A 131229-nucleotide genomic window follows, 5' to 3' on the forward strand; every position below is an offset into this window, starting at 1 on the left:
ATAAATAAAATATTTTAAAACAAAAAACAAAGTTACACTTATCGGTGTAAAATAGACTGTTATATCTCTACAATGTTTTATGTAAGCCACATGATAACCATGAAATGAAAATATACAGTAGATTCACAGAAGGTAGAGAGAAGGGAATCAAAGTATACTGCTATGGAAAATCATCAATTTACACATGGTATTTGTGTGGGGGTGGGAGGACTGAGGAGATGTATACACACACAGACAGAATATTATTCAGCCATGAGAAAGGAAGTCCTGCCCTTTATGTTACATGGATGAAACTTGAGGGCATTATGCTAAGTGAAATATATCAAAGAAAGACATATACAGTACGATATGACTTAAATGTAGAATCTACAAAAAGGCAAACTCATGGAAACAGAGTAGAATGGTGGCTACCAGGGGAATGAGGGTGGGGGAAATGGGGGATATGGGGTCAAAGGGTACAAACTTCCAGTCATAACATGGGGATCTCGTGTACAGCATAATGCTTATAGTTAGTACCACTCTATTAGATACTTGAAAATTGCTATAAAAGTAGACCTTAAATGTTCTCACCATAAAAAGGAAATGGAAATCATGTGACTTGATGGCCATGATAGTTAATGCTATGGTAGTAATCCTTGTACATTATGTAAGTGTATCAGAACTACACACTGTACACCTTAAACTTACATAATGTTACATGTTAACTATATCTCTGCAAAGCTGTAGTGGGCTATAGGGGGACAGACTTCACAGGAAGAAGCCCGGATATTTCAGAGGGAGATTTCCCTCATACACTCATCTATAGCTGTGTCAACAAAATTGAGATGGTTTGACTTTTCTCATATTAAATTTTTCATGATTTTATTAGAAAGCCATAGCTGCATTGGAATCTTACTAATATCCCACTTCAGGATGCCTTTTGCATTATTCATGCATTTTTCACAATAGACTCTTCATGCCTTTGAATTCTTTTAGTTGGGGTAGGGAATGCAAACAAATCAGCAAATGGACTTGGCCCTTAAAAGCTTATGTCCAGCCGAGTAGTTACAATATCAATTACATCATCAAAAATTCCTTTTACCTAAAAACTGCCAAAGCTCAGAGGATTGCAGTACTATTTCGCAGCATAGGACAGAAGGGGGGTGTGGCAGGATGGGGTGGGAGGAAGGGAGAAGAACACAGATCTCTTTTAAATATCTTTGGATGCTAGCAAAAATCTGGGGAGTCTTTTGATATGAGAAAAATATGCATTTGTCTTTAAGGCAACATGTTGCTCATTATGTATTAATAAATAGGCTTCAACAAAAACTTTTTTATCCATTGATAAAATTGACCAACTATAAAACAGCTACCACAGCTCTGTTTTTGTCAGTGACAAAAGGATTTCCAAATCTTTTCTGCTAAAAAGTCAAAAAAGATCAAAAAGTTTTCACATGTGATCTCTACATGCCAGTAAGATTAAATGTGTTATCTTTTAGTACATTATAGTAATCCTATTGTGCAATACTCTTTTACAATGACCTATAAATAGTACATATTTGAGGAAGGCATTTTTTTCAGTTAAAGAGACAAAGTATGAATTAGGAAAGGTACATTTGACAAGTCAATAATCTATTGTTATAAATATATTTTTGCCCCATTCTGTAAAGTTGAGAATTGCAAATGCTTAGCCAATTAGACATAACAGAAACAGAATTTGAATGTTACAGTGCAACTTGACAAAATGATTTATTGACGCTTTGTCATTGAAATAAATTATATGCTCTAACAGTTACTGCTTTTCACTTATTTTGTTATGCACGCCCTGCACCAGATTAAAATATGTGCACTAGCACAACATTGTAGTCAGATTTCAAAAAGAAAGGGAGGAAATAAGGAGGAAAAGGAGGAAGAAGAGTGAAGGAAAAAAAATCTGGCAAAAGTTGAATTCTAGTTAAGGGCAATTTATTTATTTTTTTGCTAATGATATCATACCAATTTTCTAATGCATTCACATATCCATTGGTCATAAGCAATAACATTGAAACTCTTACCCGAGCCTCTGTTTAGTTTTGACACTACAATGTTGAATAGTCATTATTTAATATCTTCCTCCTGCATCAGATGATGAGAGTTAACACTTACATTACCATCAAGACCAAATATGTAAAATCTGTCTCCTCCTCTATACAGTAAACTCCATGATGTCAGGGATCATATCTGCTTCCTGTATACACCAAGCATTTAGGACACAATGCCCTGTACATTTATTCATTCAACAAATATTTACTGAGAATCTTCTCTGCACTGGGAATATGTAAGAAATATAAATCTTGTCAAATCAATTCAGGTAAAAAAAGAGAGTTTGGGTGTTTTCTCGTCTTCATCCTGTGATGCTTCTTTGATTTCTTCTGCACCTCCATGCCATTCCTTCACCTGATCAGCTTTTTCTGACACTCTCCTCCCTCATAATCTGGAAGCACAGGAAGCCCAGAAATGGCTCTTCCAATCCCTACTCCGTAAGACTACCAGCTTAAGTAGCCACTACAACCTTCAGCCTCTCTTCTAATTTATGAGAAAAATCTGGTAAAAACAGCCCACCATTTTCAAGTCATCAGACTATCTCCCTGCAAGTTTTGTTCTTCCTCTCATTTAATCAGTTTTAGCCAATAAGACACATATTAGGATCAAAGTGTATAAACACAGAAGGGCCCTCCATTAGGAATCTTTCTCTTTAGATGAAGCTGTCTGTATGTAGGGCAGAAAACCTAGATAAGTCTAGTTAACCTGTATTTTTAGTTAAATTAAAAAATAATTTAAAAAGAAAGAAAGAAAGAGAGCTCAAGAAGGAGGCAGTCATGAGGTCTTTCAAGAGTTGAAAGGCATATGTATTGCTCTAGGAATGTCCAATCCTCCAGCCAATATAACTATGTTCCAGTTCTTCAGTTGGATTGAAAAAAATTAAAGGAGACATTAGCAAAAGTTCCACTTAACCATGTGGAAAGCCTTTATTGAAGAAACCAATGAGACCAGCCCACTGGGAAAACAAAGAAGCAGTTAACCAGGCCATAGCTAATGAACATGAAGTTCTGAGAAAGCTGCTATTAAAAGGCTTAGATGTCACTGTCCAGTCTTTTGGTTGGTCTGACAGAGCTAAGAATCAGACAGAAAAAATAGCAAAGGTTTACCAGCTGAAATGCTCAGTCCTATCTCCTAAAAGTATTATTTCTGTTCCCATTTTTGGCTATAAGACAAGACTCATCAAAGATTTTAAGGACAAGCAGTAACTCTATAAAAGAAAAGACTGCCTTGGCCATCAATAAGATGTTGTTGGGCAGGGTGCCTGACAGAGGAGGTAGACCCAATGAAATTGGACCTCCACCTCCAGAGATGCCACCATGGCAGAAAAGGTAAGATGGCTCCCAACAACAAGCAGGAGGCCAACAAGGAGAAGAGGTGGTTATGAACATTCCTCATATGAAGGTCGAGGAGGTCATGAACAAAGAGGAGGGAGAGATGGACATGGTGGCTACGACCATGGTAGCTAGGGAAGAGAAAATAAGCATCAAGGAGGCTGGACTGTTGGAGAGAATGGAAAAGGAGGTGGTGGCTACCAAGATGGTGGTCATCGAGATTCGGGTTTCCAGCCAGGTGGCTATCATGGTGGTGGCTGCTGTGGTAGCTATCAAGGTGATGGTTATGGTGACTTCCAAAACACCTACATACATAGAAAGTGGATACTGGGGTAGTGGATACCAGGAGGACAGTAGATACCAAGATGGTGGTCACCATGGTGACTGAGGCAGTGGTCGTGGAGGGAGAAGTGGTTGCAGAAGCCAAGGTGGATGTGGAGGCCAGAAAGAGGTTGGGGAGAAAGGGGGAGCCAGAATTATCACCAAGGGGGCCAATTTGAATAGCACTTCCAGCATGGAGGTTATCAGTGTAATCATTTTGGATTTGATCAGGGAAGACATTATCCTAGTTAAGGCTACAGACCCTTACATTGTGCTAGAGCTCAAGTAATAAAAGCTTAGTTTCAGAATCTTGAGTCCAACATCAATTTTTAGTTAATATGAGACCATAGGTGGCAGGCAGATTCCTGCTTGGCATAAGTACTTGTAAGTCTTTATTGAATTCTGTTGTTTGTTTGTTTTTAAGGACTTACATAATGTGGTTTATTTAAGAAACACCTACAGCATCTCTCCTTTGTATGAAGAATTTTTAAAAAGTATTAAAATTGTCTTTAGTTGACGAGTTGGCTAATTCCCCCATCAGAACATGCTTGCGTACTTTTTGGGGGGAAGATATTACTTAAATTAATAGTTTTAGTAAGCAGTTTAGAATATGAGGATTCTCCCAGATTTTTTTTTTTTTTTTAAGATTTACAACTAGGAAACCTTCCTCTTATTATCAACCCATTTAAGTGTGTTTTCCTTAAAGTATTCCAATGCTTATTTTCCAAGCAGAGTTATGCCCTGATTGGCTTTTTTCCAGAGTTTATGCCACATTTGCATCATAATAGAACTTTTAGGTCAGTTCCTATGAAATGAGCTCTTCTGCAGTAGCACTTTCAGTAGCCTTATCCATTTGATGGAATACTGAACCATATGCTCAACTCTGAAAACCTTGAATATAGCCCAAATCCATAAAGATTATAAAAGCAGACTAAGTTGTGAACCTATAGTACACGTAGGCATTTATATAGTATAGCAAATCAAACCGACCTGCATGCATTCAATCCATTCTTCCTTAAACCCTATTTTTACTTGAAATGTTAGAAGAAACAGCAAACTGAAATTGCTTTATGCATGAGCTAATACCTCTGGCTCAGCAAACAGAAGGTAGCTTGCTTTTGGACATACATTTTTGGTTTGTTTTATAATTATAAGAAAGTCACTGCAGCAAGAGGACAGATATTTGCTAGGTGCAGGAGGCCCTTTCTTATTGCTGTGGAAAACAAAAGCCTGGCTGAGTTACATTCTCCTTTACTCAAATCAACATGAAGCTTCTTGCTGGGTTTTTGCAGACCTAAACATTGTCAAGCTGCGGAAGAAAATGGCTGGTGTGTTTTGTGTAAAAGGTGAACAATAAAGTATCTTTAAGCTCTCTCAAAAAAAAAAAAAAAAAATTGTTGAGAGATGCCTGACTAGTTCAGTCCAAGGAGCATGTGGTTTTGATCTCAGGTTCATGAGTTTAAGCCCCACGTTGGGTAGAGACTACTGAAAAATTAGTAAATAAATAAAAATAAACTTAAAAAATATTTGTTGAATGAATGCTAGGATGTAATATATTACAGTAGTCCTCCCTTATCTGCAGTTTTACTTTCTGTGGTTTCAGTTACCTGTGGTCAACTTCTGTGGTCAAGAAGCATCTGATCCTCCTCATGACATGGTCAGAAGGTCAATATCAGCCTAAGGCTGTCATAACACCTACACCATTCACCTCACTTTATCTCATCACCAAGTAATGTGGGCATTTTATCATCTCACATCATCACAAGAAGAGTAAGTATAGTATAGTAAGATATTTTGAGAGAGAGAAACTACCATTCACATAACTTTTATTAGAGTATATTCTTATAATTGTTCTATTAGTTATTTTTGATAACCCCTTACTGTGCCTAATTTCTAAATTAAACTTTGTCACAGGTATGTATGCATAGATAATGTTATATATAGGATTTGGTGCTGTCCACAGTTTCATACACCCACTGGGAGTCCTGGAGTGTGTCCCCTACAAATAAAGAGAGGACTACTGTATTTCTTTTAAGAGTCATAATTTTATGGGATGGGAAAGGAAAGTGGAGGGAGATAAAGCAATAGTTGCTGAGGTTTTAGACTCTGGAACGATACATAATGCTCCCAGAATAAGTAGAATTAAAGCTGGAAATTTATATTTCACTTTCCTATTCAAGCATTGCTTTTTTTTTTTTTTTTAAGATTTTATTTATTTGGGCGCCTGGGTGGCTCAGTGGGTTAAGCCGCTGCCTTTGGCTCAGGTCATGATCTCAGGGTCCTGGGATCGAGTCCCGCATCGGGCTCTCTGCTCAGCAGGGAGCCTACTTCCCTCTCTCTCTCTCTCTCTCTGCCTGCCTCTCCGTCTGCTTGTGATCTCTCTGTCAAATAAATAAATAAAATCTTTAAAAAAAAAAAGATTTTATTTATTTGACACAGAGAGAGAGAGAGAGACCACAAGTAGACAGAGAGGCAGACAGAGAAAGAGGGGGAAGCAGGCTTCCTGCTGAGCAGAGAGCCCGATGTGGGGCATGATCCCAGGACCCTGAGATCATGACTTGAGCCGAAGGCAGATGCTCAACCCACTGAGCCATCCAGGCATCCCTCAAACATTGCTTTTAAAATGAAAACTCATCAAATCAATCTTTTAAAGGGGCACCTGTGTGGCTCGTCAGTTAAGCAACTGCCTGCAGCTCAGGTCATAATCTCAGGGTCCTGGGATCAAGTCCCACAACCAGCTCCCTGCTCAGTGGGGAGTCTGCTTCTCCTTCTGGCCCTCCCCCTGCTCGTGCTCTCTCTCTCAAATAAATAAATAGATAAATAAAATCTTTTTTAAAAAAATCAATCTTTTAAAAAATCAGTTAAAACAGAAAACAGAGAATATAATAGAATATAGAATATAATTTCTCAGAAACCCGTCCGTTATAATGATCCTTGAGGACATGCCACATTCTAAAAATGCCACAATACTGTATTTTTTCTGTTTCTGATTCCCTTTAGACCTTAAGTTATTTAGAATGAAGAGTTCTATTATTAATTTCAAGATTAATTAAGGAAACAAATACTCTCTAATAAACTTCCCCCTCAGAAAGTATGCTGTGAGGTGGAAAAGTCTGATGGCTAGACAAACATTACAGAAATCCAGGGACAGAGATGCCCTTTGCTTCAATGTTAGGAGCAAAAAATTATTTTTCTTTTTGTTCTTGTGGAACGGCTGGCCCTTCTAGTACCCAGAGGAACATTTATTAGGCTTTCCCTCCCTTCACTTCAAATAAATCGAATTTTGTAAAGGAGTTATAAAGCCAAGACCAGAGTGATCACTGAAACTGGAAATCCAAGCATGCCAGTCATGACAGCATGTCGTGAGCACCTTTACCTGGGTGTTCTCCCCAGGAATACAGGTACTCTCAAGGTCTTCTCTCTCTCACGAAGAGAGGCAGTCAAACTCAATCTGAGAATTTACCATCCGTGCACACCTCAACTTCAAAAGATACAATGATATTGATATGTGAAGCAAAGCAGAATTTCTATGATACGTTTTATTTAGGATGACTTGGCGGATTCAGAAGCTGTTCTTGAAAGACCACACCTATATTCCAACTGCAATGTTTTGTATAGAATGCTAATGTTCAGACTGTAGCTAAAGAAGGCTCTATGGCTTCTAGCTGAGGAGAGTATACTTTAATTGTGTGATATCTCCTTCAAACTGAAATATTAGTGTTAGTTCACTTGTTAGCAACCACTGGACTTGGGCTCAAATATGACAAAAATAGAACTCACTAGAGAGGTCATCAGCTGCTTCCTCCAATCAGTTTCTGGATGCTGTGGACGCCAACAGCAAAGGCATTTATTCTGCAAGAGTGTTCTGCCATCTTGAAAGCCTAGGAGCCTTGTCGGTCGTCACTGTGTGATCAGCTGCCAAAGTGATTGTCAGTGTGATCTTGAGAGTAGATGAGAAGTTACACTGACAGGATATTTCAAGGTCTACTAATCCTTGTGCCTGGTGACATGAGAAGATCATCAGACCAGCTCAAGTATGGGAGGTATTTCTGCAAAGGGATAAGATTACAGTTAAGTGTCTCAAAGCTCCTGCCTTTTTTATGAAGTACTGACTTTAGTTAGGGGTGAGTCACCAAATTGAAAGGATTATTTTTCTATTTCAGGACAATGACCTCAACTGTCACTCTGTAATTTCTCTTAGACCTTCTCTTCTTTGTTCTTGGCATTTCACTTATAATTCCAGAGTTGGTTTTTTTTTTTAATAATTTTCCTGTAATATGGAACACTTTCTCGATCTCTCACTATCCTTAAGTCTATTTTTAAAAAATTTTTATTTAAATTTAATTTAGTTACATATAGTATACTATTAGTTTCAGGGGGGTATGCCTATTTATATAAGAAGTTCAGATTCCACATCTCCCCCAGGACTCCAAACATGTGAATCATCTCATTGGGAGAAATCACAGAAACCACTTTGTGTCATCGCTGAGCCACCTCCATTCCAGGCACTGGAAGTACCTACCTGTACTTCACAATGCCCTGTCCCTCGACAAGAACAAAAAGAAAAATAACCACTTGTCCCCAGCGTGAAGCAAAGGACATTTTTTTGTAACATCTATCTAGCCATCAGCCTTTTCCACCGAGTTGGGGGATTGATTTAAAAAAAAAAAAAAAAAAAAGATGAAATAAACATGGATCCAAAGGCATTCCCAGAATCAAAGGAGACACCAATATGTAACAATTACACTATGATTCAATAAGTATTACAATAAAGGTATTTACAAGGTTCAGAAGAAACAGTGGATGATGTACTCTGGCAAAGAAGTTGATGTTTGAACTCACTGTTGACAATACGATCAGCAGTTTGCAGGCCAGAATATGAGAGAACATTCCATTCTAGAGGTAGGAAACAACATGAGAAAAGGCACAGAGGCTTCCAGTGAGCAACTGTTGAAATTGTTCTGGGTACTACAAGGACATTTGAAAATGTAAGCTTTCTATCTTTTACATCTGTGGTATATACTATGCACAAATACAGTATAAAGTATATATAGTAAAGAGCAGTCTTAAATTAACTTGAAGATTGCTTTATGTTAAATCTACACGAGAAAAAGTTCTTTCCCATTTAATACAAAGACTCTCAGATCAGAGCTGGAGTACAGGCTGACACAACAATGTCCATTCTCATGACTGGAAGTTGTGATGTTACTATTCATAAAAACCATGACAAACTCTTTGAAGATAATTTCATAAAAATCAAAACAAATAGCCAAATCAACAACAAATAAGAAAACAGCCACCACTTATTAAATCTCATCAATTTATATACATGTCCTCACTTACTTTAATCCTTACAACAGCCCTTTGAGGTAGACACTATCCCCATTCTACACTTATAGAAACAAACTCCGTCAAGTAATTCATCCTTAAGTGACAGAGCTGGGACTGAGATCCCAGATTTGTTTGATGCCATGGAATCATACCTCATACATACCCCTAAAATCCTAGCAGGAACCAGCAAATGCTCATTATGATTTAAACTTTGACTGGGGGACTATGCACATTTATGCAGCAGCATGGAATAGTACAAGGAGCACTAGATCTACTGAACCAAGAATCAGGATGAAAGAATTCTAGAAGAAATCACAAGATTTCTTCTATGTGACTTTGGATAATTGTTGTTGACTAGGTTAAAGTAGGTCATTTCTAAAGCTTTATCCAGCTATAAAAGACCAAAATGCTCCATTATTACTGTCACTCTGTATTTTTGTTACAAGGGATTTAAAGCTGTGATAGTTTCTTCATGAAAAAATAGTCCCTATTGACCAATTTGGTTGTGCAGATTAAATGGGGTAATGGGCATGAAAATGCCTAGTATCAACAGTGGCACAATGTAAGCACTCAGAAGTGTTTCCTGACCCTGAATCTGCAGGTAAATTAGTGCAAAGCACCTTTAAATGCTAGTGCATAAAAAAGTCCACATTTATATCTGATAGATCTGAGACAATGTAATGGTAAGTATGTAGTTTGGGGCCAGATTGCTTTTTAGCCACTACTTCCTTTCAATATGATGTTTGTGCAAGTTACTCACCTTCCCTGAGCCTCAGTTTCCACAGGAGTAACTTGGGGATAATCACCATGTAGGATGACTGAGGAGACTAAATGAGCAAAAGAGGATCCAATTGATAAAACTTCGCAGTGTCTGCTGCATAGTGAGCTATCAATAAATGTGAGCTCTTCTTAAGACTCTAACCAGCATTTTCAGCTTGGACAATACCCCTATTAACAGCCAAGGTCAAATTTGACCTGTCCTCCCATCTCAAATTCTGCCAGCTGGGCCTTGCACTTCAGGGTACACACAGAGACCTGTGTACATTTTGGCTGAAGGTAAGAAGTAGGAATGGACTGAAGTTCAGCTTCAGCCTAGGAAGTTCTGCATTATCTCCGCTCCTTAGATTCTGCTTCAGTTTTTGCAAGGTCTAACAGTTGAATGCCTGCTCCAACCTGCTCTCTGGCATCCACAACTTGTGTGTGATCAATCACCAGGTAATCACATAGGTTATGGTCATACATAGTTAGTACAGCATCTTGATTTATGATTAACAATTGAATATCCACTTTCAAGTAAAACCTTTCAGATGTAATTGGAGTAGAGATATCCCCAAATTGGATTCTATCACTTTAAGTATGAATGTGCCTTTTTTTTTTTTTAAGATTTTATTTATTTGTCAGAGGAAGAGAGCATGCACAAGTAGGGAGAACAGCAGGCAGAGGGAAACGCTGATTCCCTGCCGAGCAAAGAGCCCGAATCCCAGGACCCAATGGATCATGACCTGAGCCAAAGGCGGATGCTTAACTGGCTGAGCCACCCAGGTGTCCCTGAATGTGCCTTTAGAACTCAAGTTTCTCTTACATGACACTTGCTGTAAAGATTCTCTTTCTACTAAATGGAAGATGCTGAAATTAATGGGCATGCTGTTAAAGATAATATGCAAATGGGGGGGACGCCTGGGTGGCTCAGTTGGTTAAGCAGCTGCCTTCAGCTCAGGTCATGATCCCAGCGTCCTGGGATCGAGTCCCACATCAGGCTCCTTGCTCATCAGGGAGCCTGCTTCTCCCTCTGCCTCTGCCTGCCATTCTGTCTGCTTGTGCTTGCTCTCTCTCCCTCTCTCTCTCTGACAAATAAATAAATAAAATCTTTAAAAAAAAAATATGCAAATGGGGATTCAATTGTATTTGTTCTGTTGTCACATTTTTAGAACCAAAGTTTATGAAAAATTTTTTTCAAATAATTGGGATCCAGTAATACATGCAAAATTAGAAAATAATAAACAAGGGCAACATGTTTTAGGTTTGTTTCTGGTAATATAATCCAATAATGCATGAAGTTTCAGCATGCAAGAATACTTTAAGAAATTTTGTCATTACCACTGACCCCCAAAACTTCAAATCCAGGAGTTAAAGAGGAGATGCCTTTAACTTAGTACTAATGGAGAAAAAGCAGATCTTAAATAATTTGATAGCAATTTCATGAGTTGCTCTCCACTCTGTACTTGAAAGCAGCTAGTATTTTGTTTTTTTAAAGATTTTATTTGGCAGAGAGAGAGAGAGAGAGCGAGAGCGAGAGCGAGCAAGCGGGGGAGCAGCAGGCAGAGAGAAAGGTAGAAGCAGGCTCCCCGCTGAGCAGAGACAGTTGGGACTCTATCCCAGGGCCCTGAGACCACGACCTGAACCAAAGGAAGCCACTTAACTCATTGAGCCACCCAGGTGCCCCATTTGTATTTTAAATGAGTGATTTAAAATGAGCACAGGAGCAATTTAGCAGTTGACAGAGGTGAAAAATGAATGATCCTAAACTACATTAAACTTCAAAAACATAACTGATATAATAAAATTGTAACAATTTTTGAATAAAAGTTGTTCATGTTCTTCCCCCTGCTCTCTAGCTCTAAACAAAACAAAACAAAACACAAACAAAAAAACCCTTTAAAACAAAAAGGCCACTTTACCTGGGTTCACAATCATTTTGTAAAATGAAAAACTTTCCATAAAATGAAGTCTGGGGTGAAATGAATGATACAAACAATTTTACCAAGCACATTAAAATATAAAGAGCTTTACAAATGAACTTTAGAGGATATAATGAAAAGACAAAGGCTAATATTAACTTTACTAATTTAGAAAGAAAGCACTTAAGTTCTTTCTGGTCTTTTTTTCTTTCTCTTTAAAAAATGATGTACACCAGGCTATTAGTATGAAAGGCAAGGGAAGCCTTCCAACTTTTTGCCTTCTGATTGGCAAATGTTTTTATTGAAAACAGTTTTTAAAATGACATCTCTGAGAAATGAGGTTAAAAACTGCTATTACACAGTCTCCTAAATATAGTATCTAACACACAAAATCTCTCTGAATTAGTTTAATATATAATTTATTTTATACCTATTTAATAGAATAAAGGAATTACAATCTCACCATAATTTCAATTGATTCTTAAGTTCATATATTTAAATTGCACATCTTTTCATTTTTGATATATATATATATATATACCCTTTTTATATGAATGCTATTCTTAACATAGACTTAGAAATAAATATCCTATACTTCTAAAACTCAGTTAAAATTCAGTTATCAAAGTAGCTCCATCCTAATATTAATTACTATGCACTATTAGTAGATTTTAATAGCCATATCACTACACTCAAGATTGTATGGGAGCTGTTTTCAACCCTAACTGTATGTACCAAAATTTTTTTACATATGCCAGTAAGTGTTCAATTAGTATCTTAAAAGCTTTTAAACACCACTTGAAAGTAACAAAAAGAATGAAAATGAGTAATTCATTAAAGAAATAAAAATAACCAATTAACACAAGAAACATATTTCACCTCCCTAATAAAGAAATGCAAATTAAAACAAAATGTCTCCCTTTCTGAAGAGGCAAAGATATGGATTAGCAGTAATAGAGGAAATTATAGTCACACAATTATAGGAGTAAAACTGATATAATCTTATTGGATTATTATAATCTTATTGGGAACTAATATTATGTATCAAAGTTTAAAATTTGTACATCCTGGGGCTCCTGGGTGGCTCAGTGGGTTAAGCCTCTGCCTCCGGCTGCAGGTCACGATCCCGAAGTCCTGGGATCAAGCCCCCACATCTGGCTCTCTGCTCATCGGGGAGCCTGCTTCCCCCACTCCACCCCCACCTGCCTCTCTGCCTACTTGTGATCTCTGTCAAATTAATAACTAAATAAAATCTTTAAAAAATAAAATAAATAAAATAAAATTTGTACATCCTTCCACCAAGCAATCTTACTTGTGAGAAATTATCCTAAGGAGATAATAGGCCAAATTCACCAAGATATAGATAGAAGATATTTAAAATGAAAAACGAGGAATTTCCTAAATGTTCACTAAATTACTAAATTAGTCATGGCATATATGAGGCATTGAAGAAAAAAATCAAAGACATCTTCTATTGCTGAGTGAAATAGCAGAGTATAGGACTCACATCCATGGCATGACATGATTGTACAGAAAACAGTAAAAACAGTGTGCTGTAAAGTTTAGAATAAGAAACATTAAGACAAAAAAAAAAAAAGGTTAGGACAAACAAAATGTTAGAAATAGTACTGTCAGTTTACATTTAATTCTCCAAGTTACCTTTGTCTTTTTTTTTCTTTTTTTTGAAAGAAAGATTGTCTTCAAAGAATAATCAGAATCTACACCAGTCAGTTTGGGTATATGAGAAAAAAACAGGCAAGAAAAACTTCACATGACTATGAAGGAGCCATCTTTTCTTGGCCTAAACAGGGTTAAATAATGGCATATGGACATCTTTATGGCCCACCACATTACCAATCTAAGTGCATGAATTCAAATGCTTACTTTACCTCTTGGGGTATCATTACCAACAAGTTACTATCACCCTAGGATACTAATATTTCAAAACAAACAATTTAATTTCAACTGTTCACTGAGTCATTAGGCTATTTCAAGTCTATAAAACCACTCCATTAAAAAATTTCTTTCCTTCTTTTTAAAAGATTTATTTTGAAAGAGAGAGAAAGAGAGAGCACATGCAAATGAAGGGAGAGGCAGAGGGAGAGGAAGAGAATCCTCAAGTAGATTCCCCACTGAGTGTGGAGACTGATCTGGACTCAATCCCAGGCAGGACCTGGAGATCAATACCTGAGCCCAAATCAAGAGTCAGACATTTAACCAACTGAGCCTCCCAGGCAACCCAGATAATTCCTTCCCTTTTCAAAAATCCTCACTGAACTACTAAAAATTCCCAACAGATAGTGATAACTATTCCCTGCTTTAAGTATAGACTGGAAAAAATCATATGCAAAATAGCAACATGATTATCTTGTGGCACCTCAATTTCATTCTACTCTTTGTATCTGAACAAAGAAGAACATTATATAACTATTCATAGTAGCTTTCTTTTCTCTTTGAGATTTTTGCTTAAGAAGCTGTAAGCAAAAGCTCTATTTGAGACCCAGATACAAAGCTGCTGAGAAGTAGTCTTTATAACACCAATCAAAGAACAAAACATTTGGTTAGTTTTTAAACAAAATGAGCTGCTCTGCCCACCATGCCAACCCCTAAGCAATAAGTCTTTTCCATTCATTACTGACTGATGTAGTTCTCAACAACATTTTATAGTTTCATATCATTCATTTATTCCCATTCTTTCAAGTAACTCTGTCCATTTGGTCACATACACAACTGCAAGCTGATGGCACACGAGTTCCCTTTTAGTTCTTAATTCTTAAAAAATGTTATGTAATTTTATTTTCCAATTATATTTAAAATTTTTTTCCCAGTGGAACGCTTTTCAAAATATTTAATCAAATTTTGTTCCAGCTGACCTAGTATCAAATGCTATATTTAGACATTCCTAAACTAAAGCTTATTTTAAACTAAATTGAAACTAAAATATTCATATTGAATAAATTTCTGGAGATCCAAAATTAAAGAAATAGTTCAAAATGTGATACAGTCTAGTGTTTATTTTATGTTATGGCAGGTACACTTGAATTTCAAAAATTTAAAACATATAAAAAGTGGTTAGGGACTAACATTTGTATCAACAGTTGATAAATGTCTAAGATTGTTTATTATACAGCAGGGTACAATGGTAGTGCTAATGCCAGTAGGGCACCATGGAAGTTAGTCTAAAAATTATCACCAGGCTTTATACAAGCAACAACATATGCTGCTGTTTTAGAATTTCCGGACATAGTCTGCTTCTAATGTTAAGCAGTCCTTTAACATTTTTAATGTTATACAGTGTTACAGTATTTAGTTTGGCAAATGTTTCAAAATAAAGTAGAAATGTATTCATAACATCACAGAAATGCACATCCAGTTTTGTTTTCAATAAGAACCATAGGTACAGATCAGAACTCTTCCCTATATGAAATAATTTACACACAGATGAATGCTATAATATCACTATCTAAAATAATCACTAAATACAATTCTTTTTCGGAAATAAACAAGCCAAGATTTTTTTTTCATTTTCAAATATCAAAAACATAGAGATAATGTATGTTTTTCAAACAATGATATTCTAAAATTATAGGAATAACTTTAGTGAATTCAGTGAATATGAAACCTAAATCAACCAAGTATACTGTAGTACAACCATATTAAATGAAACAAATGATCAGAAATACAACCGTATGAAAGAAATTTATAATCCACAAAACTGTTTTTCAGGCCTTAAGGTAAAATAGTTCCACAGTTTACAGGTAAAACCAGAGCAACAAAAAATGCGTGCTTGTCTTCAATAAGTAGATATTTTATGATTTTATGCAGAAGATGTAACACTTTGCTTGTAGACAGCATGGTATGCATTTCTCAGCAAGACATAAGGAAAACAAGATTCCAAAAGATCCATTGTCAGGAATGGGGATTCCTGCACAATCTGAAAAGTAGCAAAAATGCATCACAGAATTGAAATTATTTGTAATCAGAACACTTACTCACAGCCACTAAATCATAATTTCTATACTGTTCTTACTAGAAATAGTTAAAAATTGTTTTCTTTTTACTTTAAAACGTGAAATATAAATGTGCCAGTATTTTGCTGTCAAAATCTTTAAAATCACCACTTTTCAATTAAGTCTACTAATCATAAGAACAGATTGAGCACTTTCATTTGCCCTCAACTATATTCTAGACATATAAAAGAATATAAACATATTTAAAATATGGTCCATAGCATCAAGTTTAACTGGGTTCCTACGATTAAGCCAAAAAGCCAAATCAAACATAAAACCAACTGTAATTAAGTGGAAAGCTAGAGGAGTTCAAAAGGGATGAAGATTAATGTGAGCCACAGTAATCAGGAAAGTCTATCTAGAAAAAGATTTTAGCTATGGGGTATGCCAAATCACAGGATAGATACAGATCTCTGCAGGAAAAGGAAATTACTCTAAGTGAGGGAAGAGCCACAGTGTAGAAGCAAGCATAGCTGGTTCAGACAGTGAAGAGAAAGAGCTGGCCAGGCTGAGAGAATCACAGCAAATTGCATTAGATGGGTGGAAGAGACTCAAAATGTAGAAAATTCAGAAAAACTAGAAGAGTTGAAAATGACACACTAGGAAAATATAAGGCCTTAACCGATTCCCAGGTGGTTAAAAAACTATTTATAAAAGAATATCCAATAGGTAATACTTATCTTTCATTCTGTTGTTTCCTGGTATGATTACCATATGGTAAAATACAAGTAATGTTAGTCTTTCAAGTGGTATTTAGAAAGTGTGTAGCTTGAGTGGACTGAACAGAAGGTACTTCAGCTCATAATGTTATTTAAACACTACATGCCAAGAAGACTATCAAGAATGTTCTTGTTAATAAAAAATAAAATGAGACTTACCATATCTAGCAGTAAATAAACAGATTCTCTATTTCTTGTTGTTGTTTTATCTGTCTCCTGGCCAATCTTCAGTAGACTGGAAGATGCAAGCTTAAAAGTATATAAACATTTTAAGAAAGATTTAATGAAATGTTCATAAGTTACTTATTTTCACTATGCTTCAACCTAAAATAATACATTTCAATCATTCAGTGTCTATATATAAGATAATTCATAATAAAATTCAAGGCAGTCCAAAGATCAGCTTAGAAAAAAAAAAAGGTCATATTGCAGAGATTTAGAAATGAGAGATTTCTAAGGGAAAAATATGCTAACTGGCTCCTTGATTTTAATGCCTGCCTTCTTCACCTGGTCCTCCTTACAGAGGAAAAAAAAAAAAAAGAATTTATTCTGTTATATCTGAAGTTATCATTATAAAACATCACAAGTTCTGCTATTTGACTATACCTACCGCCAGAAATTCTTTAAGACGGTCTTCAATGCTTCCCTTGTGAATTGTAAACAATGCTGCAGCAATCTGGTTGATGGCCTTGGCCAAACAATGTATGTTGTTGCAGTGCCCTGAGAAAGTGCAAATAGGATTTTTAGTTTTTCTGCATGACCCCAAAATTTCAAAGAATATATAAACAGCAAGTCTTTAATCACGCCACAAACTACATAAATAGTGACATTATTAAGAACTGGGAGATTACCTGCCTTGCTCTCCTTTCATTTTTATGAGGATTAATGCTTTTAAAAATATTATAGCAAAAAAGCAATGAATGATGTTTGTATTAAACAGGCAAATTTTCAAAAAATCCCGAGAAATCATATATCAATTTTATATTGTCTCTGAAACTAAAAAAGATGTTCTTAGCTGCTTTACATTTTGTCATTCAATCTTTAAAATAATCTTAAGAGTTGGATACTCCTTCATCATCCCCTGCCACACACACTCAGGCACCCAAAAGCTCACACATACGTGTTTCATTTATCAGCAAACTGGGGCTTTTGAAAAAGAAAAGTCAATTATTCAAGGTTATAAAGCTAGTGAATGGCTAGTAAGTTCATCTACATTCTATTATATCAAAACTCTTGACTTTTACATTGCCAAAGCAATTTTAAACCATTACCTTCTATAGCAGGGCTATACTGAGACATCACATTACTAGCCAATGTTGGCAAAGAAACTGCCACAAAGACCATAAGGAGGCAGGCAATTTTATATTCTTCTTCCGGACTTATGTTTTCTAAGGGAGAAAATTAAAAATAAAACCAAGGTATTTCTTCAAGATTAGTTAAGAGCTATCAATCTAAACCAGAAAATGCAAATTTCAATTTTTATACTGAGCTTCTACAGAACTAATCACAACTTTGTTATAAGTGATACATAAGTAAAATACATTATTATTAGCTATTATCAACTACCCAAACATAATTCAAGGACCTCTAAAAAAAAACACTGAGGCAAAATAAAATTTTTAATTTTAAGATAATAGGGCAAAAAAATATGATTAGGATAAGTGGAATCCTAAAATTTCCTAACTGAAAACTGATGATAAATTATTATTTTATAAGAATATTCTATGTACTACAGTTTAGAAAATTATCACATAAATTACTCTATGAAATCATCAAAAAAAGCCTTATTTTTTTTCTAAAACATGTAAATGTGATCTGAAGTTTACTATTAGTATTTCAAAGATATAAATGTGGAAAGTGGACTAGATTTCCAACCTATTTTAGAAGACAGAAGGCACCAATGATAAAATGAAAATAACTAGCACTGCCATAAGTTTTTTAAGACATAATCCTTTCTAAAATATTTATTATAACATGTATTAAAAGTGTAGGGTTACCTAGGCAGTTGAGTCTGGTACCTGGGAAATTCCAGTTATTCTATTATTCACCTACCATATACATGTAAGAACTGAACTTAAGAGCCAGAACATGTTTTAAAAATTTGGCTATGAAAAATATAGTTGTAGCCAAATGAGTAATAGTGGCAATTACCCATGTGACTATAATTAACATACTGCATGAATGATGAAACAAAAAGGAATGTTAAATAAAAAAATGAACTAATGAACCCGGACAAACATGCTAGATACAAGATAGGGATGGTTATTTTAGTATTAGAAACAGATAAAATGTTATTTACTTTGTAGACAAATCTAGAAACATAGTATCTAGAACATTCTGGGTACTACATTTCAGAGAGCTAGTTTTAAAATCTTTTAAATGTTTAACACAACACAATGATGCACTGATTCATGGTAAACAACTCTAGTCCAGTGAAAATAAGACACTCTTTCCTAGATACCAATTATGCTACCTACTGGACCATCTCCATCAGTATACAAATTCTGTGACTCTGTCACCTGAAAAAAATCCTTCTCTTGATTTTATTCCTGCCTCTAGCTACTGTCATTTCATTTCTTTGTTCCGCTTTATAGTAAAACTCTTTGACGGAGTTGTTTTATACTTATTATTTCCCATTCCTTTTCTCCTATTCTCTCTTAAGCCCTCTCTATTCAGCATTTTGTTCCAAAAATTCCACTGCCGCTCTTCTTAGCAGCATTACCCATTAGTTCTACATAGCAGATCATTCCCTCTCCACTTTGCTGGAAGTGCCTCTTTCCTAGTTTTCCTTCTCTTTCATCCATCCTTCTTTCTCAGTTTCTTTTTTAGTAGTTCCTCCTCTTCTCCCCGGGTTCTTAAATTTGAAAGTGTCCTAAGGATCAGACCCTGATCCTCTTTCCTTCGCATCTATGTTAACTAACCTTGGAAATTCCATCTAGTCTTATGGTTTAAATATTGTCTGTATGATGACTACACTATAACATAAGCTCCAGATGACAGGGATTTTTGTCTTTTCTGCATTGCTATATTCCAACTACTCACCCCCACCCCCCAAAAATTTGACATTAAGCAGGAATTTAAAAAATAAGTACCACACCTGTATCTGTGTTGCCCTGGTAATTTTAACTAAGACTAATACATATTTACCAATGTATTTTACCTGATTTTTGTGAAGAGAGAGCTACCACCAAGGCAGGATCAATCTCACAAGGTAATCCAGCAGCTGATGATAACTCATACACATTCATTGCAACCTGATAGAATATTTAAGAATTACAGAGTAAGAAATATTTTAGCAAATTTCTAAGAAATCTCACTTTAGTAAGAAAAGACATTTTAAATTAGAATCCACTAGAGTATTTCAAACTTGGCTGAAACAGGAACTACAGCACAACTAACCTACAATGAAAAATTGAGTTATTACTTTATGATGTGCTGCTTATTAGAACTTCCCATTGTTAGGCCAAAGAAAATCTGTATACTCTCTGTGGCAAATGCCAATAAAATCATACTAACATTACTGTTCTTAGAAGCATAGATGTAAAAATATCAAGCCAAAAGAGACGAATAAAGGAACAAAGTGAATCAAAATTGCTCAACTTATATTTATATTCATACTTACTTAATGAAAAATTGTGGTGGTTCAATGACTCATCATATCATAGCTATAAATATGGTAAATTATTCTCTTCATAACAGATTTTTTTTTTTAAAGCAAACTCTAATGCCCAACATGGACCCTGAACCCACAATCCAGAGATCAAGAGTCACATGCCCTATTGACTTAGCCATCCAGGGGTCCCATAAGAGATTTTTAAGGAATATAAATTTAAAGCCTGATAAAGAAATTTCTAATGACTAAAATAATTCTTTTGATATCATATATCGATGTCAAGTATTTATGGTATTCTGACTACTCAATACCTCAGTTAAAAACCAATTACATAGTTGGTTACCTTTGCTATTGCTACCAAAAAAACCTCAGTATAAAATGTGAAGTAAAACTGTGTATCTTAAAGTAAATGGAAATTGCCATGGATTAAGTTCTAGAAAAACAATTTTTTTTTTCCTAGAAAAACATTTTTGTTTTTCTAGAAAAACATTTTTGGGGGGAGGCGCCTGGGTGGCTCGGTTGGTTAATTGCCCAACTCTTGATTTTGGCTCAGGTCATGATCTCAGCATTGTGAGATCAAGACCCCCAGTCAGCAGCAAGTCGGCTTGAGATTCTCTCCCTTTCCCTTTGCCCCTCCCCCTGATCATTCACGTACTCTCTCAAATAAATCAATCCTTTTTTTTTTAAAGGAAGAACTTTTTTTGTGTGTGATCCAATACTCGCTCCCAACCCATAAATTAACTCAAAATGGATTATAAACCTAAACACAGAAGCTAAAATTATAAAATTCTTAGAAGAAAATGAAGGTATAAATCTTTATGACTTGGGTAAAGGCAATAGTTTCTTAGGGCACCAAAAGGAAAGCCAATCAAAGGAAAAACAGACAAAGTGGACTTCATCAAAACTAAAAATTTTTTGTGCCACAGAGGACATTATTACAAAATGAAAAAAAAAAAAAAAAAAAACAAAAAACACCCACAGAATGAGATTTGCAAATTATGTCTATGTTAATGGACTTGTATCCAGAATATATAATGAACTCTTACAACTCAAAATTAAAAAGGCAAACAATCCAAATAAGCAAAGGATATGAAGAGATATTTTTCCAAAGAAGATACACAAATAGTCAATAAGCACATGAAAAGGTATTCAACATTCATCATTTTAGGAAAATCTTCAACAAAACAATAAGATGCCATTTCATACATACTAGCATGGCTATAATTAAGACAACAACAAATATTGACAGGATTTCAAGAAACTTGATTATACTTAGATCCACTGAACTATATTCTTTAAATGGGTAAATTTTAAGATAACTGAATTATATCTCAATAAAGCTATTAAAAATATATATATTTGGGGAACTGGTGGTTGCCAGAGGGGAGAGGGATTGGGCAAATAGATGAAGGGAAGTAAGAGGTAAAAACTTTCAGATGTAAAATGAATCACATGAATGAAAAATACAGCATAGAGAACATAGTCAACAATGTTTTGGGTAGTAAGTTGCTGTATGTAGTGCAATGTTGTAATAACTTTGTATGGTGACAGATAGTAGCTACACTATCATGGTGAGCATTTCATAATGTATATAAATGCTGAATCACTACGTTGTACACCTGAAACTAGTATAATATTGTATAACAACTATACTTCAGTTAAAAATAAATGTTAAAAATATGAGTTTTTAAAAAATATTAAGTGTTGTTGAAAGTTTGCTAAAGGGGCGCCTGGGTGGCTCAGTGGGTCCTGGGATCGAGCCCCGCATCGGGCTCTCTGCTCAACGGGAAGCCTGCTTCCCCCACCTCTCTCTCTGCCTGCCTCTCTGCCTACTTGTGATCTCAGTCTTTTAAATAAATAAATAAAATCTTAAAAAAAAAAAAAAAAGAAAGAAAGAAAGAAAGGTTTGCTAAAAACTAAACATAATTATGTTGGGTGCTGAGAGAACTGGATGGTTGCTCAGAATACTCTCATAATCCATACACCATTGTATTTTCAAGGAATGATTCATCTTTACTGTTTTCTTAACTTTTTTCTACAGTTTTTCCATTTAACAAGTTTGCACTAATCACACATGGTTTTCAAACATAAAATCACAGGGCAGTCATTAATTTCAAATGTTTATACTATGTAAAGCACTGTAGGAGACAAAAAAAATAAAACAAGGTCTTCAAAATGTTTACAGTCTAGTAAAATTTTAAGAGAAAAAGCACAATTATAATACGAAGCAGAAAATATTTAACTCCACAATGGATAAACAAAAAAGTTTTCTGATAATAATAAGAAAAAAGAAATCCTTTACTGCCTGGGGATCAAGGAATGTTTCTCAGAATACAGCAATTGACTCAGACCTTAAAAGATAAGCAGGACTTCAAAAGGCAGAAATTAGAAAAGGGCAGGATTTTCAGGTAGAATAAATTGGAGGATGAAACAAACAGATGTGAGAATGCACACAGGAAGAACGAGTTACCTCATGGGATACATATGACGAGAAAGATAGAGTAAGAAAGGTAAGAGCATGGGAGAGGGATGGAACAAGCCATGGAAAATAAGCCTCGGAAAGTGAATAGCATCAATCTGAGAAAAAACTTGAGTGTCATACAAAAGAGTTTAGACATACCTGTTTTCACACAGTGCATTTCAAAACATGTGAAACAGAAAATAAAATCTTTTCAAGACACATGAAAGCTTGGAAAACATACATATAAGGTCACTTACTGGATGTGTAACCACTGGTTAATTATTGCTGGGGTTATACAAGTGAGTTGGATTTCACAATCAAAATATTTTCAAAACAAAAATTGTAAACTCACATATGGCTACTGATATTCTTTAATTTCTAAAAACAGAGTATTAAATTTTTTAAAAATTATACCCTATAACTGACATCCTTTTACAAGACTTTTAAGATTAATTTTAAAAAATTGATTAAATTTTACTAAAACAACTCTTAGTTCGCTGGCTTGTCTAATTCTGCTTATGTATGAACAGCTATCAGTATAAGAAAAGATCAATACCACCCCATTTTACATTGCTACAGGTGATCAAGGAAGATGAACTTTCAAAATGCCTATGTAGCATTTTGGTGCTGAGCTCTCAAAGATGCATTTGCAAACGTAAGCATAATAACTGATCACTCTAAAATATAAACTTCATAGTAGTTTTGAATTTATTAAATTTTACTTCATATATAGCTCAAATATTTCATTTCAGAAACTGTAAAATCCAAATAGAAATTTTATTACCTTCATATCAGTTTCCCTTGGAATATGATCCTTGAAATCTTCAATTGAACTTACAAGAAAAGGAATGTGGTAAGATAAGACCTAGGCAGGGTAACAAATAAAAATGCATTGTTATTTTTAAATGATGAACCCCAGGGGCACCTGGGTGTCTCAGTTGGTTAAGCAGCTGCCTTTGGCTTGGCTCATGATCCCAGGGTCCTGAGATGGAGCCCTGCAGCAGGCTCCCTGATCAGCGGAGAGCCTGCTCCTCCCTGTCCTTCTGCCTGCTACTCTGCCTACCTGTGCATGCTCTCTCTCTCTCTCTCTCTCTCAAATAAATAAATCTTAAAAAAAAAAATGGTGAACCCCAAATTTAATTATAACCATTCAATTACTTCTAGTTTTCACAATCATTATTTTACCTTTTCTATTTTCACATGATTTTTCTAAAGTACTAAGAACAGTACTTAGAATGCCAAACTGAATATAGCTGAAATGGAAAACACTTCAATGAAGAGTAAAGTTGAAAAAGTAGTACAATATCCAGGCAAACTAAATCCCCACCCCCAATTTCAATGCCAAAATAAAAAATAAGTTTAAATAACTCTTATTTCTATATATTTGATATTATATAACTATGAAAACTGGAATTTTAAGTAATTTAATTTCTGGGAAATTAAAAGGGATTATTTAACTATAGGATATGTACTTAAAATGGTTTCTTACATCTCTAAGTGCTTCTTGTGCCAATGATCGGAAGGATAAAATTACACCAATTATTGTCATCCTCTTCAAGACACTGTCAACAGCTAAATTGGAAGAAAAGAGAAGAGTATGAATTCAATTCTTCCTTAACGTTGAAGAAAACTCCTAGTCATAAAATTCCCAAGATAAAAGATATGACAGCAAGTTAATTACAACAAATAAAGAGGGCAAAGTACTGAATGATATTAAAGTAAGGAAATTACAGTTTACTTCATATGGAGCACATACTATTCTTTAAAATGGTTTAGATGGTACACCAGAATCTTGAAATAATCACTTAAGTAGCCACCTGTATAATCCTCTCAGAAATGGCAGAAGTAGGAGGAAGGAGAGAGAGACTAAGGGAGAAAGAGGAGTTGTCAGAGTGGACAGGAGTTAAGTCCTCAAATGGTCCCAGAACTTGGAGATGCTAAACTCTTAAACTGTTGAGGTCTGGAGAGTCAAGAAAAAAAAAATGGCTATTGAGATCACACGCAGTTTGGGCAAGACCAGGTTGCTGACAACTATAAATGATTTAATCATTCACATTCTGGTTAAAAAGCATTATTCTGAAAATTATTATGATATATTCAATATTAAAACTTAGTTAACAAAATCAAGGGAAATTCGAATTGGAAGGATCAATACCTTCATATTTTAAAAAACCAACAAACATTTATTGAATTACTCCCAATATACAAAGCATAGTACTGTATAATAAGAACACAAATATAAACAGAATAATAAACTAGACCATAACTAACAGTCTAAATGAACTGTCAAGAAAACTAAGAAAATACAACCCTATTTATATGAGACAAAAAGATACACAACTGATCCATGAACCAACACAGGTTTGAAATGTGCAGGTCCACTTACAAATGGATTTTACTTTGGTAAATACAGTAAATATATATTCTCTTCCTTATAATTTTTGTAATAATATTTTTTCCCTTGCTTATTTTGTTGTAAGAATATAGTATATAATACATATAACATACAAAATATGTTAACTATTTTATCAGCAAGGCTTCCAGTAAACAGTAGGCTATTAGCAGTTGAGTTTTTAGGGAGTCAAAAATTACATGCAGATTTTTGACAGCACAGGGAATCAGCACCCATAAACCCCATGTGTTTCAAGAGTCAACAGTATATACATACATATATTCGCATATATATAACATCTAGAAAGATGTATAGATAACCATTAACCATAGTTACCTTTAAGGAGCAGGAATGAAGAGAATGTTTGGACTTTCTACCTCCTGTGTGGTTTGCTTAAACCCTGACCATACCATCTTTTATTAAAACACACCAACAGCCATAATATAAGCCAAAATGTGATGAGACTTAAAACAGTAGTGTTAACAAAATGAGGTAAGGCACAAATATGTTATACTTCCCACATGAGCAGAAACCAGTCGAATCAACCAATTTTTTTTATCTTTCTCTGGTACTTAGTAGAGTGCCAGAGACCCAGAAGACTAGACGTTCAATGAAATGGTTATTCAAGAAATGAGACTATGTTACCATCCAGAAAAGGAGAGAAGCAAGAAGGATGAAAGGAACTATCTCTCTGGGAAAATGTTATCAAAGTTGGTCATAAAGGAGAAGACAAAAGCATTCCAGGCCAGGGAACAAAACAAAAGGGAATCTAGAAAAAGGAATGCAGAAAATAAGGTGAATAATCAGAAAATAAGTAGTGTGGCATAATCATATATTTTCCAAGGGATGATACTGAGAATTCAATCAAATAGTTTTGCCAGAATTATATCCTACAACCTTCTCTTGAATATATATAACAATAATGACACATTAAAAGTTCTGAGAAACTTCATTTTAAGAACTGTTGTTTAACTTATCATTAATGGATTATTTGCCATACCTTTTTAAGCACTGGCACTTCCTCTAATTCCCCAAAATTTCCATTAACATCTTGCTATGTTCTGAATGTTTATGTCCCTACAAAATTCATGTATTAAAAACTGAAGCCCCCAAAGCTGATGGTATTAGGTGGGGTCTTTGAAAGGTGCTCAAGCCATGAAGGTGAAGTCTCATAACTTGATTACTGCCTTATAGAGGTTTCAGAGAGAACCCTATCCCCTTTCAGTCATGTGAAAATACAGCGACAAAAATACAGCGACAAGTCAGCGACCCTAAGGAGGTCCCTCACCCAACCATGCCAGCACCATGATCTTGAACTTCCAGCCTCTAGAACGATGAGAAATAAATTTCTGTTGTTTATGTACTACCCAATCTGCGATATTTTGTTGTAGTAGCCCAAACAGACTAAAGTATATCCCAAGGAACTACCACTTGAGTGGAGACTATGTGGATCTCAGGCCAGTCAAGCAAAAAATTGTAGGGAGAAAGAGAGGAAACAATGGCTGGATATGAGGTTATCCAAATAATGGCTTTTGAATGCCATTTTGATAGAGTTTTGACTATCCTCTAAGCAAGGAGGAGGTAGTTCAGGGTTTTTTAAATATAAAGAGTGATATAAAAAAAAGTCTTTGGAAATATAACTGAATGTAGGAGAGGGTTAGACTGAACACATTAGGAAGCCAAGATTGTAGTTCATGAAATGACAAAGCCTTAAATGAGAACCATGGGAATAAAAGGAACAGATTCAGGCATCACATTTAAGAGATGGCATCTGCAGCAGGAGTTACAATTTCAGTATCTACAGCAGGTAACATAAAATAGTGAAGTAGTCTAAGTGAAAGACAGAATAGTAAGGGGGAAAAGCTTGAGAAAAACATTTCTGAAGGAGGCAACTACTACTTAGCTCCAGCCAATCCCTGCAATGTGGCAAAATACTGTCCAGGATTTGGGGGGAGGGAAAACCAAAAGTTTGGATATTTATGCAAAATCATCCATTTTTAAAATAATGATCAAAAAAATGTTTTGTTTTGTTTTGTTTTTAACTTAATGGAGCACAGAGCCAAAAAACTTAAAAATCTTTGGGCCAAACATGACCCACCAACTTGCAAACTCTGATCTGGAAGACACAGCTACTAGATACGGAATATGACAGGAAAAAAGTCAGATAGCATAACCAAGTTTCCCCCTGAGAATCACTGGGTGAGTGGCATTGGAGGTAATATAATGGTCAATAACAGAAGAATATCAGGCTTTCTCGCTCCACCCATTTGTATCTCCCATCAGAATATCATTCCTATTCCAGAGATGCTACAAAGTATCTGTGCGTCAAACATCTAACAATATTTCTCAAACTTCAGTGCAAATCAGAATCACCTGCTGGGCCCCAGCAAACTGATTCAGTAAGTCTGGAGTGGAACTTTAATAATTTACGTTCTTAACAAACTCCTATGTGGTGCTTTTGATTGTTGCTTCTGGTCCGCAGACCACACTCTGATCAAATTAGCACTTGGTATTAAATGCCTGGAGCGCCATAAGGAGAGTCAGGCTGGGGATGAATACTTTAAAGACACACTGATAAATAAGACTGGATACATTTTCCCAAAAGGATTATTAAAAAGAAGTCTTAAAAATGGTAAAAGTATTGACAAATAAAGAGAATGAAATTTCAATAAAAAGGGGAATAAAAGAGAGAAATACTATAGAGAAATCAAGTAGAATAAGAGGAAAGAGGACCAGATTTTGAAAATGGGTAGTCATTAATGATGTCTTCCAGAAAGGTTTCAGGCAAATAGCCACATTATAGTGTACTGAGAGTAGAGAACTGGGAAGACAAACAGTGAATACAAGCTAGTCAAAAATTTAGCAATATGAAGAATGGTAGAGTGAATAAGAGGAAGGCTTAACAACAGACTTTAACAAGTGTTACTTTACAAGCAGTATCTGGCCTCCAGGGAGCAGGAGATTTTTCTAGGATCAGGGAAATTGCTTAGAATGATGAATGTAGCAAAAAGTCAAAGAAGGGGCAGCTGGGTGGTTCAGATGGTTAAGCGTCTGCCTTCGGCTCAGGTCATGATCTCCAGGTCCTAAGATAGACCCCATGTCTGGCTCCCAGCTCAGCGGGGAGTCTGCTTCTCCCTCTCCCTCTGCCTCTCCCCTGCTTGCGCTCTCTCTCTCTCCATCTCTGTCTCTGTATCTCTCTCAGACAAATAAATAAATCTTAAAAAAAAAAAGTTAAAGGTATGATAGCACAGAAGAGAATGCAATTAAAAATCACTAAGTTTTAAAGTCCAGAATGGGTAAGGAAGTAAAGCCAGGAAGAGGCTGATTAGAAAACTAGAGAAACACCAATGTTTCAATGAGTAGAACAAAAAATTTAATAGGAGTGAAGGAGTGGAAAAGCTTGAAGACATGACTGAACTGAGAGTCAAGTTTCAAATTCAGGAACTTATCAGTGCAACAAATTAAGGTGATAATAACATTCAAAGTATTGCTAAAGTGAAGGTCTTTGGAGGCAACTTACAGATTTGTAGATGGTGGCAAGGTCAGGGCAAAAGTGAATGGAATGAATTTTTAAAAGGAAGAATTATTAAAGGAAAACTAGAAAAATTAAGATCTATAATAAGGGAGTCAATAAAGTGATGAACCTAGACCTAAGAGACACACTACCAGAAAACAGGAAGCAATACAGTATTAAATTTGCTCAAATAGCTTAAAAGTCTTAGAACTGAAAATTAATTACAGATTACCTCCCAATTCAGAGCAATTTTTTAAAAGATTAATTTATTTATTTGAGAGAGAGCAAGCATGAATGGGAGGGACAGAGGGAGAGAAAATCTCAAGCAGACTCTGTGCTGAGCATGGAGCCTGATGCAGAGCAGGCTCCCAGGACTCTGAGATCATGACCAGAGCGAAATCAAGAGTCAGAGGCTTAAATGACGGTACCATCTATGTGCCCCAATTAGGGCTACTTTTAACAAATTACATGGCTTTTTAAGGGCATTAAAAAGAATATAGTTGTTGAATATGAAAATCAGACTGCTATAAAAATTTATCAACCTCTGGATATGGGATGAAGGAGGCACAAAGATGGGGATCTGAGACAAAAGAGTGTTTTGAAAAATATTTCAACTGAAAGAATAGCTTTCTCTACTCCCTACATGAGCCATTCTCAAGCAGAACTCTTCTGTTTCCAAATCACAAAAAAGAATAAATAAATTCTATTTGAAGGTAAATTTGATATAGATGGGTCATTAAGGGTTACGGATTTTATTCTGAAATTGTACAAACTTTGGAATTTTAACAAATTTCATTTTGTTTCAATTACACAAATAGGAGAGTTAAAGTAACAGTAAGCAGGCACTGAACAATGCAGTGGATTAAATGCCTTTAACCAGATGATACAGTCAAAATATTATGTACTAGTAAGAAGTTAAGTAGTTAGGCTGGCTGGGTGGTCAACTGAGTATTAAAAAACAGGAGAAACAGGAAAAAATAATTAAGAATAAAGAAAACAAGACTGGTAGATGTAAGTATATAGTAAAACAATGAACAAAAGAGATCAGGTAGCAATTTAAAAAATAATTTCCTTCTAAGTATTTATTCATACTCTACCTCCCTAGAATACTACCAAATCAGTATTTTCATTTTTTTAATTTTAATTTCATTTTTTAAAGTACCATACAGTAAACATGATGCTATTTCCCCCTTTAGTACAGCTCTAGGAAAAAATTTTTAACATGCATACACTTGTGTTACCACCATTGCCATTGTGGTCAACAATTTCATCACTCCCTTGTTGTTGCTTTCCCAGTTCTGGCAACAACTGATCTGTTCTATAAGGCAACCTATCATGTAGTTTAATTTTATACTAATTTTTATTATATAAGTTTATATTTTTGAAGCTGGATAAGACAGCCTAATAAAGTGATTCTCTAAATCATTTTATACTTTGAAAATTCTATATAGCTGCATAACATTTAAAAGAAAATTATCAAGGGGGAAGTATTAGGTAAAATATACACATGGCTTTAAGTTTTTTCAGGATTACTTTTTTTTTTTTTTTAAAGATTTTATCTATTTATTTGACAGAGATCACAAGTAGACGGAGAGGCAGGCAGAGAGAGAGAGAGAGAGGGAAGCAGGCACCCTGCTGAGCAGAGAGCCCAACGCGGGACTCGATCCCAGGACCCTGAGATCATGACCTGAGCCGAAAGCAGCGGCTTAATCCACTGAGCCACCCAGGTGCCCCTCAGGATTACTTTTTATTTGGGAGAATAAACTGTGGTTTTCTCAAATACAAAGATTTTTTTTTTGGTATTTCATTAATTTTTTTTAAAGGTTTTATTTATTTTTTTGACAGAGAGAGATCACAAGTAGGTAGAGAGGCAGGCAGAGAGAGAGAGAGGGAGAAGCAAGCTCCCTGCCGAGCAGAGAGCCTGATCCCAGGACCCTGAGATCATGACCTGAGCCGAAGGCAGAGGCTTAACCCACTGAGCCACCCAGGCGCCCCGGTATTTCATTAATTTTTTAACGCTGGAAAAGCTTTTAAATGAATCAATAAGAAGTATGACTTCAGAATAATTTTTAATTATACAAGTTCAAGTACAAAAGCAAATGAAAATAAAATTAATTCAAGTGCACCTAAAATAGTTACCTAACTACTATGTTTTCATAAATTTTTAAGACTCACTGCTACTGCACAATATACCTCTTACAAGGAATCAATGTCAAGAAGACATTAAAAACAAATTTTTTTTTAGTTGTAGGGCTCAGATTTTCATGCAATGACTACCAGATTGCAATAAAAAGGAACAGATTACTGATTCACATAACATAGCTGGGTGAATCTCAAAAACACATTAAGTGAAAAAAGACAGGCACAGGAGTATATACTGTGTGATTCCATTTATGTAGAGTTCTGTAACGGGCAAATTTAATCTACAGTGACAGAAATCAGATCAGTTTTTATCTGTGTTTGGGGGATATCAAGAAACTACAAAGGGACGTGAGGGAACTTCCTGAGGTGATGGAAGTGCTCTATGTCTTGACTGTGGTTAACGATTACATGGATATATGCATTTGACAAAAATCCATCAAACTGTTCACTTACATGTGTAGATTTCATTGTATGCAAATTATACCACAATAAAGTTGATTTTTAGAAAGTTATAGACTCAAAAGTTAATTCTCCTTTAGTCTAAATAGACTTGTATTAAATGAGTTTATGAACTAATTGATAATACTCATTAAATATTTGATACACAGTATTAAAACTATGGTAAAAAAAATGTGAAATAGATAAGCCATATACTCAAAATATCCTTTGACTGCAACTATTTTCTGCTCTCTTCATAAGCTAAGGAGTAGTTATATTTATGTTTAAGCAAAGGCTAAATACTGAGTGTCAAGGTCTTCTTAATGCTTAGAGAAAGTTTCATGAGTTACCCACATGATAATCTTTTAAAGAGTGCGGCCATCTGGTCTGGTTTGTCAAAGCTGGTCCTCATTTGTGTTAGCACATCAACATTCTCCACCACAAGTTTCTAAAAAAAAAAGAAAGAAAGAAAGAAAGAAAAAAAAATAAAGATCCTAGGTTAAGCATAGACCACCTTGTGTTAATGAGATAAGAGCATGCTTGGAAATCATAATCCAGCAAGTAGGAAATACAATTCATGAAATCCAGATGTTCTATGCTATATACTTTTGTTGTTGGCTTAATAAAAGAATCTTAAAATTATTTACATAGGATTAATGTTTTTCTTCAATTTGCAAATTCAAGAAGGGAGAGGATGGTTCAGGAAAAAGCAATAAAGATAAGCAGTAGGATAAAGGATTATCTAATGCTTAGACACAGAACAGCATCAATAATAAAAAACAGACACTGAAGAAGATATAGAGAGCAATAAATTCCAACCAAAATAAAAACAACTTGCTAAAGTTAAAGCCAGCCTACAGTTAAAGACAGCTTACAGTTCATCACTGGATGTATACAATCAGAGGGAGAGTAACTTTTGTACTATTTCATATGTATGTACTCCTTCATGGGGATTATAATAGAGCAAGATTTCCCACACAAATTATAAAATGGAAGTGTTAACTATCTACCTTCTCTTTCAGAGACCACAGAAAAAGGAAGAGAAGGAAGAGATACAAATAAGGGAAGGGAATAAAGAATAGCTATTCAAGGAAAGTATAACTCATTAAAGAATGTTTTTCTTAAAAGATGCTTTGGAAAAGTAATTAAGTTTGAAATTAAAATGAAAAAATAATTAATTTGATTCCGGCAGAGATAATGTCTCTATGTATATGAAGAGCCTGGATCTAATATTTAAATATCCAGGAATAAAGCCTGGGTATATTTCAAAATACATACAAATCCAAGCTTTATCCTCAGATATTTCAATTTAGCAGGCCTGGTTGCAAAGACTTAACAGCAAGCATATTTTAAAGTGCCATGAGGGTTTTGTTATAAGCCAAAGGCTGATGATAACTGATTTAAGGGAGGATGAAAACCTATACAGAAAATTTATAAAAATCAGTTTTCCTATACTAGTATGAATTTTGTTTAGGTTACTTGATATTACAGGCATACCTCAGATATATTGCAGATTCTGTTCCAGACCACTGTAATAAAGCAAATACTGCAACAAAGCGAGTCAAATGAATTTTTTGGTTTCCCAGTACATACAAAAAGTTATGCTGACACTACACTACAATCTATAAATGTGAAACAGCATATCTAAAAACCAATGTACGTATCTTAATTAAAAAATACTTTATTCCTAAAAATGCTAACCATCATCTGAGCATTCTGAGTCGTAATCACTGATCACAAATCACTATAATGAATATAATCATACTGAAAAAGCATGAAACATTGGAAGAATTACCAAAATGTGCCACTGACATGAACAAATACTACTGGAGAAATAGCACCAATATACTTGCCAGACACAAGGTGGCCACAAACCCACAACTTGTAAAATTGCAGTATATGCAAAGTGCAATAAAATGAGGTATTCCTGTACTTCAGATTATTTCTCTTTATGCTCCCAATCAAATATATACTTCCAGTCATATCTGTTTGCTAAATCCAACTTCTACAACGTATGATTAAAATGCCTACTTCTCCTGGGGCCAATTCAATACCTGTCCCAGGCTAAAACCTGATTCAATCAATACACACTCAAATACATGCTCAATCCTGACAGTGCTTCTATACCTTGAACATAATACCACACAGATCACTGAATCAGATACTACTGAGTTTTAAATGCACCATTACCTACACGCCATTAAGAGAAAAAAAAGAAAACTTTACCAAGTAAGCTGACACAATGTTTCCAATCATATGACTTTAAGATCCTTACAGTTTCAGAAACATTAATACAGAATAACTGTGTTTGAGAATCAAAAATTATAGTATTTGTTTAATGGTAAGCATCCAACAATCACTTTTTAGTTCCCATATCAGGCAATTTACAAACAACCCCATTTACTTGTTCTACACAAGAGAGGTGATATTCCAACTTTACAACTGAGGAAACTAAACTAAGGCTTGGAGAAATTAGGTAAGTAGTCCAAAGTTATAAAGATATAAATGGTGAATTTAGGAATTTGAATTTAGATACATCGGATTTAAAAATCCATGCTCTTAATCCCTAAAGAAATGGTTCCCGATTTTTAGTGTATCGGAACAATCTAGAAGACTTATTAATTAAAACACACATTGCTGCTTTGAAGGGGTGGGGGGTGGGAGGTTGGGGGCACCAGGTGATGGGTATTGTAGAGGGCACTGATTGCATGGAGCACTGGGTGTGGTGCAAAAATAATGAATACTGTTATGCTGAAAAAATAAAAAATTAATAAAAAAAAAAAACCACACACATTGCTGGGTCCTAGTCCCCACAGGGTTTTAATACAGCAAGTCTGAGGCAGAACCAAAGGCAGAACTTGTGCATCATTAACAAGTTCTGAAGTAATGCAGCTGCCGCTGATCTGAAGACCATACTTTAAGAACCATTACCCTAAAGTATTTGTTTGCACATTATTCCTTAAAAAAAAAGAGAGAGAAAAGTTAATACTGTCTCCACTTAAAAATAGTTTATATATTTAAATTTTTTTTCTTTTCTCCCTCAATTGCATCCTAAAACAGAGCTCTCTAAACATTTTAAAGCCACTGATTAATATCACTGGTCAATGGATCATAAGCCGGAAGTAATACTAGTGAATACAAAACATATAAAGAGTACTAAAAATAAATTTGGTTTTCAGTTAATAAGAAAGTGTTAAATTCATATTTAAATTTCCTACTTCATGGGGTGGGGGGAGGCTCTATGAAGAACTAGAAGAACTGATCTGTAAAATGCCAAAAACGATTCTTTTGGCAGGATTAGAAGGAGACATTGTCTCAATGGGCACACCACCAAATGAAACACCTCAAGAATTTTAGTAGGAAAGAAGACTGGCTGTTTTCTTCTCCAGAGAGCAATGAACACGTTTTACCGTGAGTATGCATGCACAATGTTGAATATGTCTGACACATGATTTATTCTCGATCATTAAATATAAAGAAGTTCTCCTTTTTTTCTGGCACACAAACTTACTCTACGAAACAAAAAAGTCCCAAGCTAAAACAAATTAAAACAACGAACGTCATCTTTAAGATACAAAGAAAATATGCTGCCAAATACTTAGTTTATACCAATTTCGATTAATTTTAAGAAATAAAAACAGGGGGAAAAAAGCTAAGGAATCACAGACATGATCTTAAAAATATTATAATTTCCCCCAAAACATTTTATGTAACTAGTCTCATAAAGTTTATTTTTAGTAATTTCTACACCCAACATGGGGCTCAAACTCAACGCTGAGATTAAGAGCTACATGCTCTCCTGAAGGAACCAACCACATGCCCCTTTATGCACTAATTTAAAGAGTAAAGTGGAGGGCATCTGGCTGGCTCAGTTGGTAGAGTTCGTGATTCTTAATCTCAGAATCTTGAGTTCAAGACCCATGCTGGGTGTTGAGCCTACTTGAAAAAAAAAAAAGAAAAGAAAAGAAAAGAAAGAAAGAAAAAAATACTATTAGAGGCATAATCATATTTTAATATGAAGAGTGTGAGTTACAATATCTTCAGAGGGATATTTGGCAATATTAGAAAATATGCAGACATCCATATCTTTTGAACCACTTTCAAAAACTTTTCCTATGCTCAAATAAGTTTGTAAACCATGTGGTGTTGCTTAAATGTTGAGTATTTTATACATATGTCTAAAACTCTTCTTCCAGAAATCCACTGAAGTGAAAGGAAAAGAATAAAAAAGAATAAACTTACAATAAAAAAGAAAACAATATAGGAAACAAGACCAAATGAGAGATGTCAACAAAATTCCAGAAGCAAAGAATAAGTAGAGGTGAGAAATGTGACCAGCAAATTCCTGCAGGGGAGATACAGTATGGAAGGCAAGCTGATGCATGCTTTAGGACCCAGGCAGGGCACAGAAGTTGTAGGCAGTGGCATAGAAAGAAAGACCTGAAGATGAAAACAAGAGGGTTATTACATGTCTGTACTGGGAGTTGTTACACACCTCTCACCATCTTAAGAGGTGATGCCAACAAGGACAACAGTTGCAAATCAGGAGCAAAAGCTGGCAGGAGGGAGGCAGGGGGCAGAAAATGACCCAAGGCAGCCAGCCAGATGTATTAAACCTCCTACCTCCACACTCAATCTCCGACAGATTTCCACTCTCTCAGTGGAGGTTACTGTTTTTGAAAAATGATTGTAGGAATCATTTGAAAACTATGATGAAGATACCTTTCTCTAAACAGTATTTGTTAGCTTCTGCCAAGCACTTTGTGGCACTACTAATCTAGGACAACCTCAATCCAGGTTTAAGACTATAGATTCCTTAGACAAAATGAGCAACACCAAAAGAGCTGGATATCCTGAGGAGAGGCAAATCATTTCCAGTTCATGATTACCCTGGAGATATAACCCTTTGGGGTATCTGTATAAAAAGGGTGGAGAGGAATTTAAGCAGATTTCCCACTCCTCAATTTAGACAGGCTATGGCTTTTATTACAGACTCCCCCACCCCTACCCCACAAGGCCATAAAACCTACATACTACTCTTAGAAATGTTGCTTCTGGATCAGCAAATGTCTTCAGATCAAAAGTGGCTTCCAGTACTAGGCTCATGTCTCTCTGAGTTCCCACATTCTTCTTGATTTTGGCCTACCTTTTAGCTTCTTTAAAAGAAAAATCTTGGGGCGCCTGGGGGCTCAGTGGTTAAGCCGCTGCCTTCGGCTCAGGTCATGATCTCAGGGTCCTGGGATCGAGTCCCGCATCGGGCTCTCTGCTCGGCAGGGAGCCTGCTTCCCTCTCTCTCTCTCTCTCTCTCTCTCTGCCTGCCTCTCTGTCTACTTGTGATCTCTCTCTGTCAAATAAATAAATAAAATCTTAAAAAAAAAAATAAAAGAAAAATCTTTCTTTATATATCTCGCCAACTTTTTAAGTTGTCCTTAGGAGAAAAGATAGTCTAAATAACCTACCCTACCAATACTTGAAGCAAAAATCTGTATGTTATTTTGTTTCTATAATTTCATAAATTAGATCATTCTAAGGAAACTTAATAGGACATTAAAAAATTCAAAACAATTAGAATCATCACTGACAGACTGAGTACTTTCGGAGATTGATCTCAATGAGATAGAATACTATACAATACACTGAACTTGTCTATATAAAATACCATTATATTATGACCATAAGATTGTAATATGATATATGTAATAAAATACAAGAATACACATGGAAGCATGCCTCAGTATACAGATGCTAAGAAATGGAAGATGGGCCACCTGGGTGGCTCAGTCAGTTAAGCATCCAACTCTTGGTTTCCACTCAGGTCATGATCTCAGGGTCCTGGGACTAAGCCCCACATATTGGGCTCCATGCTGAGTAGGGAGGAGCTTCCTTGTCCCTTTCATACTCTCTCTCTCTCTCAAATAAATAAAATCCTTTTTTATTTTTTTTTATTTTTTATTTTTTATTTTTTTAAAGATTTTTTATTTATTTACTTGACAGAGAGAGATCACAAGCAGGCAGAGAGGCAGGCAGAGAAAGAGGAGGAAGCAGGCTCTCCGCCGAGCAGAGAGCCCGATGCGGGGCCCGATCCCAGGACCCCGAGATCATGACCCGAGCCGAAGGCAGCGGCCCAACCCGCTGAGCCACCCAGGCGCCCCATAAAATCCTTTTTTAAAAAAAGAAACTGAAGACAACACAAAGAAATGGAAAGACATCCATGCTCACGTATTGAAAGAAAATTATTAAAATGTCTATTACCATCCAAAGCAATCTACACATTTAATGCAATCCCCATCAAAATACCAACAACAGCGTTTTTCACAGAACTAGAGTAAACAATCTTAGAATTTATATGGAACAACAAAAGACCCCAATTTACTAAAGCAATTTTGAAAAAGTAAAGCAAAGCTGGAAGAATCACAATTCTGACTTCAAGTTATATTACAAAGCTACAGTGATCCAAACAGTATGGTCTGGTGAAGAAACAGACACAAAGATTAACAAAATAGAATGGAAAACCCAGAAACGAACCCACAATTGGTCACAATATGGTCAATTAATCTTTGACAAAGCAGGAAAGAATATCCAGTGGGAAGAAGACAATCTCTTCAACAAATGGTATTGGGAAAACTGGACAGCAATATGTGAAAGAATGAAATTGGACCACTTTCTTACACCATACACAAAAATAAATTCAAAATGGATTAAAGACCTAAATATCAGACATGAAACAATTTAAATCCCAGAGGAGAATATAGGCAGTCACCTCTCTGACATCGGGTATAGCAACTTCTTTCTAGAAATGTCTCCTGAGGCGAGGGAAACAAAAGCAAATATAAACTACTGGGACTACATCAAAATAAAAAGCTTCTGCACAGTGAAGGAAACAACCAACAAAACTAAAGGCAACCTACTGAATGGGAGAAGATATTAGCATATGACCTATCTAATAAAGGGTTAGTATTGAAAACATATAAAGAACTTATATAAACCAACACCCAAAAACCAAATAACCCAATTAAAAATGGGCAAAAGAGCTGACATTTCTCCAAAGAATACAAACAGCCAATAGACACATGAAAAGATGCTCATCATCACTTATCATCAAGGAAATGCAAATCAAAACTACGAGATCTCATCTTACACCTCTCAGAACGGCTAAAACCAAAAACACAAGAAACAACCGGTGTTAGCAAGTGTATGGAGAAAGTGGAATCCTCTTGCACTGTTTGTGAGAATGCAAACTGGTGCAGGTGGCCACTCTGGAAAACAGTATGGAACTTCCTTTAAAAAGTTAAAATTCCATGGTACAGTAATTGCCCTATATTTGCCCAAGAAATAAAAAAAAATACTAATTCAAAGAGATACATGCACCCCAATGCTGATAGCAGCATTTTCGACAATGGCTAAATTATGGAAACAGCACAAATATCCATCCTGATGAACAAATAAAGATGTTATGGTCTGTGTATATACACACACACATACTCTCATGCACACACACACGCACACTCGAATATTACTCAGCCACAAAAAAAAAAAAAAATCTTGCCATTTGCAATTTGCAATTGCCATTTGCAATTGTAATGCAGTGTAATGTGGATGGAGCCAGAGAATATCAGGCTAAGCAAAATAAGTCAAAGAGAAACAAATACCGTATGATTTCACTCATATGTGGAATTTAAGAAACAAAACAAATGAGCATGGGGAAAGGGAGAGGCAAACCAAAAAAACGCACTCTTCACTATAGAGAACAAACTAATGGGGACCAGAGGGGAGGATAAGTTAAATAGGGGATAGGGATTAAAGAGTGTATTGGTTGTGATGAGTACCAGGTATTATATGTAAGCACTGAATCACTAAATTGTACAACTGAAATTAATAGTACACTGTATGTTCACTAACTGGAATTTAAATAAAACTTAAAAAAATAAAAATGCTAAAATCAAAAGTTTTAGAAAAAAATGTTTAGTATCCTAAACCATCTTGGTTTTGGAGTATATTATATTTAATGAGAAATCCAAGCTAATTTACATTCATGCATCTCAATTATTATGAATCTGAGTTCTTAACACAAAAAGTTTCTTTTGTCTAGGTTTTTCACTCAAGTTTAATATTATCAAATATTTAAAAGAGGATCCACCCAAGAAACAACATTCTGGAGTCAGAAAATTCAATAGCATTAAAAGAAAGAAGTCAACATTATTTATACTCTCATCAAAACCTTAAATTAAATTTTAATAACATTCAAGAAAAAAATAGTCACTCCACCATACAGACAGAAATGTTAGACATAAGCTCCTCCCATTTCTTTTCAAGAGTAAGAATGTAGGTTGGGGTACCTGGGTGGCTCAGTGGGTTAAGTCTCTGCCTTCGGCTCAGGCCATGATCCCAGGGTCCTGGGATCAAGTCCCGCATTGGGCTCTCTGCTCGGCGGGAAGCCTGCTTCCCCCTCTATCTACCTGCCTCTCTGCCTACTTGTGATCTCTATCTGTCAAATAAATAAACAAAATCTTTAAAAAAAAAAAAAAGAGTAAGAATGTATTTGAGAACAATACTTAAGGACAGAGCTAAGAGAGTTAAGTTTAAAATAAAGTATTACTAAAAAATTATGACAAAATCTGAAGTCAAAAGTGATCTGGAAATAATAGTACGTAAGAAGACAAAATTTTTAAAAGAACAATATCGCCAACACTTGGGTCTAAAGAAAAAAAACGTACAAAATCTAAGATGTGGAGAGCCATGGCTCAAGGTCAATTAAATGAAAAGAAAGAAAATTTATGATCACAAGTTGACATGAAAATATTATGGTATAGCTACCAAAAGTATCAATGCAATCTTAAACAGTACTAGTAAGTATAGTACCCATAAAAAGTGTACCTTCACTAACCAGATCTCTAGCTGAAGTTTATTCTCAGTTTCAAGGCACTATTATCTAAGGGCTTTACACAAATAATTTCAATAGAATCTGTATAAAAGAAAAAGACTAACATGAATATATTTCACATGGGGAAGACAAAGGCAATACACTACAAAAGTTTTTAAATATGTAAAGGCAATCTTGTCAAAGGCAATCTCTACCTACCTCTTGATGTAAGAATGAAAACCCGTCTGATCTTCCTGGATCAGGTAAGTATGGTTAGATGACTGCTTAGATCCTTTTTATTTCTAAAAACAGTATAACATGGTACCAGTATAAGCTCTAGGTCTAGACTGACTACACAGGCTCAAGTTTTCGTTTCACCACTTTTAAGCATGTGAGTCCAGACAAGGTACTTAATATTTCTTGGTTTTACTTTCCTAATTTATAAAATAGGGATGATATCAGTTTTATGAAAGCAGCTTAGAAAAGTCCCAGGACAAAGTGAAGAGTCAAATGGCTACCTATTTTTACTTTTGCATCCAAGAAATATTAAGCAAGTATCTTCGATGTGTGGACACTAATTTAGTACCAAAGTTTTAAGCGAGCTTATACCTGAGTTTTTATTCGAGTGACAGTGACATCAACAAATACATGACATGAAAGGTCACAAGTAAGATACACAGAAAGCTGAATAAAGAGAATAAAAAGTGATGTTTGCTATTTTAGAAAGTGTGGTGAAGAAAGCATATTCTGATAACACAACATTTGAAAAATACATGAATATTATGAAAAAGTAAGCTAAGACAATAACTCAGTGAAGAATATTTTGAGATAACAAGTAGGCCTAACAGGCTGGAGGAATTACGGAGATGAGGAAAGTTAAAGGCCAGATCTTACAGGGGCTGCCTTCCAGTACTGCTAAGGACATTAAATGCCTTTAAACTCTCATAGATATGGATACAGATACAGGCTAATTTGTTTTACTACATGACAATATTCAATCCACCACATTAAATGGCAAAGAAGCACTAAAAATACTTAATAATTCTAGCAGTCCCTATTATTCAGTCTGAAATTTAAAAAAATAAATAAATAAAATAAAACAGCTGGTAAAATTATTTTCTAGAAGTCAAGAAAAAAATATCTTGTCATAATTCTTCTTTCATACCCAAAAGAACATAAGAAAGTATAATGAGGATGAGAAATTTGTCACCTAAGAACAATAGGATAGGAAAAAGACTGTGTATTTATAGGTGAATGAGTCTAATAAACAGCAATGATAGTGCCTGTAAAGAACCAAAACTGTCACTGCAATGTTTATGCATTCAAAACTATATAAAGCATACAGTTTGTATATTTAAAATCCACATTATAAAGTATCTAAAAGTTGACTTTTATACAAGAATTATAGAACACTCTTTTGAAAAAGAACATTAAGAGGATAATGGACACGATGAATACCAAGTAATATTTTACTCAGTGTTTATTGTGGGTCAAGAACTATGCTCAGGGGACGCCTGGGTGGCTCAGTTGGTTAAGCAGCTGCCTTCGGCTCAGGTCATGATCCCAGCGTCCTGGGATCGAGTCCCACATCGGGCTCCTTGTTTGGCGGGGAGCCTGCTTCTCCCTCTGCCTGCCATTCTGTCTGCCTGTGCTCGCTCGCTCTCCTCTCTCTCTGACAAATAAATAAAATCTTAAAAAAAAAAAAAAAAAAAAAGAACTATGCTCAGTACCTAAGTGTTTGACATGTATTATCTCATATAATTCTCTCAAAATAAAAGCTTAGTGAGTTTAAACTTTGCCCAAAGTCAAAGATCTTAAATGAGAGGACTGAAATTCAGGATAATTAGAGTCTTTAAAGGTTTGAATTCTTAGGGTGCCTGGGTGGCTCAGTCAGTTGAGCATCTGACTCTTGGTTTTGGCATAGGTCCTGATCTCAGTGTCATGAGATTGAGCCCTACACCGGGCTCCACACAGCAGAGAGCTGACTTGAGATTCTCTCCCTCTCCCTTTGCTCCTCTCCCCATTCACGTACTCTCTCTCTAAAATAAAATTAATAAAAGCTTTCTAAAAAAAGTTTTAAATACTGGGTACTACCACCTCTCCTTCTTGTCACATTCTTGCTATTTTTTTCATTCAGCAAAATATTTCTCAACTTGCAGCAATTGACTTACGCTATATATTTGCCAAATTTTCAGTATATCAGATTGCCACATTTAGACTTCTAAGTGCTACATTTAAAATGCCAGCTACTTATCAGAGCTATAACCATATTCTTGGGAAATTAAAAATGCAAGGCACAAGTAACCAAAAAAATTCACAAAGAGCACATTATTAAAAAATTTTTTTAAATTTTATTTTTAAATAATCTCTACACCCAAAGTGGGGCTCAAGCTTACAACCCTGAGATCAAGAGTCTCATGCTCTACCAACTGAGCTAGCTAGGTATCCCTAAAAGGGCATATTTTAAAATATGCCTCTTCTGTTCTTAAGTTGAAAAGTCTTAATGGCTCAAATTCAAATTCTTTCAAAAACTTAATAGCTACTATATACTATATACACAGACTAATTCAGTATAAATCACCTTAACATTTAAAAAAAAAAAAAAGTCCTTTAAAATGCTATTGCTTCAGCTCTTTTACATCTTTAATAAAATGCTAAGCATTCTAGGGGCGCCTGGGTGGCTCAGTGGGTTAAAGTCTCTGCCTTCGGCTCAGGTCATGATCCCGGGGTCTTGGGACCGAGCCCCACATCGGGCTCTCTGCTCAGCGGGGAGCCTACTTCCCCTTCTCTCTCTGCCTGCCTCTCTGCCTACTTGCGATCACTGTCTGCCAAATAAATAAATAAAATCTTTTTTTAAAAAATTCTAAGCATTCTAAAGACATTTTTTATCCAGCTTAAAGGGCATAAGATAATTTAAAAGATTACTTAATAATAAAAAAAAAACAATGAGCTTAGGGGTGCATGGCAGGCTCAGTTGATAAAGCATGTGACTCCTGATCTTGGGGTCATGAGTTTGAGCCCCACATTGCACATAGAGATTACTTAGGGGAAAGAAAAAACCCCAATGAGCCTAAAAATGTTTGTAATATAATCTGTATAAAGTAATACATTCAAACTACAAATTTAAATAAATGACTTTGGCTGGAATTTTGACCAGTCATTCAAAGAATAGTATCATGGTACAACAGAATGAAAATATGACCAAAGGCCAAGAAATCAATCTGAGTTTTAGTCTCCTCTAGTAAGTCATTTCACCTCTCTAGGCTCTCAGTTTTTTCATCTGTAAAAGTACTGAATGAAAATGCTACTGAAAGGCCATGCTAGCGCTACAATTTCATTTACATATGAGAACTTTCATGTTGGATTAAACTAAAATTCTAGGCTTGAGGTTCATATTTTTGAAATGTTTTTCAGGAGTTAACGTTTCAAAGCTAAAACTGATAAAAACTGTATTACCTTTAGTTCAGCAACTTGTGATGAAATATGCCACATAAGGCTCTCACTTAGGAACTTCATACCATATGGGCCTAGTAGTTCTGATAATGACCTCATTTCTGAAAGGAAATGTAATTAATTTTATACTTTGACAGAGCAAACACTTTCAGAAAACGAATATTAACATACTGGAATGTTCCATTATAGAAGCAAATTATTAATGCAAAAATCCTTAGACAAGTCTCCAGAATAAAAAAAGTAACACAAAGGTAAGTCTAAGATATAATGTATGATGATTATGTATTGAATGAATGTAATTGAATGAACATAGTCATAACAATCAAAAGCCAAAAGAATCAAGGTTTCTTCACTCTATAAAACACGTCATAGTTTCATTCACCTGATATGTCAGAATATTCCTCTGCATTGAATGTTAATTCATTTTCTGTAGGTAAGTTCACAAATGCTTTCATTGCAGGGAAGTAAGCTATATGACCATTGCTGACTTGTCTTAACAAAGTTTCCAAATACCTAAGGAGAAAAAGTAAATTTATAAAAAGGAGAAATTGATTCAAAATTTATTATGGTATACATTCCTACATAAGTTGACTGATAATAAAAATGAGCACTTATTGATAAAAAAAAACTTCCTTAAGCAGCTTATTACGAAGTAACTTTTTATCACTCCTAATTTCTAAATGTACTTACCAATTTGTATATAGACTTGTAATGGTTGGTTCTCCATGACTGTCTAAATGTTGTGTTTGTTGAAGAAGAACATTATTAAATACTCTTGTAATATCAATTTGCACATAGTTTTCTATTGACTGCAGTACAGTCATGTATGCTCTTACACTTGTCAGAAGCTCTGATGGTTTTGCAATTTCCTGTGTGGCTTGATTATACATAGTCATTCCAACAATTGACCTGGAGGGAAGGGAATAAAAGAACTGACTTTGCATTTATGTAAAGGCCATTCAACATATTGATCTCTGATTAAGCAATAACAATTTTAAATATAATTTGTTTCAAAGCCATGAAATTACTATCATTATTGTCCAAAGAAACAACCTTAAAAAAAAACGAACACCTAAAAGCTAAAATGAAGTAGAAATATGATTTTAAAAATTCTAAGGACATCAATATTAAAAATGATTTAACAATACAGATGGTTTTAAAAAACTTCTTTAACAGGATACACTGTCTGTAGTAGATACAATGGGCTGTTTAATGCATAGCTCAAATTCATCTGGCACTATCACATGCCAGTAATTTTCTTTTACACTTTATACAGATCATCCTCATGTTTAATAACCCTATGATGTAGTTATCACTGCCATTTCACAGATTAAAAAAAAAAAAAAAACTAAGGCTCAGAACTCAAGGAAAGTAAGTTCACTCTGTTTGGAAGTAGTGGGTCTAGGGTTTAAGCCCACATCTGCCTATAGTGCTGCCACTCAACAAAACACATGACAGTTAAAACAAGGCAACAAACAAAAAACTTCATGGTTTTTTAATCATTGGCAGCACATAAAACACAGTTGCGTTATGTTTATATACCAATAAACTGTAAGCCTAAAAGGAAACACAAATTTTGAAAATATTTTCCTACCTGATCTTTTCCTCCATTGACCACCCCTATCTTACCATCTTTAAAACTCCCTAAGCATTAGATCTGTAAAGATCTTAAACTTGTATCTCTAAGGATAAATCCTTAAAGAGAACGACAAACTCCATCAATAGGAAACAATCCCAGAGGGGCACCTGAGTGGCTCAGTAGGTTAAAGCCTCTGCCTTCAGCTCAGGTCATGATGGAGCCCCAGCATCGGGCTCTCTGCTCAGCAGGGAGCCTGCTTCCTCCTCTCTCTCTGCCTGCCTCTCTGCCTACTTGTGATCTGCCTGTCAAATAAATAAATAAAATCTTAAAAAAAAAAAAAAAATCTTTCCCAGGTAAACAAGTTTATAGCCTCGCCTTGATTCTCATAACTAAGTAGATGTTTTGTCAAACGAATATCTGTTTCTCTGTGGATTAACAGACCAGACTACGTACAGAGAAAAAAAAGGAAGTGGAAAGTGAACCCTCTCTTCCACCCACCACTCTAACAACCCCCACCAAGTTGAGAATATTTAATAAATACCAGAGTGCATAATAACCTTTTGGTCTAAATGCTATTCTGGGTTTCACTGTCAGGATGCCTGCCTTACTAAAGGAAAGCAACAGACAGTCTTAAACACCTGACTATGCAACTGACGACTTAACACACAATTTAGTGCCACTTACATATTCTCCTATTTTGCTCTCCAATTGTTGTAGTCTTCTCACAAACTGTAGCTCTAAGCTTTATACTATTTTATTATTACTTATAGTACTTAACACAGTGTCAAGCATATGGTACAAATACTACTTGTTAATGACTATAAAACTGTGAAAAATCCTTGGCTAAATTTTGTTTTTATAAATTGCTCTAAGGCCTTCCAAGAAAAACTTCTCAAATCAATATTTTCTTCAATAATTAAGTGTATAACTTTAGAAAAAAGGTGGGGGAAAGATTTATAAAATTGAAAGGTTTCTGATATCACACACAATATGACTTCAAGAAACATATATAAGACTTATAAATCTCTAATTAGGAATGCCTCGAGAGTCTAGAATTCTACTGGTCTAAGAGCATACATGTGAATTCAGAAAAGATAAGAATTCACCTAGTCCTGATGTTTTCAAACATTTAACTGTAACCAACTAAAAGATATGCATTTGGCATCACAACTCAGTACATACATACATATGTATAAGTGAAGAATTTCAAGAACAGTATTTATACTCACTTATGTGCAGAGCATGGATTTTTTTCTTCTATTCTTTCCTGTTTCTTTTCCTCCCTGCCTCTTCTTTCTTTTTTTAAACACTGACTGCAACTTTCTACATTGACCTCATGACCCTACTTGGTTGCTCCTGTCAGGTGAAATACACTGATTTGCTCCAGTCTTCCCATTTAGCTTATAAGGAACCTAAGGCACACAAAGAGTAACTGGCTTATCCAGTGTTACAACTAGTTAATAACAAGTATGGGACAAACATCTGAATAACTTAAGTAATTTCCAGTTCACTATTCTCTGTGGGTCCCCATTCATTACTCTTCGTACTGTTATCAGTTCTAATACTTTTCCTCATAAAAGTAAACACTATATGGATATGAAGAACATAACAAACTCATTAACTGAACCAACAAAAGTAGTTTATATTCTTTCTTACTTAGTAAAGCGGATTTCCAGATGAGAAGTCAAATATTCTCGTGGGGTAAACGTATGCTCCCAAACTACCATGTTTGGTACATAATTTATAGAGAAACACAATTCAGAAAGTGCAGTGTGCAATTTATCAAGGCTGAAAAAATATTAATAAACAATAAAATTTTCAACATTTCATCATCGCAATACAAAATTACTTTTATAAACACATCAGACCTTATTTGGGGATAATAACTGCAGAATTCAGTACTCTTCTTTCCTAAACTGACAAGTTCAAAATCCTAAAGGATATTACTAACATGAGAGCAGTTTTTTTTAAAGACAGTATCACTCATTTGTTTCTCCATTCAGATGATAATGACTACAATGATTTAATATAAGAGCTTATTACATGCCATAAAAACGATCATTTCCAAACCTTGCTATAGTCTCTGTACTGGAGAAAGAAAGTTGTCTATAAAATAGCAAACAGCTTGCTCAACATAAAAAAAGCAATTAAGTAGGAAATTTACTTTAAACAAAACATATGTTCATGTATTACTGCCCACCATGCCTCCCTCCAAACAAACACACAATCTTTAATAATATCTAGTCTGATATATTCACTTTAAAAATGATGTATGTTCTAATATAATGCATGCCAAAATGAAGTTTCAAGCTATCTGATTTTAAATAAATGGAAAACTATGGCTTGCTTTTATAGCGTACCCCCCAAATTTTTAGACAGATTCTTTACCTTCAGTATTCAGTATAGACAAAGTAGTCAGTACAAATAAAGTATACAAGTATAAATAAAGTATACAAATAAAGTATTTAGTAAAGGCAAATATTACCTACTACATGAATTTTCTTCAAAAATCCAAAATCTGTTTTTGGAAATAAGCATTAACTATTCAAGTTCACAAAGGTAAAATAATAATAATAAATGAGAAATTAAGAATTTACAATTACTAACATTCCCTCAGTACTAATGCCATACAAAAAATGAAAAATTTCTACCTGTAACAAAAAGATATAATGAAAGTGGATGGCTTACTTGGTCACTACCAGCCTGTTTTTCCTCATACTCTCAACTCCTGGCTTTTCCCTTTCAGGTTCCCCTTTCTTACCGGTCTGTTTTTTTGACTTCTTATTCACTGCTTGACTAATGGTTTTGGCACAATGCTTGGGTAGCAACTATTTAAAAAGAAATGAAATCTTACATTAACCAATTATTTTGAAAAAACACTAACAATTTAAGCAAACCTTACGTGAATCCAGACAATGTAGCAAATACCATCTAGCACTAAGGTGAGATGTAGTTCACCTAGCTAGCTTGGGGAGCTCACACAGCTTGGTAGAAAAGAGAAATAGGTAAATCTTGTGTGAAGAAAGCTTCATAGGGGAAGTTATTATCAAAGCAAAAGTTTAAAGGATAAGTAAAAACAGACTAGGCAAGCAAAGAATGAGAACATTTTACTGGAAGGTAAAGTTCAGAATTTAGTGAGAACTACTAGGTGGTAAAAAGCATCAACTGCAAGGTGAAGTAGACATTTTGAGCTATGAGGAAGGTATATGAACACCAAGCTACAGGCTAGATTTTAAACAGTAAGTAATCCTAAAGATGGTGGCAATTTTTTTAAAAACCTAAAAATGGAGTTTTCTAAGAATGAGGTAATGAGATTTACTAAGAGTTTAAAGAAAAAGACAGAAAAATAAAAAAATAACTGGCTAACAGTTAATTTTCTTGACTCTATACACAAACTTCCTGTCTGTAAGAAAACATGTGAATTATTACCTGGTCACTAAGAGTACACTGTTCTGTGCAAATATCAGTGATGAGATTTCGAGCTTGTTTGGCCATTTCATCCAAGAACATATTACATAAGGAAAGACTGCGATCTCCAATATGATGTCGCTGTCAAAGCAGAATAATAACAACGATAATAAGTTATAAGAAAGCAGTTTGAATTAAAATATTTTTTAAATAAACATGGAAAATAAAGTCTATTGTACACTGAGGAGTGGGGGTAAGGAACATTCTAGATCACCTTTATCTCTTAGAACAACTAACCTACCATATTGTATTTATACAGCTGATGTAAAGTATTTGGTGATTATACAAGTAAAGTATGATTAGAGGGATCTTAGAGTATCGGTATTTTCTTTAACATGAAAAACTATTAACTTAATTTTCAGTTTTTGCAAGGTCCTGGATCTTAAAAATTAAACTATCAAACAGAGGATGCGAAAGAACATATTTAGAGTAATGTTTTCTAATCTTAACTGATACACACATAAACACACATATATATTATACATACATATATATATATATAAAGATCTTGACACAACAAATAACTTCATAGTTACAGAAAAGCCTAAATATTTAATTAAAATTGTTAGACATGAGGTCAGTAAAACAAAGAAATTCACAAAGCATTCAACTCCCTAAAATCAAACTCTCCAACCCAGAGGAAAAAAAAAGCTAACCATCATTTTCTGAACACAACTGGAGGGGGGGGAGCATTATTTTAATTTTCAAGAGATTAGATATGTGTATGTAGACATATACTCACTCAAATTCATCCATCTCTCTCTACAGGATTCTGTAACCTTTTAGTTTTGGTGGCTATCATAATAATTTAATAGGCTTTTCTTGTCAATGATAACTGGAAAGTTGAGTATATAATGCCATAAAATTTTGCATTCCAAATTTATAATACTTCATAAAGAGAGAAATTTTTTAAAGTTTACCTTACCAGATCTTCCATAATTACATAACAAATATACAGTTTACATATGGTATTTCTATGTTGCTAGTAAATGTAAATATACAATATAAATATATTCATACACAAATATGAATGTAAATATACAATATATAAATAAATGTAATATATAAGAATATAAAAATACTTAAACACCTAAAGTAACGGTTCCTAGATGATCTATCATGATATTTTAGTGTATTTTATTATAAATGCCCCTGAAAACTTTAAAAGGAAGCCAAATCAAAAGGAATCCCCAGCTCAGATACAATTAAATATTGGTTCACTTTACTTAAAGTTTTCAAATTATAAACATTCAGGGTTTTATTTAACCAAATTCTGACTCCTGAACCCCTTACTATCATTTATTCCTCAAAACAATACAAAGCACTGAATTAGCATTTCTTCAAATATACTAGACTTATTTAAAATACAAATCTGCTATCACTACTCCCCTTCAACGCTCAGAAATGCTGAAATTGGATGAAAAACATAATAACTGAACTCTCTCCAGGATCTGCCTCAGCCTCTGGCGACAATACTGAGAACAGATTTTGGGAGAACAATGTCAGGAGCAGAAAGACCACTTAGGAAACTACATTAATAATGCAGGGAAAAAGATGTGGCTTTGACAATGATGATAAGTGGTTGGAGTTTGGATATATCTGAAGCCCAAAGGCTTTTTGAAAAGGCCTCAAAGGAAATGGTGATGGGGTAACATGCAGAGAATCATGGGCATGTTACATTTCAGATGGCTAAAAATACCTAAATTCCAGCAGCATATCCAGAAAATCAAGATCTGAAAGCTCTGGGATGGAGATAAAAATCTGGGAGACATCAGAAATATGCTAAGTTAAATAACCCAGATACAAAAAGACAAATACTACATAGTTCCACCTATATAAACCACCTAGACTAACCAAAATTTTTTGAGACAGAAAACAGACTAGAGGATATCAAGAGTTGGAGGAATGAGAAATTACTACTTAATAATTATAAGGTTTCTGCTTGGGATGACAAAAGTTTTGGAAATGATAGTAGTGGTGGTTGCACAACACTGTGAAATTAATTAATGCCACTGAACTGCACATTTAAAAATAACACACGGCACACTTTTAGGTCATATACATAACATTATATATGTCTGTATGCAGACAGATATAGATAGATTTTAATCACAGTTTTTTAGAAGAAAAAAAATGGGAACAGAGTGCAAATTGTTGAAGATTTAAATGCCTAGATGAGAAATTTTTACCTTCTCCATATGCAAGAGACAATCACTGAGGATTCTTCAAGAAGGAAAGAGACACTCTGGTGGCAGTGTATTAGACAGTATTAAAGGCAGAAATACTGAACACAGGAGAACTATTTAGGAGTACATATGAAGAGTATTGCATATTTGAGCTACAAGAGTGACTAAAGCAATGGAAAGTAGAAGACAGATTCAAGAAATGAAACCAGACAAATAAAATTAAGAGGACTTCATGGGTAATTTAATGGGAAAAATGATTATGAGGAAGAGTTAATACTATATCTTAGGTATAAAGCTTCAGGATAAAATCTATTATATCTAAAAACCGTATAAAAGTATTAAATTTGGTGGTGTTGATATCCTCACGGGTAACAACCTTAAAAGCAGTCCCTACTAAACTTCCTGCAGGTTAACCTTGTCTCAGAGTCCGCTTCCAAAGCAGTAATGGAATACAATCTACAACAGATGTTACCTAATGCTTCAAGATAGTAATAATGCTACTGCTTGTCAGTTTCTTTTCTCCAAGTTCTGTAGTTCTAAGTAAAGGGATTCAACACTAAGTTAAACTATAAAGAAACAGACCATTTAATTTTAATATATAGTCTCACCACACTTACAAAGTGACATTTCTTCTTTAAAGATCAGAAGAAATACTGAGTACATATTTGATACTTATTACTGATAAAACTACTGAGTAGTTCAATTATTTAATAACTATGTGTGCCTGTGTGTATGTCTTACAAATACTACACTTGATCTTAGCCAAAAGGCCGAGAAGCAACTGTCTTACAAATACTAATGTTAATTTTGTTTACCATATCTATCATATTAACAAGTGAGTGAAATTCCTCTTTGACATGTTTATGTTTAGTCAGTAATCTATACATTCAATTTTCAACTCTTTTCAATAACAGTTTAAGAGAAAAAGTAAGCATACAAAATTAATTACTGTATATAACTTTACCATAAATATGAATACCTGACCTGTCATTTAATAACTATAATTTAAGCAACATTATGATATGTTCTTAAAAATATGTATGTGCATTTATCCATCCATGCAAATAAACACTACATTTATTTTAATCTATTAAAACATCGTTCTGATTCTGCATAAAGAAAAATTAGGTAGGAAGCTAGATTAGGTAATTATGAAATCTAGCCAGCTACATGTTTGGTCTAGTATACTCTGCATACCATATAAATCACAGTACTATCCTAAAATTACCTCTTCTGGACACAGTTCATGTGTGCAACTCATAAAATGAGTGCAAAGTAGTGGAAATGCAATTGAATATCTTGACTGAGAGGGTAACTCCAAACACTGTTGAAACATCTTCTCAAAAGCCCGGCTATAAAAACTATATGAGGAAACAAATTAAAAATTAGAATCACCATTTTTACAGTTAAAAGTTTTATGATACAGTACTTAGTTAATTTAACTGGATTCCAATTCCAACTGGATTCAACTGGTAGCCTTTATTCCCTTAAGAAGTGAGTAGTTATTTTTCCAAAGAGTAGCTTTTATATACCAACAATCATTACAGAGTAATAAAAATATAATTTGCATAATAGTAAGTTTTAAAATAAAAAATTTAAACAAAGAATAAACCATATCTATGGCTTATAGATACATGACATTCAAATCTCACACTACCAAATCTTATCAAAGGCAAGTCACTATCAATTAGTAAGAAAACCACTATTTTATTGTACCACTAAGAAAGAAAAACACTGTTAATTAAACAATGCTGTACCATCAATTTTAAATTACTTCCCGATTTTGGAGATATTAAACATAAAAGAATAGGAGTCAATAAAATGTAGCACATCTTGGAATAGTAAGACAAGTAGTAAACATGTACTTATTTTGGATGTAACAGATAAAATAGGGAAGTGATGAGAAAAAAATGGATAAAAGTTACTTAGGGATAAAAGTTAAATATGACTGAAAATCACAAGTTTTAAACATTATTCAAAGTATTTTTATTTCCAAGGAAGGGGAACAGGATTTTTTTTTTTTTTAAAGATTTTATTTATTTATTTGACAGAGAGAGATCACAAGCAGATGGAGAGGCAGGCAGAGAAAGAGAGAGAGGGAGGCAGGCTCCCTGCTGAGCAGAGAGCCCGATGCGGGCCTCGATCCCAGGACCCTGAGATCATGACCTGAGCCGAAGGCAGCGGCTTAACCCACTGAGCCACCCAGGCGCCCCGGAACAGGATTTTTTAATTGCAGTAGCTTTCTTTTACCAAAAGGAACCTTTCTGTAGCTCAAATACATGTAAACATAAAATGTTCCATTTTCCTTTCAAGTCAGACAACAGTATAGGATTCCAAATAATCTTAAAATTCTTGCAAATTTGACATGTGATATATTTTGTTTCAGTGACAAATTATGTTTCAGGGGTTTTTTTTGTTTGTTTTTTTTGGTTTGGTTTGTTTTATTTCAGTTTTTTTAAGAAACCTCTCATGGGGGCGCCTGGGTGGCTCAGTAGGTTAAAGCCTCTGCCTTCAGCTCAGGTCATGATCCCAGTGTCCTGGGATCAAGCCCCACATCGAGCTCTCTGCTCAGCGGGGAGCCTGCTTCCTCCTCTCTCTCTGCCTGCCTCTCTGCCTACTTGTGATCACTGTCTGTCAAATAAATAAATTAAAAAAAAAAAAAAGGCTATTACTGAATGGTCTCAAGGACAACACTATCATAAAAACAATAAACAAAGGTATCTTTGCATACTAAAAATGTCAAATTCTGATACAAAAAAAATTACCACATACCAAAATATGGAGAGATCTGATGTTTCCACCAACATTTCCACCAAGGAATCTACCATCTTTGTATGAAAAATTATTGTATTCATCATCTTTCCAAGTTCTCTGTGATCTGCAAGGCTAAGTGAAGCCTTAGAAACACTAGTATATGCCTGCGAAAGTAAAAAAACAAAAGTAGTTTAAGCAAAGACCAATGATTTTAGCCTTGACATTCTACAGGGGGGAAAAAAAAAACCACATTATCAAAAATTTTTTGATGTTTATTTTGACGTTGTATCAGTAGCATCACCTTTTTAAAGCTGTCAATAGTGACTCAAACTTGAAATTCCTATCAAAAAATTCTTTAAATAAATTGAAATACTACTGCCCATAAAGTAAAATCTTATATATGGGTCATTCATCTAGAACCCCAAAGGAACGGAAGTTATAATATCAAAAGTATAAAAAAAATTGTCAAGCTAGATCTACCGAAAGAAATTTTCAATCTAGTTTGAGAGAAAAAATACAAGTGATACACTCAGATGAAAGTAAATGTTGTACATGTTAATTCACTGAGGTTTTAGATTATAGTAATTAAAACATACTATACTAATTGATGAATTCTAGAAAAGAAATGAAAACCGTAAAAACTAGTGTAGGTTGAGCAATGTGATAGAACTTAACCAAAACCATCATGAGAGGTTTACAGGGAAATAAATTCTACTATAAGGGTACCAAATCAGAGAGGAAAAATCTGTCCACGGACAGTGGGCATTCCAGAAAGGCACAAAACAAGAAGAGAAAGAGTGTCTATAGAATAAATACTGTTCACTGTGGCTACAGTTAAAATGAAAAGAGGAGAAAGAAAATGGTGTAAGAAGAGATTCAACCAGATCATGTAGACCCCTCCAAAACACATTAAAGAATTTAAACCTTTTGGTGAACCAAAGGTTCTGTGCAGTGATCAACTTGTGTTTTAGAAACATTATTCTATGTGGAGGAGGGAACTAGGGAAAAGTGGACAGAAAGGAAATAGGAGGCAGTCGTGGCAATAATCCAGACAGCATTATGATGGTCTCGTCTACAATGGTGGTAGTTAAAAAGAGTTTCTTCTGGGAAATCATTAGATAGGCAGGCAACAGAAGAATTACGAAAGATGGCCAGGATTCTGGTGTTGTGAGATACTCCTTCATGCATCTCACGTGTGCCTACACATCTTCGATATGCAAGAATTCAAGGCTCAGAGTACTCACTACTCAGGCCATTTCTGAGAGTACTTGTACTTTGTACTTGTAAGTACTTTATACTTGCAGCTAGCTGCCAAACTTGAGGAAATGAGGCAGTATCTACCTCTGGATCAAAGAGCTAGTATGATTACTGTTGATACAACAGAGGGTTCATCAAATTCAGTGTTCCTTAGCTGCAACACAAACCTACTGCATACATAGCATTCATCTGGGTCATGGAAGCAAGAGAAAAAAAATGATACATATATGTTGATGCTCATGCTGCTTCCTGTGCAATGAATAAAATCCTTTGTCCTTGATGCAGGGGCCCCATGTCTTCTGCCAATTTCCATCAAACAGTAGAGACTAAATAATTATTTCCTTGTAAACTGGATAAAAATCAAATCTCAGCCCCCCAGCGTTGGTGGTATAGGGGTGAGCATAGCTGCCTTCCAAATCTCAGCCCCTACAATGGCAAGGGGCTACAACATGGATGGTGAGAAAATGACAAAATTAATTTAAAAGACTCATTTGAAATATTTAACAACAATGAAAGGAAAAACAGGTCACTTTAAAAAAAAGGTTTAAATAAAAGTAAGGTAAGAACAACCTAAGTAAATTTAATGACAGAAGGGAAGAAGATAAATGAAAGTAACCAAAGATGATTAAGAGACTAGGGAATAGGGACACCTGGGTGGCTCAGTGGTTAAAGCCTCTGCCTTCGGCTCAGGTCATGATCCTAGGGTCCTGGGATCGAGCCTCACATCGGGCTCTCTGCTCAGCAGGGAGCCTGCCTCCTCCTCCTCTCTCTCTCTGCCTGCCTCTCTGCCTACTTGTGATCTGTCTGCCAAAAAAAAAAAAAAGAGAGACTAGGGAATGCATAAGGGAACAAGATGCCTGAGGAAGCAGGAAAAAAAATGACAAAGAATACATGGACAAAGAATTCTTCTTTAAAGACTAGAAAAAACAAGAAAAATCAAAATGACCTAAAAAAGACCAATGACTTAAGGATTAAATTAGGACTCCAGTGAATGCAAAAAGCAATTCTAAAATTCTCCCAAAGGCTTACCCTTCTGGTCCTGCACTATTCAAGAATTACTGATATCTAGAGAACTGTGCACCTGTCTGGCCATGTGCTTATACTGAACTCTTATCTTTATATCTGATCATTGAATCAGATCATTCATCGCTCTTGTGAAGATTTGTTCCTTCTTGTAGTAATATTTAACACTAAAAAGTTTCTTTACTTATCCTTTCCTCATTGTTTGCCCTTTTCCTGTGTAAGCTTATTTTCCTATTCAATTTCTACCCATCTTTCAATGTCTGGGCAAAATGATGCTTTCTCTGTAAAATTATTATTGGCAATTCCAACTTGAAAAAAGCTTTCTTCCTTCTAAGAAAACTACAGTTAATTTATAATCCTATTCTGCCAACAGCATCTTTTAAGTTAATCTTTTAAATTTTCAACTGCTATTTAATTTTTCATTACCTTTAATGCCTATCTCCACAGCCAGATTTATAACATCCTTAAAAGAGGATCTGTACTCTTCTGTACTACAGATTATATAATACTGCTCAATATTTTATTTCTGGTATCCTGTGGCCTAGTCTGTAGGTGTGGAACTTTTCTTCATCACCTATGCTAACGTTCTGGATTTTGGCTACTGCCTCACAACTTGCACTTTTATCCTTTCCCTCAGACAAGATTTCTCTGGCTTACTTACATGCCCCACTATTTTCTTCCTTAGTATGCTCTAGCCCACTGTCACTAAAAATTAAGAGTCATACAGTAGAAAGTGGCTGTATGTCCCACTCATGATTATGAGCAATGTTATGGGTTAAAAATATGCTGGAGTCATAGTCCCCAGTTTCTCAGAATGTAACCTCATTTGGAAACAGGGTCTTTACAGAGGCAATCAAGTTAAAAATGAGGTCGTAAGAGTGGACCCTAATCCATTATCACTGGAATCCTTATAAAAAAGGAAAAATTTGGACACAGAGATATGCACAGAAGACTGTATAAAGAGAGACAGGGACAATGCAATTAGAGTGACTCATCTACAAGCCAAAACACATCAAAGTTTGCCAGCAAATTACCAGGAGCTAGGAAAAAGCCTGGAACAGATTTTCCCTCATAGCCCTAAGAAAGAATCAACCCAGCTGACACCTCGATTTAGGACTTCTAGCCTCCAGAATTATAAAATAATAAATTTCTGTTGTTTAAGCTACTAGCTTTGATACTCTGTTAGAGCAACCCTAGCAAACTAATAAAAGCAAGAATACAACACATGAAAGAATCATATAGCAGGTGATATTATTATAATAATCTCATAAAAATTTAGAAAAAACTTAGATATACCAGTTCTACACTCTTAATGCTACAGAAATGTTTTATATTCTGCCATATGACTAAACACAGATAAATTCTCAAGTGAATCCTCCAAATGAGTAAGTAAATAATCCTGAAAGTATTTAATAAGGGCAAATTCGAAATGTACCTTAACTCTCTAAAATTTTCTGAACCCAAATGTTGGTTTAGGCACTCTCACAAACTGAGAGCAGGAGACTTAAATACTTCAAGCTTTTTGATGATGAGTGACTTTCAAAATTTTAAATGTGTACATCCTGTAGCACCGCAATTTCACTTTTATTTTCATTTTATATGCTCTGACTTCTATACGGTTTCACAGCTTTTGTTAAAATAAAATGTTAATATCTATACTTTATTTTTTTTTAAGATTTTATTTATTTATTTGACAGAGAGAGACAGCAAAAGAGGGAACACAAGCAGTGGGAGAGGAAGAAGCAGGATCCTTGCAGAGGAGGAAGCCCAATGCAGGGGGCTTGATCCCAGACCACCCAGGCACACTAAACTTTATTTTATTTTTTTTTAAAGATTTTATTTATTTATTTGACAGAGAGAGATCACAAGTAGGCAGAGAGGCAGGCAGAGAGAGAGGAAGGGAAGCAGGCTTCCCGCTGAGCAGCGAGCCCGATGCGGGACTCGATCCCAGGACTCTGGGATCATGACCTGAGCCGAAGGCAGCAGCTTAACCCACTGAGCCACCCAGGCGCCCCTAAACTTTATTTTTAAAGGGAAAAAAAAAACCTATTATATATATACATTTAATATTTTGGGGTGGTGGTGTTTTAAGTGTTCCTCCCTGATTTCCCACTAACCAACTCTGCAAACTCAGGCAAGTTACTTAATACTTGTAACCTCATTTATAAAATCATCTCCAAAAGTATGCAACCATAGAACAAAGAATAAGTGTGAGAAAAATGCCTTTGTATTTTGAGGTTGGAAGGAACCTAAGGGCAAAATTACCTCAGGTAATAGAAAGGTATGCTCTTTCTAGGAGTCCTTCCTGAGACTGGGTTGATCTAAAAATCTCTTCCACCAACACATACTGGTTTTGTTTTTACTTTTTAATTAAACAAATAAAAATTAATTTAAGTTGCAGGTGGGTGTGTATAGTACAATTCCATGTACTGGATACATGGATATAAACCTAAACGGATATAAACCACTTATTAAAAGCATTTCTGAGGTATGAAAGTGGGAAGTAAAAGTACAAACTACTTTACCTCTGGGTATTCTGACATCTTAGAATGAGAACATACTACTATTATTTTAAAATATACATATTTCAAAAATATTCAGTTACTGAAAAACTGCACCACAGTTTTCACATAATTACTAGAAGAATTTATAGGGAATTAAATTTCATTATGAAATTTACAGTTATACAAAGATTTTAAGCTTGAATCTTAAAAGTCCTCTAAAACTATTTATGTGAATTATATATTAAATGAAAACTTTTAAAGTCTACTACCATTTATTTCGGCATTTCAGAAAAATGAAGCTTTTGGCACTATATCAGGGGACAGTAAACTACAGCCTGTGAGCTGGATGCTTGTTCTTGCTCCTTCATAAAGAAGACATCTAGATAGATCTAGATAGCTAACAAGAACATGAAAAGGTGCTCAACATCATTGATCATCAGGAAAATGCAAATCAAAAGTACAATGAGATGTCACCTCACATCTATCAGAAAAGCTATTGACAAAAACACAAGGCAAAAATGTGGAGAAAAGGGAACCTTCATGCACTCCTGGTGGGAATGTAAATGGATGCAGCCACTAGGGAAAACAGTATAGAGACTCCTCAAAAAATTAGAATTACCATGTGATCCAGTAATTCCATTTCTAGATATTTATCTGAAGGAAATGAAAACACTCACTCAAAAAGATATCTATAAACCCAAGTTCATATGCAGCACTATTTACAACAGCCAAGACATGGAAATAGCCTAAGTGGCAATCAGTGGATAAAAAGATGAAGAAATGGTGGTGTGTAAACACACACACACACACACACACACACACACACACACACACACAGGAATATTATTCAACAAAAGAATGGGGTAATCCTGCCACCTGTGACAACATGGGTGGACCCAGAAGGCATTATATACTAGGTGAAGAAAGTCAGACACAGAAAGTCAAAAACCAAATGAACTCATTTATATGTGGAATTAAAAAAACAAATACTTAAAACTAAATGCACAGTAGATAATGGACTGCTGGTTGCCAAAGGTGGGGCACCAGAGTTGGGCAATATGGTTGAGGGTAACCAAAAGTTACAGATTCCCAGTTATAAAATAAGTAAGTCCTGGAGATGTTATGTACAGTATGATGACTGTATCAGTAAAACTGTATTGCGTATTTGAAAGTTGCTAAGAAAAATAGATCTTAAAAGTTCTCAGAAGAAAAAAAATTCCTAACTATGTGTGGTGATAGATGTTAACTAGACTTATTATGATCATGTTGCAATATGAATGAATGAATCATTATGTTGTAAACCTGAAACTAACATATTGTTATATGTTGATTATATCTTAATTAAGAAAACTGTTTCTTCTATGAGGTAAAAACTATAGTTAGTTAAACAAAACTAGTCTTTTCAACAGGTATACAACAATGAATTTTTTTATTAGTATTTTCATGTTAGCTAAAATAAAATATTCATTACCCAAATGGAATGACAATGCAAATTAAGTTATTCTTACCTGTAATCTAAACCAATCTAATCTCATTCCTCTGAAATCAAATACTTCCCCATCTTCAACTACAATAATAGAAAAAAATATTACAAAGCAAATTAATGTTTCACAAATATACAATCAGTTTTAAAATTTAATAAGATCTAAGACAATTCCACTTATGGCCATATACACAAAAGAATTATAAGCAGAGTCTTAAAGAGGTATTTGCATACCATGTTCAAAGCAGCATTATTCACAACAGCCAAAAGGCAGAAGCAACCCAAATGTCCATCAATAGAGGAATAGATGAAAGAAATGTGGTACATTAGTTAGCCTTTAAAAAGAAGGAAATTCTGACACATGCTATAGTGGGGCTGAACCCTCAGGACATTATGCTAGTGAAATAACTCAGTGCCAAAAAGGCAAATACTGCATGATCCCACTTATGAGGTACCTGGAGTAGTCAAACTCATAATGGTAGATGGTAGATGTCAGGGGCAAGAGGTTAACAGGAAGTGTTCTTTAATAGCTATGGAGTTTCAGTTTTCAAGATGAGAAAGTTCTAGAGATGGCTGCTATATTCACTGCTATGTGAATATACTAAACACTATTAAACTGTACACTTAAAAAAAACAAAAGCAACTGAATAGCTAAGAGAGTGAAGTCATTCTCAAATCCTATAAAGATGCTGATATAAGGAGGGAGTTATGCTAAGAGAAGTGTAAAGTACAGACTTCTCTCCTAAACTCTTTCTCAGTGTGCTTACATACCAATTTTGAAAAAAGCTAGAAGAGAGCTTGAGAAATCCTATAAACAGAAGCTATGGACAGCATGGTGAAACTCCTCAAAGTAACTCTTTATACACCAAATATCACCAGGCAACTTCACAATAACTTCACTACTTAAGTGCAATAAAGATTGATTAAACTAAAATGTATTTATTACTCAGAAATGTTCAAGGTTTTAGATATCTTTTACTTAAAGATTACAACACTGAAACATCATAGCAATCTGCTGGAATGAAGTATCAAATAATGAAGAGGCAGTCAAGTATACAACATTTGGGATTGACATACCTGAACTTAAAATCCCTGCACTAGTAGGGACGCTTAATACCTGTTAGAGCTTGGCAAAATCGAGTTAACTCTCAAACCTTGAGTTTTCAAATCTACCAAATACAACAGCTTTCTAAAACTGATGTGAATTAAATAGGATAATATTTGAGTGCCTGGTACTTTTTTAAATATAATTTCATCAGTGGTACCAACTATTGTCATAGATGATGCTTAGACCACATATATACTTCATTATGTTTTGGGGTTTTTTTCCCCCATCTACTGAATAATAAGAAATTTCAAGCCATAATTCTCATTATTTTTATAAACATCATTATACACCTATTTTGGCAACTTTGCTTCAGAGAGAACAAAGCTAAGACAAAAGAAAACAGAGTAAGTGTGTCCAAAATAAATGAGTCTAGAGAAATTAACTGTTAAATCCCCCCCTTAATAATCAAATCTGAAAATCTAATTAGGAGAAAATATGCTTTTATTTGGAAGACTTACCTTGTTTTACACTCAGGGAAGTCATAGTGTTAACAAAAGAGGACATGATAATCGATTCATCCTCAGGGCAAACAGAAAGATTCTGAAAAAATAATAATAATAATAATGTTAAAAACATCTAACTGGGGAAATAATTCATAGGTCCATCAAGTGGCAGATGGACAAACAAGCTGGTATATCCATACTGTATTTTTCAGCCTTAAACAGGAATGAAATGATACATACATTAACATGGATGAATCTCAGAAACACTATGCTAATTGAAAGAAATCACAAACAATAGATTATATAGTATATGATTCCATTTATATGAGAAAAAATGTTTTTAAAGGCAAAAGTGACAAAAAGCAGATGAATAGTTGCCCGGGGTTTAGAGAGAGAATCAATTACGAAGGTCCACAAGAAAACTTTTAAGTGTTGGAAACTTTCCATGTCTTGACTGTAGTTGTAGTAACATGGACGTATAGTTGTCAAAATTCAAATGGTATACTGAAAATAGATGACTTTTATTGTGTGTAAATTATACTTCAACAAAATTAGGACCAAAATATCCCTCTCAAGTCAGCTAGAAAAATGAGTACCTTAAAAACTGCATCTGAAGTTGGCGCTGAATAACACAATTTTTTAAAAAGTGGATGCTTAGCTCACAAATAGTATAATTTTCAAAACCTACACAGCAATGTGAATATACATAATTTCACTACACTGTACACTTGAAAAAGGTTAGGAAAGAAAATTGTATGTTACATATATTTTACCTCAATAAAAAAATTTAACACCTATTACAATGAACTATATTAACAGGTTAATCTTAGTTCTAAATTTAAATCCTAGTAAATGGTTAAAAACACCATGCATGTACTTTACAACAGAAGAGGGTATAAAAAGCTTGGGCATTGGAGTTAGAGCCTGCGCTCAAATACTGGCTCTATTACTCATGAACTCTATGATACTGAGCAAGTTATGTAAATTCTTTTTTCATCAACAAATGGTAACTACAACTAACCTCTGAGGACTGTTGCACAAATGTAATAAAATATACTATCAATAAATCTGACAATTATTCATACTAGTATTACTGCTACTAATATTATAATTCCAGAAAAAAAAACATTTTCCTAGTATTGTAAAATACAATTGATGCAAAAGACACCAAAAGAGATGGACTGACTTTATAATTTTAATATTATGTAACATAAATCTACATTTATTAATTAATATCCAACCAGCCACAGCAAGTTCCAAAATGACATGAAATCAGGAGTCTGGTTTATTTTTTAAATTGTGATAGCACAAAAGCCTCTGGTTTATCCAGTAAGTAGTAACTATTTAAATAAAAATATAGCAAAGTTGGGGTGCCTGGGTGGCTCAGTGGGTTAAAGCCTCTGCCTTCAGCTCAGGTCATGGTCTCAGGGTCCTGGGATCAAGCCCTGCATCAGGCTCTCTGCTCAGCTCTCCTCCTCATTCTCTGCCTGCCTCTCTGACTACTTGTAATCCCTGTCTATCAAATAAATAAATAAAATCTTAAAAAAAAAGTCAGCAAAGTAATAACATTTTAGGGATTAAAATCAGCCCTTCTATTCCTGTTTTTAATAGACATTCTAGACAGAAAGCATCCAAGCTCCATCTAGTGGATAAAGGAAAAAATACACCAGTTCAGGATAGTAACCTGAGGTATATAGAATTCAAGGTAAACAATTACATGAACGATTTTTTATTTTCTTACTTACACCTTTTAAGTAGGTTTGAAAAAAAAAATCAGGATATCAAAGTATGGTTATTCCTCTGGAAACCAGTAGTTTTAGAATACAGAGAATTCGTGTTGTTCTTTACACTACGTGTTAGTTTACTAATACGTAGTATAAAGACATCTTGATTTTATAAAATGAAGCAAAAAAAAAACCATTTCCCTTACAGTTAGCTTATTTGGAATAAAGATAAAATAAATTTATATTAAAATGAAAAAGACTGAATAAAGAATTTACAGAAACCAAAAAAAAATTAAGACTAAAAATCAACAGATGAAAATCCAAATTAAAAATAAAATTAGGACATTTAATCAAATTAGGACATCTGGATGAATTTAAAAAAATAAAAAGATCTTCTAACATACTGTGCCAAAGGATTTATCTTCTACTTTTCCTCTAAAACTTAGTTAAATCTGATTTATGACTATCCTCTTTTGCAAGGTCCTCTTTAATTTGGTCACTGTACACCTCCACTGCCAAAATAAAGAATTATTCTCTGCATTGTGTTCACACCTGGTACACACTTAAGCATAACACCTACTACATTCAACTACAACTAAGTGTTGTAGATTATGACTTACTTATATTTGTAGCTCCACCACTTGGCACTAGATTATACTAAGCAAACAAATCAGTTACTAGAAAGAAGGGAAGCAAAGAACAATAGGGAGAACAGCATGATAAAGTTTTTACCTGTACAAGTTCATTGAGAACAACAGCATCAAAGCCAGAAAGGTACTGCACATAATACCTCTGCATTACAGGTCCGTATTTTCTTACATGTGCTCTAAGCTCTTCCATATAAAATATTAACTCAGCAATGTGCCTTTTTAAAAAATTCAAGAAAAGTATTTCAAAAAAGAAATTCATCATTATTAAGGAAAATATAAAATGCCTTTGGTATTACTACAAGAAGATTTTTTTCTTAGAAAAAGCACTGCTAAATATCATTTTATGTCAATTACTTTCTAAAGACATTTCCATGATGGAAAACAAAAATTAAAAAAAAAAAAAAAAACAAATAGCAAAACAGCTATGACTAAAAAAGTTGATAAAGGAAAACCCAAAATGAAAATAAAACTAGGGTATCTCATAAACTACATCATTACCAAAAAATCACAAATGAAAGAGGATTAGAGGATTAGAAATAAGATTTTTCTGTATGCTCTTATTTCTCTGCTTCATTTATCTAAATCCTATTGAAAGACTGTGGACTAAAATGATAGACATTTCAAATCACACACTTGGTTGCAACTCTACTTCGGAAGGATTCTTTTTAAATTTTTGTATAGTAAGTCATCTTAAAAAATGAATTCCAAAGGAAATAGTACTGGTTATAGCAAGAAAACAGGAATTTATGACAACCTAGAGTATTAGAAAGGAAACATTAAAACCCTAATATTAAGCTAAAGTAGACTCCACATTCTAATTCCTATCACCTAATGATATATTACAAATATTCCTTTATAATGAAATATGAAAAGCCCTTAAAAAGGTCTTTCAAAATAATTTAACCCCAAGTTCCCAAGTTTCACATCCCATACATCAAAATATTTAAAAAATAACTTTTTAAATGCTGTTAACTTACTTGTCTATAAAGTCATCTGCACTCTTCTTTGGCATGTTATCTGCATGACGAAGTAGCCAGATAATTTCATCACGGGCAAAGGATAATGCCATAAAAACAAAAAGGGCCTAATTAAAAAGAAATAAACAATATTGCTTATTCTCATGCCAAGCTTCTAAGTAAAACCTACTCATAATCTTTCTCTAAGTGAAAAGTCACTGGCAAGAACTGATGAAATCAAGTTCAAAACACAAAAATGAAAATACAGAAGAAAACCTGGAGATATGTATCACGAAAAGTACATATATAATTAAGAAGTGAGAAAAATGGAGGAAGGTGTGATATATGTATCAAGTAAACAAATTCATTCTCAGTTATATATGTTTTAGTAAAAGTTCAAATTCTAGTACAATTTCCCATAGAGAATATTTTTTAATTTTAATACGGCACACATATTGTTAAGAAATTAAATCAAATTTTAATAAAACTTCACACAGAATTTTTCCTTTTAATATGGCGCACCTGTAGGTAGAACAAGAATTAAATCAGTTACCTTCGGACCTAGCAAGCCAGGTTGATCAGAGAGGACAGTAGCCAATTCTTTCAGTGCAGACCTTAAAAATTTACGTCTTTCTCTGTGCATTGAACCACTATAGGGAAAGACATCATTATAATTTATGTTTCCACTAAAATTATTATTGACAATTAAATAACTTATCACTTCAGGTCAATTTCCAAAATTGTTTTGGAACTTTGGAACAAAGAAGCCCCTACAAGTATCTTCGATGGTATGTCATTAAAGGACTTTCCAATCCTACGTTTATCCTTGCCTTTCTTATGCTGTTTTTATAACCATGTTTATTCTGTTATTCTCCACCTATCAAAATCCTACCCAAACTTTAAGACCAATCCTTCAAAAAGCATTTCCCACTATCCAGATGTCCATTTCTAAATAATTTCTCCAACTTTAATACCATTTAGCCTAGCACTTTAAGAACTGGACTGTGAAATCCTTAAAAGCAAGCAATGTTCTACTATGTATACATTTCTGTCATCTCCACAAAAAAATCAATGAACACAAGTTAATAAATCTCTGATAATCCATATCCAATTTATTAACTACATTCCTATTAAATATATAAGACTTACTAAACAGGAGCTATATACAATAAAGATATTGGGATGAGATCTCTTGGCACTCTTGTTCAAAAACAGAAAAGATGAGGAAAGGAAAAGGTAATTATAAATATTTATTACTAGGTATTCTTTAAATGAAATACAAATTTTTAAAAATAATTACTCTCACATAATAACATGGAAAAAAATCACAGAACATTTTAAGTATTCCAACTTCTCACAGTATGAAAAATATACAGTCCCAATTTTAGGTTTTAAGATTTTGATAGGTACAAAAAATGGCACCACCACCCCCACCCCCACCACACACACACTATATATATGCCAGAAAAACAACTGTAAGGGATATAGAATACCAGAAACTTGGCTGGGACCCAGTAGAAGGCACCGATTAAAATCCAACCTCTGCCTCCCAATCTTAGGTTTCACCTCTCCTAGTTTTAGCCACTCATCTATAAAGCAGGGATGATGATACCTGCCTCAAAAAATACATCTTCCATAATGGCTGAAACACAACACTTTCACAATGTTAGGTTAATTCCAGTAACAAGCTCTTTTTTATCTGACAATAATAAAGTCATCCTATGCAATTTCTAAGAAAGGGATCAATGTTATTTTGACTATTTTGCTACACAGAGTTGCTACAAGGTCCCTGTGGTGTTATTTATACAGAGAAAAGGTCTATAAAGTACTAAGCCTGGATTATGGGAATGAGAAATTCCTATGAAAAATTATTGCTTATTACTTATGGTTGATTTATATAATAAATAAAGGGGGGAAACGTCTTACCTTTGAAAGAGTTTCATAAAAGATAGCTATGACACCATATATGTGCTTACAACAGTGTCTATCCAATGAAGAAGTGATAATCATTTGTATGTCAAGAAAGGAATTCTAACATACTCCAAAGTATGTTATTTATACTAGAAAATAACTTTTTAATAATATAAGCATTTTATTCAAGTGAAAAAATATGCATGAGGAAAATGATACAACACTGACAGCAATAAATAAAGATGGTTTAAATTCCCAACATCCATCCCATAGCCTAAACCTAAATTCTAAAACCTCTTGTGGTTTTATATTTTTATCAGTGGCAGTGATATCTTCTCTCTGGCTTATAGAAATACAGATGGCTCAAATAATATTATTTCTACCTAAGTTCAGTAGAGAAAATATTCTATACAAGTATACCATATATATTAAGTTGAAATTATTTATAATTCTTTCATGAGAAAATTGAAGAGCTGTTCAAAGATCTTAAATATACTAACTTTTAAGTTATTCTATATATTTACTAATATAAAATATTTATTACAATTCAGGAAAGGCTACTTTGAAAAGTAAATACTACTTAGGAGAGTGTGAAAATATGTCAATTTTCATGAAATAGTACAAAAATCATCACAATTTGCAAAGTATTGGCACAAAAGCATAGTAATGGTAAAAGACTTAAATGATACCTAAAATAAAAGACCTTTGTACAGTACTTTCTTAGAGCATTTATATCAACACTTCAAAAATATTTAAGATCTGTCTGTACTAACTTGAAGCTTATTAGATACTAAGGATATATACCTATTTTTCATTGATTCTAAGTCTCTCACTTCTATCACATCTTGTACACATTAATCTGCCATCATTTCACCAAAATTATGCTTTAAGAAAGAAATTCTTCTTGATTTTAAGTTCCACAGGTAAGACAGAACTACTTACGCATGTGATACAGCTGCCTCTTTGCATTCTCTTATGTCATTAATACGCTTATTATAGCTATATGAAAAAAAAATTAAAACCACATTAATCTTAATTTCATCAGTAACAGTCAAAACGAGTTAGCCAAACACCAAAAGTCAATTAAAATTTACTACTAGCAACAAGAAAAACTGGCCCTCAAACTAAAAATGCATGGAAGAAATCCACCCACTTCCTTTCCTGGTTCCCTTATAGTACACAGTTAAGTCTTCTTAGAAAAAGAGTTCTCATATTATATTAAATCTAACAAAAAAAATTAAAGCTCACTATGTAGATCTTGATTAAATACACCTCATTAAGCCCTCATGGAGTTATTAAAAATTGTACTTCCAATGAAATTAACAGTGGTTTCCCAAAATCTAAAGCAATAACAAAGCTATTACTTCTGATTTTTATGCTGTTTCATAAAAAAAATTCTGAAAGGACATAGTGAGCAACACTAGTGAATGTTTGGAGATAGGGGTTTTGTGGCAGAAAAAACTAGGGCAGGAAAGCATAAGACTACTTTAAATTAAAAGAAACAGGACACGAACATCAAAAATTTTAAAGATAACACTTGAAAAATAAATGCTAATAAATACATTATTTTCATAAATGCTATATACAAAAACTCAAAATTTCTAAAACGTTAAAGAAAAACTATATTCCTGACAACCCAGCTAAAACCAGTTACACCAAGAATTCCAACCTCTAAATTAAATACTCTAAAATTTATGTGTTCTTTGAGCAAATGTCGAAAATAAACTAATTCTGTAATCACTGTCCTTAATAACTCATAAACCTTTATACTTAACGATCTTCCGTGTAACTACTGGAAGTCCGATTTTAAATTGGTCACTCTTGATTTAATAAAAAATTAAGACTCCTCAACTCTAAATATGAAGATTCTTATATGGTTAAGTTTCTTATTAGAAAAGCATAACAAAAAAAAAAAAAGAAAAGCATAACATCAAGGCAATCGGTCTCATGGTGTCATTAAGTTTATGTGTATCATACATAAGTTTGCTCAATATATAGACTACCTGGTTCTAAATGCTTACATATATTTAAATACTATTCCACAGAGAAGCTATCAATATGCTAAAACAAAATACAAGTTTCATGACTTTCAACCTGAATCAATTAGAAAATGAAAATCAATTAGAAGCTATCCCATAAGGCAGGGGATATTTCCAGGTACTCCGCCACCTAAAATAAAAGCCGAATAAGAGCTGTAAAGTACATACGGCACTAGACCTCATTTTATGACCAAGAAACTACCACAAGAGAATGTCAGAAACAGGGAGCGCCTGGGTGGCTCAGTTGGTTTGCCTTCAGCTCATGTCATGATCCTGGAGGCATGGGATCAAGCCCCTGCTCACTGGGGAGCCTGCTTCTCCCTCTCCCTCTGCAGCTTCCACTGCCTGTGCTTTCTTTCTCTCTCTCTTTCTTTCTCTGTCAAATAAATAAATAAAATCTTTAAAAAAGAGAGAGAGAGAAACAGAGAGAGAATGTCAGAAACACCCACAGAGAAAGAAATCCAAACAGCTGTCTCTTGAGCAAAGGACTGGGAGGTAAATCAGAGTAGTGACCAAAAGGGGCACAAATCAATTTTCTGGGGACAATGGAAATGTTCTGTATCCTAAGTAGGTGATCACCTAGAATATTCATATACAAATTTGTTGACACCTAAAATTTGTGCATTTTTGTCAGTAAATTTTACTTCAAAAATCAGTAGGGGAAAGAGGGCAGATTCCTTTAGCCTCTTCAAGATACAGATATAGGAAATACAACTTAGGGATGATGTCCAGAAACCTGTAATTCCTACACACACTAAAATGTGAGGCTTAAATTGGTAGGTTAAACAGATCTTTATTTTTTAATAAATAACAGATGCTTCATCTCAATTTCATCAAGACATTTCTAAATTGGATATGAAATAAATGTAGGTAAACTTTATTTCTATCTGAAGCTAAGAAGCCAAACATAATTATTCAACACCTTCAGGTATAGGGGATCCCAGAATATTTTAGACACTCCTAATTTCAAAAGATTTCAAAATTGCTACCAAGTATGAGTTCAACCTGTCTTTAATATACTGTCTATAGAACCTCATGTGGAAAGAAATGTAGGCATTAAAAATTTCAAGGAAACAAATTTGTATGAACTGCTCATACAAATTTACAGGGAATTAATATACATGAGTCACTTGAAACAACTTATTAAAAGGAAACATGTTTTCTTATGTGCCGTGGTCTGACTTCTATAATTGTTATAACTAAATAAAAGCTTTTGACTGATTCATGTACTTTTAAATAGCACTACAAAAATGTCAAAACTCTAAAATGTATATCGTACTTTCAGCAATATTTATGTCTAATTCCATATCATGATTTGCAAAAGAGAACACATCTTCTTTATCCTAAAATACAAACTTTGAAAGGGCAGAAACACTAGGTATTTTAATCTACAAAGTTACTATAAAAATGATATGAATATACAGGACGCCTGGGTGGCTCAGTGGGTTAAGCCTCTGCCTTCAGCTCAGGTCATGATCTCAGGGTCCTGGGATTGAGCCCCACATCAGGCTCTCTGCTCAGCGGGGAGCCTGCTTCTCCCTCTCTCTCTCTCTGTGCCTGCCTCTCTGCCTACTTGTGATTTCTGTCTATCAAATAAATAAGTAAAATCTTAAAAAAAAATGATATGAATATGAATGATATGAATACTACCATATCAGGATGATTGTTAAAAACAACTTGCTATGGCCAGTAAGATACTACAGGTGTTATCTTCTTGTATGACATGACCCTTCTCTATTACCAACTTCAATGAAGATAATCCTACTCTTCTCCAAAAAAAGCAAGATAAATGAAAATGCCATACCCTCGTATGTTTACAAATAAGTCTTCTGCAGCTTTGTGAATGTGGAAAACTTCATCCCGAAAGAGAGAGAGGCAAGAGCTACTTTGAAGAGCTAGCTTCCAAAGGTTCAATGCTGTCGCATCAGTATTTAGAATCCCATGGCACAAAATGAAGCCAACTTTAAAAAAAAGTAAATACAAAGTAAATACAAGTAAATACAAAGATAAAAGTATTCCAAAATTATATTATTTCAGTTACAAAGTAGCTTTCAAATTTTTCAGAAATATAAACATAATCAAATCACTAAATCGAGGATTTCAAGTGACAGATAAAAATTCATATACATACAAGATAGCAACAATATTTCTCTCGTTGTCTGTATTCTGCAAAATCAGTTCTTTCAACCCACATTGATGAGAAAAAGAAATGTTGCTTCTGGGTAGTATAAGAAGTCATTTTTAACAAATGAGTAAAAGACATTTTCAAAAATCTTTACAAAATATTTTAAGCCAAAGATCAGAAGTTACTACTTAACACACAATACAGCAATCATTACAATTATTCAAATAATTGAAAAATAAGACTAATCTACTTTTCTAAATCACCAGAAGAAATGCAATAGCATCCTCCATTTTCATAGCAATGCACAGTTTACCAAATAAGTTTTCACATATATTATATCACATGATTCTGTGGAATAGATAAAACAGATGGTATCCTTCTCTTTCATAGTTTAAGAAATGAAGGTTCAATGACTTACCTAAAGTCACACCATTAACATGTTAGAGCTAGAGTCAGCCTCAAGTATTTACCCTTGAAGTCTAAGGTTCTTTCAATATATTATGCTGCTCTCTAGTATACGGATTCAAATCTCTCTTTCATCTTCTGTTATCTACTTTGGAAATCCTACACGAAAATATAATCATATATATGTTTGTGGATGCTCTCTCTAGCCATCCATACTAGGCCACAAAACCTCATCTGTCCTTCATTCAACATTTATTCAGTGCCGGCTATACAAAAGGTACCGTAATGGGCCAGTTACAAACCAATCCTATTTCCTGTCAAATTTCCCTAGGATTCTCAGTAGTCACTCCCACCTCTAAACTCCTGAATCACTAACATACAACTTGCCATATATCTTTTTATTCTTAGCTCAACCTTCTTTTAACAGGGCCACTACACAAGCAAGTTAACTTTTTAAGTCAAGTGGGCATATACTGTGGAGTCTTATGTGCAGACGTGTATTTAAATTTCCTGAAACACATAAAAGTATTTTTAATGCAACAGGACCCCTAAACACAAGCCAATTATATGATCTGGTACACAAGCAAAGAAATACAATTCATGTACGGAAACTTAAAAAGAATCCTCAAGAGAGACTGTAAAAGATTCTTGCCTTATAGAATGACTTTTTACTCTAAACCCCTGAGTAAAGAGATTTCATTTAGTGCCTTATACCTTGTTGAATACTTAGATTCACAAAATTGCTGCTGACAACAAAAGGTTTCTCTAAAAATATTAGCAGTTATATTATGGGTTACCATATGTTTTATTTTTTTAAGATATGGATTACCTTTGAATTTAGTACATCCATTTGTTTATGACAGAATCAAAAAAGGTAATGTAATTCAAATCCGACTGCCCAAGATCAGGATGGTTTATTAAATTACATGTTACCCTCCTTTCCCCACCAACATCCCAATAAAAGGACAGAAAAAAAGTTTTTTTTAACCTTTTAAGCCACAAAAAATGTTGGAAACAAGACAAAACACCAGTGCTAGATAAGAAAATTAGAAAGTATCTTTCAAGATGGAAAGTAGGTAGAATTTAATTTAAAAGGAGACTGGACTTAGTAACCCAAAACTCCATAGATGAAAAGAGATCTTTCCCAAGGAGTCCTCTGAGTCCAACCAATATAGCAAGAATAGACCCTGAAAAGAACACCAGGATTAAGTTATTTTATACTGCATTCCAAATAGCTGAGTTTTTAACATTCCAGGTTCTCAATAATTCTTGGCCAGGCTATAATATAGACCCGTGATCCTCAAACTTTCACTTGCATGAGAACTACTGGAAAGGCTTGTGATTTTTTACATCATATTGCTAGGATTCATTCACAGTCTAACTCAGCAGGTCTACGGTAGAAATCAAGATTCTGTATATCTAACAAGTTCTAAGGTGATGCTGCTGACCCAGGGACCACATCTGAACTAATCTAAAGCAAAAGTGCTGAAGATAGTAGACCACCTTCTACAGAAATGTCCTACTCTGAGTATCGAGGTCAAAAAGTACAGAGTTTAAGGTAATTCTTAACGTAATTCTTAACCTGTTACCTCTACTCAAGGCTCAATTACATGAAAGCAGCAAAACTCAGAGTAAACACCTTCCTTATTTTGGCAACTGTGGTCATTCCACAACTCTCTGCCTTCTCTATGTCCTTATATCCCCAATTAGGATAGCCTACCTTCTGAACCACTTCCCTGCTCATCATATGAAGACCAGCAATCAGCATTCCTGTACAGACTGGCGCAACTAGTTTTAGCTCTGAGATCACCCATGCCACCTAACTACTAACCACCTCTATTCTACAGCCATACTTCCATTAACATGAACCATCAAGGATCACAATACATTTCAGCAAAATCAATACTGTGAAAGCTGGTTTTTGAGTCAACTAAGAGAAGGGATTAAAATCTCAACTATCATTATAGAAGAAAATATAAATATCACAAAACTGATGAATGTAAAAAATATAATTAATAAAAATGGCTAAGGAGAGACATCTGGATGGTTCAGTCAGTTAAACATCCAACTCTTGATTTTTGGTCATTATCTCAGGGTCGTGAGATCAAGACTTGAGACAGGCTCCATGCTCAAGATTCTCTCTCTCTCTCCCTCTGCTCCCCACCCACTCGCATGTGTGCACACTATAAATCAATCAATCAATCAATCAATCAAATCTTTCTTTAAAAAACGCTAAGGATAGGGAGCATGTGCTCTCTTTCATACTAGTAACAGTGCCAGGACTATTCAAAGTGCCAGGGCATGATGAGATTAAGTAAAGAAAGAGAGTACTTAGAAACTTTCACAAAAATTTGACATTTAGTAGGAGTAGAAACCTAGTAATAATCTATTGTCAGACAAAACCGAATCAAATAATTAAAAATGTGAGTTTGAGTTTTTATTTTGTACCTTTATACAAAATAAAAACTCTTTATTACCTTATTTCTGGTAACTCTAGTAATTCACTTTTAGTTCTTAGTAATTTAGGAATTCATATCTTATCTAAGTATCAATCCAAAATAATTAAAAAAAGAAAAACTGGTCCTTCACTATAGTTTGAGACATACTATAATAAAAAGACAACAAATACTACCTAATGGTTAATAAATCAAGTAACAAGAACTAGAGGAAGTTAAAAAAAATGCTCAAAATTATTTCCCTCTGCCACTGGACTTCAGGGTGGTAGAAGTAATTGTATTATAGCAATTCTCATTCTATATCTGTTGGTCACTGTGTCTATTTTCCCTACAGTTTGTGAATTTCTCAGGAGCACAACTAGTACTTTTATCCTCCATGTATCTAACTGCAACCATGAGTCACTATAGTATTACTGAAATAACTCAAAATCAAAAACCTTAGTTGAATAAATACAGTATTTCTAAAAATCATTAAAAACAAAACAAAAATGTAGTTTGACAGTCACTCTGAGAGGCAATTTATGTACCATGAGCCTTGGCATTAGCCTGGGTTATTTTGTCTTGGTCACTTATTAACTATGTGGACTAAGCTTTAGATTCCTGATCTATAAAGCAGACCATCTATCCTGACAGGGTCAGTATGAGAAGTGAATGAGGTAAGGCACTGAGAAGGTTTAGTGCACTGCTTGGCATAGAAGTAATCCATGTTACCCATTATTTTTTCTAAAACTTAGAACCTGAGGGGTGCTTACAAAACTAATTTTACTTACAGATAATCCATTTTTCCATTGCATCCAAAGAGAGATATTCACAAGGCATCTTAAAAAGAAAATACAGATGTCTGATTAAGGAAATTCTAAAAAAACAAATCCTGTTCTAAGTCACTGTCTCTCTCCTAAAAATTTTTACTACTCAATTCATGGCTCAAATACCACCACGACATATTTGAAAAGTTGGATAAAGGTCTTATAATTTATATTTAAATGTGCAACCCATAAAGGACAATGAGAGCTGTGCCCCCTTCACATTTACACTCCCTGAAATCTCCCCTAAAATAATATTTTGCAAAATTGTCTTCAATCTGGTAAAGGATAAATCTCCAAGAGTCTATTCTACATTTCCCAAGTCTATTTCAGAGCTTTTAATATTCCAAAGGATAATATATTATCAAGTTAAAAATGATTTATGTACATAGATGCAGTAATCTGCATTCTCACCCGAATCAGTAATTATGTGTGTGTGTTCTCCATTTGCAGAACTTCTATGTTCATATACACAGGAAAGACTGAAAATACAGTCAACCCTTGAAGAGCATAAGAGTGAGGAGTGCCAAACTCCTCTCCCTCTGTAGTTGAAAATTCACCTAAAACTTCTGACTCTTAAAAACTTAACTACAAATAGCCTACTATTGACCAGAAGCCTTACCTATGACATAAGGTCAATTAACATATATTTTATGTTATACGTATTATCTAATGTACTCTTACAGTAAATTAAGCTAGAGAAAAGAAAATGTTATTAAGAAAATCTTAAGGAAAAGACATTTATAGTATTTATCAAAATAATCCAGGTGTAAGTGGACCCACACAATTCAAACCTGTGTTGTTTAAGGGTCCACTGTGTGAAAGAATATAATGATTTTCTATAGTCGGTGAAGACTGAGGTGATATTCTGGTTTTTTTCTTTAAAATCTTCTGCATTTTCCAAATTTTCTACTACACCAGAACAAAACAAACATTTAAATTTTAAAAGAAAATACTTAACACTAATTGTATTAACTCAGCATCAAAATTTAGAAATAAAAAATCCAACAGTACGCCTTACTGAGCATCTTACAATAAATTTTACTGACAGGCTAATATCAATTAGAAGAAAAACTGCAACAACACAGCATAACCGATATTTTTTAAAAATCAACTTTACTATTTCCATTCAAAAAGGGAAAAATAGAACCATACGGTGTCAGACTGTGCAGGATTAAGCATTGTACTAGGTGCACTGATGAGACTCAATAGTTGGGCATTTCTCCACTGGTCAGCTGAAAGATTCCTTCGAGGATACACCATCTGAAGAGAAATCAGTGCATCTGAAAGAGACTAATTAAAATAGGAAAAAAGGAAGTTGAGGAATAAATTTTTTTTCCATTTAAATTTCAGCTATAACTGCTGTGTGTTTCTAACTGTATCATCTGAAAACAACAAAGCCTAATTACAACTATGCTCCATATAATATCTGAGGAGGGTCCAGCTATCTCAAGTGTTTTTTTAATTTCATAAAAGCAACATAGATTCTGCATTTCTGGAGAAGATCTTAGCTCAGGAAATCATGTTACTTCCTTGGAAATTAAAATGTTTGGCAATCTTGGGATTTTTATTTCAGAAGAGGTAGGAAGCCTAGTTTCATTCTTTTGTACTCTGATAGTTCTCTCTGAAGTAACAGAACATTAGGGTTGTATGACTAAGTGTTATTAGAACTCAACATATTTCATATTTCTCCAAAGAATGCCTTATTAAAAAAATGTACTCTATCTTAATAAATTACTGTACTTCTATTTGCCATTGGTCTGTTAAGTACAGCTTTATCATCAAGGTATTTAATGTTTCTTCTCATCTGCTTTTTGTTTGCTTTTAACTGGGCTTTGGTACTTAGCTCTACTTTTTTTTTTAAGATTTTATTTATTATTTGACAGAGATCACAAGTAGGAAGAGAGGCAGGCAGTGGGGGTGGGGGGAAGCAGGCTCCCTGCTGAGCAGAGAGCAGAATGTAGGGCTCAATCCCAGAAACCTGAGATCATGATCTGAGCTGAAAGCAGCAGCTTAACCCACTGAGCCACCCAGGTGCCCCATCTCTGCTTCTTAAAATTTCTGTTCAAGAGTGATTTTTTTAATTATATATTTTTTAAGATTTTGTTTATTTGACAGAGAGAGCCAGGGAGCTCAAGGTGGGAGTAGGGGGGGAAGGCAGAAGTAAAAGGAGAAATAGGCTCCCCACTGATCAAGGAGCCAGAGGCAGGGTTCAATCCTAGGACCCTGGGATCATGACCTAAGCTGAAGGCAAATGCTTAACCAAGTGAGCTACCCAGCCACCCCTAAGGGTGATTATTTAATCTGGCTGTACATAAACTACCATGGGATTTGTTCAGAAAACAGAAACCAGTATTCTACCTAAAATCATCACCTAAGTGGGAAAAGAAACAAATTTGCAGTGGGTAAAAACAAGGCCATACATAACTGGCAAAAAGTCAGAAACGGATCCATGGAGAAAACAAGGGAAGAGGAAAGAAGACCATTCTAGGTGAGGAAAAACCACTACCAAAATCAGAGACAGATGATTAGGACATGCTCAGCACTCTGAAAAATCCTGACACTTCCATCTATAATGCTGATTTTTACTTCAAAACTGATGCCATCCATTAGCTTCTTTCTAACTAATGATCCAACTAACTTCAAAACATTAAACCTATATAAATTTGTGGGATAATACAGCTATACAAAAAATTAATTGCAAACACACCTTCTGTAAATGCATCTTCAGAATTTTCACAGGAATAAGAAAACTGAAGGAAAAATCTTGGCATTAACAGATTCATACAAAATAGTGTATTATTAAAATGTCTAACTCTCATCACTCACAGAGAATGAACCAAGATTCTGAAATCTTGGGCTTTAGTTCTGGTTTTGTCACTATTACTGCCAAATGACTACTCATGTTACTTCTCCAGTCCTCAATTTCCTTATCTATAAAGAGGATATATGAGATACCTATACATTTCCCTGATGTGCTTAGGAACATTCAAACCAGCCCTACTGTGGAGAACCCATACAGCAAGACTCCTTTGAACCAAAAATTGTTTCATTAAGAACTATTTTTTTTAATATATTATAAAAGACAGATGTTCCAAATTATTTTCACAAAACTCTTGCAATTTTTTTCTCATTAAGAGGTTTTATTAATAATATAACTAAAATGTACCAAATACTATGTATCCAAATACTTTTGTGAAGAAACTAATTGAATCATCCTCACAACCATATGAGGTAGGTACTATTATTCCATTTTTACAGATAAGAAAACTGAGATACAATGAAGTTGGTTAAATGACTTACCCAATATTACATACTCAGTAATTGGCAGAGTTGGGATTAGAATCCAGGTAGTCTGGTATGAGAGGAGACATTCTCAAATACTAAATTTCACTACCTCTAAACCTTATACCGCATCTAAAAACTATAATGAATGATCCCTGAGTCTCCAAATACTATTTGGGAATCTAACTAATTAGAGTTCTCTAGTTCACAACTGGATAAACCCATACATAGCTATTATTCACATCCCATTATGCTTTTCATAAAAGTTGTTAATCACTCTAAATAGTCACCCTTATGCCATCTCATATGCCTATTTATTTATTTATTTGAGAGCAGGCAAGAGAGTACGCATGCATGAGTGGGGTAGGGTGGGCAGAAAGAGGGGGAGAGAGAGAATCTTAAGGAAGCACCACATGGGTTCAGCAAGGGGAATGATTTCCTGGCCCTGTATCTCACATGCCTCCTTTGTGCATCTAAAAACCAGACTTTACCTTGCTGTGGGGTACAAATTCTTCCATCATCTTCTTTAAAGGGTTTTCATAATCCACAATCATCTGACCAAGGCGTGGATATTCTCGGTCACTTAAAACAGACATACCAAATTTCAGGGAGGTGTTAGCCATCAAACAGAATTTCACAAAGATTTGTATAATGCAGGTCTACCTTGCTCCATGGGTCATTTCATGAGCATAGTTATATAATCCAATGATTGCCTTTCTTTCTTCAATTCGAGACAGCAGTATCATAAGTGTTGTATAGGTTATGATCAAATCTAAGTAGTTCTTCGTTAAATCAAAGTTTACAGTCTAGAAAACAAAAACAAGGTTAACTCCTTATTTTACAAAACTTTTAAACACACACACACACAAATCTTCACAGCAGCTATTGAAAGCCAATAATTTTCTATATTTATTTTATCCCCATTTCTAAGATTCTAATTCCTTTCACCAAAAATATACCTAAAATTTGGGAGTTACAGGTAACAGTTCTGTGCTGTTGACAAACTTTTATAGATGAAAAAAAGTTTGTTATTGCCTTAACTGATGACAGTTTAAAGGGATAAACAAAACCAGAATAAGAAGGAAGATGGAGCCAATCTCACTAAGAAAAAGGAGTATTATACCAATACGTAATAAAATTCACTGAATAAGTAAATTGTCAATGGAGACATTTTTCACTTTGATTTCCTGTATCTAGAAATTATCATACCTAAGAAAGATTCCATCAAGTATGTCTTTCACAGAGAAAAATATTATTCACTTAAGTTTTAATTGGGTCTTCTAAAATAAAATACTAAAAGTAACTACTACTTCCCAATATGGACAAAACTTATACCCAGTGACAAATAAACAAGTAAACACAGAGAATACATTATAACTCCTTACCTTAAAAAAAATGCTACAAAATATGCCAACTGAACAATGCTAAAATTTCACACACTAAACACGTAGATTTTTTTTTCTGAAGAAAAATATTCAGTCCGCTTATTTCTATTAGAAAATCAGATAGAAGAGAATTGGAAATTTTTCTGAAAATAATACTTACAATATCAAAGAAGACTTGGCAAACGTCAATAGTATTCAGCAATTCACAAACATGGTCCTGAAAATAAAGCTTATTTTAATCTCTCACCTATATAAACGATACTAAATTTAGAAAACACACACAAATAAAAAGTATTTTAAGTTTTAATTCTAGAAGAAATCAAATTTTATTATATACAAGTGATAAAGCAATTTATACAATTAACAAACATCATTCTATGTTAAATTTTACATATTAAAATACATTACCTTAAATTCCATAACATCTACAAATGTGAAATAGTATAATGCCAGATTTTTCAGAATCTCTGATTTTTCTTTCTGTAGCTGTGCAAGCTGTTGCTGTAAAAACAAAATCAGTATCCATTATTCATTCAGAACAAAGATACTTAATTTTACTACAAACTATCTTCTTTTATGATTGCTATATGGAAGCACAAGCTCTTAGAGCAGTATCTCTAGATGATTACAGCTTTTTTAAAAAAACAAAATACTTGAGACAGCAACTGCTAATAGTGATCAGCAACTGACAGCGTGAAGCTATAAAACCAATCAAAGCAGATTAGTATCAAATTGCACTACTATTAAGGAAAGTTGGAAAATGTTAGGAAAAAATATCAAATGAACACTTTAAAAAAAAAAACGACTCATGAGCATGATCACATTACTAGAAGTGAGAGGGGAAAAAAAGAAGAAAAACACTGTAACTTATACTACAAAAAAATAATATGCTTTATAAATTTGGAACTTACCAAAAAGAACATCCAGGCAAAGCCACGTTACGCATGCAAAATAAAATGTAGATACAAACATAAAATACAGTAACGGTTCCCTGACCAGATCCACAAAACATAATAATACATTAAACAAAAGCAAAAAACCACAACAACAAAAAAAGAAATGAGGAAGAAGCAAAACTAGGGTTAAGACACTGGTAAACATGAAAGAGGGAAATGTGAATACAAAAGATAAATATCATTCAATCAACTGTATTACTAGATTTACAAAAGTCCTAAGTTTTTTTTTAAACTATCAATATAAGTTCTGAAAGAATCCAGCCATATTTAATGTCCTGTGTATCCAATAAATGTGAATTCCGATAAACTTTCTAGAACATTTGATAGTGTAGTCCACAGAACAGCAACTCCACATCATTTAGGATAGCTTATTAGAATAGCAGATTCTCAGGCCCATGGTAGATCTAATAAAATACCGAGGTGATCTGAATGCACATTAAATGTCTGAGAATCACCTAGTCAGAATATGAGAAAACTAGAAAATACAGGAAAAGTGACTTGAAATAACAAACTTGCTACCAAATCCACGTAATTCTGAGGCTCTCATGCAGTTCTTACTTATACAGGAAGGTTGTGGGAAAAGATGCCTCTCCATGTAATTGTAATGAACCATTATAAGCCAGAAAATTTACAGCAGTTAAGTACAACATCAAGGGAAGATTTAAAAAAATAAACAAGAAAACTGTAACAAGACTAATTTAAAACAGCAAGCACGGGGTAAATTACCCTAAGACTTCAGTCCCTGAAGACATTTAAAGAATTTTGTCTAGAAAACATGTGCAAATGAGGTACCTCATTACTTCCTCTAAATGCCATATTAAAGTGTACACTTACAGTGATGTGTAACTGTTTTTAGCTTTATCTACAAGAGTAACTGCCTTTATTTTGAAGAATATATCTGTTTCAAAACAATTCCATGTTCATACGCACATTTTTAATCAGTACCACTCATAACATCAAGCAGATACTTATTTAAAAGTGATTCTATTTCCAGGGTGTGGCAGATGGTAAAAATGGGTGAAGGGGAGTAGGAGGCATATGCTTCCAGTGATGGAATGAGCTTAAGTCATGGATAAAAGGTATAGCACAGGGAATATAGGCCATGGTGTTATTATAATAGCGCTGTATTGTGACAGATGGTAGCTACCCTTGTGGTAAGCGTAGTATTAACATACAAACTTACAGAATCACTATGTCACATACCCTGAAACTAATGTAACACCGTATGTCAACTATACTTCAATTAAAAATAATTAATTTTTAAAAGCTTCTATTTCCTCAGATTATACTACCTTCACCTTGTTCAACATTAAACATTTATGATTAATGTCTTAGTCCTTTTTCTTGCTGTTCAGTACTTTAAATTTGAGTTTTGAAACATAATAGGTGAAAGACTCATTAAGATAAGCAAGAATATAATTCAGTTGCGACTGGGCTTAATTATTAATCGTATCTTTCAATTTCAGCATCCTATTTGGACAAAAAAAAAGACACAGTCACCATCTCATTACGGCTTTAATGATTCTTTATACAAATCTCATTTTACATACTGATAACCTAATGTACACAGAATGTAAAAGAACTGTTCCGAAGTTATATAACTACTTCATGGCAGGACCAGAATTGGAAATCTCATTTCCTCATTCCTAATAAAGTGCTCTTTGTACTATTCTGCATACCCACCAATTTCCCTTTTTAATAACAAAATCTCATTGTGGTCTAAATTTCTCATTCAATTTATTTCCCCCCAACCATATGTAACTAGCTTCTACAATGACCAAAAGAAATGAACTCAACTAAAGAATGTCTGAATTCAAAACAGTCACGTTTTCAAAGCCCTACACAATTTGGTCCTTAATTTAATTTAACTTTCCGATCTTAAAATTTCCCCTACATTCATTCACACACAGTAGCCAAAACAAATTATTCACTATCTTCTTATCTCATGTTTTCATTGTTTCCTCTACTGAGATGTCCAAATCCCACTACTCCCAAATCACTTGGTTTAAATGTTAACCTATTTTCAAGAAACCATCCCTGAGGGCACCTCCTTTGCTCAGCTGGTTAAACAAACATCTGACTCCTGATTTAGGGTCAGGTCATGTGGGATTGAGCCCCATAATGGGCTTCACATTCAGGGCAGAGTTTGCTCCAGGTTCTCTCTGCCGCTCACACTGACTCTCTCTTTCTCTCTCAAATAAATAAATAAATAAAACTTAAAAAAAAAAAAAAAACCATTCCTGATTAACCTTCTTCCCTGAATGCAAACAACAACTCCGTCCTCTATTTGTGTCTAATTTCTAATAATATCATTTTCTTCCATGTATCACAGCTATCTCCAACACTATAAGACAGTGTATGCAACTCATTTCTTCAGTCTCCACAACCTGTATCATATAGCTCTGCACGTAAGAAATTATGCAATATAAACATCTATGAGAGGAGTGATTTTGACAAATTAAAAGGCCTTTATATGTCAATGACAGATGACAGGTTTGGGTAGTTTTGTTAGAAAGCCTACCTCTTCATGGAGCACTGGATGTGGTGCATAAAAAATAAATCTTGGAACACTGAAAAAATAAATAGGAAAGAAAAGAAAAGAAAAGAAAAGAAAGCCTACCTCTTATTGCACAACGATGATTATATGACTTTACCTCTCAGAGCCTAATACTCTTATGATGTGTCAAAATAAAGTACATAAGAACATCTGACAGTACCTGACACCCAGAAGCTACCCATTAAATATTAAGTAAGTAACAAAGGAGGCTCACAGACCACTTCTTCAAAACAACCAAAAACAAGGCTATTTTAAATAATCCCAATACTACTTACAGTACTTCTAATAAGAGTTAATATTAAGTGAGCATGCACTTTTTGCTAGGCATTGTTCCAAATATTCTACAAGTATCTCACTCAATCATCTCAATTATGTACTCTATTTAATGAAAATAAATTATATAAACCTATAACAAAGAACAAAAGTGTCTACAATTTTCAGACTTCAACCACAAAAAATGCTACCACTTAGTTCCTAAAGTGAGGGAGAGTAGATACTACCAAAAAGTACTTAAATTTTAGGTTCAACATCCAGAACAAAGTTTTCTTAATTCATCACCTCATTGTTTTATAGCGAACAAAAAGCAGGAAATAGTTTAAGAACATAAATTAGTAATAAATTGTTTAATGTTACAGAACAGAACATTAGAAAAGCACAACTCTGAGAAGAATGCATTCTGTTCATTAATGCTTTATATCATGTATTCATAGATAAACTATATACATTAGCAAAGTATATAGTTATGCAATGCTTTCTTAAAATTTCAAACAATGGATCATTATTCTTACCATTCAAGTAAAGAGTAGCCACGCAGATTATAAAATAAGATACCTTTGCAATGAAAAATCTCGGTAATTGATCTTTGTCAAAGTAAGATGCATTTTCCACACAAAGTATCTAAAAACATGACTGAAATGTAGTATTTACTAGTTTTCATTCTTTCAAAGAAAAAGTACTGACAACTTACAACAAGGAACCAAGGCCTAAGAGAGCTACTCACTGACTTTCAACACAAAGAAATGTGGCTATAGTTCTTTATTTGTTTATTTCAATTATTACCTTCTTTCATTAACAAAGTTGCTTATGCACAGTATTTTTCTTGGTCTAAATTATGCTAGTACTGCTCTTAAAAAACAACCAAGTATAGGAGTTTGGTTCCTCTTAAAAAACAACCAAGTATAGGAGTTTGGTCTCAGGGAAAGCTTTGTACGGTTTCTTAGTATGATATTCTAAACCAGGCTTTTAAAAGTATGAGTCCTGAAGAAGCTATTTGGATAAACCTCTTAAGGAACTGTCAGCTACCACCCTCATCAACTCTCATCTAGATTACTACACTAGCCTCCAAACTGGACTCTATACTTCCATCTCTTGCCTCTTCAGTCTTCTCCACATAGAAGCGGGAGAGTGAGAATTTTAAAGTAACATGCTATCTCAAAAAACTGATTCCAATAATGGTTATGCAAGATATTAATACTGGGTAAAGAGTATATGGGAACTCTCTGCATTATTTCTGCAAATTTTTTCACATCTAATATTACTTCAAAATAGAAGGCTTTTTAAAAATTCCAATGGTTTCCCATCGCACTTAAAATACAAAGTCCCTACCAGAGCCTCAGAATCAAATTTAAATAGTAGACCTGCCTACCTGCCTACCTTTAAGACCTCATCTCCCTTCATTCTCCTCTAGCCTCACTCAGTAGTTAACGTTTTGGTCTTCTTCCTGCTCTTTTAATCAACTTCACCAAGGCTGGCCCTACCACAGAGCCTTTGCACTTGCTCTTTCCTAAGTCTGGGGTGTTCTCCACTTCTTTGCATAACTCACTCCAACAGAAGTGAAGTAACAGAGAAGCCACTGTTAAGCATTCTTCTCTAAAATAGTCTCCTTTTCCTCATTACTCTCTAACTCCTTAATTCTACCACTTATCTCCATTCAAAGTATGTATTTATTTCTCTTGTTTGTTGTCTAAAATCTCAACTTGAACTTAAATCCATGAGAGCAAGGGCATTTGTATCATCCTCTGCTGTATCACCAGCATTGAGATGGACATAGCACACAGATGGACAATCAATCCATCACCAATCCTCAAGATTCTCAACATAAAAATCATGAAGTCAATTTTCAAATTGCACTGCTGACTGTAAATGAATGTAGTATCAGGCATCAACTCATGCCTCAAATGAGTTTATGTATCCTAACACAGAGTGGTGATTTAATCCTTTGAACAAATCCTCAAAGTTGGGCAAAATATTTCATTATGTCTTTCCAGGATAAGAAAGCATAAAAGAAGGAAATATGAAACATCTAAAGAGAATGACATATTCTATCCAATATAAGCAAATCTCTTAAGATTACCTGAAAATCCAAATTCACACAAAGAGTACACAATTTTTTAAAAAGGTTCATAGGATTTTGTAGGATTCTTCTTTTATCATATATAAAATGATTCTATTGGTAGTCAATTATATCAGAAATGCATTTTTCTGAACAAAAAGTAAGTTTTAGGGGAAGTAACCCTAATCCCTCCCACTCTATCCTGTCTACCCCTCCCCACTCAACTGTGGTCTCTTTCTCTAAATGAATCTTAAAAATATACATATACTAACATAGTCGTGCAACCATCACCCCCATCTATCTCCAGAACTTTCTTCTATTTCCCAATCCAGGTATATTTTTATATTCACTTTCCAGATACAGAAATAGACCATAAAAGGGTAAAATGCCAATACAGGTCAAATTTCAAAGCCCAAACACCTCTTCAATACACTTCAACATTGAAGCTGCCCTACAATGACACAAAATTAGTATAGGAATAAGCAAAGCCAAAGCTATTTTCAGAAAATACTTGTATTTATTTGTAGCCTCATCAGACTGAAGCTTCCAAGAATTTCTCTAATTCAACCTCTTCATTTTATATATAAATCCAAACTTTTTCCAATATTGCTAGTCATCTGCTCAATTCTGAAAAGCATAATTTTATATTTTAAAGAACAGAAAGGCAAAAAAAATTAAAGACTGCCTCTTTTGTAAGAGGACTTTAATTACTCCTCCCATCAAGAAATTACAGTCTATTTTTCCACCCTTACAATCTCAACTGGTCTTGTAACTTGCTTTGACCAACAAAAAGCCACAGAAATGACACTCTTAACTTGAGGCCTTATGGCTTCCAATTTTCCTCTTTCGGGAACACTGTCCTAAAATGCCATGGGTGAAGAAGCCTCAAATATCATATCATGTGGAAAGAAATTGTTCAGCATTTTGCTAAGCCCAGCTAGGCCCATCCCCCAGCCAACTCACCACTAAATGCAGCTGTGATGTAAGACTTATCACAGAATGATAAGAAATAAGTTGTGTTTTAAGCTCAGCAAGATTTGGGATGGTCTGTTATGTAGCACTAGGTAAATTAAAATAATCTCTATTTGACCACCTCAGTGCATTAACTTGCATCAGAAAAAATCCTGAAAGTTTAAGATTTCTGGTTACAAGATGGTCAAAATTAATGCTAACTGATGAAACTACTGTAATTTTATCATTACTACTAGAAAAATCATTAATTACAGATCCTAGTATAGTGTGGTTAAGCATAACAGGTTTATATAAAAGATAGCACACTGTGTTAATAATATAATTTACCTCATATAATGGCACCATTTTCCAATATAAGTAAAAATATAAATGAAGCTAGTTCCTTCACACTGAATTTTAATAACTAATTTTTATAAATTTTTCTATAATATGTGATTACTTTGCTTTCATAACCTGGGGACACAGAAAGAAATCAAGCTTTTCTTACTGATTAGATGTCATCACTGTAATCAATAATTATACCGAGCTATTCATGTCAAGATAGCCTTAGGTGCTACTGACATATACAAGGTAATAAGCTAACATTAAACAGTCCTTGCTAGCTATACTTTTCACTTTTTAAAGTTTCTATTTCTCTTCCTGTCAATTATCATTTGCTCCTGATAAGAGTACCTTTAATGTACAGTGCTTTAGAAAACAGACTTGTTACAATTTTGCCTAAGTAAACTCAACAAGCTTGACATAGTGAGAACCAAAAGGTTAATTTCTAAATAAACTTTATTTTTTCTAAAATACCACTTCTGGCTGCTCAAAATTATTTGTTTTTCATAGCTTTATTGTGGTACAATTTACCTACCATAATATGATAAATGAACGATTAAATACTTTGTGTAAATTTAGAGTTGTGCCACTACCAACCTTATTACTTTAGAAAATTTTCAATATCCCAAAAAGTTCCCTTGTACCTACTTACATTAAATTCACTCTTACCCCCACCACCCTCAGCACCAAGCAACTACTGATCTACTTTCTGTCTCAGCAAATCTACTTTTTCTAGACTTTTCCTATAAAACAGAATCACACAATATGTAGCTTTTTCGATGTGGCTTCTTTCACTTAGCCTAAATGTTTCTGGAGTTCACTGATACTACAATATGCATCAGTAGTGTGTTCCCTTTAATTGCTAAACAGTATCCCATTAAGTGGATATAGCACATTTTATTTATTCATTGACTGCTGGGCATTTGAACTGTTTCCAGTTCCAGGCTATTACAAATAATGAATGCTATTACAAATAATGATATAAACATATCTATATGTGGACACACACTTTCTTTTTCATGGGAAGATTTTTTTTTAAAGATTTTATTTACTTATTTGGAAGAGCGAGCATGAGTGATAAGAAGGGGTAGAGGGAAAGGGAGAAGCAGACTCTCTGCTGATCTGGGGGCCCAGCACCGGGCTCAATCCTGGGACCTTGAGATTCCAGGACCCTGAAGATCATGACCTGAGCCAAAGGTTCAGCTTAACGGATTGGGCCACCTAGGCTCTCCTCTTGAGAAGATTCTTGAAAGTGGAACTGCTTCCTTCCTAGTTCTCAGAGGTATTCAAAGAGGTAAGTGATATGAAAAGTAACCTCTAGGAAAGTGAAGAATTACTGTAATAATATAGTATTCATTTCATCAACAAATATCCCAACCTATTATTATCAGGCAACATGAGGGAGCTGGGGATAAAACTATCAGTAAAATGATAGCCCTCTAAATGCGTATATACTCTAGTAAGGGATATTCATGTAGATATACAGGTAACTCTCACCTTTTTAAGGTAAATATCCAGTTTTAGAAGCTGGTTACACTACAATATATAGTAAAAAACTATAATGCTTAATACAAGACAAAGACCAACTAGTAATTACATGAAAGAGGTTTAAAACACAAACACAAACTCACTCACTCTAGTTTGCAAAAGACCACAATAAGAATTGCAGAAGTTTCTAAGGGCAGTGAGGATGTAAATAAGATAGGGGAAAGTTAAAGGAGATCCTAAAATACAGAAGGCTCCCAGGAATTATTTTTCTTACATATTGACAGGGAGTGATGGCTCATGTTAAATTTCCTCAATCTGCAGGCCTATAAATAGGAATAACGTTAATGCTTAAGCTGTCATGGCTTCTTTCTGGCCTTTTTGTTTATCTGTTGTTCTTGGGAGATTTGAAGACAAGGTAAAATAGCATCAATCTAAGAATAACTCCAACTTAATACAGATAATATCCTCTTAATACCTATACATCTTCATCAATTCTTTGAACTCTGAGGCACCCCTTATACATTTGCCCTACCATCTTTCCATTCATCATCTCATGCTCTATTTCCATTTTGATCCATCTTAAAATTGAATGCCCCCCAAAAGTTTAATGGCCCTTCATTGTATTACACCCTTGTCCCTTTCTCCCTCCATCATTATTGCCTGATAAAACCCAGTGAGAGAAAGAATATACACATGCTGACTTGATCTCAACCCCACTTCATGATCATAAACCATAACTGAGTAGCAACATTACTCCATTTTCACTGCCAATTTTTACTGTCAATTCATTCTCTTCCTCTCAATGATTATGTCACTCATCCTCTCCATTAAAACACTTAACAATTTCTCTTCAACTTCTCAGCTTCATGCTACATATATGAGTTCAATACTTACATATAGACTTGGCTACTCAAAATCTCCATTCAGATTTGCAGGCCCCTCAAATTTAACATATCTAATATTGAGCTGGTGAGTACCACCGCTTCTGTATTCCCACCCCAAACCTGTTCCTCTTGTATCCTCTCCCAAGTAAAGCTTGATATCTGTTCAAGCCAAAATCTTCAGATCTTATTTCTCATTGTCCCCCTATCAATGCATCAGCAAATTACTCTAGATTTTATCATCAAAATACAATTCTAGTAGCTGAACATTTCATGGCTCAGTCTCCAAAATAATTCAGAATCTGAACCTATTCCACCTCTACCATTCTAGCTCAAGTCACTATCAGCTCTCATCTCCATGACTGTAAATTTCACCCTCCTCAGAATGGCATTTTCTGGTCACCTTAAGTATCTCCCCACTATCACTCTGCTCTGTTCTTCTTAGAACTCATCTTTACCTGCCATTATATTCATATTCTTTTCTATCTCTACCCAACAGAATATAAGCTCTACAGGGGGCAGTATTTTGGTTTGTTTATTCACTGCTGAATCCCCTCTCACATAACAGAACTTTGCTCACAGACATCATTCAACAAACCTTTCAAATAAGGGAATTAAGTAAGTGATAAATGGAGGGAACTATACATGTAGCACATAACCTAACTGGAGGGTTAAAGAAAGTTTCTCTTGACATCTAAGCATAAACCCAAAAGACAAGAAGAAGTTAGCCTAGTTAAAGAATATGGGAGTCAAATATTTTGCCAGATAGTAAAGACAGCAATAAAGAAAGGCCTAGAGGCAAAAGAAAGCATGGCCATTTGTGCCATGAAAAGCATAAACATACTCTCCCAAAACAAAATACTCCTTAAAAAATAAGCAATTAAGGAATGCCTGGGTGGCTCAGTTGGTTAAGCATCTGACTCTTGATGTCAGCTCAGGTCATGATCTCAGGTCATTAGATTGAGTCCCATGAGGAGATCCACGCTCAGTGTGAAGTCCACTTGAGATTCTCTCTTTCCCTCCCTCTGCCCCTCCCCCCACTCATGTGCTCATGCTCCCTCTCAAATAAATAAAAATTTAAAAAATATATAAGCAATTAAATAATTTTCCCGTGTTCTACATTCTATCCAACACTAGAGAGAAGACTAACATAGTATACTATCCTATTTATTTGTGGCCAAAGACCATGGGTATACATATTTAAAATAATTTTAGCCAAGATTACTGCTAGGAAGAATAAAGAAAATAAGTGATTTCACAAAATCTTCTCATTTACTCCATTGTAGTTTCTTTTGTTGTCTTTTACTCTGGATCTTGGCAAATAACTTCTGATCTGACCAAAGGTAAGACCAGACCAGAAAATAAAAATTAAAAATCAACAAGTTAGTAGGTATTGGTAACATCCTTTGTTATTAGGTAGGGGATCATAATTACCATTGCAGCCAAAGGGATTCATTCTTTGAAAGACAGCTGAAAAACTATCACTAAAGGCAAGATATAACTTCAGGAAATTTGAGGAAAATAGATGATTGCAAATGCCAGGAATGTATCTCCTTGGGGGCTATACTATAAAACCCCAGTATAATGTCCACTGGCAGTCTCATTTGCAGGAAAACAGCATCGTGAGCTGAAGGGGTTATGCTTACAGTTTAGTATAATGAGAATATACAATATACAAGATTATGATTTTTTTTTTAAGATTTTATTTATTTTTTTGTGAGAGAGAGAGAGAGAGATCACAAGTAGGCAGAGAGGCAGGCAGAGACAGAGGGAGAAGCAAGTTCCCTGCGGAGCAAGGAACCCGATATGGGACTCGATCCCAGGACCCTGGGATCATGACCTGAGCTGAAGGCAGCCGCTTAACCAACTGAGCCACCCAGGCGTCCCACAAGATTATGATTTCAAAAGAGATGTGTTTGGGGATCATAAGAATCATCCCTAAGATTAGAATAAAAGCTGAAAAATACATTCCCACTCAAACTCGGTACACAATTTCAAGGCATTCCCAAACTTTATGAAAACTCCATGTGAAAGCCCTGGTGGGACAACAAAGAGAAGATTTCCCAGGACGAAAGGTATGCAGCAGACATAAGCAAACTGTCCAGAGGGGAGTTAGAAGGCTGCAGGTTATAGAAGAGTGGGCTCCATAAAAAAAGGAAAGCTGATCAATGTGATTATTAGGACAGGTAAATTTAAGAATTCTATCAAAGCACATAACTATAAACACAGAAAATCATGATGCACCTATGAAACAAATTTAACTATGAAATAATGCTGGAAGAAAGAATCCATTTCATTTTAATGCTATATATATTATATGCATAAACATAAATACATATATGTAATATAAATTATTCTAAGTCCAGTGTGACAATGGAGTGAAACAATGCAAACTAAGCACACAGGTCTTTACTAGTTTTAATTTTTAGAATCAGTATATAATTCAATTTCAGAACACTTCATGATTTCAAAAACAAAAGAAAGCACTAACAATTTGGACAGCATTAAAGTATAAATGACTGTGATGAGGCTATAAAAATAGAGAACTATATTTAAAGTTTAAAAATGAGGTAACCAAAAAAAAAAAAAAAAAAAAAAAAATGAGGTAACCAATGATCCAAAAATATTAAGGAAAAAACCTATTGAATATCAAGAAGAGGAGAGTGAGTAAGGAGCAAGAAACTGAATGACCCAAATTCTTTTGTAGCAGTCTACAAAATTATTTTGTAGACTATATATAGTGTCTAACATTGGTAAATGAATTTATAAAAGAAAAATAAGGTATTCCTTATACAAGTTCCTTCTGAGAATATGACCAGGGTAGGAAATAATGGAATAGGAGACATAATCACTTTTCATCCTAAATTCTTCTGAACTATTTGACTCATTATGATATATTCATATTATTTTTGGTAAAAACTGAAAGATAATTTAAACCAGTTTAGGTAGGTCATTAGTGCTAATGCAATTCCCTGCCAGTACTTAATCTATTTCAAATACTTTTCAAATGTATCAAAGCATGGCTTAGTTGTATCTACTAATCAGGGGTTCATTCTTTTATTTATTCTGTTTATTCAAGCTAAAATTAAAGACTATTACATGTAGAAGAGATATTAAATGAAGGTTGATGATACCTTTTTAAAAGAATAGACACTTTAGTTAGTTCTCACTATTTTTCAATTTTGGCAAAGTTTAATCAGGTCAAGACCAAATATTTCCTTAAGCTTCCATTAGAGTATATATAGAGACATATTGACTAATGACAAAATACACCATCAAAATACTGTTACAATGGGATAGCTGGGTTACTCAATGTGTTAAGTGTCTGCCATTGGCTCAGTCATGATTCTAGAGTCCTGGGATCAAGACCCACATCAGGCTTTGTTCAGTGGGAAGCCTGCTTCTCCCTCTGCCTGCCACTGCCCCTGCTTGTGCACTCTCTCTGTCTCTCTCTCTCTCTGACAAATAAATAAAATCTTTAAAAAAAAAAAAAAAGGTTAAAAAATTGTTACATTATCTTATTATAAGATAATTCCTTTTAAAACCAAAGTGTTATTTGTTGGCCTACTATATCCTAGTCAACAGGATTCAAAGATGAGTACTTGGGCCAGGAAAACAGAGATGTGAGTTACAACAGAGAAACAGATTAGTTTTGTTTTGTTTTGTTTGGCCTCCCCCAGTGTGGGAAATGGGGGTGGCAACATGAGGAGAGATTGGAAAGGCATGAAAAGCAGTGTTTGGATTATCATAGCATTTCTCCCAGCAGGAGATGCAGATCTGAAAGGGGGCGGGGGAGATAAATTCAAAACATTATGAAAACTTACAAGTATTAAAACTGATGAGCCCTAAATGACTAACTTGACATTTTCTAAAAGTCAAAGGGGTTTCTGAAAATTCTAGTTTAGGTAACCAAGTGGAAGATAATGATTCAAGACAAAAAGAGACTCAAGACAAAAGAGAAACAAAATGGAAGATAACCATGTGTTCAATACTAGATGAAAGTTTGCTATTTAACTTGTGCAGCTATCCAAAAGGTAGACGGAATTCAGATCCAGAACCCAGAAAACAGAAGACAGTTTGTTACTTAGTTGAAGCCATGAAGTAAATGTTTTCATACATATATACTGCAGGCAGGGGAGTATAGGAGGGAGGAGGGCAGGAAGCCATTTAGAATCACCCACATTATAAAGGGCAGCTAAAAGAAAAACCAGTGAAGTAGACCAAAAGGTCAGTGAGGTAACATAAGTAACAGCTTCCATTTTTTAAAAGCAATTTGTCACACAAATCTGTTAAGTACTTAGGAGATATTAAATTGATTCTTGAGAATTGGTATTACCACCATTTTAGAGATAAGAACAAAGAAGATTTAAGATGTAAAATGACTATGCTCACTTCAGCAGCATATATACTAAAATAATGTGAAATGACTTGGGGCGCCTGGGTGGCTCAATCAGTTAAGCATCTGTCTCCAACTCAGGTCATGATCCCAGGGTTCCAGGATCCAGCCCCAGTTGGGCTCCCTGCTTAGCAGGGAATCTGCTTCTCCACCTTCCCTCTGCCACTCCCTCAGCTTCCGCTCTTGCTCGCTCACTCACTGTATCTCAAATAAATAAATAAAATCTTAAAAAAAAAAAAAAAGAAAAAAGATGTAAAATGACTTTCCTAAATCATTCAGCTAGAACTCAAATTCTGGTTTACTAGCTCCAAAGTCCATCTATTCTTAAGTACCGCATCATAATGGAAACCATGCCAAGACAACAAATGCCCTCTTAGAGATTAGCTAGAAACAAGTAAGTTTCCTTACCCTTCCCTTCTAACTAAACCACAGTGCATGATGGCATGTGTCAGAGCTTCCCTTCTCCCATCCTTGATACCAGCATCCCACTCCCAAAACATACTTATGTTTTTAAGAAGCTGGAACTCCTATTCTTACTCCAGTTTATTCTCAGTAGAATTATTAATGAGACATATTTGTATAACTCTACTAAAAAGGATAGTTACCTTTTAGCTAAGAATATAATGAAATTTTAAAAATATTGCTAAGTTGGGTTCTGACATAAATTTAAAATAAAGGAAATTTTATTCTCTCATCAAACATTTATTTATTGCCTCTTAAGTACCATGCACTAGGGATAAGATGGTGTTTAAAAGCAAAACCTGGGTGGCTCAGTCATTAAGCGTCTGCCTAGGGCTCAGGTCTTGATCCCAGGGTCCTGGGATCTAGTCCTGCATAGGGCTCCCTGTTCAGTGGGAGCCTGCTTCTCTCTCTCCTGCTGCTGCTCCCCCTGCTTGTGCTCTCTCACTTTCTCTCAAAAAAACAAAATTTTCTCTCTTTTTTTGTATTTTTTGTTTTTTTTATTTTATTTTTTCAGTGTTCCAAGATTCATTTAAACAAAATCTTCTAAAAATATTTAAAAAAAAAAAGATTCTAAAGCTATGTCTCACAACCAACAGTATTAGAGTTGCTTTATTTTGTCTTTCCTTAAGTGATGCTGTAAGCTACTTAAAAACTTTAATTTATTACATAGTACCCTGTAGTACTGGGTTCCTTAAGAGAGGAGATAAGTAATACCTATAACACAAAATATTCCTCTTAAGTCTAAAAACTTAATTTTCTAATTATTTCAATAATGGCCTATATCTCAGTCCAGATTCTCAGTACGGTTCTTGTGGCACTTTCCTCACCAACAATGCTGTCATTCTTAGGGAATTAAGACCTAATTCATCCAACATATACAGGGCAGTAATTTATATCACTTTCCCATTAATTTGGGAATCAAATAAAAAGTTTTACACTAAAATGTACAGTAAATAGACAAACCTTACAATGACACCTTTGTGTTAGATATTCTTACTGTTTTAAAAAACACAAAGTACGGGGTGCCTGGGTGGCTCAGTGGGTTAAAGCCTCTAACTTCAGCTCAGGTAGATTCCCAGGGTTCTGGGATCAAGCCCCGCATCGGGCTCTCTGTTCTGCAAGGAGCCTGCTTCCCCCTCTCTCTCTGCCTGCCTCTCTGCCTACTTGTGATCTCTGTCTGTCAAATAAATAAATAAAATCTTAAAAAAAAACACACACACACATAAAGTAGCTTTTAGATGGAAATTTAACATCAGAACAAAGGGAGGAAATTAAAATATTTTAGGAAAAATATTTCAAAAGAAATGTTTTAACATATATACACCTGAACATTTCCTTAAAATGCCCCTTAGAATTTCTTGAACAAAATAATTTTTACCTGTTAAAAATATAAGAAGTTTCTACTATTTTCCTTATCTAGGAAAATTACAGATTTCCCTCTACATGCTCATAAGAAACTTACAGGAAATAAATTAGAAACCATCTGGCAGTCACTTTCAAAATACTAGAAGACACCATGTTATAGATATATTAGACAATCTCTCAGCTCAGAAATGCTTTCTTTAATCTAAAATTAAATAAGAAAAATAACTCTATTAAAATACATAGCCTGGCACATATTAGACACTCAGTAAATGCTGCTGTAATTATAAAACTGGTATCACTTTTATTCAGGTGACTTTTACCCTAATCAACCTGCTTTGAAGCCTATGAGGCATCCAGTTCAAAATCACGACTCAGAAAGCAAACAAACAAACAAAAAAAACAAAAAAGAAAACAAAACAAACATTCCTTGACTTACCCTGACTCCAGAATCGGGAGAGTACAAAAGTTTCTACCAGATTACAAAGGGGCTGAGCAAGACAGTAAAATTGACTCAACAGAGCCCAACATCATCACTGTTAAATCACTGTTAGGCACCAATCTGGATGTATCAGATAATAGTGTCCTCCTTTTCTCAGAATACCAGATAACCAGCTATCTGTGAGCACAAAGATAGCCTTTTTTTTTTTTTAAAGAATCAAATCACGGAAACATCTAAATAAATTTGTGCTTAATTTTTACCAAAACAGTATTTTTATGATTGCCTTTTCTGAAACTGAGGACAAGTGGTGCTTACCTGAATCAGAACAGAAACAGTGCTAACCAGTAATTCTCCCTGATCCATGAGATAAAGCAAGCATGCTCTGTGGCACATATTTATACAATGACTCAAAGACCCAAACACGAAGGAAAAAACCCGACTATGATATCAATACCATTTCTTCAGCATATCTAACAGCCAGAAATCTGCAAATTTCTATCATTCCCAGATGGTACTAAGGACCGTTGCTAGTCCTTAAAACTCCATTAACTACTTCCATGAAATTTAAAAAAAAAAAAAAAAAAAAAATGAACTCATTTCTCATTTCCTAACCCAAGTTTGCCAGGAACTTTTCACCAGGATTTTAACAGGCTCGGATCAAAACTGAGATCACAAAATTTCATAAATACCTAGTACATAGTACTTCAGTAGGCAAAAAACAACAGAACAGCATTACACAGAATAGTTTTAAAGGCTGTATGACAAAACTCAGACTTTGCAAACAGAACAACCAGAGTAAATTCTATAACCAGCATAACATTCAACAATACTATATAACTGATTTCACAGGTTTAACAAAAAATTACCACATGACCCAGCAATTCCACCTCTAAGTATACACATCCAAGAGAAATGAAAACATAAGTTCACACAACAACTTTTACATACATGTTCACAGCAGCATTATTTACAATAGTTAAAAAAAAAAAAGGCAGAAACAACTTAAACATCTATCAATTGATGAATGGATACATAAAAGGATATATCCACACAATGGACTATATTTTGGCAATAAAAAGAAATGAAGTACTAATATATGCTACAACTTGCATAAGCCTTAAAAACATTATGCTAAATGAAAAGAAGCCAGTCAAAAAAGACCACATGTTATATGATGCTACTTATTCGAAAGCTCCAAAATAGGCATACAGAAAGAAAGAAGGTTAGTGTTTATCTAGGGATGGGGGATTGGCAGGAGTGAATGCTAATAAGTCTGGGGTTTCTTTTTGGGGTGATGAAAATATTTTAAAATTGATTGTGGTACAGGATACACAACTCTGTGGATGTACTAAAAACCCACTGCATTGTACACCTTAAGTGAGTAAACTATATGTATGTGAATTATACTTAATAAAAACTGTTGTTTTAGGGGCGCCTGGGTGGCTCAGTGGGTTAAGACTCTGACTTTGGCTCAGGTCATGATCTCAGGGTCCTGGAATGGAGGAGCCCTGCATTGGGCTCTCTGCTCGGCAGGGAGCCTGATTCCCCCTCTCTCTCTACCTGCCTCTCTGCCTATTGTGCTCTTTCCTTCTCTGTTAAATAAAAATAAATAAAATCTTTAAAAAAACCTTATTTTTAAAAGTCAATTTTTTAAATAAATAAAAATAAATAAAATCTTTAAAAAAGCTTACTTTTTTTAAAGTCAATTTTGTGCTGCAGAATTTGAGAAGGGAAGTAAAATTATTAAAAAACAAAAAACAGCAGCATTATTATAAAGTTTGCCCCACAAATCAGGAAAAGCAAAGATTCTTAATTTACTCTTCAACAAAAAATATTAATGTTCCAAAAACAGTGAACATGTATTTAATCAGATCTTACTAATTTTCTAAAAAAAGACCTCCTATTTAGGAACTATGCTTATTTTCACGTAGATCTTTACACACACAAACACACACATACTCACACACACAAATTAAACTTAAATGATTCTCGGGGCGCCTGGGTGGCTCAGTGGGTTAAGCCGCTGCCTTCGGCTCAGGTCATGATCTCAGGGTCCTGGGATCGAGTCCCACATCGGGCTCTCTGCTCGGCGGGAAGCCTGCTTCCCTCTCTCTCTCTCTCTGCCTGCCTCTCCGTCTACTTGTGATCTCTGTCAAATAAATAAATAAAATCTTAAAAAAAATAAATAAATTAAAAATAAACTTAAATGATTCTCTGGAGAGCTCATATCACAGAGATTTTATGAGCCAGGAGAAAAAAGAAGTATATATAAAACTAAAGGTAGGACAGATTTTCATTACAAAATCTCTCTCATTCAGAGTGGGTATATTATCTGTCAGATGAGTCAGTTAATTAATGTCAATAACTAAAAAAGAATTCTCCATACAAATAATGGTGTTCTTAAGAAGCGTATACTTTGAATCACCCATTGTGTAATCAAAAACTAATTGATACCTTAATGTAACAATTATGGAACACAATCGTCTATGAAACACAGAAAGACCTCTATTAACCCATACTCACAAAAAACAGACCTTTTTCTAAATTCTTTAAAAAGCACTTTACCAGACTGTTAATTCTGATTGATTCTACATTACAGTATTTTAAGTAAAGGTGATTATCAACAGGGAAAACATGATTCTTCAATAAATATACATGATTTGAGGAAACTAAAAGATGACAAAATATTTTTTAAACAGTTTCTTAAAAGTACGGAGACCATATATAAGAGGAAATTTCTAGACTAAGTTTATACATAAGGAAAAAGAAAGTAAAGATTATAACATGAGACTACAAAAGAAAAAAAATTTTAAAAAAAGAAGACATGCAGAAAGATTCCAAGTCAACAAAATTTATATGAAAAGGTCACAGTGAGATAAAATTAGCTCTAATTTTCTAAAATTAGTTATTTATAGAAATTATTATAAAGAACTACCAAAAGATTATATAAACATATCAGAAAGACTCCAGATATGACTATATTTTATATACTAAGAAAAACTACTCCATCTGAAGAAAGTAATATGGAAAAATAAAGATCCTATACCATCACCTTGTTATATTATTTTTCAGAAATGTTTTTCTCAATTATAAAAATACTAAAGAAATAAATGTATTTTAGAATAAACACAGATAGTTACTAAAAAGAATACAAATTCTATGAAGACATTTACTAATTTCAAATTAAAGTTTATGACTATAAGGAAAAACTCCCCAACTAGTCATGCAAATATTTGGAATATATACATTTCTATTACCTTACTTTCTGTCCCAACTTGAAAGAGAAGAAGTGTATAAGAAATTAAGATCGTATGTCTTCTATAATAAAATGGTGATGTAGTTCAGAATCGTTTTTTCCAGTTTAAAGAATATTGTTCCCAAAAGCCCTTAATCAAGTTACATAATTGGCATACCAAAATACAAAGAATTAGACAAATAAGAACTAAACATTACTTTCCCTACAGATTGCTAAAATCAAGCAATACAAAAATTTCTATGACTTACATTGTTGTTGCGAGTTTCTACAGCAGGGAACTTTCTGACTATGAATTTCACAGCAGATTCCAGGTTTTTATCAATAAGGTAGGATGGTTTTGCCTTGGGATCTCCACATGCCTATAAGACAACAGTAATAAAAAAGTGAAATGCATCCTTGTTCTAAAACCAAGTAACAGCAAATCTGTAATCAGAAGTTAGAGATATTTTATTGTTTTTGGTGAGCAGGTGATAAAATGAATAGGCAAAGTGCAGGGATTGTCACAGCTGAAATATGCAATGGGAGACAGTACAGAGATGTTCTTCTACTGAAAAAAAAAATGCATGGAAAGTTTCAAAGCAGTTAGCGCAGAACAGCAGTGAAGGAAAAAGCTCAAACCTAAAAAAAAAAGAAAAAGAAAAAAAAAGTCTTGGTTTGAGGTAGGATTGTATTCATTTGAAGCTAATAAAATATAACAAAATTAAATATTCAGAAGAATACTGGAAATGTTTCTTTCTAAGTGTTATAAAATAATAAGCTTATGTTTAAATGTCTTCCAAAATGTTTTCCTCATTCACTTTAAACATTTTAATACAAGAGCCCTAGTTCAAAAGAACTGGAAGCTGCTAAAATTGTCTTTATATTACTAAAGTGTGTTGCCTATTCCTCTGAACATCTGAGTTACAACAGTATTTTTCCATCATACCAGCAGCACTTCAAACAATGAATCTACATCTGTTCTATATCTCATAAGCACAGAATAAATGGGAATGTTAACATTTTGACCACATCAGCCATACAGCATTCTCTGTAGTAAACTGTAAAGCATTACACAAATGTCAAGCACTACTATTAGAAGGAACTTTTTATCTGAACTATTAGCAATACCAAATACAATCGAAACTATTTAGTGTTTTGTTATGTGTCATTTAATAAACTGCATGCTAGTGAAATGTTATTTCTCAGGGAATTGCTAAAATTATAACACTGTTATTTAACTTCTCATTACATTTTTTTTAATGTGTCCTTTGAGAAAGTTTTATCTCTCTACTATGTGTGAGGAAACATATTGCAATTTTAATGTTTTTTTCACTGTTTACTATGGCTATGTTGTGAATTGCAGAGAGAGAAGTTATGAAACATGAAACTGATCTGAAAGCGGGCAAGCGGGCAGAGGGAAGGTGAAAAGCTTTGCAAACCTTCCAAACTTGTCCTTGCTGGGGAAGCATTGTAATAAAAAGAGAGAAAATTACGTGTAAACAATGATTGTCAAACTATGATATACGTTTCAGTAGTTTCAGTAGAGAACTTATGCACCGCAGACTATGAATAACAAAACAAGATTAGAACTATATGGTGCTACAATTTAAAGGTATTCTAAGTAGCGAGTTTAGTATACAATAGATTTATAGAGTTTATACTATTCATATATATTTAAATACTACTGTGTAAGTGTACAACCATGTCAGTTTCTTGGTGCTCTTTCTAAATAAACTTTAAATAAGACTAGAAGGAAAATGAAGACTACATGCAACTATAAAAATAGGAGCAAAACCGTCAGTGAAATTTTACATACCTTAAAAAGAAACGGTAGCCAAGAATAAAAGTAAATTGTTATTGGATGACTTTTGCACTTCAGCTCAAATTGAAACTACTTTCAAATATCACCTAACTCCCTTCCAAGTCAAAGTATAAAAATCAATGCAAACATTCCTGTTATTTTCCAAATGGAAATAGGAATGCAGTAAGAATTCTCTTATTGTTCAAACATCAGATAAAATTAACCTAAGAAATTTAGAACTTCATAATCCTTAACCAGATTGACACAAAACAACTATGCAAATTCCATTTCAACATGGTAAATACTAAAATACATTTGCCTTTTCCTCAGTAGACTATCATTTGTTTAAAATATGATTTCTCATAAACTAATTAGCCAATTAATTCACTTCCCAAAAAAGAGTCTACTATATATAATAAGAATAACTAAGAACCACATACTAAGAATTTGTCCAAATAGAAATAGCTACAGATTAGCATTTCCTTACACCAATGATACAATGAAAATCAAGTTCCCTAAATATGCCTGAGGTGGTGCAAATCCTAAAGTGATTCCAAATTACATTCAGTTTTTTATTTTTTATTACATTCAGTTTTTTATTTTTTATTACATTCAGTTTTTTTTTCACTTGAGTATTTATTCAGTATTACATTCAGTTTCTTAATGTTATGTTTTATCTTCCAGATTCTAATATTTAAAAATTTAGCTATCCATTCGAACATTATTAGTGACTACTGAATAATGAAAATATGATAGACTACCATATGCATTTCCCATGATCACAAATTTTACTGTGTAAGAATTTAATCAAATATCTGAAAACTAACATACGTGTATTCTCATATATATAGATGCATGTATATATACGAGGAACTCTTCTTTCTTACAGTGAAAACATAAAGAATGAAATTTCATTTCAATAAAAAATAAATGGTTGTATAATCTTTTCGTGGAATTGATTTACCTTTTTCCACATTGCTCAATGAGCCATATCTAAACATACTACCCTGGGAGACAGAACAGACTCTAGAATAAGCTTACTGGGTTTCAATCTTCACCACTTATGATCCATAGGACCTTGAATATACTACAAATTATCTCCTAGTCTGTTTCTACATGTTTAAATGGGGAAATTAGTACTTACCTCATAGGGTCATTATGAGGATTAGAAAAGAGACAGATAAACCATGTACAGTATTTAGCAGAAGGGCTACCATATGTGTGTTCTAAAATGCTCTAAACATGCTAGCTGTTGTCAATAACAGCCTAAATAATTATAATTACCCAAGTAAAAGTCTCATATGAATAACTGCAAAATAGTCTTTATCATAGTATATAAAACAATAATGACCACAATTCCCTTTTCCAATCACACATTTCCTTCATGTGTTCTCTAAATGCCAAATATGTTGTACTTATAGAAAGAGTTTAGCCTCATAGTTAAGAACATGAGTTCTAAGATAGGCTGTCCCATGTTCATATCCTAACTCCATCACTTTTTAACTGCATAACCATAAGCAAGTAAGTGATTTACTCCTCTGTGCCTCAGTTTTTCCATCCGTTAAATAGGTTGATAATAATTGCAATTTACCCTAAGAAGTTTTCAGGCCCATTACTTGTGTGCATGCATGTGCTTGTGCAGTTAACATAGATATTTGGAATACCATGAGCATTCAAAAATGCCAATAAAACATACATGGCTCATAGATACTATATAGAAGTATTAGTCCATATTTCATTTTTTATGGTCAACCTGCTTGATTTATTTACTTAATACCAACAGAAACACTGTGTAAGGAACACTCACACAAAAAAGAAAAAGTACAAGGAAAAAAACAACAACAACGAGTTGACTAAAAACTAACATCTAAGTAATTAACATCTGATAAAAAGCCCTACATAATAATTCAGTTGAAAAGGGTTTCCTCCTATACCAAAGCAGTAGAGCAAACTTCCAACTACCCAGGGGCACCTAGGTGGCTCAGTGGGTTAAAGCGTCTGCCTTCAGCTCAGGTCATGATCCCAGAGTCCTGGGATCAAGCCCGGCATTGGGCTCTCTGCTCAGCAGGGAGCCTGCTTCCTCCTCTCTCTCTCAGCCTGCCTCTCTGCCTACTTGTAATCTCTGTCAATTAAACAAAAATTAAAAAAAAAAAAATTCCAACTAACCATATAGTCTCATTTAATAAAAATTACTATTATTCTCCAACATCACTCAAAGCATTTCATTTTCAGGACACAGGATAAAGAAATCATAAAACAACCTATATTTATTTCAAAAACATTGTCTGCAGTTGGTACATCAAACTCTATTCTCCTGTAACTATTATATTATACAAAATTAATCTTTCACTCTCAAAAGTATCACCCTTTGAAGTGCCACATTTAAGAAAACAACCAAGGGGCACCTGGGTGGCTCAGTGGGTTGAGCCTCTGCCTTTGGCTCATCATCTCAGGATCCTGAGATGTAACCCCTGCTTAGGCTCTCTGCTCAGCAGGGAGCCTGCTTCCCTCCCCCCTGCCTGCCCTCTCTGCCTACTTATGATCTCTCTCTCTGTCAAATAAATAAAAAAAACTTTAAAAAAAAAAGGAAAACATATACTACTATACATAATTATTAACAAATTTTAGACTATTATGTATCAGAAAGGCTTACCAAAAGGCCTAAATCAAACAAAACTTTTAAATATTTCTACCTCCCCCACACCAAAAAAGAAAAAGAGGAAAACAGAAGGCAAGTACAAGGCAAAATTGCCCCTAAATAACTGAACCTTACAGCCCTATCAAAAAAAAAAAAAAAAAGGCTTTTTTGCATAATTGGCTAAAACAGCTGTATCACTAGACAAAAAGTAAATCATTTCTGAGCCACAGAACTTAAAGAAAAAAAAAACCCACAACCCCAAAACCATGTATTTTACTTAATCTTGACTCAGCATGCTTTCATAATGCAAAAAACACTGTAATTTAAAATTCCAGAAGATATAAAGGAAATTTAAATATTTATGTACTTCAATTTCCAGTTCCCACAATTGCAACTTTATTTTCTATGAATATTCTACTTGTCTTTAAATTCAACAAAGTTATGACTATTTAATGCGGAAGATAAAATTGCACTAATGTTAAGGGGAATACTTAAATATAATAATTAAGAAATCTGAGTCAAGGGCGCCTGGGTGGCTCAGTGGGTTAAGCCGCTGCCTTCGGCTCAGGTCATGATCTCAGGGTTCTGGGATCGAGTCCCGCATCGGGCTCTCTGCTCAGCAGGGAGCCTGCTTCCCTTCCTCTCTCTCTGCCTGCCTCTCTACCTACTTGTGATCTCTGTCTGTCAAATAAATAAATAAAATCTTAAAAAAAAAAAAACAGAAATCTGAGTCAAGGAGCTCAGCCCATATGACTACCTGGCAAGTAGATTAATCTCTGAACCTCAGTTCTCTAATTCATAAAAGTAAGGGTACTAATACTACCTACTCCCCAGGATAGATTATTCAGATTTTTATTTGAACAATCTTCCATTTTTTAAAATAAAACTTCTCAAAACACATGAATATCTATAGTGAATTCCCAATTATTAAAGTAAAATTTTCCATTTCACCAATTCTAGCTCAGTATTATCAGTCAACATCTCCAAATTCATTTTTTTCACAAAACATAAATATAATATTATTACAAAAACAAAGAACGGAGATGTTCTAAAAAACCACATAATAGGAGAGGAGTCAAGATGGCGGAGAAGTAGCAGGCTGAGACTACTTCAGGTAGCGGGAGATCAGCTAAATAGCTTATCTAAAGATTGCAAACACCTACAAATCCAACGGGGAGATCGAAGAGAAGAAGAACAACAACTCTAGAAACAGAAAATCAACCACTTTCTGAAAGGTAGGACTGGCGGAGAAGTGAATGCAAAGCGACGGGAGGAAAGATGGCGGGGGGAGGGGCCAGCTCCCGGCAGGCAGCAGAGCAACGGAGCACAAAATCAGGACTTTTAAAAGTCTGTTCTGCTGAGGGACATCGCTCCAGAGGCTTAACCGGGGTGAAGCCCAGGCGAGGTCAGTGTGGCCTCAGGTCCCGCAGGGTCACAGAAGGATCGGGGGTGTCTGAGTGTCGCAGAGCTTACAGGTATTAGATCGGGGAATCTGGCTACACAGACAGAGCCGAGTAGTGAGCTCTAAGCTCGGGGTTACCTTGAACCGGTCGCAGGCTCGGTCAGCTCGGGCGCGGCCGGAGGCCAGGGTGATGGGAGTAACTGGGCGCTGTTCTCTGAGGGCGCACTGAGGAGTGGGGCCCGGGGCTCTCGGCTCCTCCGGGTCAGAGACCGGGAGGCCGCCATCTTCATTCCGCCCTCCGGAACTCTACGGAAAGCGCTCAGGGAACAAAAGCTCCCGAAAGCAAACCCAAGTGGATTACTCAGCCTGGCCCCGGGTAAGGGCAGTGCAACTCCGCCTGGGGCAAAGACACTTGAGAATCACTACAACAGGCCCCTCCCCCAGAAGATCAACAAGAAACCCAGCCAGGAACAAGTTCACCTACCAAGGAGTGCAGTTTCAATACCAAGGAGAACAGCGGAATTCCAGAGGAGGAGAAAGCAAAACACGGAACTCATGGCTTTCTCCCCATGATTCTTTAGCCTTGCAGTTAATTTAATTTTTTTTTCTTTTTCAATTTTTTTCTCTTCTTCTGCTAAATATCTTTAACTTTTACTGTTTTCTTTTTTAACGTTTTTTAAATAGTTTATCTAATATATATATTTTTTTTCCTTTTTATATTTTTTATCAGTTTTCTTTTTTTAATTGTTTCTTTTTTTTTTTTCTCTTTTTCTTTCAGAACCTCTTTTTATCCCCTTTCTCCCCCCTCACGATTTAGGATCTCCTAATTTGGCTAAAGCATATTTTCCTGGGGTTGTTGCCACTCTTTTAGTATTCTACTTGCTCCTTCATATACTCTTATCTGGACAAAATGACAAGGCGGAAAAATTCACCACAAAAAAAAAAAAAAAACAAAACAAAAAAACAAGAAGCAGTACCAAAGGCTAGGGACCTAATCAATACAGACACTGGTAATATGTCAGATATAGAGTTCAGAATGACGATTCTCAAGGTTCTAGCCGGGCTTGAAAAAGGCATGGAAGATATTAAAGCAACCCTCTCGGGAGATATAAAAGCCCTTTCTGGAGAAATAAAAGAACTAAAATCTAACCAAGATGAAATCAAAAAAGCTATTAATGAGGTGCAATCAAAAATGGAGGCTCTCACTGCTAGGATAAATGAGGCAGAAGAAAGAATTAGCGATATAGAAGACCAAATGACAGAGAATAAAGAAGCTGAGCAAAAGAGGGACAAACAGCTACTGGACCACGAGGGGAGAATTCGAGAGATAAGTGACACCATAAGACGAAACAACATTAGAATAATTGGGATTCCAGAAGAAGAGGAAACAGAGAGGGGAGCAGAAGGTATATTGGAGAGAATTATTGGAGAGAATTTCCCCAATATGGCTAAGGGAACAAGCATCAAAATCCAGGAGGTTCAGAGAACCCCCCTCAAAATCAATAAGAATAGGTCCACACCCCGTCACCTAATAGTAAAATTGACAAGTCTTAGTGACAAAGAAAAGATCCTGAAAGCAGCCCAGGAAAAGAAGTCTGTAACATACAATGGTAAAAATTAGATTGACAGCAGACTTATCCACAGAGACCTGGCAGGCCAGAAAGAGCTGGCATGATATATTCAGAGCACTAAACGAGAAAAACATGCAGCCAAGAATACTATATCCAGCTAGGCTATCATTGAAAATAGGAGGAGAGATTAAAAGCTTCCAGGACAAACAAAAACTGAAAGAATTTGCAAATACCAAACCAGCTCTACAGGAAATATTGAAAGGGGTCCTCTAAGCAAAGAGAGACCCTAAAAGTAGTAGATCAGAAAGAAACAGAGACAATATACAATAACAGTCACCTTACAGGCAATACAATGGCACTAAATTCATATCTCTCAATACTTACCTGAATGTTAATGGGCTAAATGCCCCAATCAAAAGACACAGAGTATCAGAATGGATAAAAAAACAAAACCCATCTATATGTTGCCTACAAGAAACTCATCTTAAACCCGAAGACACCTCCAGGTTTAAAGTGAGGGGGTGGAAAACAATTTACCATACTAATGGACATCAGAAGAAAGCAGGAGTGGCAATCCTTGTATCAGATCAATTAGATTTTAAGCCAAAGACCATAATAAGAGATGAGAAAGGACACTATATCATACTCAAAGGAACTATCCAACAAGAAGATCTAACAATTTTAAATATCTATGCCCCTAACGTGGGAGCAGCCAACTATATAAACCAATTAATAACAAAATCAAAGAAACACATCGACAATAATACAATAATAGTAGGGGATTTTAACACTCCCCTCACTGAAATGGACAGATCATCCAAGCAGAAGATCAACAAGGAAATCAAGGCCTTAAATGACACACTGGACCAGATGGACATCACAGATATATTCAGAACATTTCATCCCAAAGCAACAGAATACACATTCTTCTCTAGTGCACATGGAACATTCTACAGAATAGATCACATTCTTGGTCCTAAATCAAGTCTCAACCGGTATCAAAAGATTGGGATCATTCCCTGCATATTGTCAGACCACAATGCTCTGAAGCTAGAACTCAATCTCAAGAGGAAATTTGGAAAGAACCCAAATACATGGAGACTAAACAGCATCCTTCTAAAGAATGAATGGGTCAACCAAGAAATTAAAGAAGAATTGAAAAAATTTATGGAAACAAATGATAATGAAAACACAACGGTTCAGAATCTGTGGGACACAACAAAGGCAGTCCTGAGAAGAAAATATATAGCAATACAAGCCTTTCTCAAGAAACAAGAAAGGTCTCAGGTACACAACCTAACCCTACACCTAAAGGAGCTGGAGAAAGAACAAGAAAGAAACCCTAAACCCAGCAGGAGAAGAGAAATCATAAAGATCAGAGCAGAAATCAATGAAATAGAAACCAAAAAAAAAAACAATAGAACAAATCAACGAAACTAGGAGCTGGTTCTTTGAAAGAATAAGATTGATAAACTCCTGGCCAGACTTATAAAAAAGAAAAGAGAAAGGCCCAAATAAATAAAATCATGAATGAAAGAGGAGAGATCACAACGAACACCAAAGAAATACAGACAATTATAAGAACATACTATGAGCAACTCTACGCCAACAAATTTGACAATCTGGAAGAAATGGACGCATTCCTAGAGACATATAAACTACCACAACTGAACCAGGAAGAAATGGAAAGCCTGAACAGACCCATAACCAGTAAGGAGATTGAAACAGTAATCAAAAATCTCCAAACAAACAAAAACCCAGGGCCAGACGGCTTCCCGGGGGAATTCTACCAAACATTTAAAGAAGAACTAATTCCTATTCTCCTGAAACTGTTCCAAAAAATAGAAATGGAAGGAAAACTCCCAAACTCATTTTATGAGGCCAGCATCACCTTGATCCCAAAACCAGACAAGGATCCCATCAAAAAAGAGAACTACAGACCAATATCCTTGATGAACACAGATGCAAAAATTCTCGCCAAAATACTAGCCAATAGGATTCAACAGTACATTAAAAGGATTATTCACCACGACCAAGTGGGATTTATTCCAGGGCTGCAAGGTTGGTTCAACATCCGCAAATCAATCAATGTGATACAACACATTAATAAAAGAAAGAACAAGAACCATATGATACTCTCCATAGATGCTGAGAAAGCATTTGACAAAGTACAGCATCCCTTCCAGATCAAAACTCTTCAAAGAGTAGGGATAGAGGGTACATACCTCAATATTATCAAAGCCATCTATGAAAAACCCACCACAAATATCATTCTCAATGGAGAAAAACTGAAAGCTTTTCCGCTAAGGTCAGGAACACGGCAGGGATGTCCGTTATCACCACTGCTATTCAACATAGTACTAGAAGTCCTAGCCTCAGCAATCAGACAACAAAAGGAAATTAAAGGCATCCAAATTGGCAAAGAAGAAGACAAACTATCACTCGTTGCAGATGATATGATACTATATGTGGAAAAGACTCCAAAAGACTCACTCCAAAACTGCTAGAACTTGTACAGGAATTAAGTAAAGTGTCAGGATATAAAATCAATGCACAGAAATCAGTTGCATTTCTCTACACCAACAACAAGACAGAAGAAAGAGAAATTAAGGAGTCAATCCCATTTACAATTGCACCCAAAACTATAAGATACCTAGGAATAAACCTAACCAAAGAGACTAAGAATCTATACACAGAAAACTATAAAGTACTCATGAAAGAAATTGAGGAAGACACAAAGAAATGGAAAAATGTTCCATGCTCCTGGATTGAAAGAATAAATATTGTGAAAATGTCTATGCTACCTAAAGCAGTCTACACATTTAATGCAATTCCTATCAAAGTACCATCCATTTTTTTCAAAGAAATGGAACAAATAATCCTAAAATTTATATGGAACCAGAAAAGACCTCGAATAGCCAAAGCAATATTGAAAAAGAAAGCCAAAGTTGCTGGCATCACAATTCCGGACTTCAAGCTCTATTACAAAGCTGTCATCATCAAGACAGCATGGTACTGGCACAAAAACAGACACATAGATCAATGGAACAGAATAGAGAGCCCAGAAATAGACCCTCAACTCTATGGTCAACTACTCTTCGACAAAGCAGGAAAGAATGTCCAATGGAAAAAAGACAGCCTCTTCAATAAATGGTGTTGGGAAAATTGGACAGCCACATGCAGAAAAATGAAATTGGATCATTTCCTTACACCACACACGAAAATAGACTCAAAATGGATGAAGGATCTCAATGTGAGAAAGGAATCCATCAAAATCCTTGAGGAGAACACAAGCAGCAACCTCTTCGACCTCAGCCGCAGCAACATCTTCCTAGGAACATCACCAAAGGCAAGGGAAGCAAGGGCAAAAATGAACTTTTGGGATTTTATCAAGATCAAAAGCTTTTGCACAGCAAAGGAAACAGTGAACAAAACCAAAAGACAACTGACAGAATGGGAGAAGATATTTGCAAATGACATATCAGATAAAGGGCTAGTGTCCAAAATCTATAAAGAACTTAGCAAACTCAACACCCAAAGAACAAATAATCCAATCAAGAAATGGGCAGAGGACATGAACAGACATTTCTGCAAAGAAGACATCCAGATGGCCAACAGACACATGAAAAAGTGCTCCATATCACTCGGCATCAGGGAAATACAAATCAAAACCACTGGTGTGAGATATCACCTCACACCAGTCAGAATGACTAAAATTAACAAGTCAGGAAATGACAGATGCTGGCGAGGATGCGGAGAAAGGGGAACCCTCCTACACTGTTGGTGGGAATGCAAGCTGGTCCAACCACTCTGGAAAACAGCATCGAGGTTCCTCAAAATGCTGAAAATAGAACTACCCTATGACCCAGCAATTGCACTCCTGGGTATTTCCCCTAAAGATACAAACGTTGTGATCCGAAGGGGCACATGCACCCGAATGTTTATAGCAGCAATGTCTACAATAGCCAAACTATGGAAAGAACCTAGATGTCCATCTACAGACGAATGGATAAAGAAGATGTGGTATATATACACAATGGAATACTATGCAGCCATCAAAAGAAATGAAATCTTGCCATTTGCGACGACGTGGATGGAACTAGAGGGTATCATGCTTAGCGAAATCAGTCAATCGGAGAAAGACAACTATCATATGATCTCCCTGATATGAGGGAGAGGAGATGCAACATGGGGGGTTAAGGGAGTAGGAGAAGAGTAAATGAAACAAGATGGGATTGGGAGGGAGACAAACCATAAGTGACTCTTAATCTCACAAAACAAACTGAGGGTTGATGGGGGGATGGGGGTTGGGAGAGGGGGGATGGGGTTATGGACATTGGGGAGGGTATGTGCTATGGTAAGTGCTGTGAAGTGTGTAAACCTGGCGATTCACAGACCTGTACCCCTGGGAATAAAAATATATGTTTATAAAAAATAAAATTGGGGCGCCTGGGTGGCTCAGTGGGTTAAGCCGCTGCCTTCGGCTCAGGTCATGATCCTAGGGTCCTGGGATCGAGCCCCGCATCGGGCTCTCTGCTCAGCAGGGAGCCTGCTTCCTCCTCTCTCTCTGCCTGCCTCTCTGCCTGCTTGTGATCTCTGTCAAATAAATAAATAAAATCTTTTTAAAAAAAATAAAGTTAAATTAAATTAAAAAAATAAAAAAAAAAACACATAATATTTCATTCAGGCCACAAAATAAATATCTGTGACCAGAAACCTCAACACCAGACTTTGTGTGATTTCAAAATATAACTTCAAAACAAATTTTTCTGTCACTCTACCACCAAAACCCTTTCCCCCAAGTCCTTTCCTCAAACCGATTACATAACACAGATTAACTTTACATGGTTAATGCTACATATTCTTCCAAAAATTTACCATGTGTTACAAAAATCAAACGCAGAAATAATCCTCAATCTGTTCATAAGAGATTAAGCAACAATCAAGAAAAAGAAAACAAAGACCCAGGAGTGGGGAGTGAAAAGAACATTTATAAGCACCTGTTGTGTGTAAAAACATCTATGCTTTTGAAACTGCCTAAAGCATCTCTCAACAGAGAGGAAAGGAGCGTCAGAAAAATTAAGTGACTTGCTCAAGGTTTAGCTGTGAGTATCTAAAGATTCCAAAGCACTAAAAATGCTTATCTAAAAATATGTGCACAGAAAACCAGTTAAAAAAAAAAAAAAGTTCCATTCTTTCAACACCTCAACTGCTCAAAACTTTCACTGGAGTAATTACTATCAAAGGAAAAATCTGCTTAGTTTCATCAGTTTTATTTTTTAAGTCCTAGTCTAACTCAGCAATTCTCAACAATTCTCAACACATTCTTTTGCCAAAATACTGCAGAGCAAACCAATTTTTTAGATACAGTAACGTAAATGAAAAAACATAACAAAATCCCAGAGTTCAGAGTGAGAATGCTATTTGTGAAAGTACAAGAAAGAAACTAGCCCTATCTGAATATGTCAGGGAAAAAGAGAAAAATGCAAAATGCAAAATGTGACCAATTTATGCTAGAAACAGGAATTTAATTTTTACTCAATAAATAAGAAAAACCATAGATTTTAAAGTATGTTTTGCGGGGCGCCTGGGTGACTCAGTGGGTTAGAGCCTCTGTCTTCGGCTCGGGTCGTGGTCCCAGGGTCCTGGGATCAAGCCCCACATCGGGCTCTCTGCTCCTCAGGGAGCCTGCTTCCTCCTCTCTTTCTCTCTGCCTGCCTCTCTGCCTGCTTGTGATCTCTGTCTGTCAAATAAATAAATAAAATCTTTAAAAAAAATAGTAATAAAGTATGTTTTGCAAATTTAAAAGCATACCAGGACCAGAGCACATGGGTGGCTCAGTGGGTTAAAGCCTCTGTCTTCCATGATCCCAAGGTCCTGGGATCAAGCCCCGCATCGGGTTCTCTGCCTGGCGGAGAGCCTGCTTCCCCACCTCTCTCTCTGCCTGCCTCTCTGCCTACTTGTAATCTCTGTCAAATAAATAAATAAAATCTTTAAAATTTAAAAAAAAAAAAAAAAGCATACCAGGACCAAGATTATCCCTTGAGTCTTCAAGGAAATTAACTGACATTAATGACTAAAGACGGGTATCACCTAAAATCATGGACTACAGAAAATAATTTAGCCATCATTCTTTTATTGTTTAATTTCAAAAATGAAAGTAATACAATGAAGTTTAAATAAATACTGGAAAATCTATCAAGAGCAAAACAAGACTTAAGTCTCATATTAGTGGTTTTGTTTTCAATTATTTTGTTTTTTCGTATGTATCACCTATATTTTGGCCAACCAATGTGCTTTGAACTTCCCCTCAAGCTTGGATATGTGGGGGGAAAAAAGCAATTCACTGCTAAAATTTAGATTAAGAGGCTTCATAGAAAATATATTGGAATTATTGGAAATGCTTTAAAATTAATGCAAATTTATCAATAATTACCTGTTACTTGGAGACAATAACAGCCAGCTTAAAATATATATATTTTAAGGTTACTGCTTTCCAAGCACAAATTCTGGGAAAATCACAAACTTAAATATTTCAATGCATTAGATATTTCAAAATTCATTTTTTAAAAAATCTTAGTGATTCAAATGAGTTACTAATTATTACTCAATTCACAAGAAGAAGTGTATTTCACTATAGGTTTTAAACATTTTTCAGCTTGCAATATAAAGAAACATCTCAATTTACAAAAAAATAAAAAGGTATTCTATAGGTTTTTTTCCAAGTATTTTATGTGGCCACATTTTTACTGTTTTAAAAAAGCTGCTCTTGGGGCCTCTGGGCGGCTCAGGCAATTAAGCATCTGACTCTTAATCTAAGCTCAGGTATTGATCTCACGGTCGTGAGTTCGAGCCCCATGTTGGGCTCCACTTTATTTTATAATTCAATCAGTCAGTCAGTCAATCTGTTCTTTAAAGGTCCACTGAAGGGGGGCCTGGGTGGCTCAGTGGATTAAAGCCTCTGCCTTCGGCTCAGGTCATGATCCCAGGGTCCTGGGATCCAGCCCCACCTGAGCCCCACATTGGGCTCTCTGCTCAGCGGGGAGCCTGCTTCCTCCTTTCTCTCTCTCTGCCTGCCTCTCTGCCTAGTTGTGATCTCTGTCTGTCAAATAAATAAATAAAATCTTAAAAAAAAAAAAAAAAGAAAGAAAGAAATTATTAACCAGGAGATTGTCTCATCACTGTCAGATTAAGTAAAAAAAAAATCTACCAAAGTCTAATTATAGTACTGTAAATTCCTAAAAGGATCAAAAGAAGATTTTACTACATTTACTGATAAAGGCAATCTTAAAAACAGCCAACAACAACAACAAAAACACATTTTGAGAACAGAAAACAGTACTACTAATTTACTAATTACTAATTTCTCCCCAAGACAGAAAGAAACAAACTTACTGATGGACTTTATAAACTGCATTTCTTATATTTCATGTTACAAAATTTTCAGTGTGAGAATGTTACCATTTAACTTTATGTAAAATTTAAATGAAAAAGTACATTAGAAATTCGAAATTTAGGAGCCCCAGGGTGGCTCAGTCAGTTAATCATCCTACTCTTGATTTCAGCTCAGGTCTCAGGGTCCTGGGATAGAGCCCTAGGTTGGGCTCCTCACTCTGTGGGGAGCCTACTTAAGATTCTCTCTCTCCCTTTGCCCCTCCCCGAATTCACTCTCTCTTGCTCTCTCTCTCAAAGAAATAAATCTTTGTGGGGCTCTATACTGGGTGGGGAGCCTACTTAAAATTTTCTCTCTCCCTTTGTCCCTCCCATCTCCCCGACATCCTGCATACTCACTCCCTCTAAAAATTAAAAAAAAAAAAAAAAAAAAAATCCAAATTCAATTTGGAACAAAATATACCTTCAAGTGGGGAAATGATTGCATGTGTTCTTAACATTAGGAAAGACAAATGCTACTTCATTGTTTCTTTCAGTTTACACTTCTCCTTTCTTCTTTATAAATACTCTTCCCCCAATTTAAAACAAAATTTCCAATTTATTTAGTATTATTTTTATGGTTAGTCCTTCCAATTTTTATATTTTAATAGCAGAGACTAAATTTTAGAAATAATCACAAAGAAAAAATGCACAGAACATGAAAAGCTAATAAAAATATATTTCTCCAAAACATTTTCAATAAATTGAATTTTAAAATTCCTAATTCTAAACTATTTCTCATTTTAATACATTACGAAGATAAACAGAAGTCTCCATTAACAATCACTCTGGGCAGGCACCTGGGTGGTGCAGTCAATTAAGTGGACAGATCTTGGTTTCAGCTCGGGTCATGAAATCGAGCACTACATGGGCACCATGCTGAACACAGAGTCTGCTTAAGACTCTCTCTCCCTCTCCCTATGCCCAGTGCACTCTTTCTTTCAAATAAAGTATTTTTTTAAAACAATAATAATTCTGGTACACTGAGAGTATGATCTCAATGATCTTTTCATACAAATCCATAGAAAGTTCATACAAAAGTAATCTACAGTAAACATAAAAATTATTTCTGTAATATAACTGCATATCTCTTTAAGGTTACTGTGTGTCCAAAATCTAATTCTATCTACCACAAAAATGTCAATAATCACTATAAATCTAATGGCAAAAATAATTAAATTAGAAACCATACTTATGGTTTAATAAAAAAAAAAAAAAGTCGCTAATCTAAATTCTTATTTTCTAGAATAAGAATTGCGCAGGGGCACCTGGCTGGCTCAGTCGGAGAAGCATGCAACTCTTGATCTGAGGATCACGAGTTAAAGTCCCACATCGTTTGTAGAGATTACTAAAACATAAATAAATAAACTTTAAAAAAAGGGAACTGGGTAAATTATTTAACCTCTCCAAATTCAACTGCTTTAACTATAAATAAGTACATCATAGACCTAAGGAAAATTTAAACAATACAAACAGCATACAGTAAAGTCTCAATAAAATGGCAGCTAGCATTAATTTCATTACACATTATTTTTACTGGCCAATAAAGAGATGAAACTTTTTAGTTCTAGTAACATATAATGTGTACAAGTACTGGAACCGACCCAAAATTACTGCTATAACTTAACTTAATAAGAACAATCCCTAGGAAATTATCAAACAAGAATATGGAGTAGATTTTTAATTATCCCAAGCAGTAAGGACAAGAACTTTCGACCCTGACATACTTTCTCATCTAGGCTTCTTCATTTTTTACATATTGGATATAGCTAGCTAAGTATGTTCGTTCCTTTAACACTTTCTTACAGTGTAAGTATACAAGCAATAGATTAAGGACCCTAATTTCATTTATATGTAAACTGCACCATGCTGCTTCAATTTTATTTTTGTGAAGAGTCTAATTTAATCAAAATATAATAAAATATGCATGCACTTATGTTAACATTGGTACAGAAGAGGGTGTAAGTATAAGGCTTATTTTTAAAAGTGGGAGGACGCCTGGGTGGCTCAGTGGTTGAATCCTCTGCCTTCGACTCAGGTCATGATCTCAGGGTCCTGGGATCGAGTCCCGAATCGGGCTCTCTGCTCAGCAGGGAGCCTGCCTCCTCCTCCTCTCTCTCTCTGCCTGCCTCTCTGCCTACTTGTGGTCTGTCTGTCAAATAAATGAAAAAAAAAAAATCTATAAAAAAAAAAAAAAAAGTGGGAGAAGGGCAGGCAAAGAATTTCTGAAGTGACACAATTCTCTTATGTTTGAGTTTCTGATAATAAACATATATTCTTTTTGTAATCATTAAAAATGCTTAGTATTTACTTAACTAGTCCACAAAGAATAATCTATCACTGCCACTTGAAAAAATAAAAATAATTTTTTCCTAAGTATTTATCTGTGATCTTTATCTCCTCAGCCTACCATCCAACATAACAAGAAAAAAATTATCAAACCCTCATTTTTACAAGCAGCTTTCCTGAAAAATAAAGTTACAAATGGATATGATAGGATCTGTTTAAATAAATAATGTATATTATTTAATTCAGATTTATGGAGAGATGTTTCCTTCTTATCATGTTTAAGGCTCTTAATAATGAAACCCCACTGCGGGAGCAGGGGAGGGGGGAGAATCTCATACTAATAATAATTATTAGTCTACAATTTGCTACAAACCAATCTTTGGAGCATGTTTCTGCTCCTGATTAAAGAACAGAGAAAATAACACCGTAAATGAAGATAAACATAACAGTGAAAGAGAAAACTAAAGCTGATTCCCCTCCCTTTGCCTTGCACTACACCCTTCCCATGCACCCTTTTTTTTCTCCATTAAATATACAGATACCAGCTAAAGACTTTTCAATTTTTTACACTGCTATTCTACCCATTTTTCCTCATAGAATAAATATATCCAAAATTATGGGGAAAGACTATTTTTTTAAAAAGCCTCTAATAAGAAAAAAATTTTTAAACAAGTGAAAGTGCTTTGAAATCTGCAAACAGATGCCATTCAAAAAAGTTTGCAATAGCTGGGTGGGTCTTCTTTTCTGCCCTTTAGAATTAAGGCAATAATGTAACAAAATTATGCAAGTATTAACTGAGATCTTTTTGGTACAGAATTATCAAGTTCATGTTGATGACAGGTAAGAAAGGAAAGGAAACAAAAAACAAAATAGATATATTTCTGAACTCAGCAAAAATGTTTTGGTATTTGTGAATATGTTTGCTAATAGCAGTAAAATTTCGAAAAAACAAATGTTGACAAAAAAAAGTTGCTGAGACTTCTAAATAAATATTACCTTACATTCACAGAGGTTTTAAACTATTTTCACATTTTTGTCTTTTATCTTCATGAATAATCCTGTGATGTAGGCAGAGAATGGATTACCATCTCTATATTATAGAAAAGTATACTGAATTCAGTTACTGTTTAAAATGGGCTATGACTACTACTTGTAAAGATAAGATAATCAGAGCTGGAATGGACTTTAGCATTCCTTTTACAGTTAATTTTTCCCTGCTTTACAGAATGAGTAAAAAATGAAGTTCAGGGAAGTCAAGACACCTCCCAATGTTACAAAACCCAGTGACAAACTGAAGACTGTAATGCAGGTCTCCCAAATCGTGGCCCAGTATTCCACTTTCACAACCACACTGCCTGCCATGCCACAATAACAGATATAAAAGGAGCTTGGAAAATGTTAAAAATCAACATAAAAGTGAGCAGTATTATCAGGTCTGGAAAAAGACATATTTTCAATAAAAGTTAGGATTTTTAAGGATTCAAGAAACAAATAAACTTAAATGTAAAACTACCTACCACGTTCATGTCTTTTCCCTAAAATCCTCCTTCATGTGTTTTCACATCCCTGATTAGTCTATAAATTCCTTAAAATTTCCGTAATCTGTACATATTAAGATTCAAAAATTTTTCAACCAATGAAATTTTTTTTTAAAAAGCAAAACAATTTCAATAATCATGTTACATTCCTGTAATAAGCATCAAAGCATATTATTTTTTATTCCAGTAACTTATGAAGTTATTTTACTCAGGTCACTTAAGTATTTTCATGGTGTACGCTCATTATATTCCCATGCAGACTTCCAACTGAAACAGAGTAATTGAATCTAACAATATAACGCACACATGAGTTAATAAAAATGCAATAACTGATTGATAGACATGTATTATGTAGTGGAAGTGTTTTGGTTTTGGGGGGTTTTGGGGGTTTTGTTGTTTTTGGTTTTTTTGTTTTTTTTTTTTTTTTGAGGATTGTAAGAGATTGCGATTGAAAAGATTAGGTAGCTCATACTGTTATAAAAATGCAGACTGCATGAACCTTATAAACACATGGTGAACAAATCTTACTCACTTTTTTTGGCAAGATTTTTGAACAAATGTTTCAATCCCTAGCCAGCCAGGAAGATATGCCAGTCTTATAGACAACTCTATAGGCTAAAAGAATCAAAATCTATCTGATGCATTTGTATGCAAAATTACACAAGGAGAGCAATCCAAAAGCTATTATTAAAACTAGAGCAAGATTATGCACACACTCATATGTTAAATATACACTTATAACATACATTGTGTATTTACCCATTCAATGTGACTCAACTGAAAACTTCGTGAACCAGGTAAGGCCCTGAGTACTAGTAATTCAAAAATGAGTAACACTCTCCCTGCCCAGAGGGAACTCACAATTAAGCAAGGTGGACAAAATATTTATCAATAAAGTGCTGAAATATAACATTTCAATAACTCAAAATATTTGACACTTGGATTTAATAATCACATTCAACTCATTCTAAATTTCACTAGCTCAGTAATACAAGAGCCTGAAGTTTCTCAAAACAGGAAGTGAAAAAATATGCTTTTAAGGCATTGAACTGAAATCGTAAGAGTTGAAATGATTAAAATTTAACCTTATGTACTTTATGAAAGTGGAATAAAGTTTGGCTGTATTTATACCATAAAAATGTTTAAATGCAAGGTTAAAAAGGTATTGTGCCCAAATACCCAAATCACTTTTGATGTTACTCTCACTTCCTCTTCTGAAAACCATCATAACCATTTCCTTTAACCACAATACCACAGGTCTAGTAATTTTTAGTACTGCTTGCCTTGCTCGTTTTTTTGGACAAAGTTCATATAGGAACAAATTTCAAAGTTTGTTAAAGAGCATAATCTCACAAAAAAGTTTAGGTCGATACAACCTGTAAGTAATAGTACCAAAATTAAATTCTTTGCAACCACATAAATTTATAACCAACGCCCTTTGGTAAATGCAGAGGGCTTCTTTGTAATGATACTGAGTTCCTGCCACATAAGATGTAACAAACTGAACAGACATGTTGCAGATACTCTCCAGATTTTACTGTGTTTAGAGGCAAACTAATCTTGCATCCAGGTAAGCAACAGGAACATAAACCATCCTTATAAAAAACTTATTAGTATTCAGTCAGGACAGTTTTTAAAATTACAATATCTACATCAAATTGTTGGAATAAATCAGTTTTATACTTGAACCTCATTATATGGACTTCAAAAAATTATATATTATTTCTTCAGCAGCCCTAATTTACACACAATTCTACTATGGTTGCGCTAAAGGAAATATTCATGATTTACTAAAAAGCCAACAAAAATAGTTATGAAGACATGACATCAAATACACATTGGAAACTCAAAGGATGTAGACTGTACCCAAAAATCCCTTTAATGTTCTCTTTACCAAGTTCTTGGAAACTTACTAACCCTACCTCAAAAGGGAAAAAATTTGGTTTGTTTTCTCTTAGGAGGAATTAATATTTATTCTATCTTTACATCTATTTCTCTTAACTCCAACTCAGCCTTCCATTTCTTAATCTGCTGAAGCCATTTAAAGACTTTCAATGGGCCTATTAGCTACAACTACAAATTTTCCTTATATGTTATAAACCAGTAATAATAGCAACATATTTACAGTTTTAATTTCGTACCGACACAGAACTTTAAGAAATGTGTTTAGGTACTATTAGACAAGGCTGGAAAAACTAAGATGAGGAGGTGTAAAGAGGGATGGGAGAGAAGGCTGTTAATCCTGTTCGAGTGACTCACAGCCCAGAAGTATTTCAGAAGAAAACTGGTTCCACCCTCACCTCCCCCTCCTCTCCACCCTCAAAATGAAATAATTCCAAATTGTCAGCATGCTCTCAAACGACTATTATTTAGCTATCTAAAATAAAGTGGCAAGCGGAGGAGATGCGGGGTTCACCCTGATAAAGAACTCCCTTCCCACATACACACACCAAAAAATTGAGAAAAAATTGCTACCATCTCCGCCAGATTCCCACCATTCAGCCTCAGTTACGGAACACCCAAGTTTTCCTATGCTCTCCCCGCCCTCATCTTGCCTACCTTCTACCCTCCCTTTCCTGTTGACCCCGTTCCGGGGGCGGGGGCGCAGAGGACGGGGCGATAGAGGCGCCCCGCACCCTGTGCCGGCCCCGCCAGATCCCAACGCTGGGAGCGGGGAAATGGCTTCTCTCTGCCTCCGGCCGGCCCGCCAGCCGCGGGGCGAGGCGCCGGGACTCCGCATTAGGCCGCGGCGCATCTCAGTGACCCCCGGCCGGGCCTGACTCGGCAGGGCCGTGATTTCTGCCGTGGGCGCCGCCCGCTGCCCCCACCCCCGGTTCTCCCCCGCCGCCCGTCCTTCCTCCGCCCGCCCGTCGCCCCCGCCGCGGCCTCGTCGGCCCGTGCGCACCTTTTTGATGTTGTAGAGACGAGTGAGCATGCCGACGCCTCGGTCGTTGAGGATGGTGAGCTTCTCCGCCAGCTTCTGCTGACTGGGCTGCAGCACGGAGCGCGACATGGTGGCAGTCGTGGTGGTGGTGGTGGTGGTGCCGCCGCCGCTGCCGGCCGCCTTGCGCCCAGTCACCGGCCCGCGGCCTCCGCGTCAACCTCTCTCGGGCCTCTTCCCCCCCGCCCGCGACCTCCGTCTTAGGGGAGAGCGCCCATGACCCTTGCGCCCCAATCCCGCGTGGGTGACAGAGCGAGCCTCGGAGACTCCTCGGGGTCCCTTCCCCCGCAGCAGCCCGTGCCCCGTCAGCCCCCTGCCTTCCGCCCGCCGCCCTTCCGTCCCCACCCCCGGCGCTCTCCGCCCCAGCCCCCACTGAGCCGCCTTCCCCGGCTCCTCCACTAGGTGTGGCGGCGGCGGCGGCGTCTCCGGCGGCAGAGAACGAGGCAGCTTCCCGCAGCCCCGGACGAGCGCTCGGTCACCTGATCCGCCGCGCCGGCGCCCCCGCGAGGCCGGACGGGGAACTGCGCCGGGGGGGCCCTAGTCGCCCCTCCCGGCCTGGCCGCTGCTGCAGCAGCGGCCGCTTGAGACTTGACTCCCTCCCCAGACCCGACCCTGAACGTCCACTGCGCCGGATCCCGGCAGGGAAGTCCTAAGCCGGGACCGAGTGAGGTCGCTTTTCCATGCTCGTCCTTCTTCGGCCCCCACGCCTCTCCTACAAGTTCCCAAAAGTTGGCTTTCCGCACCACCTCCCTAAACAAACCAGCAGAAGCCCGGAGGGCGGGAGGGGAGCGTTTCAGGAGACTTTTGCCTAAGAGTGGGCTGGTGGCTCCAAGCTCTTTCCTCCCACTGCTTGACAGACGCTCCCGGCTGAACACAGCAGATGTTGTGCTCCGCGAGGCGGGCGTCGCCTCTCCCATCCTCCCCATCCCATCCCTACTCCCCTGCCTCCAGGCAGTTTGTGAGAGAGGAGGTCGGAAGTGAGGGCTGCTCAAGTTCCTGAGATAATCGGAATCCGGAATTTGTTGACTCGTGGCACCCATCCGGAGAAGACTCTAAATAGACCCTGGCATGAGGGAAGCAAAAAATAAAGGTTCAGTGAAAGAACGATCGCTTTTTTTTCCTGGCCTCCACCCTCAATCCCACCCTTTCTTGGAACCCTTCTACTTTTCCATCTCATTGTGGTTTTTTGTTTTGGTTTGGTTTTTTCCTGATCAGTTTCTTCCCGGCCACACTCCAAGACTACTTCCTCTAGACGAATGTATTAGACTTGGTTCCAAAAGTGAACGAATCAAGGACTTAGGTAATTGGCTTGAGGAGTTCTAGCCAAGAGGATTCACACTGCTTTGATAATTTCTGCCCTTAATTTACTTCAATGTGTTAATCTTTCTGTTATATTCATTAATTTTAAGTGAATGACAAAATGTTCAACCACCTTCAAAACAACATTCTAAGAAAATAAGCTATCATTGGATTTATCAAAACTCTTTGTGAAAAGGAAATTGTGATGAATAGCTTTCAAAAAGAAATTTAAGGGGTGTCTGGGTGGCTCAGTGGGTTAGCCTCTGCCTTCAGCTCAGGTCATGATCTTAGGGTTCTGGGATGGAGCCCCCTCTTGGGCCACCTGCTCAGCCTGGAGCCTGGTTCTCCCTTTCCCTCTAGTCCTCTCCACTGTTCATGCTTTCTCTCAAACAAATAAATAAAATCTTTCAAAAATACATATAGGGGCACCTGAGTGGCTCAGTGGGTTGAGCCTCGGCCTTCGGCTCGTGTCATGATCCCAGGGTCCTGGGATCGAGCCCCGCATCCTGCTCTCTGCTGGGCAGGGGCCTGCTTCCCCCTCTTTCTCTGACTGCCTCTCTGCCTACTTGTGAACTCTGTTAAATAAATAAATTTTTTTAAAAAATACATATAAAGCTGGTGTGTGTACTATTTCTACAGAAATCTTTATTTTAATATCCTGACAAGAGGAAGGGAATGGACTGAACACATTTGACTTAAGTGACATTAAAGAAGTCCAACATCCAGCACAGTCAATCATACCTGAATGAAGGCTTTGTACCTAAAGACTCCTTTACTTTTATTTATTTTTTTAAAGATTTTATTTATTTATTTATTAGAAAGAGAGAGAGAGGGAGCGAGCATGAGCACAGGCAGACAGAGAGGCAGGCAGAGGCAGAGGGAGAAGCAGGCTCCCCGCTCAGCAAGGAGCCCGATGTGGGACTCGATCCCAGGACGCTGGGATCATGACCTGAGCCGAAGGCAGCCGCCCAACCAACTGAGCCACCCAGGCGTCCCTATTTATTTATTTTTTTAATTCAAACACCTCAAGGAGATGACCTTTTGGGCTATTTTAGCCAGTAACATGTTGGGGGATTTGATTTATCTGGTTACTTTCCAACCTGATAGTTAAAATTTTAATTTAGAGGAGGCAAGCAGCTGGAGCCTGCTACAGTGAGAGCAGACCTGGGAAAAGCAAAGCTGCATGAGGGGGTTGGGGCAGCCATATAAGAAAACGGAAAGATGGTGAACGTTGAAGGAAAGATGTGCTCTTTCAGGGGACCACAAACATTTAGCGAGGAGCGGAACTACAGTGTCCTACTAATGAAAGTTCACATCATTTTCTAGTTTTTCCAAAGTGATATATAAAGAGAACAAAAAAATGGTACCATATTATAATTTGAACACAACTATTATTTAAGAAAAGCCACTATCATGTTTCCATATGAACTTGAATACTTGTACCTGATTATAATTCAGAATACACAATAGAGGGAGACTCTTTAGATCTAGTCCAGTATTCAGTTTTTATTATAATTTCTAGACATATTGACCCTAGACTGAATGGAATATACCTATTTGAGTAAAAGAGATTAGATCTAGAGGAAGTATTCATAATTCTTGCATTTTTTCCTACATTTTGCATCAAAAAGCATCTTTTTCAACCCTTTCGGTATTTGCCTATATATATAAAAAGCATACTATCAGAACTAAGGTAATTATATGTTTTGCCATGTACATATAATTTTATGGCAGTTGTAATTAGTATATATCATTTTATATTTTCTTTCAGTTATTCAGTCATTGAAAATATGTTATACCATGTTAATCAGCCTATAAAACTATTACAAAAAATTGTGCCTGTTGTGTTTTTTTCCTACCATAGCTTTCTGGGAAAGCATAAAATTTTAAAAATGATTAAGAAACTAAGTTTTAAAAGCATTATTGGAGATTTTACTTCCCTCATCATATAAAGCATAGTTTTAACAGTTCATTTGGTACTAAAGATTTCCAAGTAGTTTCCATTCAGTTAAGAGATTTCTACTGTTTTTCCCTAGAACATATTCAGAGATCATTAAAATTATAAGCCTTCAGAGATATAGGAAGTAGATAATAGCTTCAAATCTGTAGTAATCTTAGAAAACTAACTAGTGAAATTACTTAGTAGAGACCAGTATGCCTAAGAAAGTGTGGATTTTATCGTATGTAAATTATCTCGGGGTGCCTGGGTGGCTCAGTGGGTTAAAGTCTCTGCCTTCGGCTCAGGTCATGATCCCAGGGTCCTGGGATGGAGCCCCACATCAGGGCTCTCTGCTCAGCAGGGAGCCTGCTCCACGCAGTCCTCCCCACCCCCCCCTCCCGGCCTGCTGCCCTGCCTACTTGTGATCTCTCTCTCTGTGTCAAATAAATAAATAAAATCTTTTTTAAAAATTATCTCAATAAATCTGATTCTTAAATCTGATTCTTAAAAAATTATCTCAATAAATCTGATTCTTAAAATAAATCTACATTTGAAAAATTGTTTTTTGAGGCAATCATAATGGTACTCACTCTAAGGAAGATAAGCATTTGGAAATGCAAACTTGAAAATATTAAAATTAGAGGAAGAGTAAAGTTGGCTTTACAGAAGAATTTATGTTACAATTATAATTTGTGGTCTCCAAATATGCTTTACAATGATTCAATTATAAAATTCTCACAAAATTTCAGAAACTATAGCCCACAGCTTCTTATTTTTTTTTTAAGATTTTATTTATTTATTTGACAGACAGAGATCATAAGTAGGCAAAGAGGCAGGCAGAGAGAGAGGGAGAAGGAAGCAGGCTCCCTGCCAAGCAGAGATTCCAATGCGGGGCTCGATCCCAGGACCCTGGGATCATGACCTGAGCCGAAGGCAGACGCTTTAACCCGCTGAGCCACCCAGGCGCCCCAGCACATAGCTTCTTATATAGGTGTTATAAAACATTTGATCATTTAGAGTAACAATTATGGATGGCTTTAAAAATTATCCAGTTCTATATAATACAAAACTAATCAAATACTTAAAACGTGCAGAATACTATTCTACAGAAGGAGATATGAAGCTGTGTAAGATACAGATTTTCATCTCCTTGAACTCACATCCTGATAAGAACAGAAATGTACATAAGGAGATCTAATATGTGGGAGCCTCAGGTACAAGGTTACAGAAGGCCTAGAGAGAACATTTTCAAACTGAAGCTTCTAAGAGCCCTTTTCCAAGTAACTTACATTTGGCTTTTGAATTAGAGTGAAGTCTTGGACTTATAAACTGTAGAAAATGACATTCTATGCACAAAGTTCAACCTTAGTAAATGCAAAATATCAGGCAAATAACAGGAATGCTCATTACATACACAAAAACACGATGAGAAATAAAGTTGGAAAGAAAAGTGGGACAGAAAATATATAGGCTTATGAATGCTAAAGCAGGAAAAAAATTCAATGGAGAAGAAAGATTTTTAAAAATGGGAGAACAAAAAGGCAACTTTGGGGAACTTAAGGATAATAAAGATAGTTTGAAAGAGTTGCTGACTGTGACAAGGATTTCAGATTATCTTTTAATATCTATGGTCTCTTTCTCCTTTAGAAATAAAACTACATTTTCCAGCCTCTCATGCAGCCCACTGTGGCCATATGACTGATGTTCTGGCCCATAGGATGTAAGCTTTCAAGAACCTTGCTTAAGAGACTGCTGCAACTTTTCTTCTGCCAGTTCTACACTTACTTCGTTCTGCCACATGAAACAAGGATGCAAAGACCACTATTTTGGACCGTGAAGACAATGGCCACATACTAAGGATGGCAAAAATAGACATGGAAGATGTATGTGGGCTTTTTAGAGCAGAACTGCCATACCAAACCTTGTCTATCCTGATCTTGATTTTTGTGAAAGAGAAACTTATATTTAACTTCTTTTATTTGGGGTTTTTTAAATTATTATTACACCCACACCTGATCCTAAATATTGGTTTTTGTGGCCAGTATTATAATATCTCTACTAGGAATCAATTAAGAATACTAATAAAATTTAACATTCAAGTGTTGTTGCACTATGTGTTAGGTGTTACTATTTGAGTTACATTTTCTGTTCTGTCTCAATGATCCTTTGATATATTATCATCTTCATTTTACAAATGAAGAAATAGGAATGCAGATAGGTTTTTTAAATTGCCATAGAAAGTGTTAAAGCTGGTATTGGATCCTTTATCAGTCTGACCAAAATTCATGCATACTGTGATGTCACTGAAGAGCAGTTGGATGGCATAAATTTCTCATGTATCCCAGTGAACATGACTCTACAGTTACTTATAAAGTTCCTTAACTGTGCCTAAATCTTTATAAATAATCCGTTCATTAAATTTCCTTCAAGGGTCACCTGGGTGGCTCAGTCAGTCAAGCAACTGCCTTCAACTAGGCCCATAATCTCAGGGTCCTGGGATCGAGCACCATGTCAGGCTCCCTGCTCAGCAGGGAGCCTGCTTCTCTCCCTCTCTCTCTGTCTGCCTATCTGCCTACTTGTGATCTCTCTCTTTGTCAAATAAATAACTAAAATCTTTTTTCTAAATAAATAAAATAAATAAATAAAATCACTTATGTGAGCCAGCCTCCCTACTTAAAGCAAGAAGAGAGAAAAATTGACAAAAGACATATTTTTGAGTTCTTGGGATAAAGCCTTTTGATTAGGATGTTTCTTGTCAAAAATAATGTTCCGCTTGTTTTTAAAGACGGTTGCAACCTTTGCCCCCATTGGACTTCAGAAACAGATTTTCACAACCTGAGAATGGTGCAGCAGATATATATTGGTTTTTCTGTCCTCCATCCCTTCCTTTGGGAAACAGCTACATTCACACAGAATTTAAAGATTTTTTTTTTTTTTTTTTATTTGACAGAGAGAAATCACACGTAGGCAGAGAGGCAGACAGAGAGAGAGGAGGAAGCAGGCTCCCTGCCGAGCAGAAAGCCCGATGTGGGGCTCGAACCCAGGACCTGGGATCATGACCCGAGCTGAAGGCAGCGGCTTAACCCACTGAGCCACCCAGGCGCCCCTCACACAGAATTTAATGCAGAAAGAGAAAATGAGTCAAGCGATGGGAAGGGTCAGGCACATATAAAATAGAAATTAATAGGGACGCCTGGGTGGCTCAGTTGGTTAAGTGTTTGCCTTCAGCTTGGGTCATTACCCCAGGGTTTTGGGACCAAGTCCCACATCAGGCTCCTGACTCAGTGGGGATCCTGCCTTTCCCTCTGCTTATGTTCTCCCTCTCTGTCAAATAAATAAATAAAATTTTTTTAAAAAAAGAAAAGAAAAGAAATTAATGGAGTTTTGCAAAGAATTATCATTTTTAAAAATTGTTTCAAAGACTACATGTAACTGGACAATAATGCAAACAAAGGAACCAACTCTGAATAAAGAAGTGTGGAGAAGGACAATAGAAGATTTCACTGTTGTTTAACAATGGCCATAGAAAGGATAGACAAGGGGTGCCTGGGTGGCTCAGGGGATTAAGCCGCTGCCTTCAGCTCAGGTCATGATCCCAGGGTCCTGGGATCGAGCCACGCACCGGGCTCTCTGCTCTGCGGGGAGCCTGCTTCCTCCTCTCTCTCTGCCTGCCTCTCGCCGACTTGTGATATCTGTCTGTCAAATAAATAAATAAAATAAATCTTAAAAAAAAAAAGGATAGACAATAATATATATGCTAAATCAATACTTCAAGTTCTGTTCCCCTACATCCAAAAACAACCAGGTATGAAAATTTGCTCTACTAGAAAATAATTAGGAAAGAGAATAGGAAAAAGATGGAGCAACAGCATCCCAGTATCTGTAGTAAATGAAGTAAGGATTTAAGACAGAGATTGCAACTTGGTATTGCAAAGGTGTAACAAAGACAGGCCTAAATGAAACATAAGATGTCTCCAGTAATCAGCAGAAGAGATGCCAAAAATAGAACCGATCTGGTAAGTTCAAAGAGAAAACAATGAAAAATTAGTTACAGTCTTGATCTCGACCAATCACATCCAATTAGTTTCATCTTTTGGCTTGACAGATCTTTGATAATGCACTCCACACATGTGTATTTGCTTCTGTTCTGCAAAACTAATGATATAATGTCTTTCCAAACAACTTCAGTTTTCCCTGTAGAAAAATCCTAATGTAATGAAAATTTTTATTTTATGATTGATTTTCATTTTTCTTGGTTATTTCCACAGTACAAAGGATTTGTGAAGTTTTTGGTTTTGTTTTAGATATGTGTTATGCTTAGACTTACATTTAAATAATGGATGATGAAATACAAATCAGTGTATACAAATATCAGTGGATCCTTTTAGTTTAATCTTAAGTCTTCTTTAAATATGAGAATGCATAGAAAATTGGCAAAGTCAATGGTAGAACAAAACTTGAATTAGAATACAGGATAAGACTATTATGATACTCAAGTTCCAATTGAATATATAAGACCCAAAATATTTACATTTAGTCAATCACAAAAGTAAACAGTCTTTCAAAAATTTGGAAGGATATTGAATATACTGAACTGGACATCCAAGGAATGTCCTAGACTGTAGATACAAATTTGGGATCATCAGAATATGGATGTTATTTGAAACCATGGGAATAGACGAGATCATTTTTGGAGCAAATAATTTAAAAAGGAAAATAAATCCTAGTCTAAAGCCCTTAGGAACTCTAACTTTTAAGAATCAAGAGCTAGCAAACTGAGACTGAATAAAATTGTGAAAGGGACCAGAGACCGGGGTAATACCTGGAGGAGTTAAGGGAGGACTTTTTGTTTATTTTCAGTAGGTAGTTGCCAAATTATCCTGTAGAAAGAGATATTTATAACTCAGTGCAGAGAGATAGGATAATCAAAAGAGCAGAAACTTTGGGGCGCCTGGGTGACTCACTTGATTAAGCATCCAACTCTTGGTTTCTCCTCAGGTCTTGATCTCAGGGTCCAGAGATTGGGCCCTGCTGTGCCCCCTGCCCTCGCCCCCGACCTCCCACTCAGCATGGAGTCTGCTTGAGTTTTCTCTCCCTCTACCCCTACCTCTTCCTGCCCTGGTCTGGCAAATGCGTGTGCGCTTGCTCTCTCTCTCTCTCAGATAAATAAACAAATAAGTAAATAAAATCTTAAAAAAAGAAAAAAAAGGGGTGCCTGGGTGGCTCAGTGGGTTAAGCCGCTGCCTTCAGCTCAGGTCATGATCTCAGAGTCCTGGGATCGAGCCCCGCATCGGGCTCTCTGCTCAGCAGGGAGCCTGCTTCCTCCTCTCTCTCTGCCTGCCTCTCTGCCTGCTTGTGATCTCTCTGTCAAATAAATAAATAAAATCTTTAAAAAAAAAAAAAGAAAAAAAAAGAAAAAAAAGAACAGAAGCTTTGCTAGAACAGGAAGGAAAGAGATGATGGGGAAGCAGATAATACAGAGCCAGACTGATATTTGATTGGGGGTTATAGGGAGAGACAAGATAATGATATTAGCTAACACTTACTGGGTACTTGCAATGTGTCATGTTCTATTCCAAGTGCTTTTCAGGCATTAATGTGATTCATATTCATAACAAATAGTTCATTAGCCTAAATGGAAAGTCATGTGTCAGAAAATGTTAAATGTTCGTTTGAGTTTGGTGTTATGTATTTAAATGGTTCGCAGAACAAAACCTTAGCTTTGAGGTCAGACTGATCGAGTTGGATCCGGCCTTTGCCACCTACAGCAATGTGATGTTGAACATGTGACCAAAGCTCTCTAAATCTGTTTTTCACCTTAAATTGGTATAATTGTACCTACCTCATTAGATTGTTGTGATGAATACATGAAATAATTTTTAGCACTGCACCTTATACAATTCAGTGAGAATAAATGTTACTGGTCATTACTACTATTATGGCTATTATTATCATTGCCCCAGTCTGCTCAGTTGTGTAATTTCCTATGTTGGTAATGGCACAAAAAAGATGGAATGTCGTGGATTTCTCTTTTTTTAGGTGAGTACAAAAGAGAGAGAAAGTAGCAAAGTTGTTGAGACAAGTGGTTAGGGAATAATATAGCTAACTCATTGTGCCTTAGCATTCGACAAAAAAATGAAAAGCCTACCTAATTGTATTAACATTGCTTTGCTTGACAAATTCCTATTTCAAAGTAATAATTTCTGAAAATGATATTTTCACTATTTCATGTTAGACACACACCATAATCATTAAGCTTCTAAGTGTTGATTATGTGCAAATGTTAAGGACTTTAAATTTGTTCTTATTATAAAATATACATTATGCTAAAATATTATAAACTCATTATAAGATGACTTTTTTGCCATTAAAACATCATTGAAGTCTAAATGTTTACAATAAATCAGGTGTTCGCTGATGCTTAAATTCAAGTTTGTATTCCCACTTAAATTCAAATCCAGTCTTACTTAACACTATCATAAAAACTAAGCTGCTATTGTCAAATCCTTTTTTTTCTGCTTTAAAACTATGAATATACAGCTGCTCCACCTGACTTGTTTGCATGTCAAAGCCTTACCATTTCTTCTATTATTTGTAATTACTTCAACTGATTACTATTTTCACAACAAAACTTTACAGAGTTTACTCAAAAATTTTCATACTTCTTATATTTCTCCCATTCCTAATCGTTATTTGTGCCATATTTGAAATGATAGGAAAAGCAATTAACTTTCAGTTTATAAAGAAAGGAAAATCACTTTTTCTTACTAGTTTTATATTATCACTTATTTTACATAGTAGTTTCTGTATTTAAAATATCAGGAGCACATTAAAGCAAACTTTTGCAATACAAGTATATGTATAAATCCTTTCTCATGTTAGATTTTAATTATAGAATAGTGTTTTTTTTAAAGATTTTATTTATTTATTTGACAGAGATCACAAGTAGGCAGAGAGGCAGGCAGAGAGAGAGAGAGAGAGGAGGAAGCAGGCTCCCTGCAGAGCAGAGAGCCCGATGTGGGGCTCCATCCCAGTACCCTGGGATCATGACCTGAGCTGAAGGCAGAGGCTTTAACCCACTGAGCCACCCAGGTGCCCCTAATTATAGAATAGTTTGATGCAACAGTAAACATCAGTACATTGATTTAAATAGAAAATAGTTATGGTAGTTCTGTTATCTAATATATCAACCAAAAAGACAACCACTCAGATATAAACTATAGAACCTCTAAACATCAGAAAAGAACCTTGACTGTGTAATCAGTTCTGGAAATAATGGAATTAGTCCAGGTCACTCACTTGTTTTAAGAGAGGATGAGATAGATTTAAAGGAATTAAATCAGAAGAAAGGAATGAAGTAAGCAACTCATTTTTACTCATGTACTCCAAGGAGTTGAAACAGAAACAAAACAAAGATACAATCTGCTTTTCTTTTTATGTTGGTGTTTATAGACCAGATTAATTCTTGTTTCTAAATTAAGTTCCTAATTAACTTTGGATCCTAGACTCCTTTGTAAATCTAATGAAGCTATGCATCCTATCCAGAAAAATATACAAATTTTTAGCACAATTTTAAAGAGTGCATGGTCTCATTAAAGCCTCTATACAGCTTCATAGACCCAAGAGTCAAAACCATTCTGGATTATAATGAGTCCACCTGAAGAGGCACAACAGGAACAACTGTATACCCAAATAATCATGTGGCTAAGTGTCTAGGTTTAACTTGGCATAAATATTTTTTAGACCATCATCCAAAGGTATAAAAAGTATTTTTCCTTTCTTTCTTTTTTTTTTTTTTTTAAACTAGTTTCCATGCTCATTGGGGAGCCCATTGCAGAGCCCAACACAGGGCTCAAACTCACCACCCAGAGATCAAGACCTGAGCAGAGATCAAGAGTCGGACACCCAACCTCCTGAGCCACCCAAGCACCCCTAAAAAGTATTTTTCCTTATCAATTCAATGCATCATGGCCAACTCCATGATAATCTTTCCACAGGCCTCATAGTGTAGCCTTCGTAATCCTATGAGCTAATATCAGGACTAAATATCCCACTGCAGATGGTTGACTCAGGCTCTCTCTTTATCTGCCTCCTCTGGTGGCCAGAAT

General features: G+C 35.2%; 1 protein-coding gene and 2 pseudogenes across 2 annotated transcripts; 1 reads left to right on the plus strand and 2 right to left on the minus strand.

Annotated features, from left to right (window-relative positions):
• The first annotated feature begins 2866 nt into the window (after positions 1-2866).
• On the plus strand, positions 2867-3965 carry LOC125095201 (protein FAM98A-like; annotated as a pseudogene).
• A 10751-nt stretch (positions 3966-14716) lies between these two features.
• Positions 14717-120371, minus strand: NCKAP1 (NCK associated protein 1). 2 transcript variants are annotated; one of them, XM_047722373.1, is made up of 32 exons: positions 119848-120371; positions 99712-99729; positions 98542-98652; positions 79277-79369; positions 79029-79085; positions 78147-78289; positions 77975-78065; positions 75354-75491; positions 74166-74214; positions 70214-70370; positions 67313-67369; positions 65013-65109; positions 64481-64587; positions 63586-63718; positions 61145-61226; positions 59604-59662; positions 53330-53475; positions 51786-51918; positions 48333-48452; positions 47592-47731; positions 46560-46691; positions 44015-44233; positions 43707-43837; positions 43328-43425; positions 31366-31459; positions 24015-24097; positions 23310-23390; positions 19612-19705; positions 17723-17839; positions 17062-17171; positions 16611-16700; positions 14717-15656 (listed from the first exon to the last, which is right to left on the minus strand). In XM_047722373.1, exons 1-32 carry the CDS (start codon positions 119953-119955, stop codon positions 15540-15542), a joined length of 3405 nt encoding a protein of 1134 aa, XP_047578329.1. In that variant the 5' UTR covers positions 119956-120371; the 3' UTR covers positions 14717-15539. The 2 variants fall into 2 exon arrangements, with proteins under 2 accessions (XP_047578329.1, XP_047578330.1); XM_047722374.1 differs by lacking the exon at positions 99712-99729 and having other exon boundaries at positions 119848-120367.
• On the minus strand, positions 51251-51339 carry LOC125096492 (uncharacterized; annotated as a pseudogene).
• Positions 120372-131229: the final 10858 nt, after the last annotated feature.

Source organism: Lutra lutra, chromosome 3 (genome assembly GCF_902655055.1).
Source record: "Lutra lutra chromosome 3, mLutLut1.2, whole genome shotgun sequence".
In the NCBI taxonomy this organism is placed as follows: domain Eukaryota; kingdom Metazoa; phylum Chordata; class Mammalia; order Carnivora; family Mustelidae; genus Lutra; species Lutra lutra.

Excerpts from the sequence above, each read along its gene's own strand:
- NCKAP1 (XM_047722373.1), bottom strand. The coding sequence starts at position 119,955 with ATGTCGCGCTCCGTGCTGCAGCCCAGTCAGCAGAAGCTGGCGGAGAAG. Across the intron at positions 47,732-48,332 it reads AGTGTACTCTTAGTGACCAG|TTGCTACCCAAGCATTGTGC; the intron begins GTAATAATTCAC and ends CTTTTTAAATAG. Across the intron at positions 43,426-43,706 it reads GGAATATTCTGACATATCAG|AAATGAGGTCATTATCAGAA; the intron begins GTGAATGAAACT and ends ATTTCCTTTCAG.